The sequence below is a fragment of the Carcharodon carcharias genome, chromosome 18 (assembly GCF_017639515.1).
Source record: "Carcharodon carcharias isolate sCarCar2 chromosome 18, sCarCar2.pri, whole genome shotgun sequence".
Lineage (NCBI taxonomy): Eukaryota > Metazoa > Chordata > Chondrichthyes > Lamniformes > Lamnidae > Carcharodon > Carcharodon carcharias.
Genome location: NC_054484.1, coordinates 83,590,675 through 83,734,853, shown reverse-complemented (window position 1 = coordinate 83,734,853; position 144,179 = coordinate 83,590,675). Strand labels below are relative to the sequence as shown.

Below are 144,179 nucleotides of genomic sequence, written 5' to 3'. Positions count from 1 at the left end.
AAGTAGCTCCCCATTTTGACAGCAGGGCCACAGTGTAGGTTGGTGAGGGCTATCATCAACTTCAATGATGTTGAAGCTTTGTTTTGTCAGTGGTTGTCAGATCTCGGACAAAGCAGCACACCCCAAACTCAACACCAGTGAAGAACAACAGGCTCTTCACTGAGTGGACTCATTATTCCATATGTCTTATGTAACATATAGGCTCAAATCCCAAAAGAAATACTATTAATACATTTTAAAGTACTGTAAATTTAGGATTAAACATAAAACTACTAGAGAGCACCCTCTAAGTTAGTGAAATAGTTCTCTGGTAGTTTGCCAAAGTGTCCAGCGCTTTATGTGCCAGGTTAGAAAGTGGATGAGCAGGCGAGATAGTCATGATATGGATGATGTCACTAGGCTAGTAATTCAGAGGCCCAGGCTAATGCTGTGGAGACATGGGTTCAAATCCCACCACAGCAGCTGGTGGAATTTAAATTCAATTAATAAATCTGAACTATAAAGCTAGTCTCAGTAATAAGTAACCATTTCAGTTCTGAAGAAGAATCATTTTGAACTAGAAATGTTAACTCAATAGGTCTGGTGGCACCTATGGGGAGAAAAACAAAGTTAACATTTCCAGTACAATATGACTCTTCTTCAGAGTTTTTTCCAGCAGTTTCTGTTTTTATTCATGAAACTATTATCGATTGTTGTAAAAATCCACTTGGTTCACTAATGACCTTTCGGGAAGGAAATCTGTTCACAACGGGCAAGGTACAGACCGTACCCAACCAGCCCGTGCTTGCAAAACTCAAAACACACTGTCCAACATTAGATGTGATTGGACAATCTGTGCTTGGACAACATTGGCTAAATAATGCTTAATGTGCTAAGAATTACGCTGACAACCATATTCTACCAGTTTCAACAAAGACGGGTTGGGAGCCAATGACCAATCAGCTCTCAGGAGATGGTTTCATCACTGAAAGCTTTTAAGGAGGCTGCGTGTTTCTATTGTAACAGGGTTTCTATTTTTTCCCCGTGTTGGTCAGATTTCCCTGGATTTGGAAAACCCGGCAGGTAAAAGGAGGCAAGATATATATTTGTCATGTTTCAGTCCTCCCACTTGTGTCATTTGCTACATCCATTCCTTATGAGGCTGATACTGAATATAATTGTGCAAGCTTCATGTAACAATCACCAGGACCACATTACTCTGCATTTACATCTCACCTTTGCAGATTGGCTTGGTGCCATTCCAATTATTGCCATCGCAATAAAGCATCGGTGATCCAAGCAGTCTGAACCCAGAATCACATCCAAACTGGATAACTGAGCTACCTTCATGCACAGTGCGGCTTCCATGGAGAATACTCCCAACATCTGGGCATCCAGGTGCTGCGATGGGACAAATAGGAACACGCTTATCAATTAAACAATCAATCAGTTTGAAAGATATAGCTTAGGATATTGGCTGGGTGTCACAAACCTAACCCCTCAGGTGAAAGGACTAAATGGCAAGGAGAGATTGGAGAAACGTGAGAGTTGGAGCTTTCAAAGGAGATGCCTGAGAAGGGGTTTTAAGGAGTTTGTAAGTTTGTATTCATATCGAAAATATAAAATTCAAATGAGTTCAAATTCAAGCACGGCAAATTACTTTAAATTAATTAAGGGCAAATTGAAGCCTGCTGTCAGAAATTTGTCACTCACGTGGAATATCCATGGATTTATTTAAAAAACAGCTGTGATTTTGGAATGATTGTGTTTTGGGTGTGTTATCATTTTTACATTGAAATACTCCACACACCAGAACCTTCCTGAGGCCAGACTGCACTTTAAAAAGCCGATTCCACAATAATTCAACCCATACACTAACTGAGTTCAACCATTCATCACTGATTATCCAAAGTGTGTAATATTCATGTGATCTTACGGTCATATAGTAAGATTCATAATCTAACAAACTGAGCCTGAATTTAATAGTTACTAACCATGGGAAGTACCAGAAGATAATCTACCTTGGCTGTGTTTGGCAGAATTCTTTTTTTGGGGCACCCCATGAACATAAACTGAGAACTGTCTCCATATCTATAAGACCTGGAAGGTATAGTCTACCTGGCTGTTACATTTCCCATTAGGCTGTACGATAGTTAATGAATAAAACCAAAACATTGCTATGATAGCTAATTAGTCTACTAGTGCCTGAAGTCGATTATAATTCTAGAGTTCACCCCGGTGCGTAGGGGGAGGGAGGAGGACCTGCTCCTGGGCCTGGCCAAGGTGGCCATCAACAGGCAGCAGGCAGTTGAGGGGGTCGTTCGAACCAATTGTCAGCCCCTCTACTGCGGCTATATTTGTGGCCAGGTGGCATGGAGAGGGAGCATGCGGTATCCACTGGTACGCCAGAGGCCTCACGTGATTAGTGGGCACCCTGGAGGCTGGAGTGCATCATCATCCCTGGAAACAACATTTAGATTTGATTTTGCAAGCTTCCTTTCATGTTCTTGTTTTAGTTATAGTGCTGCATAACTTGCTGTCACTCTTCATTGATTTTTAGTTTAGATTGTTGATTTTATTTTGCATAAAAGAGTCTATAATTCTAGAATTAATTGGATGTAGCTGCTTTATTTCAGAATTCACTAGTCTCTGCATTAAACATACAAAATAAAGCAAGCCTGAATTTTGATTATCTTTTCATTCTAAATCTTGTTTCCTTTTAGACTGGTATTTCATATTGAATCGGCCTTGGATGTACATCTTCCTCTTCTGTGTCTAGCTTTGTGATCTTGTGACGTGTGTGTATTGGGAAAGATTCACTTTGTCATAGCTAGTCTAGTCTGTACCATAGCTTATATTGTAATATTTACAGAATTAGAGAAGATTTACAGAATGGTTACAGCACAGAAGGAGGCCATTCGGCCCATTGTGTCTGCACCAGCTTTCCGAATGAGCAACTCACTTAGTGCTACTCCCCCGCCTACTCCCTGTGCCCCTGCACATTCTTCCTTTTCAGATAATGATCCAATTCCCTCTAGGAAGCCTTGATTGAACCTGCCTCCACCACACTCTCAGTGAATTCTGGTTCCTATCCACTCGCTATTTGAGAAAAGTTTCTCGTTAAGTCTCCATTGCTTCTTTTACCAATCATCTTAAATCTGTATCCTCTGGTTCTCGTTCCTCCCACCAATGGGAACAGCTTCCCAAATCTATCTTATAATATGAAATGTGTATTGCTAATTTGCTAAATTTCACAATATTTCTTTACAGAGACTCATGAAAACTTGTTTGCCATTGAACGGAGTGGTTGCGATGAAATGTTTAAGTATATGTTTTTGTAGAGAGAAGTGACCTTCACTTACCAACACATACAGGAGGAGCTCTAGTCCATCGGCCAGACACGCAGCTACTGGTCGGATAACCATAACGTTTAAACCCAGGTTGGCAAAAGAATGTCACATAAATCCCACCATAGCGGAAAAAAAGATGGCCATTAGATAACTTGCGCAATCCTGGACAACTGCTTAGGGCCAGACCTAGGAGAACCAATTTATTTATCAAGCATACACTTCTGGTAGAGCACAGGAGTCCCAACCAAAGCAGCTGAGCTTCAACAGCAGGTACGGCCATTCAACCCCCTCTCCTCTCAAACGGTCAGTTGTCAGCCTGGTTGTTAGGTTGTCTTATAGACAGGAAAAGCTTCATTTTATGGCAGGCTATGAGGTGGCCTGTGGATTTGCATCAAAACCATAACATTGCCCAGCTAAGTAAGGAAGTCAGTGGGGATCTAGGGTAAGTTAATTAATCTGGGTAAAAGTCTTTGCCATCTACAGTACATGATATCACCATCTTTTTTAAAAAATCAAACCATTATACACGTTTGTGTTTGCAATTAAAATCCTTTATTTTCCCACATTCAATTCCACAATTTGTTGTCTATTTTATGTTTCAGGATATTTTTAAATATAAACAGGTGGAAAAAAAATCAAAACTCCAATTCATACCTGGGAATCGGAGAGAACTGAACTCACTCAGAAAGAGAAAGAAAGAACTAACTTGCATTTATATAGCACCCCGGGATCTCCCAACAGTTCCTTGTCATCAATGAAGTTCTTTTGAAGTGGAGTCACTGTTGTATTATAGCCAACATGGTAGGTGATTTGTGCACAGCAAACCCACAAACAGCAATATGATAATGACCAGATAATCTAATTTAATGATGTAGATTGATGGATAAACATTGGTCAGGATACTAGGGGGCTGGTGAAGGGGGGTAGGCGAGGAGGTGGGGGGGGGGCAGGGCGTAAGTCCTGTGTTAGGAACATGAAATTAAAGTTGGGTTCACATCAATTATACATTGTTTTCCAATTGGCTCCATTCCTCATCTCACAAATTTTTCCTGTTGTTTGCATACTGTCAACACTCCCCTTTCACTTCAATGCTCAGCTCCAGTGCTTTGATGAAATATATCGCCAGCCTCTATAACAGACTCCCTACTCCCTCTGACGAAGTATACAGAGTACACAGTCTTCCATCAACGTCAATGTTCCCCGTATTCTGAAAAATTCTCTCTAACATTAACCTAACCAGAGCGGGACAGGAAGGGACAGAGCGTATAAACACATGACTTTAAAAAGAAGGGGTATCCCATTTCAGACAGAGATGAGGAGGAATTTCTGTCCTGGAAATATAATGCTTGGAAAAGCACACTGAACACACAAAGATTTCAGCTCAGTGGCTCCTTATTCCACTGCAATATTAATGTATTAATTACATTAGGAAACAACTACCTTTAAGGAGACAAATTTGCTACAGTAGCTGAAGCTTGCTTGCCGACTCAAAATAAGAAGCCAGTGCGGCTGAGAGCTCAGCTTCAAACCAGCCCAGCAGCTGGGAGCGGACTAACTGTTCCTCCAATGCCCGCAGCGTGAAGCTCCACCCCCTCCTCAAGCCCCCTAAAAGCCACCTACGACTCCAAAGACCTCCAGCACAGAAAAGCCGGGCTCTCGAACACCAACATCCAGCGGGGCCGCAGTGGAGCCAGCTGACAGGCACCTTGGCGACCGTGGGGCTCAGCACTGAGGCGGACATTCCCAAACCAACCCATGTCGAAACACCCCACAGACATCAGGCTGAATCCAGGGAGGCAGCCCAGCTGTCCACCACACACTGCCCTGCTGACCCAGCAAAAATACATAACAAACACTTACTGTTTACTAAGCAGCGCTATAATTATCATGTTTGAATGAGCCAGGATATCTAAAACATTCAAATTAACATTAGTGACATCTTCTCCTACAGTAATCACAGACCTGGACAAATGGTCAATGGGGGGGGGGGGGGGGAGGGGGGCGTCAGGGACACCTCCAGTGTCCAGAGCGACCATGTGCGCAGGAAGTGTCTCCAGCTGCAGCTCCTGGAAACCCATGTTTTGGAGCTGGAGTTGCACCTGGAGTCACTGTGAAGCATCCACAAGGATGAGATCTTCCTGGTTAGCACGTATATTGAGGTGGTCACGCCACAGGTAAAGAACGCACAGGCAGAAAGGGAATGGGTGACTGCCAGACAGAGTAAAAGCACTAGGCAGGTAGTGCAGGAGTCCCCTGGGTCCATCTCCCTAACAGATTTTCCATTTTGGATACTTCTGGGGGAGATGGTTTCTCAGGGAATGCAGCAAGAGTTGTAGGAAGGAGGGATTTAGATGCCTGACACTGGGACCAATTCTGGGGAAGATGGGACGTGTACAAGCTGGACAGGTTGCACCCCAGTAGGACTGGGACCAATATCCTCACAAGGGTATTCGCTAATACTGTGGGGGAGGGTTTAAACTAGAGTGGCAGGGAGATGGAAACCCAAGTGTGGAGACACAAGAGAGGGAAACAAAGCTGGAAATGAAAGACAGAAAAATAAAAAGCAAAAGTGGAAGGTAGAGGAAATGGGCTAGCGAATAGGGCCAAAAAAAATGTGTAAAAAGACAAGTCTAAAGACACTTGTCTTTAGGTTTACCAGGATGCTGCCTGGTCTGGAGGTAATTAGCAATGAGGAGAGGTTGGAGAAACTCGGATTGTTCTCGCTAGAGCGACGGAGATTGAGGGGCGACTTGATAGAAGTTTACAAAATTATGAGTGGCATGGACAGAGTAGATAGTCAGAAGCTTTTTCCCAGGGTGGAAGAGTCAATTACTAGGGGACATAGATTTAAGGTGAGAGGAGAAAACTTTAGAGGAGATGTGCGGGGCAAGTTTTTTTATGCAGAGCACCTGGAGTCACTGTGAAGCATCCACAAGGATGAGATCTTCCTGGTTAGCACGTATATTGAGGTGGTCACGCCACAGGTAAAGAATGCACAGGCAGAAAGGGAATGGAGCATGGAGCATTCACAATAAGGTGGATGAATTAGCAGTGCAAATAGATGTAAATGGTTATGATATGATTACGATTATGGAGCCATGGCTGCAGGGTGAACAAGGCTGGGAACTGAATATCCAAGGGTACTCAATATTTAGGATGGACAGACAGAAAGGAAAAGGAGGTAGCATAGTATTGTTAGTTAAGGATGAAAACAATGCGATAGTGAGAGATATTGGCTCAGAAAATCTCGATATAGAATCAGTCTGGATGGAACTAAAAAGCAACAAGGGGCAGAAAACATTAATGTGCGTTGGCTATAGGCCTTCAAACAGTAGTGGTAAGGTAGGCGATGGTATTAAACAGGAAATTAATGAAGCATGTAACAAGGGTGCTACAATAATCATGGGTGACTTTAGAACAAAGAACAAAGAAAAGTACAGCACAGGAACAGGCCCTTTGGCCCTCTAAGCCTGCGCCGATCATATTGCCCGTCAACTAAAACATTTTGCACTTCCGGGGTCCGTATCCATCTATTCCCATCCTATTCGTGTATTTGTCAAGCTGCCTCTTAAACACCACTATCGAACCTGCTTCCACCACCTCCTCTGGCAGCGAATTCTAGACACTCACTACCCTCTGCATAAAAAAACTTGCCCCGCACATCTCCTCTAAAGTTTTCTCCTCTCACCTTAAATCTATGTCCCCTAGTAATTGACTCTTCCACCCTGGGAAAAAGCTTCTGACTATCTACTCTGTCCATGCCACTCATAATTTTGTAAACTTCTATCAAGTCGCCCCTCAATCTCCGTCGCTCTAGCGAGAACAATCCGAGTTTCTCCAACCTCTCCTCATTGCTAATTACCTCCAGACCAGGCAGCATCCTGGTAAACCTCCTCTGCATCCTCTCCAATGCCTCCATATCCTTCTGGTAATGTGGCCACCAGAATTACACATAATATTCCAAGTGTGGCCTAACCAAGGTTCTAAACAGCTGCAGCATGACTTCCCAGCTTTTATATTCAATACCCCTGCCAATGAAGTTAAGCATTTCATATGCCTTCCTGACTACCTTATCCACCTGCGTTGCCACTTTCAGTGACCTGTGGACCTGTACACCCAGATCCCTCTGCCTGTTGATACACTTAAGGGTTCTGCCATTTACTGTATAATTCCTGCCTGTATTAGACCTTCCAAAATGCATTACCTCGCATTTGTCCGGATTAAACTCCATCTGCCATTTCTCCACCCAAGTCTCCAACCGATCTATATCCCGTTGTATCCTTTGACAATCCTCTTCACTAACTGCAACTCCTTCAACCTTAGTGTCATCTGAAAACTTACTAATTAGCCCAGTTACATTTTCCTCCAAATCATTTATGTATACCACAAACAGCAAAGGTCCCAGCACTGATCCCTGCGGAACACCATTCGTCACAGCTCTCCATTCAGAAAAGCACCCTTCCACTGAAACCCTCTGTCTTCTATGACCAAGCCAATTCTGTATCCACCTTGCCAGCTCATCTCTGATCCTGTGTGACTTTACCTTCTGTACCAGTCTGCCATGAGGGACCTTGTCAAAGGCCTTACTGAAATCCATGTAGATAACATCCACTGTCCTTCCATCGTTGATCATCTTTGTCACTTCCTCGAAAAACTTGATCAAGTTAGTGAGACATGACCATCCCTTCACAAAACCATGCTGCCTCTCAGTAATACGCCCATTTGCTTCCAAATGGTAGTAAATCCTGTCACAAAGAATCTTCTCCAATAACTTCCCTACCACTGACGTAAGGCTCACCGGCCTGTAATTTCCTGGATTATCCCTGCGACCCTTCTTAAACAATGGAACAACATTGGCCATTCTCCAGTCCTCTGGGACCTCACCCATAGCCAGTGAGGATACAAAGATTTCTGTCAAGAAACATCTGCATATAGACTGGGAAAACCAAATTAGCAATAATACTGAGGTGGATGAATTCCTGGAGTGTGTGCGAGATGGTTTTTTAGACCATTAAGGAACCGACTAGGGTACAGGATATCCTAGATTTAGTATTGTGCAAGCAGAAGGGCTCACTTAATAATCTTGTGTGGGGTCCTTTAGGTAACAGTGACTATAACATGATAGAATTCTTCATTAGATTGGAAAGTGAAGTAGTCCGATCTGAAACTAGGGTCCTAAATCTTCACAAAAGAAACTACAAAGGTATGAGGTGTGAGTTGGCTCAGATAGATTGGGGATCTTTATTAAAAGGTGGATATTGCTAAACAAGTACCACTTGATAGCACTGTTGGTGACCCCTTCCATTACTTTACTGATGATCGAGAGTAGACTGATGGGGCTGTAATTGGCCGGGTCAAATTTATCCTGCTTTTTGTGTACTGGACATACCTGAGCAATTTTCCACATAGCCAGGTAGACGCCAGTGTTGTAGCTGTACTGGAACAGTTTGGCTAGGAACATGGCAAGTTCTGGAGCACAAGTCTTCAACACTGTTGCCAGAAGATTGTCAGGGCTCAGAGCCTTTGCACTATCCCGTGCCTTCAGCTGTTTCTTGATATCATGTGGCATGTATCAAATTGGCTGAAGACTGGCATCTGTGATGCTGGGGACCTCCAAAGGAGGCCAAAGCGGATCATCCACTCGGCACTTCTGGCTGAAGATTGTTGCGAAATCTTTAGCCTTATCTTTTGCATCAATATGCTGGGCTCCTCCATCATTAAGGATGGGGATATTTGTGGAGCCTCCTCCTCTAGTGAGTTGCTTAATTGTCCACCATCATTCACGACTAGGTGTGGCAGGACTGCAGATCTTAGATCTGATCCACTTGCTGCTTAGGCTGTTTGGCATGCAAGTAGGCCTGTGTTGTAGCTTCACTAGGTTGACACCTAATTTTTAGGTATGCCTGGTGCTGCTCCTGGCATGCCCTCCTGCACTTTTCATTGAACCAGGGTTGATCCCCTAGCTTGGTGATAATGGTAGAGTGGGGATATGCCAGGCCATGAGGTTACAGATTGTGTTTGAGTACAATTCTGCTGCTGCTGATGGCCCACAGCACCTCATGGATGCCCAGTCATGAGTTGCTAAATCTGTTTGAAATCTATCCCATTGAGCACAGTGGTAGTGTCACACAACACGATGGAGGGTATCCTCAACGTGAAGGCGGGACTCCGCACAGGTGGTCACTCCTATCGATACTGTCATGGACAGATGGATCTGCGGCAGGCAGGTTGGTGAGGATGAGGTCAAGTATGTTTTCCACTCTTGTTGATTCCCCCACCACTTGCTGCAGACCCAGTCTAGCAGCTATGTCATTTAGTCTACATCCCAGGATGCTAAAGGAGGTGGCCATGAAAATAGTGGATGCGTTGATTGCCATTTTCTAAAATGCTGTAGATTCTGGAACAGTCCCAGCAGATTGGAGGGTGATGAAAGTAACCCCACTATTTAAAAAAGGAGAGTGGGAGAAAACAGGGAATTACAGACTGGTTAGCCTAACATCAGTGGTAGGGAAAATGCTCGCGTCTCTTATAAAGGATGTGATAACAGGACCTGTGCTACTCGGTGGGTCAGTCATGTTGGGGGTCTATGTCATTCCTGTCTTCAGGGACTTCCTGAGCAGGAACACTCAGCCGCAGCGTAACTACATAACGTTTCTGCCTCTTCCTCAGCTACTGGAGTCAGACTCCTCACACTAAATGCACCCTCTGAATTGATGAGACACACAGGTCATTCCAGGATTCAGTGCCACTATCCAACTCTTCACCATATGACCTACTGTCAGCTGGCTCTTCAGTTCAGCTACAATATTGAGAGTGCTTCTTGCTCCCACATCACCTACAGGGCTTCTAGCATTGAGTAGCTCCCCTGTGAAGTGCCTTCTAAGGTTGCCCTCCAGTTACAGGTTAGATGACAGAAGTGTGACTGACCACACCAGTGTCAAGATGCTTGACAACTGTAGGGTTTGAGAACCCAAACATCTTGCATTTTATTTTGACCCTTATTATTCCTTTTCCTGAGGAATTCTCTTGCAGCAATTGGGAGATCAGCATCATCAGCCTTGTGGTTATGTAATGCTTTTCTTTCTCTATCTTGGACACCATCTCAAGGACATGATTTGGCCTCGTGTGATGCCCAGCTATCCAATCGTCTACTTGGCCATCACCTTCCGAATGACTGTCAAACACCAGTAGACAGTCGACTGGAAGAACTGAGACTCTCCCAAAGATCCATAGGTCCATTGAAAAGTTACAGCACAGAAGGAGGCCATTCAGCCCATCTTGTCCATGCCAGCCCCCTGACATCCAGGTGTCCTTTCTAATCCCACCTTCCTGCGCCCGGCCCATAGCCCTGCAGCTTACAGCACTTTAGGTGCAGATTCAGGTACTTTTTAAAAGAGTTTAAAGTTTCTGCCTCTACCACCAACTTGAGCAGTGAATTCCAGACACCCACTACCCTCTGTGAAAAAAAAGGTCTTCCTCATGTCCCCCCTACACCTTCTCCCACTTATCTTGAATCTATGTCCCCTGGTTCTAGAATTCTCCATCAAGGGAAACAATTTTATCCTGTCCACTCTATCTATTCCCCTCAATTTTGTACACCTCAAACAAGTCACCTGTCAGACTTCTTTGTTCTAAGGAGAATAACCCCAACCTATCGAATCTCTCCTCGTAGCTACACTTTTCTAACCCTGGCAACATTCTTGTAAACCTCCTCTGCACTCTCTCCAGAGCTATTACGTCCTTCCTGTAATGTGGTGACCAGAACTGCACACAATACTCCAGTTGTGGCCTCACCAGTATTTTATACAATTCCAACATTTATCCTTACTTTTATATTCTATACCTCTGCCAATGAAGGAGAGCATTCCATATGCCTTCTTTATAACCTTGTCTACTTGAACTGCTGCCTTCAGGGACCTGTGTACTTGTACACCAAGATCTCTCACTTCATTATTCCTCTTAATATATTCCCATTTATTTTGTAATCCCTGTAACTGTTTGACCTCCCTAAATGTATGACCTCACACTTCTCTATGTTAAAATCCATCTACCACTTTACCACCCACTCCACCAACCCATCTATATCGTTTTGGAGATTATGGCTATCCTCTACACTATCCACTACTCCGCCAATCTTTGTGTCATCTGGAAATTTCCCAATTGTGCCCCCCACGTCCAAACTGTTAATATATAACGCAAAGGGTTCCAACACCGAGCCCTGTGGAACACCACTTGAGATAACTTTCCATTCGCAAGGGCATCCATTGACCATTACCCTTTGTTTCCTGTTACAAAGCCAACCTTTTATTCAGTTTGCCACATTACCCTGAATCCCATGGGCTTTTACTTTCCTGACCAATCTGCCATGTGGAACCTTGTCAAATGCCTTGTTAAAATCCAAATACACAACATCCACTGCACTACTTTCATCAACTCTTCTTATCACTCCCTCAAAGAATTCAGTCAAATTCGTGAGCCAAGACCTTCCTTTAACCATGGTCCATGCTGACCATCCCTGACTAGTCCATTCCTTTCCACATGGCCTCAGAGGAAAAGGTAGAGAGATCCTCCATCATGGCTTTAAATTGTCTCTACTTCGAACCTGGAGAAATCACCAAACGCAGCCTGAAACCATCTAACACATCACCTGGGAGGATCTGTATATGACTGACTTCAGTTTAGACACTCCAAAACAATTTAGCCTACCCTCGCTGCTGGTAACCTCCTTGTGTGTGTGTGTGTTTGAGACTCTTGGATGCATGTCTCAGCATGAGCTGGAATGTTTTTTTTTCATATCAAATGTAAAGTACAATAATATTATTTCCTTTCCTTTTAAAATCTACAAGGATATCTATCTGTCTGTCTCTTACAGTCACCACAACTTAAACAGTCATTGAAGTGGGAAGCGATTCCTTTTTAAAAGCGCCTGTTGTGGTCAGCCAAGGAGTGGACAAAGTGTGAAGCCATTTTGTCACTCCTCATCTGGCTGTGACATAAGGGTTATGACGGGGGTGGGGGGTGAGGGGGGTGGGGTGTGATGGAGACAGGAAAGTGGAGTTAAAGTCACAATCAGGGCAGCCATGATCTTAGCGAATGGCAGTGGAGCAGGTGTGAAGAGCTGAATGGCCTACTCCTGCTCCTATTTCACATGATTTTATGATTTTCTGTCCCAAGGGGGACACTCCCAACTTTTCCAATCCATTACCATAACTATAGTTCCTCAGCCCTGGGAAGATGCTGGTAAACTGGCATTAGGGTCTTTGGCTAGATGACGAGAGCATGGTGCGGAGTAATGCCAACAGTGTGGGTTCACTCCTTGTACCAGCTCTATCAGCTTGCCTTGCCCCACAAGGATTCGCAGCCCTCAGATAATGTGGCTTTTACATCTTTCCTGAAGTATTGTTCTCATCCTCTTGATCTGATCCCCTAGTTTGACTGAGTATAAACCAGGCTGCACAATGAGGCAGGCTGACAGCACTACAGGTTACATGGCTGCTTTGAATCCCTACATGAAGACTCTTCTTTATCCTGGAGCTAGTCCTGTTCACAGTGATAGCTGCAGTGTGTATCTCTGCCATTAGAGCTGTCAATTCGAATTCTCCCTGGTGTTCGCTGATTACTGTGAACTTCAGTAAACCAAAAGAAATGTTACGCTCCAATCTCAGTCACAAAAGTCACTTTGTATGAAAATATAACCAAGCAAAATGATCAACAGAGTAACTGAAATACTTCCACAAAACAGCTTTGGTAAAGTAAATCAAGAGTGATTATCACATTTTAGTTCTCCGTTTTTTAAGCAGGAGAACAGTTTTTCCAATTAATCTGAGCAGCTGTTCAAGGGAGTGGAGTGTGTTGGAAGGGAGGGTGTCAGGAGGAAGTGTGTCAGGAGGAAGTGTGTCAGGAGGGAGTGTGTCGGGAGGGAGTGTGCCGGAAGGGAGTGTGCCGGGAGGGAGTGTGCCAGGAGGGAGTGTGTCAGGAGGGAGTCAATTGGAGAGAGTGTGTCGGTAGGGAGGGAATCCGGAGGGAGTGAATCTGGACGAAGTAAGTCAGGAAGGAGTAAATCACGAGGAGTGAATAAGGAGGGAGTGAATCAGGAGGAAGTGAATCAGGAGGGGGTGAGTCGGGAGGGAGTGAATCAGGATAAAGTAAATCAGGATGAAATAAGTCAGGAAGGAGTGAATCAGGAGGAGTGAATAAGGAGGGAGTGAATCAGGAGGGACTGAATCAGGAGGGAGTGAACCAGGAGAAAGCGAATTGAAAGAGAGGGAATCAGGAAGGAGTGAAACCGGGGTGAATCAGGAGGGATCGGATCAGGAGTTAATCAGGAGAGAGTGAATCAAGAGTGAATCAAAAGCGTATTAAGAGGGAATGAATTGGGAGGACTGAATCACAAGGGAAGGAATTGGGAGGGAGGGAGTCAGGATTGAATCAGGGCGGGGTTGGTGAGGAGGAATTGAGTCAAGAGTTAATCAGGAGTGAGTGAATCAGGTGGGAGTGAATCAGGAGAGAGTGAGTCAGGAGGGAGTGAATCAGGTGAATCAGGAGTGAGTGGATTAAGAGGATGGGAATCAGGAGTGCATCAAGAGTGAGTGAATTAGGAGGGAGGGATTCAGGAGTGAATCAGGGGCATATCAGGAGGAAGTGAATCGGGAGGACTCAATCAGGAGGGAGGGAATTGGGAGAGAGGTAACCAGGAAGGAGTCAATCAGGAGAGAGGTAATCAGGAGGGAGTGAATCAGGAGTGAATCAGGAGCGAGTGAATTAGGAGAGAGACAATCAGGAGTGAATCAAGAGTATATCAGGAGGAAGTGAATAGGGAGGACTGAATCAGAAGGGAAAGAGTTGGAAGGGAGTGAGTCAGGAGGGAGTGAATCAGGAGTGAATCAAGAGCAAATCAGGAAGGAGTGAATCAGGAGGAGTGAATCAGGAGGAGTGAATCAGAAGGGAGTGAATCAGAAGGGAGTGAATCAGGAGGGAGTGAATCAAGAGGGAGTAAATTAGGAGGGAGGGAATCACAAAAGAGTGAGTCAGGTGGGAGTGAATTGGGTAGAGCGAATCTGGAGTGAATCAGGAGGGACCGAATTAGGAGGGAGGGAATCAGTGTGAATCAGGAGTGAATCAGGAGGGAGTGAATCACAAGAGAGTGAGTTAGGAGGGAGTGAATCAGGCAGAGTGAATCTGGAGTGAATCAGGAGAGAGTGAATCAGGAGGGAGCAAATCAGGAGGGTGGGAATCAGGAATGAATCAGGAGTGAATCAAGAGCGAGTGAATTAGGAGGGAGGGATTCAGGAGTGAATCAGGAGCATATCAGGAGGTTGTGAATTGGGAGGAACTGAATCAGGAAGGAGGGAATTGGGAGGGAGTGAATCAGGAGAGAATCAGGAGGGAGTGAATCAGGAGTTAATGAGGACTGACTCAGGAGTGACTCAGGGGGGAGTGACTCAGGAGGGAGTGGATCAGGAGGGAATGGGTCAGAAGGGAGTGGATCAAGCGGGAGTGGATCAGGAGGGAAGGGGTCAGGAGGGAAATGGGTCAGGAGGGAACGGGTGTGGAGGGAAACGGGTCAGTGGGGAATGGGCCAGGAGGGAGTGGATCAGGAGGGAGTGGATCAGGAGGGAGTGGATCACGGGGAGTGGATCAGGAGAGAGTGGATCAGGAGGGAGTGGATCAGGGGGAGTGGATCAGGAGGGAGTGGATCAGGAGGGAGTGGATCAGGAGGGAGTGGATCAGGAGGGAAGGGATCAGGAGGGAAACGGGTCAGGAGGGTACGGGTGTGGAGGGAAACGGGCCAGTGGGGAATGGGTCAGGAGAGAGTGGATCAGGAGGGAATGGATCAGGGGCAGTGGATCAGGAGGGAGTGGATCAGGAGGGAGTGGATCCCGGGGAGTGGATCAGGAGGGAGTGGATCAGGAGGGAGTGGATCAGGGGGAGTGGATCAGGAGGGAGTGGATCAGGGGGAGTGGATCAGGAGGGAGTGGATCGGGGGAGTGGATCAGGAGGGAGTAGATCAGGAGGGAGTGGATCATGGGGAGTGGATCAGGAGGGAGTGGATCAGAAGGGAGTGGATCGGGGGGAGTGGATCAGGAGGGAGTGGATCAGGAGGGAGTGGATCAGGAGGGAGTGGATCACGGGGAGTGGATCAGGAGGGAGTGGATCAGGAGGGAGTGGATCACGGGGGAGTGGATCAGGAGGGGGTGGATCACGGGGAGTGGGTCAGGAGGGAGTGGATCGGGGGGACTGGATCAGGAGGGAGTGGATCAGGAGGGAGTGGATCATGGGGAGTGGATCAGGAGGGAGTGGATCAGGAGGGAGTGGATCGGGGGAATGGATCAGGAGGGAGTGGATCAGGAGGGAGTGGATCGGGGGAGTGGATCAGAGGGGAGTGGATCAGGCACTTTTTCTGACACTCTTGCTTTTTAGAATATTTTGATCAGCACAGGGGTTGAAGAAATGATAGCAGCTACAGGACTCTTGGAACATGACAGTTGATGTTGGATGTGCAACCTCTTCTCATTAGTTAATATAATTTGGTATAATAGATACCATTTTTATAAAGGGGTAATGGTCACTGTTAAACAGTATAAGCAGCAAGTGATAGTCAGAGCTAAGCGATCCCACAAGCAACGGATCAGATCTAAGCTCTGCAGTCCTGCCACTTCCACTCATGAATGATGGTGGACAATTAAACAGCTCACTGGAGGAGGAGGCTCCATAAATAGTCCCATCCTCAATTATGGGGGAGCCCAGCACAGCCCTGCTAAAGATAAGGTTGAAAGATTTGCTACAATCTTCAACCAGAAGTGCCGAGTGAACGATCCATCTTGGCCTGCTCCGGAGGTCCCCAGGATCACAGATGCTAGTCTTCAGCCAATTTGATTCATTCCATGTGATATCAAGAAACGGCTGAAGGATCTGGATACTGCAAAGGCTATGGGCCCTGACAATATTCCAGCAATAGTACTGAAGACTTGTGTTCCAGAACTTGCCACGTCCCTAGCCAAGCTGTTGCAGTACAGCTACAACACTGGCATCTACCCGGCTATGTGGAAATTTACCCAGGTACATCCTGTACACAAAAAGCAGGACAAATCCAACCCGGCCAATTACCGCTCCATCAGTCTACTCTCGATTATCAGTAAAGTAATGGAAGGGGTCATCAACAGTGCTATCAAGCAGCACTTGCTTAGCAATAACCTGCTCACTGACACCCAGTTTGGGTTCCGCCAGGGCCACTCAGTTCCTGACTTCATTACAGCCTTGGTTCAAACATGGACAAAAGAGCTGAACTCCTGAGGTGAGGTGAGAGTGACTGCCCAGGATGAGTACAGCTCTAACAACACTGAAGAAGCTTGACACCATCCAGGACAAAGCAGCCTGCTTGATTGGCACCCCATCCATCACTTTCAACATTCACTCCCTCCAGCACCATCGCACAGTAGCAGCAGTATGTACCATCTACAAGATGCACTGCAGGAATTCGCCAAGGCTCCTTCGACAGCACATTCTGAACCCATGACCTCCACCATCTAGAAGGGCAGCAGATACATGGGAAAACCACCACCTGGAAGTTCTCCTCCAAGCCACAGACCATCCTGATTTGGAAATATATCACTCATTGCTTCACTATCGATGGGTCAAAATCCTGGAGCATCCTCCCTAACATCACTATGGATGTACTACACTACATGGACTGCAGCGATTCAAGAAGGCAGCTCACCACCACCTTCTCAAGAGCAATTAGGGATGGGCAATAAATGCTGTCCTATAAGCAATACTCGCATGATCATAAGAAATAGGAACAGGGGTAGGCCATTCAGCCCATCGAGCTTGTGCCGCCATTCAGTATGTTCGTGACTGATCTAATTATGGCCGTTTGTCCACTTTCCTGCACCCCTCCCATAATGCTCAACTCCTTTGCAGGTCAAAATCTGTCTAACTCAGCCTTGAATATATTTAATGACCCAGAAGAGAGTTCCAACCATTGATTACCCTCTGAGAGAAGAAATTCCTTCGTTATCTCCGTCTTAAATGGGACATCCCTTATTTCAACTATGCCCCCTCGTTCTAGATCCATGAGGGGGAAACACCCTCTCAGTCATACGGACTCAAAACGTTAATTCTGTTTCTCTCTTCACAGATGTTGCCAGACCTGCTAAGTTTTTCCAGCATTTTCTGATTTTATTTCAGATTTCCAGCAAGCGCAGTGTTTTGCTTTCCTCTCAGCATCCACCCTGCCAAGCCCCCTCAGAAACTTAGATGATTCAGTAAGATCACTTCTCATTCTTCTAAACCCCAATGAGCTTAACCCAAGCTGCTCAACCTTTCCTCCTAACCCCTACATCCCAGGAATCAGCAGAGTGAATCTTCTCTCAACTGCTTTCAATATAAGTCTATCCTTCCATAAATAAGGAGACCAAAACTGTACACAGTACTCTAGGTGTGGTGTCACTAATGCTCTGTACAGCTATAAAACAATTTCCCTACTTTTACTCTCTGTCGCCCTTGCATTCAAGGCTAACATTCCATCAGCCATCCTATTTACTTGCTGTGCCTGTGTGCTAACATTTTTGTGATTCATGCAAAAGGACATCCAGATCCCTCTGGACCACAGTAGTCACATCCCACCAATGAATCTTAAAAAAACTTTGATGAGCACAAGCTCACCCTAACAAAAACAACAATCCTCATGTTGACAGGGTGAAATATTTAGTGCTGTCTGTTAATCTCTTTGGGTAACATTCGCCCTCAGTTTAAATGGTCTCTAGAAATAGCTAAGCCAAGTTGGTTAACTGGGCAATTAGTGTGTGCAACAGGGCTGATAAATCGGCAGGAGACTGGAGTAGCTGTCACATCTTCAGCCCCATAAAATCTTACAATCCCATCTGGCAATCTTCTCTTGACATTAATCCAAACCTGGATATGTTTTCAATCGTCACATTTATTTTTATTCATCATCATATTTTAATATCAGAATGATAATTGATTCAGCATGGAATGTCCCATTGTGCAGAAGAGAGAGGCTCCATCATGAGTTAGGGAACCGTACCTAAACTTTAAACAATTCTAAATGTAGCACAAAGCCTCAGAGAAACCCCACTTACCACTGTCCAGGAGAGGCAGGATCCCGAAAAACAACATCCAGATGGAGCCCATCAGGGAAGCTGGAGGCATGAAAAGTAACAAAGTCATAACTTGGAGGAGATGAGGCTGTCCCCGTAGGCATGAGGTGTGAAGACGGGAAGTGCACAGCGCAGCGGCTTGGTCATGGTGTGGGACTAGGGAGCAGCTGTGAGTCTGAATGCACAGCAATCCTCAGCTCTACTGTGAGCAGCACCGAATTCTCAGCAGTAAAACAACAGCCTCCGTCCCCTCCCATCCACCTTCCTGCCTCAGGGTTTGGTGGGTGGGGTTACTTCTCCTTTCAAGTACAAGCACTTCATCTTATCCTGAAAATCCCAGCAATTCCCCAGCAGCTGGATCACTACCTCAAGCAAATTGATCTCTCCCAGTTACATCGAAATCACTGCTCACAAAGGATTCACACCTGAAAACTTTTCTTACCTGTTCTACAGATGCTGCTTGACCTGCTGCATTTTGTTTTTGTCCACAGCCAGCGATATAGAACCTTACAGAATGGGAGACCATTCAGCCCATCGTGCTTCTGCCAGCTCGCTGAAAGAGCTATCCAATGAGTTCCATCCTCCTTAACATTTCCAATGGTCTTGCAAAATAATTCCCTTCGAATAATTCCCCAATTTCCGTTTGAAAGTTGCTGTTGAATCTGCTTCCACCTTCCTTTCAGACAGTGTGATCCAAATCATAATAAACTCACTGTACCAAAAAAATTCTCAGCATCTAACTTGTCTTTTTAACAAATTATCTTAATTGTCCCCTGCTTACCTCTGAGAGTTGAAGCACTTTCCTGCCTGTCTCATTTACTGTCTCATCTATCTTCATCATTTTCAACGCCCATTAAGTGTTCCCTTAATCCTTTCCAGTTCCAAGAAGAATAACAGCAGCACTTCCATTCTCTCAAGCTCATTGCTTCAGATATATTCCCATAATATCATTCAGGTAGCGATGTATTCATACAGAGCATGTGAAGTAATTGAGTAGGAAGTGAGCTGCTTGCTAAACTGAGCACAGTAGTGGTTAAAAGTAGTTTCTCAGATGGGTAAATGGGGAGAACTTGTGTCCTGCAAAGATCGGTGTTACTGAATATTTACATAACTGATTTGGGCTCAGGGATTTTTAAATTTGTAGGAGTCACAGGTGCTTTAAAAGGTGCTTCCCCAAAGTGGCCGTGAGTAATGTGTTTGTGTGTGATTGTGCATATTCTTACCCGTGGAGCGAGAAACTCAATTTAAAATAACCCTCCAGCAAAGTCTTTTCACTGAAAAGGGAAAGGTTAGTATATTACACCCTATTGTTCTGGACGTTACTTAAGAAAGATTGTTACTAACACAAGATTAGATACAGAGGAGGAGAAAATGACGATAGTTACAGAGGAACACTGTGACAGAATATAGCGAGACATTAATAAACTGGTGGCGGGGATATAGTTACAGAGGAGCACTGTGACAGAATACAGGGAGACATTAATAAACTGTGGGGGGGTATAGTTACAGAGGAACACTGTGACAGAATACAGGGAGACATTAATAAACTGGGGAGAGTGGGTATAGTTACAGAGGAACACTGTGACAGAATACAGGGAGACATTAATAAACTGGGGGGGGAGTATAGTAACAGAGGAGCACTGTGACAATACAGGGAGACATTAATAAACTGGGGAGGGTGGGTATAGTTACAGAGGAACACTGTGACAGAATACAGCGAGACATTAATAACCTGGGAGGGTATAGTTACAGAGGAGCACTGTGACAGAATACAGGGAGATATTAATAAACTCTGGGGCGTATAGTTACAGAGGAACCCAGTGACAGAATACAGGGAGACATTAATAAATTGGGGGGGGTTGGGTATAGTTACAGAGGAACACTGTAACAGAATACAGGGAGACATTCATAAACTGGGGGCGTATAATTACAGAGGAACACTGTGGCAGAATACACTGAGATATTAATGAACTGGGAGGGTTACAGTTACAGAGGAGCACTGTGTCAGAATACAGGGAGAGATTAATAAACTTGCAGACTGAGTGTTTAGTGACTAAATTAGTTTCAATATCGAGATGCATGAGATGGTGCATTTGAAGAGGAATATAGAGACTACATGCCCCTTGGAAAATAAACGTTTCAACAGGAAGGAGGAGTGACGGAATCTGCGGGCCAATATTTAAATCATTATAAATAGATTTGTAGGTTATTAAGAACATAAAGAGCACTAGGATTAATTTCCAGTGGGATAGGGTTGGAAGGTAGTGAATTGATGTTAAACGTGTATTGATCTGGGTTAGACCACACTTGGGGTAATTTGTGCAGTTCTGGTTCACCAGAATGACAACAAAACTGAGACATTACACATATCAGGGGAGATTGAACAGGCTGGGGTTGGTTTTTATTGAAAAAAAAGTGCTGAGAGATGACGTGAAAGATTATTGAAAGAGATTGATACATCAGGAGATGTTTCCACTGTGGGTGAGAATAGAACGAGTGGCCATAAATATAAGATAATCATTAATTAATCCAACAAGGAATTCAGGAGGAACATCTTCACTTAGACAACAGTTAGAAAATGGAGCTCACAGGGTGTGATTTAGATGAATTCAGGCAAAAGCTAGATATCATGAATGAGTAAGGGATTCTACAAAAAGGACAAGGATGATGCTCATGTGGAGAGTGTACATAGTGACAGGATGGTCTGTATGCAGACCAACAGCTAGATTTGTACAGAGCCGAAAGTCTCAGGTGCTCAATATTACAAAGGCTATGGGCAGTACTGGAGCAATGTATAATGCCAGTCAATTTAACTCCTGATCTGCTCTGGTTCTGCCAGGTGAATGGTGTTAACATTCACCCCTCTGAATGGTGGTTCAGTGATTGCCTTCAGCTCTCTAAGCAGCTGTTAGAATCGGTTCTAAAACGTATGCACCAATTACCCACAGCACAGAGACGGCTGGATCTGGAACCACTATCTAACATTAAACGTAATGAAGAAGAGGAGATTTCCAAGAATATAATCCTTCTCATGACTTACCATAACTCTTTCTCAGAAGGCAAACTTACAGCCAAAAAAGGTAGAAATTTATAATAATAATCTTCTATTATTATAGCTTCATGTTATTCTAATATTGGAATCAGAATCCTTGAATTCTAAATCATTTTTTTTCTCTAAGAAGTTGTGGATGTTTTTAACAGCTTGTCTCTCATATTCCTTTTAGTTTAATAACACCCTTCACAATCCAAGTGGAAATGTCTACTTACCTTCTCTGCTCTAGTGAGTGCACCACCTGATTTCTGCAATTATCTGCAACTTGTTTGACCCTTGTTTATGACACCCACTAATTTTTCCATCATCAAGGAGATGATAGTGTCTTTCAGGTTTACCCATGCAGCACCTTCTAATTAATAGGCTGCTGTTGCTACACTGGGACTCTCCAGACTGATAACCCAGGTATAAGGGGCCACCCAGTTAAAACAGAGACGAGGAGACATTTTTTCCCTGAGGTTCGTGAATCTTGGGAAATTTCTTCCTCAGTGAGTGGTGGGGGCAGGACCAATGGATATTTTTAAGACAGAGGTAGATAGATTCCTGACTAACAATGGAATCAAAGGTTATCAGGGATAGGCAGAAATGTGGAGTTGAGGCCACAATCAGATCAGCCACGATCTTATCGAATAGCAGAGCAGGCTCGAGGGGCTGAATGGCCTACTCCTGCTGCTAAGTTGTATGTTTGTAAGTACAAAATTAACATCCACTCAAGGAAGGATATTGTCAGGATCAATTCAGCAAACAGCTTCTCCACCTGCAGGCAGCTCCATTGTGAGAATGTTGTTTGATCCTTCTCAAATTGAACTGTTCTTGTCTGGTAAATTCAGCTTTGAGCAGTCAGATTGCCTGAGAGTGTGCACACGGATTTTAGAACAAAGGACCACCAACCTTCCTGCTGATTCGTTGCTGCCTGGCATGATATAGAACAATGCTCCTTACCTGTGACATTAACCCTGACTGGATCTGCGAACACTACCATTCCAAAGGACCAGGGCAACAGACACATGGGGCAGGGCTTTTAGCTCGGTAGATGGGCTCATGCCTGTCCTGATCAAGCATGAAATGACATGCATGGACATTGGCCAAGTGTGCCAACGTCAATGTGCAGTCACATGATAGTTCAGTCGGCGGGCAGGCACCAGAGTTGGCAGTGCGCCCGCCGACAATCAGAAGGCCCATGAAGGCTATTAAGTTATCAATTGACATTAATTTTTCACTATCCGTTCAACCTAATGGTTGATGGGCAGGCGAAAAGGCCAAGCAGCCTTTGCATTTTTTTGGAAACCTCATCCATGGGCAGGATGAGGTTTCCAAAACTAAATCCAAATGAAATAAAAACTTTAATTTTGGATTAAAAACATGTCCCTGCTCATGTACACGTTTCATTAAATTTTTCTGCTATTTAATAATCTTTTCAAAATGTTCTTCATCTCCCTGAAGCAGCTCTGTGCCTCAGGGAGATTATTCTTTTGCATGCTTGCGTGAAGTTTACACCAGGCCTGCACACCCTCCTCCCCCAGCCCGCACAATCAGCGCTCAGCGCTCCTGCTCGCGTATCACGCTGGGCTGGCCTTCATTGGTATGAAATCACGGTGCGCTGTCAATCCTGGACGGCAGTCAGCTTCCCAACCGCCCCTGCCGATCACACACGCCAGGAGCAAAACTCTACCCATGAGAACATCACCACCTGGAAGTTCCCCTCCAAGTCACTCACGATCCTGACTTGGAAATATATCACCGTTCCTTCACTGTCGCTGGGTCCATATCCTGGAACTCCCTCCCTAACAGCACTGTGGGTGTACCTACACCACATGGACTGCAGCGGCTCAAGAAGGCAGCTCACCACCACCTTCTCAAGGGCAGCTAGGGATGGGCAATAAATGCTGGCCCAGCCAGTGAAGCCCACATCCCATGAATGAATTTTTAAAAATCTACAAGCTCAACAAGAGCCAGGAGAGATTAATTAGCATGAGCCTGGAAGTAGTTGCTGATGCCTTTAAAGAGGTATTGATGACAGGGCCCTTCCAGCTATTGAGCACATGTTCTGCTGTGTCTGTTTAAAGCAGAACATTAACCAGAGCAGTGAGGCCCAAAATGACATCACTGGAGTCAAATCAGCTTTAGACGCCAACTAATGTCACAAGCACCTACCCTGGATACTTCCAGCCACACTCGCAATGCCCACACTCACACACATGGCATGGGCTATACCAGAAGTGGGGGCAGGTGTCATTTTGCCACTAAGCCAGCATCATAGCACCAATGTTACCAGTTCTACAGAACTAAATTTTGAGGCCTTGAAGCATTCAGACTTTAACTGATATATCCCAGTAAACAGCATTTTGTTTGATCAGAAATTGTGAAAGTATTAAGTAGTTTTGAGACCTTTAACTCAATCCATCTACTCAAATATTTAATGTATTTTCAGCCAAAGTTTATTTCACCTAACATTGACACAGTATTGAATTCATTTGTTTCTCTACTTATTATTGCAGTGTGATTGTGAAGCCCTTATAGAGATAACTAAATAATGTTCTGTATGGTTCTGTATTTTTTTTTTTGATGATCCTGTTTAACCTGTTTTTCTTAAGCTGATTCTGATTTTCAATTGATTGAAAACCATTGAAACACAAAATATTCTCACTGACCTGTAGCTTCTGTGTAATGGCCACAAACTAATTGTGGACTAGATTCATCATCATGCAACTGGTCTGTTCTCTAATCTTCCTTACATCAATCGTTGACTGATAACAAGTTTGCAGAATCATACGGCACAGAAGGAGGCCATTCAGCCCATCTTAATGCTAGATCTTTGAAAGAGTTAACCAATCAGCCCTACTACTCCCTTATCCCCATGTCCCTGCAAATGTTTTCACCAAGTATTTATCCAATTTCCTGCTGAAACCATGTCCATCGCTCTGTCAGGCAATTAATTCCAAATCCTAACCACTCATTGTTGAAAAAAGGTTTATCTTCTTTTTGCCTCTGGTTCTTTTGCCTTGATTCTGTGTCCTCTGATTATCGACCCTTCTGCCACTGGAGACAACTTCACCTTATTTACTCAATCAAAACTCTTCATGCTTTTGAACAGCTACCTCAAATCTTCCTTTAACCTTCCCTATTCTGTGGAGAATAACTGTGGCTGTCCCACTTAACTGACCTCCCAGATCCCTGCTACCATCCTGGTAAATCTCCTCTGCACCCTCTCTAAGACTTTGAGATCCTTCCTAAAGTTTGGATTCAGAACTGGCCGCAGTACTCCTGCTGATGCCTAACTGATACCTTTTAAAGGTTTAGCCTATGACTTCAGTATTTTATACCTTTGTTTACAAAGGATTCTGCATGTCTTTTAACAGCCTCCTCAACATACCCTGTTACTTTCATACACACAGGTTATATACAATAATGGAAGTTAAAGGTAAACCTCTCCAGATAGTGGGATAATGCTTTACCCAGTGAGGAATTCCATCAAGCCATGTAGAAATGCCCACATTTCTGCCCTCAGCCTGCTGCACTGTTCCCACTATCACTGCTTGTTTGTCGCTACAACCACACCAACCCCCTCCACCTCTCTGTCTCTCTATCTCTCCGCCCCCCCACACACACACCTTAAACCAGCTTATATTTCAGCTCTTTCCTGGACTCGAACTCAAGTTCTGTCGAAGGGTCATGAGGACTCGAAACGTCAACTCTTTTCTACTCCGCCGATGCTGCCAGACCTGCTGAGTTTTTCCAGGTAATTCTGTTTTTGTTTTGCACTGTTCCCAACGCAGGCTGGAGGAACAGCAGCTCAGCTTCAGACTAGGCACTTTTACAGCCTTCCAGACTCAACATCGAGTTCAACAACTTCAGAACTCTGGCCTCCAGTTTGATTTTTTTCCAGCGTCCCCACACAGCCCCCCGTGCCAGTCTGTATCTTGTTCCCACGTTTTTGCTTTCAGACAGCGCTGACCTTGTTTCCGCTATTAACACCTGCCTATTCTTTAATATTACCATTACTATGCCCTTTGGCTTGTGACCATGCATCTTTGACATTCACCTGTCCTCATCTACAGCCTATACCAGACCTTCCATTTTACTCCTTTCCATTTCTGACTCTAGATTCTATCCATCATCCAGACTACCTATTTCCACCTCTGGAATATCACCCATCTCCATCCCTCTGACTCAACCTATCTGTTGCTGAAACCCCCGTCTCTACATTTATTACATCCAGACTCGGATATTCCAATGCGCTTCCAGGCTGGCCTCCCATCTTCCACCCTCCATATACTTGAGATCATCCAAAACTCTGCTGCCCCTGTCCTTACTCGTATGCATCGCCTCTGTACTCACTGACCTAGAATGGCTTCCAGTGCGGCATACCTCGATTTGAACATTTTCACCCTTGGCTGGAATTCTCCAACCCGTCATGTCGGTGAGATATTCTGCTCCCGCTGATATGAACGGAGATTTCAATGGCTCACCGGCACCACAGTGGGTTGGGGAGGGGGCGGGATTTCTGGCCCTTGTTTTCAAATCCCTCCATGACCTTGCCCCACCTCCCTGACTCTACAAGCTTCTCCAGCCCCACAACCTTTCCTGAAATTTACATTCTTCCAGCTTTGGTCTCATGGCCCAGGAGTTGTCCTATGGCGAGAGGCTGATTGAACTGGGCCTACGTCCTCTGGAGCTTAGAATGAGAGGCGATCTCATTGTACTATACAAGATTCTGAAGGGGCTTGATAAGGTAAACACTTAGAGATTGGTTCCATTGGTCAGGGAATCTAAAACACAGGGACACAGTCTCGGGATAAGGGGCCGATCATTTAGGACTGAAATGAGGAAAAATTTCTTCAACCAAAGGGTTGTGAATCTTTGGAATTCTTTACCCCAGAGGGTGGAGGATGCTGTTGAGTAAAGCTGGGATAGACAGTTGCGGCTGTTGCCGTTAAATAAAGCTGGGATAGACAGATTTTTGTTCTCTCAGGGAATTAAGGGACATGGTGGGGATGGGCAGGAAAATGGAACTGAAGCCCAAGATCAGCCATGATTGTATTGAATGGTGTAGCAGGCTTGATGGGCTGTGTGGTCTATTCTTTCTTATGTTCTTGTGCACTGAGGATTTCCAATTTCCATTATCTCACCCTTGGTAGTGCCTTCAGCTATTGAGAATTCACTCCTTAAACCTCACCGCCTCTCCACCTCTCTCTCTCTCTTCTCCTTTCAGATGCAGCCAAAATCCTACCCTCTTTGAGCAAGCTTTCAGCTGTCTGCCCTAATAACGGTTCCTTCTTTGCCTCAATGTCAAAGGTTTTGGCCTCTTTGGGATGGTTTATTATGTTAATGGTACTCTACAAATACAAGCGCTCGTTGTTCGACATCCGCTCATCTCTTTGATATTTGTGAATACCACAAGTTGTTGAAACTCATCAACCACAAGCACATCTTCACAAGATGGTGACATATTCTCTCACTGCACAATATCAATGATCAGATATAGCAAAGCAGAATTAAAACAGACATTGGAACAAAATATCTTCATTTATTACACTAAAGTTATTTACATTTCATGCATATTAACATTAAAAAATTCTTACAGATGAATATTTATATATGAAACTGGACACAAACAAAGTACCACCTAGTGAATATTTACATTGTCTTTGCATTCACTGTTTATAAGGTTATTGATTATCCCTCTGTACTAAACGGAAAGCCTCCAGGAACTCGTTGAAATCTATGCTGCCGTCCTTGTTGAAGTCAATGCTGCGAGCTAAATCGTCAATACACTGATCGTCCATACTGATGTGTAGATGGGAACTGAACAGTCTCCAGGTCTGGCGGAATTCCTCAATGGAGATCATTCCTGATGGGAGAGGTTGGTGGCTGATCATTGGACATGGCAACTGTGTTTCTCTGCCTAATTTTAACATCACAGCTCTTCTCCAGTTAGACAATGACGCACCCTGCACGTACATGCCAGGTAACAAGGTGGACACTCCATTTGATGGGCCTTTCACAAGAGGTCTCAATAGCGGCACTAACCAGCACTCGCCACACCACGTTCCATGGGATTCTCCAGGTCAGCCCCCAGAGCTTTGAGGGAAGACAGGGGGAAAACTCAAATTGACGCATTGAGAGAATGCTCAATGAATCCGGGGTTTATCGGAAAATCCCTGAGGAGCATTGATGACGGGGTGGGTGGGCAGGGGGTTTTCTCCAGGATAATTCCTGAGGATCATGGGGGACAGGGCACTCATTGGCAGACTCCATGAGGAATCTGGGGGCTAGTGTTTTGTGTTAGATTTCCTATGGTTCTTTTGCCCAAATAGCTCTTTAAACCTGAAATGTGCCCAGAGGAGGGGCAGAGAATTCCTCTCTGATTTTAAAGATAGGTCCATATATAATTGCCCTGTCTTCTGATCCAGCCCCTTGAGCCTGGTTGCCCCATTCAATTAGATCATAGCTGATCTGTATCTTAACTCCATATAGCCACTTTGGTTCTGTAATCCTTAATATCTTTCCTTCACAAATATCTACGAACCTCAGTTTTAAAATTTTCAATTGATCCCCAGGCTCAGGTTTTTGGGGAGAGTTCCAGATTTTGACCCCGCTTTGTGTGATAAAGTGCTTCCTGAACATCACGCCCTGGCTCGAATTTTAATGTTCTGCCTCCTTGTTCTGGACTCCCCCTACCAGAGGAAATAGTTTCTCTCTATCCACCCTAGCAAACCCATTAATTATCTTAAACACCTCAAATATATCACCCATTAATCTTCGAAACTCAAGGGAATACAAGCCTAGTCTATGCAGCCTGTTCCTATAACTTAACCCTTACTGTCGTGGTATCATTCTGGTGAATCTAGCTCATTCCAGAGCTGTTTTCTCCTTCCCAAGCCCAGAATCGAATCCAGTTACTCCAGATGTGGAGGGATTATTGCAAACATAACACAACATCCGCCCCTTTGTATTCCAGCCCCTTTGACATAAAGGCCAATATTCCATTAAACTTTGGAATTATTTTTGATTCCCAAACTCTTATCCAATGTGACCCCATTTTAACATTTGAAAATTAATGTGACTCCAGACCCCAGCACAAACAAATCAGCAATAAAGCAGCATAGTAACATTCAGTATATAATTATTAACATTCACCTATTATAGATCAACAAAATATATAATATCAATATGAAAATCTGTATTTCAGTCTGCTTGGACAAAATGTTATTATATCATGTACTTGTGTAGGTTTCAGTCAGGCTTTCCACATCCCCCAGTGACAGAAGACTCAGTGAAGACCCTATCTTCCTGCTTCTTGGCCAAGGGTAGCTGCACATGACCTTTGCTGCACATTGCCCCCTATAAAGACGGCAGCTGTGCACTCGCCCCACTGCACATTGCCCCTATAAAGATGGCGGCTATTCGCCCAGGCCTATCCCCAGGAAAAGCCCCACAGCTGCCATCCCCACTCCATGCAAACGTGGGACCGGTAGCTTCTTATTCAGGGTTTGCAGCCTACACAAGATGTTTCTGAAGTCTCCCTGCCCACCCACCAGGCCCATCGCTCTCCTCTGCCATGCGTCAGAGAGAGACCGAAAGAGGAGCAGGGCAGGGTTGGATGCTGCCCAGGCTTTGGTGCCGGTGCAGGGTGCAGTGTTGGAGGAGGGAGAGCTTGCGAACCTATCCCCTGTTTCTGTGACCCAGGGGTGGCGAACCACAGTTTGGGAAGAGCTGATTTAGAAAGTACTCCAATTTAACTTTCTTAGGTCCAAAACAGAAGATCTCAAACCTCCCCACATTAAATGATTGCACAACGTTCAGCACCGTTCCCGACTCCTCAGATACTGATGAAGTCCATGTCCAAATGCAACAAGACGTGGACAATATCCAGACTTGGGCAGACAAGTGGCAAGTAACATTTGTGCCACACAAGTACCAGACAATGACCATCTCCAAAAAGAGTTCATCTAACTATCACCTCTTGACATTAGTGTTGCTGAATCCCCCACTATCAACATCCGGGGGGTTACCAGTGACCAGAAATTGGACTGGACTCACCATATAAATACTGTGGCTTCAAGAGCAGGTCACAGCTTAGGGATCCTGCAGCAAGTAACTCACCTCCTGACTCCCCAAAGCCTGTCCACCATCTACAAGACACAAGTCAGGAGTGTGATGGAACACTCTCCACTTGCCTGGATGAGTGCAGCTCCCACAACACTCAAGAAGCTTGACACCATCCAGAATAAAGCAGCCCACTTAATTGGCACCACATCCACAAACATTCACTCCCCCCACCAGCAACGCACAGTAGCAGCAGTGTGTACCATCGACAAGATGCACTGCAGCAAGTCACAAAGCCTCCTTAGTCAGCACCTTCCAAACCCATGACCACCACCATCTAGAAGGACAAGGGCAGCAGACACATGGGAACCACCACCTGGAATTTCCTCTCCAAGCCACTCACCATCCTGACTTGGAAATATATTGCCATTCCTTCACTGTCGCTGGGTCAAAATCCTGGAACTCCCTCCCTAACAGGGTTTACCTACACCATATGGACTGCAGCGGTTCAAGGAGGCAGCTCATCACCACCTTCTCAGGGGCAATTAGAGATGGGCAATAAATACTGGTCTGGCCAGCGACGCTCACATCCCATGAATGAAAAAAAAATTCCATCTGCAATTTTTTTTTCACTCACATCAATGAACACAGCTCATACCTATACCATTTACTGTGGGGCCTAACTAATTTAGTGGCTAGGCAAAGTAACAGTACATTAAACAGCGACAGAGGCTTTTAATGCCAATGAATATGTTGAATGGTAAAACAAGAAGTGAATTGTTGCAGCTCTACAGCATAGATTTCACAGCAATTATTGAATTGAAATATCTTCTCACAGAAACTGAACATAAAGTTTTCAACCGTGATGCTAAACTCTAATCTGCACATGCTCCTACACAGCAGCTGTTTCATTGTTTTAGCTCCATGAAAGTGAACCTGGTTTGACTATTCCTCATTAAGCACTTTAAGCAAACTCCTGAGCTTTAACCCAGCCAGCAGGCCAGGATTGCAATCAAATCCACCGCCTGTTTACACATTAACAAACTGCCTGTTTTACACACTGACCAAGCTTACAAAAAGTCTGATTCACACAATGAAAAGTGTTACAAGCCCGTTCGGGGACCGTTAACATTTAAAGAGAAATCTCAACACCCCGAGATTAACCAACAAGATTACCCCACAGGATTTCACATTTTTAGGCAAATATAAACTTTATTGTAAAGGAGTTAAACAAAGCAAGCAAGCTTGAGGGGACTTTGACAATCACTGACTGGATACCAGGTCTGACTGACAGGCAGATCTTGTTCCAGGAGGTTGCAGGTGTCTGTCAACATGGCAACAAGAGTTTGAGGCACTGCTGTTCGGACATGTCAAGGAATCTCAGCCACTGCCTGTACCCCCTATGTTGTGGGCAGAGCTTCCCACAAGCTGCCACTCTCTCCTCTCTGCATTGTGCCCTTGCCTTTGCTTTCAATGGCAAGTTTCAGGAAACCAGGAAACATGTGGATGAGCTGATAATCAGAAAGTCAATTAAAATATCGTTCCTATTGAGCGATTAATAAATGTCAACAGGCCACCCTCTGCCAAGGGGGTTGCACACCTGGGGGAATTTTATACAGGCAATGGGCATCTTGGGTGCCAGCAGGAGAGCTGGCAAGAGATCTGTGTTCCTCCTGCTAGGAAGGTCTGTTAATAATGGCCATTTGAGAGGCTGAGGAGTCACCAGTGGGCCTTTCCCCAGGATCGAGACCACTTCCCCACCCCCACAACCCAGGGGATGGAAGTCCTGCCTGTGAAAACCTACTGGCCAATCAGAGGCCAGCAGCTCTTTCACTCAGCAGCGCCACTGGGGTGGCTGCTGCCGGAATGACACCTGACACCCGCCTGAGGCACGGGCCTTTGTTGGATCCCCTGACTGAAGTGAGTGATGACTGGAGGAGTTTCAAGGGGTGAGGAGTTGAAGGGAGTGGGGTGGTGGGGGGTGGGTGATCAGCAGCAAGAGCATTAGAGAGAGAGAATCGCCAGGAAAAACCCTCACCATGAAAGATGGTTCTAGGGTTAAAAGTTGCCAAGCTGGAAAAGGAAGAATAGAAGTAAACTCTTGGGAGTGAAGAATCTCTTTGCACTAGTTCCTGCAGAATAGCTTGTCTACTTAAGGGACAATATAAAGTATACCTGTGAAGTGAGATTTTTGGTTATGTTATAAGTAAAAGAGGAAAATTCTGTTCAGTAAAATATAAGTTGCCAACAAAAATAGTGTTTAGTCAACATTGCTCCTCATTTGCTTGTTACAGTAAAAGTCTTTAAATGTGAAATCATGTTGTATCATCCTTTCAGCTATTAAATAAAGATTGAGTTTCTTGTTGAAAATTATTGTCCTATACAGGGATCGTATCAAAATCCATGTAAAAGATGAACTGATAGAAATAGTATTTATATTTACCTGAGTGATCCTTATCAATCATTCCAAAAATGATCTCCAGGTCTGCCCGATGCCTATACAAGGTTTCAATCAAGTTTGGTTGAACCTGTGTATCAAAGTCACCAATTAGTAAGTACAATTACACATCATTCTTTTGACTGTGCACTATTGGTATTGCCGTTATAACATTAGTTAAAGTAGAATAGTAAATGGTTAATAAGTCTTATGACACAGTGGATAGTGTCCCTGCTTCTAAGTCAGAAGCTCTGGGTTCAAGTTCCACTCTAGGACTCGATAGCCATGGAAGGTGTGTTCATAATGTGGCCAAACAAGTTGGTCATCAAGCTGTCGATCCTTCCAGTGTGCCTGTGGTAAGATTGAGAGTCTCCTGGTCAGTCATGCTTGATATGGAGTGGCGTCCCTCAAGCTATCGTCCCTGGCAACAGGCTTGTGACCTGTTCTAGGAAAAGCTAGCCCTGGAAACAGACGTGAGTGTGTGCTTTATCTGCCTCATCGATCACTAGGTGTGGGAAGAGGAAAGAAATGCTTAACAGTGAAACACTGCCTTAGAGGTCTTCCATTTACACAGTGATGAACTCTCGGTGCTTTCAATCTGCACTCCATTATTACTGCTAATGTTTTCTAACCTTTATAAATTCACGTCTCAATTGTATTCATGTCAATATCTATCCCTCAATCAACGTATGAATTAGGAGCAGGAGTAGGCCACTTGGCCCCTCGAGCCTGCTCTGCCATTCAATAAGATCATGGCCGATCAATTATAACCTCAACTCCACATTCCCACCTACCCCCGATAACCTTTCGCCCCCTTGTTAATCAAGAATCCATCTAGCTCTGCCTTAAAAATATTTAAAGTCTCTGCTTCCACCACCTTTTGAGGAAGAGAATTCCAAAGACTGACAACCCTCTGAGAAAAAGAAATTCTCCTCATCTCTGTCTTAAATGAGCGACCCCTTATTTTTAAAGAGTGACCTCTAGCTCTAGATTCTCCCACAAGCGGAAACATCCTTTCCACATCCACCCTGTCAAGATTCCTCAGGAGCTTAAAGGTTTCAATCAAGTAATCACTAAAACAGATTATCTGGCCATTACCACATGGTTGTTTGTTGGAGCTTGCTGTGTACAAATTGGCTGCTGCATTTTTTACATTACAACAATGACTACATTTCAAAAGGGGCTGTAAAGCACTATGGTGGTGAATGCTGCTATATAAATGCAAGGCTTTCTCTGTTTCTTTGCATTGGCTACTGTTAGCTAGTGGTCTAGTTTGTTTTTTAAACTTAAGAAATATTTGATTTTTTGTAAGGCCTGAAACAGAAACTATTAAACTTAAGGCTGTCTCTCTGTGGATATTTTGTCCTTTTGATACTTACAGTTTTGAGAAATGGGGTTCGGACTTGTGTCTATGCTGACAGATGTGGCTAGCCTAACATGCTGAGAAACAGATTATGTATCACCCCCTTCTGATGTAAGCTCCATTTTAATCAGTCAATTAACAAAGTCACAGGGCTATGGGGAAAGACCGGGAGAGTAGGGCTAATTGGATAGCTCTTTCAAAGAGCCAGCCACAGACACGATGGACCGAATGGTCTCTTTCGGCGCGGTAAGTCTCCATGGTTCTATTCGAACAAGGAGACATGTAAAGCACCCTCTGATCAATTCTGATGCCTTGGGCTGTATTTTACATGCCCCTGCCTGGTCTGTTTTGGGTGGGGGGCATGTAAAATAGGGCATGTGCCCACCCCACCACCTTCCTGCCTACCCCCGAGCTCACCCCCATAATACAGGGGTCGGGCAGGCGCCAAAATCCAAATAAGTAGCCAAGGGTCAGTTAGGCTTAATATCAACCCAACTGACCCTGATAACATGCTGCCCACACACCATAAAATGTTTGGCGTGAGCAGCCTGGCAGGAGCGGGCAACCCAATTTTTTTTTTAAGTTTTTCAAAGGGCGGGAAGGAAGGGGAATTCACTCTTGGGGGCTACCCTTTACCAACCGTAGGGTGGTCCCGCTAAGGTCAAACACGCCTTCCTTCTTACCATAAATAGCCTTAAACACCCCCCTCCACCCCGCCTCTGCCCAGCCCCATCTCTGACCTGCCCAAACCCTCCATGCCCATGACCCCAGACTTTCCCGGGAATCCATGGTCCTTCTTCCTTCTTCTCCTGCAGTCCCCGGCAGAGGCTACTGACACCCTCTTGGCGCTGCTGGGACTGATGGAGCCGTTGGCCAACTGGATTGGTCCTGCAGCTCCAGAGGGTGGGACTGCCTCCCCAGTGAAAGGTGGAAGCCCCACCTAGCCCTTCTTTAGTCCACCCTAAAGAAGCAGCACATTATAGCTGTGGGGCGAGTCGGTGTGAAGCATGTCGGCTTTGCTTCTGAGGGGGTTGGGCAGGGGTGAGTCATTTGCCACAACCCCCCCCACCCCATATTATTCAGTCCCTTGTGCTATACGTCCCTGGTTCCAGCTCCTCAAAACCATCAGCACCCCTGAGAAAGGAAAATTAAAAACCCAGGCCACTTAGGGTGGAGGAGACTGAAAAATTCCACTGCCACCCAGCTAGCCCAGGAGTTCTGGCAGTACATACCATTTGTAAACAGTGATGTCTGCCCTATAGTTACAGGATTAGAAAGACTTGGTTTTGTAATAACTTTGGGTCTAAGTTCTGATTCAGTCTGATGTGTAGGTTCACTGCCAATAAGCAAGAGCTTTCTGGGACTCTGAACCAACACTAGATATACATGATTTCATCCTTGTTCAGACATATGTTGAAATCACTGTGAATGATAACAAATCTAAGGCTAGGGCCCATAGCACAATTTCCATAACACTCACCAAGATTAAAAAAGAATAGAGCAGTTCAGGGTAAATTACAATATTTATTTATGTGGTGTGCAAAGTGGAGATTTATTTTGATTATTGCAGTCAGATTTCTATAAGGCTATTGGGAATTTTTTTACCTCTTTCATTGGCTGCTCAATATGAAGGTCTTCAAAGCTCGAGAGGTATTCCACATTACCTTCGGCAGTGACCCGTACCAGTCTAGAGCGTAGGGTCCTCCAGGGGAGGTGTAAATGTAGCACCGATTCCACAGCCAAAGCCCACTGACTAGTCGAAATCTTTCCTGCAAAATCACATAGGAAGAAAATAAGTCCTAGATTGTCTTTAAAGTCATATTTTATTGTTACTTTGTAGCTTTTCACATGTTTGACCACACCATCCACTATCCAACATTGCCCCTCCTTTGTCCAGTTGGATGGTACTGCAGTTGCCTAGTTCCATTTCTATCTCTCTGATCTTAGCAAGAGGATCATCATCAATGGTTTCTCTTCCTGATCCACAATGTTACCTCTGGTGTCTCCCTATCCTTGGCCCCCTCCCATTTCTCATCTACAAGCTCAACAACATCATCTGAAGACATATCAGTTTCCACATGTACATTGATAACACTTAACTTCCTGACCACCACCTCTTTCAATCCTTCCCCATCTCTGATTGGTCATGCTGCTTTTCTGACATTCAGCACTGGATGTGCAGAAATTGCTTCAAAATGGGAAGACCAAAGTCATTGTTTCTGGTCCCCACTCCAAACTCCGTTCTTCTACTACTGACTCCATCCTTCTCCCTGATGAAAACTTGAAGCTGAACCAGGCTGTTTGCAACCTTGGTGCTCTATTTTACCTTGAGCTAAGTTTCCAATTGTATATCTACTTCACCAAGATTGCCTACTTCTGCCTCTGCGCCATTGCCTGTCTCTGTCCGCCTCAGCTTATTTGCAGATGAAACTCTTAACTCTGCCTTTGTTACATTCAGCTTTAACTATTCCAATGTTCTCCTGGTTGGCTTCCCATCTTCTACCTTCTATAAGCTTGAGCTCATCTAAAACTCTAGAACAACATCAGGGTGTTGACCTTTTAACACAGTCTTTGAACCAGCCTGTTCAGGCTTTAACTCATGACTTCCATTTTCTTCCATGTCTGCATGTTTTTAATGTCTGTGAAGAAAGCATCCACCAGCCAAACATCTGAATTGCCATTATCCTGAGTAAATTCAGGATCATGTTTATCTTTAAGCGTGCTTTCATGATTTAAACCTTCAGTGTTCTTTTCCAGGAGATGCAAGTTTACTCTGCCCCCTTTTGTGCAACAAGTTCATTCTTGTTTAGTAAAATCTTTTTTAGCTGCTTTAAGAATTGCGTTAAGGTTATGTCAATGATCAGCCAAAAATTTTGATACTCCTTCTTAGTCAATTCACAAGTTCTTTTAAATTCTTTTTGTTTTTCATGTATCCATTCAGTATGATCTTTGTCTTTCCTTTTCTAGCAAGAATGATGATTTAGTCATTCTGAAGTTTTAATTTACATTCAAGCACACATATCCTTCCTCACAGCTCTATGGTATCATTATTGTTCCTAGCTGGGCCGTTCTGTTTCAAAGCAGTTTTTTCCTTTGTTTCATCATTATATTTGATTACTGTTATTATCTGCTCACTGACGCCTTCTTCACGCTTTGCCTGAATGTTTAATTCAGATAACTTCACCACATCTCCAACTGCCGCTATATCAGTCTGATGCTTCAACATCCTTTTAACATTAGCGGCTTGAGCGTCTGACTCTTTGGAAACATCTTTCGATGGGACATTGATTTCCACAGCAATGTTAAGAAAGTCATTGATTTTTGTGTGTCACTGAATTTCTCTTGTACATTTTCAGTTTTAACAAATTCACTTTTCCGAAACCACTGGAGATGGCAAGACCTATCCCCAGTCAAGTCATTTCCTAATAGAAAATCAACATCTTTAATAAGGTAACTTAGGCGCAATCCCCACACAATAGAATAGGTAACTAAATCATACTATAAGTTAAGGTTACATAACGGAACAAGTAAACAATTTCCATCAATACCCTGTATAGCATGCTATATTTAGCAAACATTCTGCATCAATGTCTGGGCTGACCTTGTATCTCTAAAAATAATGACCAAATTGCCCATTTTACTGGACAAAAATAGGGTCATTTCACCTTTAAACAGTGAACTTCCTTAAGGTTCTATGCTCCGATCTACTCCAAAAAATCTACTACATTCGAAGCTACTAATTTGTCATAAGCTTCACCCACTGGTATAACATTTTCTGAAAAAATACTTTGCAATCCTATAAAAGCTACAGGTTTATTTTTTAATTTCCAACAGTCGTCTTTTATTTGTCCTCTCATGACCAAAATAACAGGTTGGTCCCTTGACGCATAGTTATCTCAAAACATTTTTTATTAGTCTGAGGAGTATCTTTATTTTCATTTTTGCTATTTTCCTCACTATAACCAGAGTTCCATTCACTTTTAAACCTCTAATCTCTCAGTTTCTGTGGAAGTTCAAAACAATGGTCTGATAGGAACATGCTTATAAGACGATTTGTAATCATCAACCATTATTGCAGCTTCCCTTATCTTATAAATTTTATGGTCAACCAGGTGGGACCTTATTCCCAAAGGGAAACTATTTTTAAATTCTACTATTAGCATTACTTGTCTAAGATGTTCAAAATCTTGTTCAATTTTCATGGACCTTCATACACTACCTATCAAATGCCATGGCCTTTTCTATAGCAAATTCCACAAACATCTGATTTTGTTTCATTCTTAAATAGCTAAATTTCTGCCTGTAAGCCACCAGCACTAACTCATAGACATTGAGAACAGCTGCCTTCACTCTATCATAGTCAACAGACTATTTGTCTGAATGGTGTGATAACACTTCTAAAGCCTTCCCCACAAACATGCTCTGAAATAAAGCCATCCAAATTACTTTGGGCCATTGCAGCTTCACAGCATTTTTTTCAAATGACACAAACTATGGTTCAATTCCTTCCTCACTGAATTGGGGTGCAACGTGAATATTCCTTGCCAAGTCAAAACCAAGAGTTAAATCAGAGTCATTGCCAATTTTTTCTGCACCCACTGTTCACGTAACCAAAGCCTTTGTCGAGTTCAAATTTCCTTCCTACTTTGTTTCATTCTAGTTTCTCTTTTTGTCTCTTTCTTCCTCATTGAAACTCAAGGTTTTTCTGTTCTGGAACTCCAAATCAAGTTTTCACATTTCTTTTATTCTCCTTTCCCTTTGCAGTTCAAGTTTTCTTTTCATTTCTGAGTCCAATTCAAAACATTTTATTTGAAATTGAATTTTAGCTAACTCAATTTGAGTGCTATCAAGATTAAGCTTTTCCTCCTCAAAGTTCAAGTGTTGAGCCAATAATACTTCAGATATCTCTGCCTTTTCAGCCCCTACTTTCATCAAATCTACAATTTTAACTCCTCTGCCACTGCCTTCAAATTAACCTTTGTTAACTGTTACAAGGCATTCATAAATCTCTCTCCCTAGAAATGTCTTAGCATTGAACATAGCCATGCTATTTTTCTATTCAGTGAAAAGTTAACTGTGAGATCTCATTTGTTCGAATTCTGGAAACTTTCAGTGTACACTTTTTATGGCCTCTGGATTCATATCCTGGATGAGCCCCCAATTTGTCCCAATCCCTGCAGAGACTGATCGCTTTTAAAAAGAGATATGAATTTCCCCTTGACTGATGCAAAGGAATCATCTGACAAGATTTCATGTTTTAAGACTTCCACTGTAAACAAACAAACTAAAACCAACATTGACTAAACATTAAGATAAAAGCAAAATACTGCAGATGCTGGAAATCTGAAACAAAAACAGAAAATACTGGAAAAGCTCAGCAGGTCCAACAGCATCCATGGAGAGAGAAACAGAGTTAGCGTTTCAAGTCTGTATGACCCTACTTCAGAAACAATATGCCCTAATAACTTAACACAACTGAAAATTCCACGCCACGTTTATACATTGCAATGCACTCTCAGTAGAAATGCTGTCTTGCATTAAAGTCCCCAAGTTCCTCCTGGCTTTAACAGGGTCTCTTCTCCCTGCCCCACCAGGGTGAATCTCCCAGTGACCTTTTAAATAAATTCCCCTTCACTCAACCTTTTGAAGAGAATCACCTGGACTTCCAACAGCAAGGCACTTCTGACAAACCGGTGGCCTTTAGATCTTCACAAGCTTAATTTCTTTGAATAAGAGTTCCATCCTCACCAGCATTCTGCTTGGTGGTCAACCCAAACAGTCTTTTTTTCCCTCTCCCTGACATAGCAGCACCTATTGTGGCTCTTCCTTCCCAAATCTCTCTGTCTGACTGACTCTGAGAGTCTGTTGGTCTATGCACTGCCTCCTCCTTTGTGTCCCAGTTATTAAAACCTGCACCTTACTTTCAATAAGTTTCGATTGAGTTTCTGTCTCCATAACAAGCAGATCACATGGGCTCATCTCCACGCAGATTTCACAGGATGTCACATCCCCCTCTCCAAACTACCCCATTTTACCTTGAATTAAAGGATACAGTTGAAAACATAATCAATTTGTTCAAGTCCTGCATCCTTAACACAACTCTTCAGTACTACTGCCAGGATGTTGTCAGGGATGTCGCAGTATCCAGTGCTTCAGCCATTTCTTGATATCACAGAGTGAATGAAATCGGCTGAAGAGTAGCATCTGTGATGCTGGGGATCTCCGGAGGAGACCGAGATAGATCACCCACTTGGTACCTCTGGCTGAAGGTGATTGCAAATGCTTTGAAAATCATTAATTAGCTGAGAAGTTTGTTGGGACTTCTTGTGGCTCTTTTTACAGAAGGGTTAGCTCATTATGATGGATAACATATCAAATGTCATAGATAAGGTGAACACAGAAAATTAGTTCAAAACCAGTAGGATGAGACAATTACATTTAAATTAGAGAAAAGTACATTTTGAAACACACATTAGGTAAACATCTTTGACCAAAGGTTGATAAATGTTTGGAATAATCCAGCAGGTAGAGCAGTAGAATTTAAGGGTTTAATGGAGCTGGTTGCTTTGTTATGTAAAAATCAGGAAATTATTAAATTAGTAAAATATTAAAAAGGTATGTGACAATGTACATCTCCCACAATAGCATCTAATCAAATTATATAATGGCACCTCAAATATGTAAGGGGTAATATATTTTCAGAGTATGTGCAAATGTATATGTAAATGTACACTTCACAGAAACCAATAGAAAAGTACACAATGGCATCTTTTCTTTCTGAGTTCTTTACCTGTGTGATCTTTATCATATTGCTTGAAGGCATCAATAACTTCAGATTTGTGCGCATAAAACTTTTCACGCAAGGACTTCAGGGCAGAAGCTTCAACCACACTCACTCTTGACATGAAAAAGAACAGAATTAATGTGTAAAGAAACCAACTGTTTAGAAAGTAAGAAAAAATGAATAGTAAGATTGCACTGCAAGATCCCACACATCTTAAGTTTGTAATAGACTGTAACAATTCAAATGACTGAAAGTAAACTTCAAACTTAACCACAGCTGGATACATCTGTTCAAGGATAATATTCCAAGTGAGACCAAAGCCTTTACAATAGGGACACCAGCCTGTTATTCTGCAAGCTTGGGAAAGGAATTTCTAAGAAAGCTTTCCAAGTGGCAGAGCAACATGCCAGGCAGGACCCGAGAAAGATTAGAGAGAGGTCAGGGTCTTAAGCACCATAACAGGGGTAAGATTGAAGGATGCTTCTGAGGAAATGGAGAAGTATCCAGGCAAAATGGTTTGACAGGAAACGGGCCTGCAAAGTCGAGAAAATTCCCGGCTTCAGCTTCCTGCCTCGAAAGCGAAAATCCAGCCCTGTGATTCTATGTTAGCTCCAAGCTCACCCAGCTAGTTAACTTGTCAAAAGTGTGGTGCCCATTATTTCAATACTTCAGCCATTTACACTTTAACAATCCACCTGCCATCCATGAGTTTCCATCAAGAGAACTGCAACTGAACTCAGTCTGGATTCTCTGGGTTACCAGATGGGCCCCTCTCTACCTACAGGTTAGAGAGGAGGAGGAGTGCCTCTCTCAGAAAGTGCATTCCAGATCCTAACCACTTGATTGAACCTGTCTCCACCACACTCTCAGGCAGTGCATTCCAGACCCTAACCACTCAATTGATCCTGTCTCCACCACACTCTCAGGCAGTGCATTCCAGACCCTAACCACTCGATTGATCCTGTCTCCACCACAATCTTAGGCAGTGCATTCCAGATCCTAACCACTTAATGTGTGTAAAGGTTTCCCCTCAAGTCACCTTTGGATCTTTTACCAATTGCCTTCAATCTGTATCCTCTGGTTCTCGATCCTTCCGCCAATGGGAACAGTTTCTCCCAATCTACTCTGTCCAGACCACTCATGATTTTGAATACTTCTATCAAATCTCCTCTCAACTTTCTCTTCTCCCAGGAGAACAGTCCCAGCTTTGTCAGCCTTTCAACGCAACAGAAGTTCCTCATCCCTGGAACCATCCTCGTGGATCCTTTCTGCATGCCCTCTAACGCCATCTCATCTTTCCTAAAATGTGGCGTCCAAAGCTGAATGCAAAACTCCAACTGAAGGCAAACCAGAGTTCTACAGAAATTTAACATAATCTTTAGCTCTTGTACTCTATGTCCCTATTGATTAAACCCTGGATACTGTATGCTTTATTAAGCACTTTCTCAACCTCTCTGCCACCTTCAACAATTTGTGCACATTTACCCCATTATCTGAAGGGGGTGCGGACGGGTGCATGGACAGGGCAGAGGGCCTCCTCATTGGGCTGCTCCATGTCCTGGCCAAAGTGGCCATTAACAAGTCCAGACAGCAGGCGTTTGAGAGGGCTGTTCGCTGTCTACCTCCCTTCCATGATTATGTCCATGCCCGGGTGTCCCTGGAGAGGGAGCAAGTGGTGTCTGCTGTATGCTTGAGATGTCTGCTGAGATCGGTGAGCACCACAGGGGCTGGACTGCATCAGCCCTGCAAACGTCATTTTAATTTGATAAGTTTCCAGTACAGTTTTAGCCAAAGTACCTCTTTAAAGGAGTTGAACATGAGTTAATGTTTTTATTTGTTTAGTGTTTATTCAAAAATGGTGTATAGTCCCAGATGTCTCTGTTTCTGCACCCGCTTTAGAACTGTAACCAAAATGAATCACTTCACACTTCTCAGCATTAAATTTCATCTGCAACGTGTCCATCCATTCCACCAACTTTCTCTTGAAGTCTTTTCTGGTACAGGCACGATGGGCCCTTTCTGTGCTGGAAACTTTCTATGCTTCTATCATTATCGTCCTCACAGTTCACAATGCACCTGAGCTTTGTATCCTCTGCAAATGTTGAAATTGTGCCCTTACACCTGGGTCTAGGGTCATTAATATAGATCTAGAAAAACAAGTATTCTAACACTGATCCCCTGGGAAACCAACTATAAACCTTCCTCCAATCTGAAAACCAACCATTCACCACTACTCTCTGTTTCCTGTCGCTCGGCCAATTTTGTATCCATGTTGCTTCTGTCGCTTTTATTCCAAGGACTTCAACTTTACTGACAAACCTGTTGTGTGACAGTGTATCAAACAGCTTTTGGAAGTCCATGTACCCCACATGAGCTGCATTACCCTCAACCCTCCTTTCTGGTAGCTGATCAAAAAAACAGTGAACAATCTGACACGACCTATCAAGGTGAGTGAGTTCAATTTTTAGATGGTCTATCCTACCGACTTCATTGTCTACCTTAGCCACTGCTCAATACACGACACATCCCAATTTAGCTCCCTACATTTCAGATTAATAATCTTCCAGCAGAATTCTGACAACATTGGCCTGAAATGTTAACTCTGTTTCTCACCCCACAGATGTCCCCTGACCAGTGGCGTACTTCCAGGGAATAATGAGTCTGTTTCTGGACCGTACTCACCTCTGCTGAAGAGTCAGCTTCCTTGTACATTTACTAACTCGATACTGAACAAAGCGAGGCACTAGGTCAGGGCCAAGTTTGACATAAGCCCCTCGATTACTGCCCTCCTCATAGTAATTTGAGGCAGAGAAAATGGTGATAACCTACAAGAACATAATAAGAAAAATATTTCATTCAGCTCCCTGCAATTTCAGTCACGAGTTAGCACACTGGCAATGTAATAAAGGTTGCTTTGCAAGCCAGGGAGAGGATGTAAGATCACTATTATACCTTTCCATTATGGCACAGTTCATATCCCTCCTGTTTACATTCATGTGATCTTATCAGCAGCTTTAAATTGTATTTCTTCAGCATCCACTCCGTCACATCTTGACCAAAATAACAGCCCCCCCCTCGGAAGCTGTTTGGGATACAGCCAGTTAAATTTCGAGGGTCACTCCACAGAATGTCCACAATCTAGAAAAAGATAACTGACCAAATAAACGTTCATTCCCACAGTTCTAATGATAATAAATCAGAAGATACCTGTGTCAACAACCATTGCATTCACTACTGATCTTCCAGTTTATAACCATGATAGACCAAGAAGCACAAGAAGTTTAGTTTGGTGATAAGATTATTTTAGTACATTTGTCTTATTGGCTAACATAATCTGACTGATGCAAAAATAAAAACAGCTGTGCCTCTCCCCTTCTGTATGCACTTGCTTCTCTCCCATTCTGTAATTCTCTCTGTCTCTCTCTCAATATTTTGATTTAGTGTTGGTATTATTATTCATCATCTATACCTTACTGCCCAGATACCAATGTCCTAGATTCCTCCATCACCATTCCTGGGTATGTCCTGTTTGGCCAGCAGGGCAGAGGTGGCAGCAGAGATATTCAGTCAGAAGGGAGTTGCCCTGGGAGTTCTTAACATTGAATCTGAATCCCATGAAGTCTCACGGCATCAGGTCAAACATGGGCAAGGAAGCCTCCTGCTGATAACCACGTACCGCCCTCCCTCAGCTGATGAATCAGTGCTCCTCCATGCTGAACATCACTTGGAGGAAGCACTGAAGGTGGCAAGGGCGCAGAATGTACTCTGGGTGGGAGACTTCAATGTCCATCACCAAGAGTGGCTCGGTAGCACCATTACTGACCGAGCTGACCAAGTCCTAAAGGACGTAGCTGCTAGACTGGGTCTGCAGCAGGTGGTGAGGGAACCAACAAGTGGGAAAAATATACTTGACCTCATCCTCACAAAGACCTTGTGGGGATGGTCTTCACACCTCCATTGCGTTGTGTGGCACTACCACCATGCTAAGTGAGATAGATTTCAAACAGATCTAAAAACCAAAGGCTGGGCATCAATGAGGTGCTGTGGGCCATCAGCAACAGCTGAATTGTACTCAACCACAAACCGTAACCTCGTGGCCTGGCTTATCCCCCATGCTACCATTACCATCAAGCCAGGGAATCAACCTTGGTTCAGTGAGGAGTGGAGGAGGGCATACCTAAAAATTAGCTATCAACCTGGTGAAGCTAGAACACATGCATGCTAAACAATGGAAACAATACATGATAAAGCTAAGCGATCCCACAATCAAAGGATCAGATCTCCTGCTACATGCAGTCGTCAATGGTGGTGGAAAATTAAACAACTCACTGGAGGGGGAGGCTCCACAAATATCCCCATCCTCAATGATGGGGGAGCCCAGCAGAGCAGTGTAAAAGATAAGACTGAAACATTTGAGATCATCTTCAGCCAGAAGTGCCAGGTGGATGATCCATCTCAGCCTCTTCTGGAGGATCACAGATTCCAAATTTCACACAATTTGATTCACTCCACATGATATCAGGGAATAGCTGAAGGCACTGGATTCTGTAACAGCTGTGGGACCTAATAAAAATCAGCAATGGCACTGAAGATTTGTTCTCCAGAACTTGCCGCGTCCCTAGCCAAGCTATTCCAGTACAGCTATAACACTGGCATCTACGCAGCTATGTGGAAAATTGCCCAGATATAGGACAGGACGTCCTTCATGCTTCATTGACTATGAGAACATGTTCAATTGTGTTTATCACCGAAAGTTAATAGATGTGTTGTGGAAATGTGACATTGATAGTAAAGGTGTGAGATTTATCTAGGACTTGTACTGGGACCAAATAGTGAGTATCAGGCGAGAAGATGGACAATCAGACATGTTTAAAGGAAGAGTATGATTAGGCTGTGGACTGTCACCAAAATTATTCAATCCGTACACAGAACAAATATCCAGAGAATTAGACATAATTTCAGGGTAAAAATTGGGGGAAAGAACATAACAAACTGGCGGTATGCTTGATAAACAGTGCAGGGAAGGATATATTGATAGAGTGAGCTGAAGATGGTTGAGGGGGTCTCTTATGGAATTTAAACAATGGCATAACCAGTTGGGCCAAATATATACACTGCAATTCTATATGGTGTCCCCGTATTCACCTGCTTCCACTCCATCTCATCCCTCAATGGCTCTTTAGGAAATGCCACTTGACAGTCCAGGCAAGACACTTCAAGGATGGTAGCGGAGTCATGCGCATTGTTCTGTGTGCCCTCATCCTTTTTACTGCCTAACAACAGATCCTGACAGCATTTTGAATCATTTGAGAGCATTTCTTTCTCGCTCGTGTAATGTTGGCCACCATTCAACTTGCTGCCACTTGACACTGAGGAAGATGGTTCTGATCCAAGCCTCAGTCTTTGGAAGGCGTAATGATCAATCTTTGAGTTGCTGGGCATTTTCAGAAGACTTTCTTGGACAATCCCATTCCTGTCCAGCATTTCTGAAGCTTGTGCCTTGAAGCCCAACTTCCCTTGGCTTTTCTCATTCGAATTTTCCGAACTTCTGGCTTGTGGCCTGAGTGCCGACTTAAACTGCAAAAGAATGAGCAATTCTTAATCCTGTGGCAATCTGGTTAATGTTCAGGTCGAAACGGAATTGGATAAATATCTGAGAACAGAAATGTGTGTGTGTATGGGGAAAGAGTAGGAAGACTAATTGAACAGATCTTGCAAAGGGCTAACACAGGCAGGATGGCCTGAATAGCTCCTATGTTGGATCATTCTATAGCTTTACAATTTACTGTCTCAAAACTTCACTTTGGCACAAGATTCAATGAATATTTTCGTCAGACCCTCCTTGATTACATCAAAATAAAACATTAGCCCACAATTGCAAGTCAAAAATATTTTTGCTCTAAAGGTTAGTTCTCATCAAATTGAAAATGATAAATCACACAAACTGGTGTGAGTCTATGACATATTTTTTTAATGATTCTATCAATCTTCTACTGAAAGGTAAGCCTAGGGGAACCGCTGGAAAGCCACACTTCCCCAGCTGTGTATTCAGCTAGCAGACAGATGTTCAGAACTCACCAGCTCTGGATTGGTTCCCAGGCTAGTTCATTAAAATCAATGAAGATGTTCTAGTTGACATATAGACCCTGCCCATTAACTAAATGCAGCTTCTGGGTGGGAGAGAGGTGGCAGATCTGAGGCAGTCAGTTTGATGGGGGATTCTGAAGCAAAAACCTATGCCAATTACTAGGTTACAAAAACAAAGGGAATACCCAGCTGCCAGTCAGTATCTTGTTCTCATGTTTTGCTCTCAGACAGCACTGACCTTTATTCTGCTATTCACACCTACTCTGGACCAATGCTTTGTTTCTTTGCTGCTACCATTCCCACTCCCTTTGCTTTTTGTTCCATGACATTTTTGTCACTTAATCTCCCCCACCTGCTAACCTACCTCTGACCTTCCTTTTGGTTCTACCTGACCCTCCCCCTTCTTTTAAACCTAAAACCCATCACATTTCTACCTCCCTTTAGTTCTGAAAAACAGTCATATTGGACTTGAAACGTTAACTCTGTTCCTCTCACCATAGATGCTGCCAGACCTGCTGAGTTTTTCCAGCACTTTCTGTTCTTATGTGAGAGGGGGTACCTTGAATTGGAATTGTACTGACTGGAACACAGAGAACAATGACCTCCAATTGAATAGAGATTGTATTTGAAACAACATTTCCTCTTACCCTGTGTCTGTCTATTGAAGCTAGAAAATCCAGGTCAGTTGTGTCTGAGATCCCTCCATGGACAACCAGCACCTTCGAATCAATTATTGTAGCTAATGGCAGCCAACTGAACACATCTTGTATAAGGTGAAGGATCTTTTTCCCGTGTAACTATGCAAGGGAACAACGTGAGCCTTGAGCAACAAACTGAGGTACATTTGATTTTTAAAGGCATTTTATTTCTACAGATTGGTTCAGCACAAACATTGTGAAACTGAGATCTCTCTTGGTGGAGGCTGGTGAAGAGGGGGTCAGCAATGGTCTGAGGCAGTTTACCCGAGGGTGGGAAGAAATGTCAGACACAAAGTCCTCCCCAGTCCGCCTGCGCACCCTGTGATGACTGGCTCCTAGTGGTAGTAGTGGAGGTCTGGCAACACCTAAAGGCCTCACTGCCATGGTTAGTGAATGAGGTAGGGATACTGACCAGATCATAAAAATGTCTGGTAAAAGACATAGTATTCCCGACAGAAACAAACAGGAAAGGGAAAGAGAGAGCATCCCCTTCATTGTCTTGTAGCAGACCACCTAAACCCCACCTCTCCCCACCCACCCCCACCCCCATGCTGCAGGATTAGAATGATCTAGAAATTAGATTGTGTAGTGACAGCTTTTCAGGCTCAAAACGTCTGTATCAGGTATATGCTAGGTATAGGCCCATAATACCCACCTGGAGATAATACCAGGCCCAGTGTCTAAACAAATCAAGAGCCCAATGCCAAACATCAGACCCATTGCCAGGATTGGTTGCTGCCTAACAGTGTGTGGCCCACGTGTGACCTGTGTGTGGTCCAGCTGCGGTCCATGTGTGACCCATGTATGACCTGTGTGTGAACCATGCGACTTGTGTATGGTCCATATGTGACCCATGTGTAGTCTGAGTGTGACCTGTATATGGTCCATGTGTGACCTGTGTGTGGTCCGTGTGTGGTCCATGTGTTAGATTGTGAAGACAGGTTATGTAAACTTTTTCCCTCTCCACAGATGCTACCTGATCTGCTGGGTATTTCCAGCACTTTTGTTTGCTTTTAATACATAAACCTGTGCTGTCTTTCCTTGTGCTCAGAAAGCCAAGAGGTTTAAAATTTAATTGAGGTTTTTAAAATGATGAAAGCATTCATGGTGTAGATAGAGAGCAACTGGAGAAGTCCAGCACCAAAGGGGCACAATCTTAAATTTAAAGTCAAGCCCGTTCACACAAAGGGGAGTGTAAATCTGGAATTCTGCCCCACGTAAAGACTGCGGATGATGGGACACTTGGAATTTTCAATACGGAGACCTTTAAGCCTGGACAAGGACAAAAATAAAGGAAAAGAAAGATTTACATTTCTATAACGCCTTTCACAACCACCAGACATCTCAAAGATGCTACAGCCAATCAAATACCTTTGAAGTGTAGTCACTGTTGGAATATAGGAAATGTGGCAGCTAATTTGTGCACAGCAACTCCCAACAAACAGTAATATGATAATGACCTGATGATCTGTTTTTGTGATATTGGTTGAGAAATGAACATTGGCCAGTACACCGGGGAGAACTCCCCTGTATTAATGTCTTGTCAGCTCGATTGTTAATGTCAATTCTATTGTTAAAGTTTGTTAATGTGGGTGTAAATCAGGAGGTGGAAGGGAGAGAGGAACTTGGTGAAATTACAATCACTAGGGAAGTAATACTGAGCAAACTGATGGAGCTGTGGACTGACAAGTCCCCGGGTCCTGATGGACTTCATCCTAGGGTCTTATAAGATGTGGCTAATTAGGTAGTAGATGCATTGATGTTAATCCCTAGATTCTGGAAAAGTTCCATCAGACTGGAAAGTAGCAAATATAACCCCTCTATTCAAGAAGGAATGGAGGCAGAAAACAAGCAACTATAGGCCAGTTAACTTGCCATCTGTCATGGGGAAGCTGTTAGAGTAAATCATTAAAGAGGTTATAGCTGGGCACTTAGAGAAACTCAAGGTAATCGGGAAGAGTCAGCAAGGCTTTGTGAAAGGTAAATCATGTTTAACCAATTTATTAGAGCTCTTTGAAGGAGTAACATGTGCAGTGGATAGAGGGGAGCCTGTTGACATACTGTACTTGGATTTCCAAACATTTGATAAGGTGCCAAATCAAAGATTATTGTGGAAAATAAAAGCTCATAGTGTACGGAGTAACATATTATCCTGGCTGACAGGAAACAGAGAGTATGTATAAATGGGTCTTTGTCTGATTGGCAGGATATGATGAGTGGAGGCCCACAGGGGTCTGTGCTGAGGCCTCAACTTTTTACAATTTACATCAATGACTTAAATGAGGGGAGTGAAGGCATGGTAGCTAAATTCGCAGATGACACAAAGATAGATAGGAAAGTATATTGTGAAGAAGCATAAGGAGTTTACAGACATATGTTTGTATATTCGTAATGGCAATTACACTGTCAATGTTTGTTAACTTCAATTACATGGTTAAGGGTAAGAGAAACAGATGATGGGTATTGTCTTAGGTGACTTGGCATGGAGGGTATTGCATGCAGTAAAGCCATGCGATTGTAGGTTAAGGTGGTTCATGGACTTCCATGCCACATGTGTTTTCTGAGACCAAGGGGAGTCTGTGTTCCACATGTACGTAGGTTGCCAGAGATTGCAGCCCCTCTTTCATTTTTGAAGGGGCTGCTCCTCAATTTCTGGTTGCACATCAACCTGATCTTAGTCACCTGTTGCAGAGGAGGAGGAGGAGCTCCTTGTAAGCCTGCTTCTGGGCCTGGCCAAGGTGGCCATCAACAGGTCCAGGCAGTGGGCGATCAAGGGGGTCATCCAACCTGGCTGTCTGCCCCTCTACCGCGGTTATGTTCATGACCAGGTGGCCCTGGAGAGGGAGCATGCAGTGTCCACCGGTACGCTAGAGACCTTCCACGATCAGTGGGCACCACGGGGGCTAGGGTGCACCATCGGCCCCAGAAATGATATTTTGATTCAATTAGTTAAGTTTCCTTTCATGTTTTTGTTTTAGTTCCAGTGCCCCACCAGTGGCTGTTTACCCCCTTTTATTTACTGAGTTTAATTTAAATTATTGATTTTGTGTTTTACAAAGGAGTCTATAAATAGGGGATAATTAATTTAATTAGCTACATTTCCTCTAAAAGTTTTCCTTTTCTTACAGTACCCTTTTACAGGGCTGTCACCCCTGTTAATTTCTTAATTGGTTTATTTTTTATTTGGTTCAAAAAAGAGTGTATAAATAGGGGACACACTGGCTTGAGTGGGATGAGAGCTGTGAGACTAAACAAGCCAATAAACTCTCTCAATAAAGAAATGCTCCGCGTCTTGGTTTCGACTTCAATAACAGGCTTGGATCCTACTAACACCCTGCTCTTCTTTGAAATAGTGCCATTGGGAACTTCTACCTGGGAGGGCAAGGGGCCCTCACTTTAATGTCTCAACTAAAAGACAGTGCAACACTCCCTCAGCACAGCACACAAATACCTGCCTAGGTTGTTAATGCTCAATTCCTAGTGTGGAGTTTGAACCCACAACCATGTGACTCAGAGGAAAGTGTACTACCAACTAAGCCACAGCTAACACATACAGATATACATGAAATAATAGATATGATTCAAAGGCAAGTAAATGGAGATAAGTCATTGCTCAAACATAATCGAATTGAATCAGGGAGCAGGCTCAAGGGGCTGAATGGCCTCCTCCTGTTCTGGTCTCAACATGATGAGCATTGTTCACAAGCAGCAGTGGAGGGACCACAATATATATCTCTGAGAAACAACAATGGAGATCAATGTTTTTTTAATTCATTCCTGGGATGTGAGCATCGCTGGCTAGGTCAGCATTTATTGCCCAACTCTAATTGCCCTCGAGAAGGTGGTGATGAGCTGCCTTCTTGAGCTGCTGCTGTCCATGTGGTGTAGGTACACCCACAGTGATATTAGGGAGTGAATTCCAGGATTTTGACCCAGCGACAGTGAAGGAACGGCGATATATTTCCGAGTCAGGATGGTGAGTGGCTTGGAGGAGAACCTCCAGGTGATGGTGTTCCCATCTATCTGCTGCCCTTGTCCTTCTAGGTGGTAGTGATTGTGGGTTTGGAAGGTGCTGCCTAAGGAGCCTTGGTGAATTCCTGCGGTACATCTTGTCGATGGTACATGCTGCTGCTACTGGGTGTCGGTGGTGGAGGGAGTGAATTTTTCCAATGAAGATAGAAATAAAAAATCCTTACCTTATACTTTTGCATAACTTCTTTTGTGAAACCATACCTGAAACAATTTGAAATAAATGGATAATTTTTATCAAGTCATCAGGGGGAGAATAATCTCTGCATATCTCAGTAAGCATCACAGGCAGAATTTTTCGCTCGGTATGTGGGCGCGCACCCGACCTGCTTGAGTGTGAAATAGCATGTCATGACTTCAGGGGAGCATCCCGATGTCATCGCACACTCATGTGATATTTCAGTCAGCGGGCGCACATGAGAGTCGGAAGCATGCCCGACGACAATTAAGAGGCCTATTAAGGCCATCCACGGGTGGGATGAGGTTTCCAATATTACCTTTAAAAAAAAACGTTTGGACAGAGTTTTCACCATCCATTGGTTCCGCTGACTGATTCTGCAGTGGGAGCATTTTTCCCGGTTTTTAAGATCTTTATTTTTTTGCATTTAAATTCTTCAGCTTCCTGAAGCAGCTTTCTGCTTTCAGGGAGCTTTCATTCTGCACTCCCCCACGCCCGCGCTGACTTCAGTATTTGCCCTCCTCCCACCCCGACTCCAGCAGTGCTGAGCCTTTCACACTGGCCGGCCATGACTTGGCCAGTGGGGTCGGGGGCCAATCACGGTTGGGTGTCCGTTCCCAGGTCACTCCTGAGCTCACTGAACGCAGCCGCCTGTCAAACTAAAAACCCTGCCCCACATCTAAACATATCTAAACATATAAAAACACCAATATCACAACGAATATCATCATGACAGCTGATCAGTTATCACTCAAACGTACTGAATAGTTTCAATGTATAAAATCACAGTAATTGAGAAGCACAAGTTTACAGGGGTGTTGCAGGATATCTCACAGGACAAATATAATGTTAAACCCTTCCCCTGGATTTATTTGATATAACTCGTAACATATTCAATTCGAATATCTTTATTAACGAGGGAAATATGTTACGATGATTAGCTCTTTTAGATTGTGGATGAAAGGAGACCATTTTGAGCTTTGTTTCGTTGTTAATCTGCTAGGTAAGTTATCTTAGATATTCACATTTCGTCTTGCATTCGGGGTCTAGATGGGGTTTCTTTTGGGTTTGTCTGTAATTCGAAGAATGCGACCTCTGTGTAATTCATAAAAAATCCATTCTTGTTCATTTAAAGATCTATATTCATCTCAGCATGTTGCACAAGGTTGTAATTCTGCCTCCCACCAGATCGTAGTCTCTTAGTGATGTGTCATTGCATCATAGTTACATCAGTATCAGGTGCTCCTGATGTTAACTCTTTACTCTACATCTCCCCCAAGTCTTTATCCCAACTATCTACACCTTATATGTAACTATATACATATTTATATCCTCCTACATCTCCCCTCAAAGTCTCAGTCTTCACAGGATTAGTCTCTGTGGTGCTTTGACCAGTCTCCCTGACTGCATTTCAAGGTTGAGGGCAAACTGCACTTCCTCGTTCAGTCGGAGTGTCTTCCACCTGGGTGGTTGTAGAGTTTTTCCTTGTTTCCGGTTCCTTGTCTCCATCCGGATCTAAATAGTATGTCCAAGTAGGGTAACCAGATATTCAAAAGTTAAAACCGGGACACATTGAAAAGCCTTGGGTTCTGTGATGATTGGCATGTTGATTGGCAGAAGTCTGGGGTTAGGAGTAGTTGAAGGTTGGAGGTCATGTGATGACATCTCCCAGAATATGTCCAGCCAGATTTGGCATCCCTATTCTGTGGATCGTTTAAAAGGCGTCATCAGCAATGGAACCATTGGTGCCAAACAGATAGTGACAGCTCCTCCAGGCAGTGAGGGAGAGTACAGGTCCACTGCATGCATTGCAATACGATGTGATGGGTGTTTACAGGAAGAAGGATAACATTTCATACAGATTTTCTCCCACCTCAGGCCCAGTTTATATTTGACAAAAAGGGAAAAGGTGAAAACTGGGACGTCTAAACTATTTTTAGGAATTTGTCAGGACATTTAATGAAAAGCCGAGACTGTCCTGGCAAAACCAGGGCATCTAGTCACCCTGAGCAAGAGGGATCCAGAACAATGTTACCTTTCATCTGTCTTAGTTCAATGTGCACCATCTATAATGCAGGCAGCGGCCCAGGACATCGCTGTCAGTGACATCAGTTCCTCTGCATGTGCAGGAAGTGCTCCCCCCTAGCGTTGTGGCACAAGTAAACACAGCCAATCAGGAACTCTCAGCCCCTGCTCGCTCCAGACTGGGTTTTAACTGGGTCGAGTTAAAATCACCCCCAAAGGCTTTATAAATCTCAGAGCTTGATTCTGCTTTCTATTTCTTGAATAAGGATAAACAGGTCATATTCTCAAAGCTAACTCATGCAATCATTAGAATTTTTATAGCACAGGAGGCCATTCGGTCCCACTGTGCCTATGCTGGCTCTTTGAGAAAGCTGTACCATTCCTCCCTGTTCTTTCCCCAGAGCCCATTCAAGTATTTAGCCATTTGAACATTACGATTGAATCTGCTTCCACCACCCATTCAGGCAGTGCATTCATATTCCTGGATGCTGTCAGATGGCTGTCAAGGTAGCTACACTTCAAGTGGATTGCAAATAAGAGATGGAGCTTATTACGTAGTGGGGATTCTCCCTTCGACTGAAACTTCCCTCTAGCAGTACAGCTTCAGTAAATTTGTACGGGACATATATTCTGATAAAAAATTGTCCCTGAAAAGCTCTAGGTGTTAATTCACTGATGGGCTACCAAACTCAAAGTACTGACCAGTAATGTCACAGAATTAGACTGAGGCACAAAGGAGTTCACCTTAAATTCATAATATGATCCTCGTGATTTCCTCTGTTTAAATGCAAATCTTTTGGATAAATCAGGAGAAATGCAAACAGGAGAATTATAACCTCCATTGAATTCTTCCCTCTGTCAACAAAGTCCCCATTAAACACGTAAGGCTTCTCTGGGCTGGGTAGGCCATTCTGTGGAACCAAAATCGATATGGTTAAATGGGAGACAGAGTTTAGGTATAAAATACTCCGTCTTCCAAGCTGAAAAGGACAAAAAATAGAATGAACTTTGCAATTCCGTGACACCTTCCACATCCCCAGCATGCCCCAACATGTTTCCCAATCAATTAATTCCTATTGAAGTGCAGCTACTGTTGTTATGTAGACAAAGGCATAGTGGTCATATCACTAGCCCAGATGCCCAGGCTAATGCTCTGGAATATAAAACTAGTCTCAGTAATGGTGACCATGAAACCATCATCGATTGTTGTAAAAACCCATCTGGTTCATTAATGTCCTTCAGGGATGGAAATCTGCCGTCCTTACCTGGTCTGGCCTACATGTGACTCCAGACCCACAGCAATGTGGTTGACTCTTAACTGCCCTCTGAAATAGCCGCAAGCCACTCAGTTCAGGGGCAATTAGCTACAGGTGACAAATATAGGCCTTGCCAGCAATGCCCATGTCCCATGAAAGAATAAATAAACAAAAAATACAGCAGCCAATCTGTGCACAGCAAGATCCCACAAAGAAGAATGGGATAAATGAGCAGCTGATTGATTCTGGTGGCATTAGTTGAGGGATAAATGTTGGTTATATCTCCAGCCACGGGATCTGTTACATCCACCTGATCAAGACGTGACCTCAGTTTATCTTCTCCCCTGAAGAGAGCACCTCTGACAATGCAGGATTCCCTCAGCCCTGGACTGAAGAAGGGCAGAGGAGAGGTGCAGGCTCTAATGCTACCGCACCAGTTCGTAGCGCTAACTGAAATCTTGCCTTAACTGATCTTTACATTCATGAGTGACTAGGGAACACTCAATTTTCAAAGTACACATTTGGCAGTAGATCAGAGCCTTATTCTTCCATCCCTAGCTGTGAATCCGGCATAGACTACAGGAATTAAAATTTCTAAAAACTGTTGGTTGTAAGGATCAGTAAGTTTCAGCACCTTTCTAATGAACAGAGGTGAATAGCATGTTCATAAATAGGTGCAAGTTGGCACTAACTTGTCACTACATCACGCTCTTGCAAAGGGGAGGTCTGGGCCAGGAACCCTTGAGGTTTGACAAGCATTTATTTGTGTAAAAAAAACCTGCCCATCTCAGGTCCTAATGTTCCTGCTATTCCTCCTCTCTTTCCACTTTACCCTTAATAAGAAGCATGTTTGATAGTTCAGGGACTCTGTCTCTCTCCATCAACCTTGTCACTAAGTACTGAGAAGGTGCTGAAACAGCCAACTGGCCTTCTGGTCAACAGCATTACATCCTTGGAACTGGATAAACCCCCAAGCCCAGACCAAATGTATCCCAGGCTGTTAAGAGCAAAGAGGGAGGAGATAGAGGAGGTCAAACCATCATTTTCTAATGCTCCTATAGGCTGGAGGACTGCTAACATTGCACTGTTGATAAAAAAAAGGGAGGAACTGATAGTCCAAATAATCCAACCTAACCTCAATGACATGTAAATTATTGGGGGAAAAATCATCACTTAGAAAGTGTAATAAACTTGGCGTACTGGACAGGTTTCTTGTTAGAAACAGTTAACTTTATTTACAGATCTCCTGGTGAAGCTACTTCTTGAACCAGGCCCATGACTAGAAAGCTCTGCCCCTAAGATTACCTGCGCTTAGGACTGATTCGCCTGTACAATCACGTGACTCCCAAAACAGTATGAAAGGTTTTACTTACAATCACTACAAAAGGCACAGCTTAATCAAGGGCAGTCGGCCACATTGGTTAAGGGGAGTCAAATCTGACTAATTTGATTGAATTTTTTGAGGTGGTAACAAAAGGGTGGTGCATCTGATGTAGTCTATAAGGATTCTAGCAAGGCTTTTAAGGTCCCACATAGCATACTGGTCCTGAAAGTAAAAGTCCATGGGGTCCAAGGAAAAGTGGCAAATTGGATCCAAAATTGGCTCAGAGGCAGGAAGCAAAGGTTGATGTGTGTTGTTGTGACTGGAAGGCTGTTTCCAATGGAGTTCCACAGGGCTCAGTGCCAAGTCCCTTGCATTTCCTGGTGTATATCAATGAGTTAGACTTAGATGTAGGAGGCATGATTTTCTGATGATACGAAAATTGGCCATGCGACAGATAGTGAGGAAGAAAGCTGTAGACAGCAGGAGGATATCAATGAACTGGTCAGGGCGAGGGGGGTGTGCAGAGAAATAGAAGATGGAATTCATTCTGAAAAATGTAGAAAGATAGCATAGGCAGAGGTTGTTTCCTTTGTAACAGGGGAAGTTGAAGAGAGATCATGCCAATTTTGACATACGGAAGCAAATGTTGGACGATCAGTAAAACAATGCAGAGAAGAATTGAGGCTGCAGGGTTGCAGTGTTTTAGGTGAATAATGAAGAGATCTTGGACAATTCACACTACCAATGGAGAGATGCTAGTAAAATCTGAGACCAAAAGAACTCTGCTGACCAAGGTCAGGAAGAGGCAGTTGGCATTTCTTGGGAATATAATAAGAAATCATGATTTAGAAAGTCTGATGCTGATGGGAAAGATCAATATTAAAAGAGATCGAGGGTAGACAAAGAACAATCGTTCTAAAGCACCTCACAAACTGGATGAATGCACCACCAATGAAGATGATCCAAGCCTCCAGAGCAAGACTAACATGGAGGTCCATGGTCACCAATGTCCTCTTAGGGCATGATACCTGAAGAGAGAGAAGTATAAAATTATGAGGGGCTGTGATGGGGTGGATAGGAAGAATCTATTTCCATTAGCAGAGAGGTAAACAACCAAGGGATAGAGATTTAAAATAACTGGTAGCGGGATTAGAGGGGAGTCAAGAAATGCTGTCACACAGAGGGTGCTGGGATGTGTAACTCCCTGCCTGAAAGGGTGGTGGAGGCAGAAACCCTCATAATATTGAAAAAAATACTTGGATATGCATTTGAGCACCGTAACCTACAAGGCGACAGAGCAAGAGCCAGAAAATGGAATTAGGCTGGATGTCTCCTTTTTGGCCAGTGCAGACATGAGGGGCCAAATGGCCACTTTCTGTGCCGTTAATCTCTACGTTTCTCTGTATTCCTGGCCAGCAACACTGCAAAAGCAAAGTGCAAGTGAGCAGCAAGGAGTACGCGTTGACCTTAAGATCAGTTGGTTACAGTCCTATCTCATGGTCAGAGTCAGCAGGGAAATACAGCACTGGCACTTCTCAACATCAGTTTGAAATCAGTGAATGGAGAAACTTATGAGTGAAGCTATCAGAGGCATCAGGGTAGATAGACTGAGTCATACACCGAAGACTCAGAGAGCTACAGAAGCTATGATTGTGGAAAATTGAACTGCTGCACTAGCATGAGAGGAGCACCTTCTCAGGCTGTTAGAATATAAACCTACACGCTAGCCCCAATAAATGGCAAAAATACTATATCAGTAACTTACTGAGATATTTGTTCCTTGCTATTTTGTGGTATTTTCAAAAATCTGAAGCACTTTATATTAACCAGTGAATTAACCAGCACCAGACCATGGCACACAGTTTAAGCGAGTTACAAGGTATATCAATCAAGAATGAACCTAACTTTCGTACCTTGTAGAATATTAGCAGCAAGTCATCTAGTTTTCCATGCAAGTCTCCTGAAAGACATTATGAAAATCATATTCTGTGAGCTTATAGGTCAGGTTGAGTTTTGAGATTTATACTCTCCAGAAGTGAAAAAGGAACAGTCACAACATTGATCAACTGATGATACAGAGCAAAGTAACAAGACTAACATAGGAACAGAAAATGCTGGAAAAACTCAGCAGGTCTGGCAGCAACTCTGGAGAGAGAAACAGAGTTAATGTTTCAGGTCGATGACCGTTCATCAGGACTAATGTAACTAGATGGTCTTTTCCAAAGAACTTGACTACGACTTTTAGATCTTTCCAGTTTCTAAGCTTTGTTGCAATCAAGCATCATCCTGCTCTCCCCTCTAGTTTTCCTGTCTTCAGGATTTCTGGGGATTTGGGGATTTCTCAGAGACGACGATACTTATTCTCACATGGGATGTGGGCGTCACTGTAAAGGCTAGCATTTGTTGCCCATCCCTAATTGCCCTTGAGCTGTGTGGCTTGCTAGGACATTTCAGAGGGCAGTTAAGAGTCAACCACATTGCTGAGGGTCTGGAGTCACATGTAGGCTAGACCAGATAAGATTGGCAGAATTCCTTCCCTAAAGGACATTAGTGGACCAGATGGCTTTTTACAACAGTCGGTGATAGTTTCATGGTCACCAGTACTGAGACTAGCTTTACATTTCACATTTGTTAATTGAATTTAAATTCCACCAGCTGTCTTGATGGGATTTGAACCCATGGATGGGATTTTACAGCCCCTCCCACCACCTGGATCGTCCGGTCCCGCTGAAAGTCAATGGGCTTGTGGCTGAGCCACTGAATCTCCCGCGGCGGGTCTCACCATGATGGGGCTGGAGAAACCCATTCCATATCCCCAAAGCATTGGTCTGGGCCTCTGGATTATATGTCTAGCAACATTACCACTACATCCCCCCGAATGGAGTATGAGATGGACTCTGTCCTTCCTGATGCCTGACCAGCTGCACTCCTATAGAGACTGAATAATCGCAAAACAATCATACCTGACGGACTCAAATAACCAGAAGCCCTGTGGCTCATAGCAACTCAAGAAGCAAAACTGTCAGCACTTCCTGGGGAGAGATCACCACACCACTGCAGGACACCCTCTTCAGGAGTGCAAGGAATGAATTTCTTTTCCCCCAAGCATTAAACAACAGTCTCTGGGAGAACCGATGGGGAGACAGCGTCTGGGAGAATCGATGGGGAGTCAGCGTTTGGGAGAATCGAGGGGGCGGAGACAGCGTCTGGGAGAATCAAGGGGGAGAAAGCGTCTGAGAGAATTTAGAGGGATACAGCATCCGGGAGGATCAAGGGGGAGACAGCATCTGGGAGAAATGGAGAGGGAGACAGCGTCTGGGAGAATCGAGGGGGACACAATGTCTGGGAGAATCGAGGGGGACACAGTGTCTGGGAGAATCGAGGGGGACACAGTGTCTGGGAGAATCGAGGGGGACACAGTGTCTGGGAGCATCAAGGGGGACACAGTGACTGGGAGAATCGAGGAGGACACAATGTCTGGGAGAAATGGAGAGGGACACTGTCTGGGAGAATCGAAGGGGACACACTGTCTGGGAGAATTGATGGGGAGACAGTGACTGGGAGAATTGAGGAGGACACAGTGTCTGGGAGAAATGGAGAGGGACACAGCGTTTGGGAGAATCAAGGGGGATACAGCATCTGGGAGAATCGAGGGGGACACAATCTCAGGGAGAATCAAGGGGGACACAATGTCTGGGAGAATTGAGGTTGACGTACTGTCTGGGAGAATCGAGGGGAGACAGCATCTGGGAGAATTGAGGGGGAAACAGAGTCTGGGAGAATTGAGGGGAGACAGAGTCTGGGAGAATCGAGGGGGACACACTGTCTGGGAGAATTGATGTGGAGACAGTGACTGGGAGAATCGAGGGGGACACAGTGTCTGGAAGAATATAAATCTGGGCCAGAATTTTACATTCGGAGTGCAGGCACACGCCCGACATGCTGGAACGTAAAATGGCAAGTAATGATGTCGGGCATGCATCCTGAGTCACCGCGCACCATGGCGAAATTTCATTTGGTGGGCACACACCGGAGTCGGCTGCGCGCCCACCAACAATTGAAAGGCCTATTAAGGCCATTGAGGACCTAATTAATCTGAATTTTACGCTGTCCATCCAACCTTACAGTTGGGCAGGCGAAAAGGCCAAGCAGCCATTACATTTTTTAGGAAACCTCATCCACGAGCGGGATGAGGTTTCCTAAGCAAATAACTATTAAATAAAAACTTTCTTTTGAAATTAAAAACTTGCCCCATCTCATGTGACATAGTCACACAAGGGGACATGTTTCATTGAATCTTTATTGTATTTGTAATGTTTTCAAAAAGTGCTTCAATCTCCCTGAAGCCGCTCCGTGCCTCAGGGAGGTTGAAGTGCTCTTTCTCACACATGTGGGAACTGCACACCAGGCCTGGCTCTCCCTCCCCCCCACCAGCCCCCCACCACCACCCCCCCCCAACCTGCACAGGCAGCACTCGCAATTCATGCAGGGCGGGCCTGCCCGTGTGAAGTCACGGTGCGGAGCCAACTGCCGTTGGCGGTCGGCTCCCCAAACGTCCCCGCCCACTCCCATCGAGCCCGCCCAACGACTGGAAAACCCTGGCCCTGGAATTGAAAGCTTGTCTCAGTAATGGTGGGTATGAAACTATCATCGGTTGTTGTAAAATCTGGTTCACTGATGTACTTCAGGGAAGGAAACCTGCTGCCTTTCCCTGATCCAGCCTACACGTGACTCCAGGCCCACAGCGATGAGTGGAATTTTCCATTCCAGAGATTATGTCCAGTGGCAGAGGTGAAAGTCAGAGTGACTTCCGCTGGAGAGCGAGGTGGCTGAACATGTGAGATTTTACACTGTTCCGCTCTTTAAGGAGCATGTCGAATTTCATGGCGAGGTGGGCAGGAAGTGACCCGCCCCGCCTTGCCGTCACCTCATAGGCTCTAACATCCGGGTGCCATGTTTGAACAGCCATTCACTCTTCCCCTTTGCTCCTTGACCCCCCCCCCCCCGCCACCCCAACACCCCCATGCCCCCACTAGTTCCAGTCCTCCCTCAGTCTCACCCCTCCCTTGTGCCCAGCTTTGGCATAACACATGTGACAGGAAGCTGATATCTCTCTGTGACAGTGTGAAAGGAACAAGTAAGCAACATTTACTGACGTCAAAGTCCAGGAAGACGCTCACCTCGCCAGGTGCACGCCATTTATGTGCAGTTGTGAAGGAGAATGCTCTAAATTCCTGCTGGTGGGGCACTAAATTTGGAGGGGGGGACAAGATCATGGTGTGCTGAGCCTTTAATGACCATTCATGAGTTGCAAATAGAGTTCCCATCACAGCTTCATGGGACACTCTACCCATCTTTAAGCCGCCATGAAAGTTGGGTGAACAAGATTCCAAACTAACTTCCCACCGTTGGGAAGCGGATTTTTGGTCTCCCATCAAATCTCGCTCCCCCACCCATCATGTTTCCCACTGCTGGTAGGAGTGGGAATTTCCACCCTAGTGGTTGACTTTTAGCTGCCCTCTGAAATAACACAGAAAACCACTCAGGTCGAGGGCAATTAGGAATGAGCAATAAGTGCTGGCCTTGCCAGTGATGCCCACATCCCATGAAAGGATAAATAAAACTTCTGAATTCAAATTAATTAACTGGACCAACTTAGAGAAGATAAAGCCTCTGATGTGAACAGATTGTATCCACACATATTAAGCAAGTTAGGGAGAAGATAACAGAGTCAATATTACAGAACACAGGGGCAACATTACAGAAATCAGGGGCAACATTACAGAAACAAGGGCACTATTACAAATAGATAAACATTTATTAGTAAAAGGAATAGCGTCAGAGGACTAGCAGGCAAATCATCTGATTCCTATATTTAAAAAAGCCCAGGGAACTATATATCATTATTGGTAGGAAAGATAATGGATTCTTACTGAAAGATGCAATAGAGAAACATAGAAACTGAAGAAATAATAGTTTTGCAAGGATTGCAACAGAAAAGGTTACTTGCAAATGCATTGAGAGGTATAAATTCATTAGAAGTTGCAACTTGTACTTTAAGCTGCCACCTCACCCAACCATCACCTAACTCACTTGCCTCCTCACCTACCCACCCTGCCACCCTTACCAGTGACTCATTCACAGGACCTATAAACGTACCATACGGCAGCTAGTGCTGTAAAAAAGGCAGGGGGGGAGCTGGTGTCCAGTCTTTCCCTGACTCTGCAGTGGAGTGACGGAGCTCTCCGAGGGACGCTGCATCACTCCGGATTTCTGGGAAAGCCAGGCTTGGAAGACCCAGCAAGAAATGCGGAGCAGTGTCGAGGCGGGGGAAAATTTGAGCAGAGCAGCAATCTGAGAATGATAGCCGCCCCTCGGAAGATCCTGGCCAATATCACTTTGCTTCCACAGCTCAGTCAGCAGGAGACACAGGGCTTGGTGTGACTGCATGTGGGAGCTTACTGAATCACAGCTCCTGGGAGCAAACAACATTACTAATGCAGATTTGCACAAAAGAGAATTTATTACTGACCTATCTCTCTACTCCTTGTGCGCTGTTGCTGGCTTCCCTATCAATCCCTGGACTGCAGCATATTTAGTTCTTTAAACTCAAGTCTTTCTAAGCGGCTCTGCTACCTGACTGCTTTCAGCAATACCATCTTCTTCTTACTTTTTAAACACTTTAATAAGCCATCTCGGCTGTCAACTGGAGCAATGTTCTCTTTTTTGCCATTTCGAGTCCGTATGATTCTTCAACAGAACTAATAAAACTATTTTTACTTAGTTCTGTTGAAGAGTCATACGGACTCGAAACGTTAACTGTGCTCCTATCCGCAGATGCTGCCAGACCTGCTGAGTTTTTCCAGGTACTTTTATTTTTGTTTTGGATTTCCAGCATCCGCAGTTGTTTTGCTTTTAACTTTTCTCTTTATTGTGTCTACTTTCAACTCCTGAAAATGAGGGGCAGTTCAATTATCACCAATGGGCCTACCAACTATGTCACCTTCACACAAGTGGAAAATCCCTCATTAAAAACAAAAGAAATGGAATAATCTTTGCACTGGCACAATGAGGTGTTGAAATGGAATAATGAAATCAAAATGTCCTACCGCAAACTGTAATCTCCTTGGAGTAAAATGTTGAGATGTGATTGATGTTAGGCATCTGTCTAAGGGACTTTCTGGTCTCATGCAAGAGCTGTAACACATAGTGACTGTGAAGCTGCTGGAAAAGCAAACCCAGTGTCAGAGTTATCAATGTGAAGTATAGAACTAAGCAACCAGATAGAACATAGGTGTAAAGCAGTCAGCCTCGCACTCTAGTCCTCCACAGGCCTGGACCGATCATTCAGAGAGTATGAGTTCAGGTCCCACCATAACATACAAACATACTGAATTAGGAACAGGAGTAGGCCACTCGGCCCCTCAAGCCTGCTCCACCATTCAATAAGATCATGGCTGATATGACTGTAACCTCAACCCCACATTCCTGCCTACTCCCAATAATCTTTCACCCCTTTGTTAGTCAAGAATCTATCTACCTCTACCTTAGAAATATTCATTGAACCCGCCTCCACCAGTCTCTGGGGAAGAGAGTTCCAGAGACTCATGGTCCGCAGAGAGAAAACATTTCCGGATTTGTACTCAGTTTAAAAAAGAAATTTTGAGATATTAAAAAGTTAGCGTCAGCAAAGCAAAAATCAATAGTTATCAAAACCCAACGAGTAAACCAACGTTCTTTAGGGAAGGAAAATTGTTATTCTCCAGACTGATTAATATGTGACTTCAGCCTCACACCAACAGACTAGTGAGCCTCTCAGTTGTCATAGAATCATAGAGTTAAACAGCACAGAAACAGGCCCTTCAGCCCATCATGTCCGTGCCAGCCATCAAGCACCTATCTATTCTAATGCCATTTTCCAGCAGTTGGCCCATAGCCCTGTATGCTATGATAAGAACAAAAAAACTGCAGATGCTGGAAATCCAAAACAAAAACAGAATTACCTGGAAAAACTCAGCAGGTCTGGCAGCATCGGCGGAAAAGAAAAGAGTTGACGTTTCGAGTCCTCATCACCCTTCGACAGAACTTGAGTTCGAGTCCAAGAAAGAGTTGAAATATAAGCTGGTTTAAGGTGTGTGTGGGGGGGGGGGGGGGGGGGGGGGGGGGGGGTGCGGAGAGAGAGAGAGAGAGAAGTGGAGGGGGGGTGTGGTTGTAGGGACAAACAAGCAGTGATAGAAGCAGATCATCAAAAGATGTCAACAACAATAGAACAAAAGAACACATAGGTGTTAAAGTTAAAGTTGGTGATATTATCTAAACGAATGTGCTAATTAAGAATGGATGGTAGGGCCCTACCATCCATTCTTAATTAGCACATTTGTTTAGATAATATCACCAACTTTAACACCTATGTGTTCTTTTGTTCTATTGTTGTTGACATCTTTTGATGATCTGCTTCTATCACTGCTTGTTTGTCCCTACAACCACACCCCCCCCTCCACTTCTCTCTCTCTCTCTCTCTCCGCCCCCCCCACACACCTTAAACCAGCTTATATTTCAACTCTTTCTTGGACTCGAACTCAAGTTCTGTCGAAGGGTCATGAGGACTCGAAACGTCAACTCTTTTCTTCTCCGCCGATGCTGCCAGACCTGTGAGTTTTTCCAGGTAATTCTGTTTTTGCCCTGTATGCTATGTTGTTTCAAGTGATCATCTAAATAGTTCTTAAATGTTGTGAGGGTTCCTGCCTCGATCACCCCCTCAGGCAGTGTGTTCCAGATTCCAAACACTCTCCAGGTGAAAAAACTTTCCTCAAATCCCCTCTAAATCCCCTGGTCCTTACCTTAAATCTATGCCCCCTGGTTATTGACACCTCCACTAAGGGGAAAAGTTTCTTCCTAACCCCATCTATGCCCCTCATAATTTTGTAAACCTCGATCAGGTCCCCCCTCAGCCTTCTCTGCTCCAGGGAAAATAACCCCAGCCTATCCAGTCTCTCCTCATAGCTGAAGTGCTCCAGCCCAGGCAACATCCTGGTGAATCTCTCTGCACCCTCTCCAGTGCAATCACATCCTTCCTATTGTGTGGTGGCCAGAACTGCACACAATACTCCAGCTATGGCTTAACTAGCATTTTATACAGCTCCAACTTAACCTCCCTGCTCTTATATTTTATGCCTCGGCTAATAAAGGCAAGTATCTCATATGCCTTCTTAACCACCTTATCTACCTGTGCTGCTGCCTTCAGGGATCTATGGGCATGTACACCAAGGTCCTTCTGATCCTCTGTACTTCCTAGGGTCCTACCATTCATTGTGTATTCCCTTGCCATGTTAGTCCTCCCAAAATGCATCACCTCCCATTTCTCAGGATTAAATTCCATTTGCCACTCCTCTGCCCATCTCACCAGCCCATTTATATTGTCCTGTAATCTAAGGTTTTCCTCATCGCTATTTATGACACCACCGATTTCATGTCATCTGTGAACTTACTGATCATACCTCCTATATTCACATCTAAATCATTAGTGTGCAATATAACCAGCAAGGGCCCTAGCACCAATCCCTGCAGTACACCATTTGTCACAGGCTTCCAATCGCATAAACGCCCCTCGACCATCACCCTCTGCTTCCTGCTACTCAGCCAATTTTGGATCCAATTTGCAAAATTGCCCTGGATCCCATGGGCTCTTACCTTCTTGAGCATTCTCCCATGTGGGACCTTGTCAAAAGCTTTACTGAAGTCCACATAGACTATATGAACTGCACTACCCTCATCTACACATCTAGTCAGCTCCTCAAAAATCAGAAATAAAACAGTCTGACCACCCAGCTGCGACCTAATCGGGGGATGACAAAGGCACACCCAACCCAGTCAACTCTGCAAAGTCCTCCTCACTAACATCTGGGGGCTCATGCAAAATTGGGAGAACCATCCCACAGAACTGTCAAGTGACATTGGCTGTAATAGTTGATTCAGTGAATATGATAAAGTCCCAGACACCTCTATCACCACCTCAGAGGTGGGGCACAGTGGAATAGAGTCAGGGCATTCACAACATAAATTCTGGGCCCCATGGAGTCTCATGGCATCAGGTCAAACATGGACAAGGAAACCTCCTGCTGATTACCACATACCGTCAACCCCCTCCCCTCAGCTGATGAATCAGTGCTCCTCCATGTTGAGAACCGCTTGAAGGAAGCATTGAGGGTGGGAAGGGCGCAGAATGTTCTCTGGATGAGGGACTTCAATGTCCATCACCAAGAGTGGCTCGGTAGCATCACCACAGACCGAGCTGGCTGAGTCCTAAAGGATATTGCTGCTAGACTGGGTCTGCAGCAGGTGATGAGAGAATAAGGAAAAGCCTACTTGACCTTATCCTCACCAATCTACCTGTCAGAGATGCATCTGTCCATGGCAGTATTGGTGGGAGTGACCACCGCAGTCGTTGTGGAGACGAAGTGCCACTTTCACATTGAGGATACCCTCCATTGTGTTGTGTGGCACTACCACCGTGCTAAATGGGATGGATTTCGAGCAGATCTAACAACTCAAAACTGGGCATCCATGAGGCTCTGTGGGCCATCAGCAGCAGCAGAATTGTACTCAAACACAATCTGTAACCTCATGGCCCGGCACATCCCCCACCCTACCATTGCCATCAAGCCAGGGGATCAACCCTAGTTCAATGAAGAGCGCAGGAGGGCACACCTAAAATGAGGTGTCAACCTGGTGAAATTACAACCACATCCAGTCGTGAATGGTGGTGGACAATTAAACAACTCACTGGAGGAGGAGGCTCCACAAATATCCCCATTCTCAATGATGGAGAAGCACAGCACATGAGTGCAAAAGATAAGGCTGAAGCATTTGCTGCAATCTTCAGCCAGAAGTGCTGAGTGGATGATCCATCTCCGCCTCTTCCCGAGGTCCTCAGCATCACAGATGCCAGTCTTCGATTAATTCCACGTGATATTAAGAAATAGCTGAAGGCACTGGTTAATGCAAAGGCTATGGGCCCTGACAATATTCCCACAATAGTACTGAAGACTTGTGCTTCAGTACTAGCCGTGCTCCTTGCCAAGCTGTTCAAGTACAGCTACAACATTGGCTTCTACCCGGCTATGTGGACAATTGCCCAGGCGTATCCTGTACACACAAAGCAGGAGAAATGGAGATAAAAACAAAAAAACTGCGGATGCTGGAAATCCAAAACAAAAACAGAATTACCTGGAAAAACTCACAGGTCTGGCAGCATTGGCGGAGAAGAAAAGAGTTGACGTTTTGAGTCCTCATGACCCTTCGACAGAACTTGAGTTCGAGTCCAAGAAAGAGTTGAAATATAAGCTGGTTTAAGGTGTGTGTGTGGGGGGGCGGAGAGATAGAGAGAGAGAGAAGTGGAGGGGGTGTGGTTGTAGGGACAAACAAGCAGTGAAAGAAGCAGATCATCAAAAGATGTCAACAACAATAGTACAATAGAACACATAGGTGTTAAAGTTAAAGTTGGTGATATTATCTAAATGAATGTGCTAATTAAGAATGGATGGTAGGGCACTCAAGGTATAGCTCTAGTGGGGGTGTTTTTTTTAAAATAATGGAAATAGGTGGGAAAAGGAAAATCTTTATAACTTATTGGAAAAAAAAGGGCCCTCAACCGTGTCCGGCCCATCTCCCGCGCATCCGCCCTCATGCCTTCTCCTCCCTCCCAGAAACATGATAGGGTCCCTCTTGTCCTCACTTATCACCCCACCAGCCTCCGCATTCAAAGGATCATCCTCCGCCATTTCCGCCAACTCCAGCATGATGCCACCACCAAACACATCTTCCCTTCACCCCCCTTATCGGCATTCCGTAGGGATCGCTCCCTCCGGGACACCCTGGTCCACTCCTCCATCACCCCCTACTCCTCAACCCCCTCCTATGGCACCACCCCATGCCCACGCAAAAGATGCAACACCTGCCTCTTCACTTCCTCTCTCCTCACCGTCCAAGGACCCAAACACTCCTTTCAAGTGAAGCAGCATTTCACTTGCATTTCCCCCAACTTAGTCTACTGCATTCGTTGCTGCCAATGTGGTCTCCTCTACATTGGAGAGACCAAACGTAAACTGGGCGACCGCTTTGCAGAACACCTGCGGTCTGTCCGCAAGAATGACCCAAACCTCCCTGTCGCTTGCCATTTTAACACTCCACCCTGCTCTCTTGCCCACATGTCTGTCCTTGGCTTGCTGCATTGTTCCAGTGAAGCCCAACGCAAACTGGAGGAACAACACCTCATCCTCCGACTAGGCACTTTACAGCCTTCCGGACTGAATATTGAATTCAACAACTTCAGGTCGTGAGCTCCCTCCCCCATCCCCACCCCCTTTCTGTTTCCCTCTTCCTTTTTTTTCCAATAAATTATAAAGATTTTCCTTTTCCCACCTATTTCCATTATTTAAAAAAAAACACCCCCACTAGAGCTATACCTTGAGTGCCCTACCATCCATTCTTAATTAGCACATTCGTTTAGATAAAATCACCAACTTTAACTTTAACACCTATGTGTTCTATTGTACTATTGTTGTTGACATCTTTTGATGATCTGCTTCTTTCACTGCTTGTTTGTCCCTACAACCACACCCCCCCTCCACCTCTCTCTCTCTCTATCTCTCCGCCCCCCACACACACACCTTAAACCAGCTTATATTTCAACTCTTTCTTGGACTCGAACTCAAGTTCTGTCGAAGGGTCATGAGGACTCGAAACGTCAACTCTTTTCTTCTCCGCCGATGCTGCCAGACCTGCTGAGTTTTTCCAGGTAATTCTGTTTTTGTTTGTGCAGGAGAAATGGAACCTGGCCAATTATTGCCCCATCAGTCTACTCTCGATCATCAGTAAAGTGATGGAAGGGTCCATTGACAGTGCAATTCCACGAGTGAGGGCTGGATCTGAAGGACAAAGGCTTACTCTAGACAGAGTGAGAGCCAATGGTCCTCTATTGTAAATAGCTTCAACACACGTTACCCTTTCAGGTTATGTGTGTTGGACCACATTACCTTGGACATGGGGAGGACAGACTTACAGTCCAATACAGTTTGCAGCATTTCTTGGTTTTTATTTCAGATTTCCAGCATCCGCAATCCAATACAGTTTGTGTTATGTTGTGCCCTGCAATATTTTTGCACGCCTGTTGTGAGTGACAGTGTCCATGGCATGAATGGATCTTACCCTGAATCTACTATACAATTATACAATGACTCACTTGCTGTTGTTTGAATGCTTTAAGTAATGCACTGGCATCCATAGCTGTGAGGGGGAAAGAGAGTCGAAGCCCCGTATAGGAATCAGGAACCTTGATGCTTTTATATTCCGGCACTTTGACAGTCTCTGAATTGTCACATATGTGTCCTGATGGAGTCAAGAGCTGGGAAAGCAAGTCTGGAAAAGAAAAGTGCAAAGGAAAAGAATGTACGTGAATAACTATCATTGAATGTACTCAGGGACAGACATTACCACCTGCTCAAACTGTTTTATTTATAATAATTCGCACCTTGTGCTTCTGAATTACATCAACTGGCAGCAGAAACAGTCAACAATGTTTGTACGCGGGCAAAGGGTCCAGCAGTGTCTCAGTGGAATCTTCCCAGTCCCAAGGAAGCAGGTTGGAAAGTGGCTGGGCTGGGAGGAGTGCGGAGGGGGGTGAGAGGAATTTCAGAGATGTCAGTGTTGGGTGAGTAGGCCCAAGTGTTCCACTTCTAAGCTATCATTACCTGCACAGGCTACGCACCCGGCAGCAATGGGGAGCCGATCTGTATAACTAGCTAAAATAAAAATAAAAATACCTGGAAAAACTCAGCAGGTCTGACAGCATCTGCGGAGAGGAACATTTTGAGTCCATATGACTCTTCAACAGAAGTGAAGCCTCTTTGTGGACTGGTTGGGGCTGTCATGGGGAAATGAGCTACACCCAAGAATGCACTGTCCCCCTCCCCTCCCCGCCCCAACCCCAAACTGAGAGTCAAGTCCAACAGGTGCCAGGAAGTAGCTCACCAGCACCTTGCCTGAGGCAGCGGGGGGAGCCAGCGAGGCCTCCTGCACTAACCCCGACACCCCCACCCCCAGAGCAGAGCCATGGCCATCAGCAGGCCACAGCTGTGGCCGCCAGGCATTCAGTGGAGGGGTTTCCCACCCCCAGAGGTGGCCTCGCAGCTGTGGCCACCTCTTCAGAGGGCACCTCAAGATGGAGGCACCCTCTGTCCCACCTCTGACAGAGGCAATGTCCACCTCTGGTCCTACTCTGATTGGGCCTGGAGCCTCAGAGGCACTCCCGCCTATCTTAATTGGCTGACTCTGGGACAGCCTCCCAGATGGGGGAGCCCTAAAAGCCAGAGCAGGGTCAGGATCCAGAAATGGTCCCCATTCACACACATATCCCAGTAGCAGGATTCGACCCTCTGCCCCACACTATGACCTAACTAGGATTGCAGCATTCCTCACTGTGCCTATCTGATTTATTTTTGAGCATTTATTTTTCAGACCATCATATTGCCAAAGTAATCAAATATTAATAATTATTACATGGCTCTTAAATTATTTTGAGGCCTCTAAACAGTATGTGGAACTAATCTGAATAATATTTGCTAACCACCATCTTTCCCACCCCTTTCTCCAACCTGAGATTTACAGATGTACCGATCTACTGAAGCACCATGACCTCTGACACCTCACCTCACTGCGGAGGACTCAGACCAGCCACGGAGGCTGGGATCTTGCTGATCACTGTGGCTCAGTACCAAATCCAGCCGGACATAATCCTGTAGGTTCCAGCATCCCCCCCAAATGCTCAGCTGCCATTGGTCAGCCATCCCTCATGATGCGCAGTCTTCCCCAGCCAATCAGCAAGTGAACAGTCTCTTGGATTGGATTGGATAAGTCTTGACTTGCAGTCAAATACCCTTTCTTCCCCCCTCCTCCCCACCACACTCCCCCCCCCACCCCCCCAACTCAACCTCTCTGATGTTTTGTAACTAAAAGGTGCTCAAAAGTAAATAAGAAACCAATAATTTTAAAGCCCCTATGATTGTTTCCCTTTTTTTTTCCGCAGCAGTATCTTGGAGATGAGGCATTATATCCTGGAGAATCCTGGGCAATCCTGGAGTGTTGGCAAGCCAATGCATTGCCAGAGACATTTTCCAAAATTTACCCCATCAGCCATTTGGAAGGAGGTCGGGTGCATATGGGGGCATATGTTAACAACCCCCCTCCCCCACCCCACAGCCCCCAAACCAGAATGGGAGCCCCTCAGCACAGCCTAAAATTTCTTGGAGGGTTAAGTTATAAAGGCAACCAAACACAAAACAAAAAGAAATCAAAAAGAAATTCAAAAAACACGGTGAGAATTACTCCTGCACAGTTTCACAAGGGCACCAAGCTATCTTCATTCCCCAAAATGTAATAACTACATGTTTGTAAACTTAATTAGAGACCAGAGAAAATAAATCAATCATGAGAGACGCTGTAAAGGAATTGTTCACCAGGACACAGATGTTTGGAGTTTGCTCGGCAATGATTACTGTTATTTGCAGTAATTGGCACTTTGCACATTAGTGTGCATGTTATATGTCAAAGAGTGCTTGTGTCTCCCACAAGCTGGAAGCTGTCGGGGCTTTTAGTATTCAGATGGGTGGCTGGAGATAAGAGAAGAACAATGAATAAAGGGCATCGTGTTGGTGAGAGATGGGGAGAATGAGAAATCAGCCGAGAGAGAGAGTGTCAGAGGCAGAGACTAAACAGAGAGAAGACACAACAAGAAACAACATGTATAATTTTAAAAATTGTTTAACAATTCATTTTTCATGCTCCTTGGTCTTGTTTCTAAGCTTGGTTAATAACCTGATGCCTTTCAGCAGCACTGGCCCGTTTTACAGAATAGGGTGATATATGGGAATGTAGTGGTCTGAAAACTTTATGTAGGCTAAGAATGGGCAACATCTCAGATTTCATCTCATTTTTATGGGGAACCTGATTACAACCTTCTGCCCAAACCAGGAGTGGAGGCTAAGAGAGGTTTTACCTCCTGTCTGCCTGTTTAAATTTGTACTGCCCCATGTCAGACCATTGATGCGAGGCTCCTGCAAAAAAAGGCAGCCTGGGGCCTAGTTAACATTCAGAAGTCCTGAATGGGATGGTGGCGAACGTCAGGGGGAGCGTCACACTGTCAGCTACCCGAGGTTAGGAGGCAGCAGCACCAACTGACCAAGGTCAGGATTAAAGATCAGATCCTATTAGAGGTCTCTGAGGGCCAGGAGGAGCCTGCCATGCCCTAATCTCGTGCCCCACCATCTCACTGGAATCCTCTATCTCTCTCTACAGGCCTCTGCTGGACCCAGTGCCCTGGTTTGTTGGGGCTAAAGGATCCAGGTTGCACTTTTGTTTCGGGGTGACCGAGTTTGTACCAAGACAAAGGTGATCAGTAGACCGTTCTTAGAAGAAACACATTCTTATTTGCAGAAGGAACTCAGCAGCTACACTTGTGTGCTTACAACTCAAAACTCTGTCTTTACATTCCAGACTCTAACTCAAGACCACTGACTACAGAGGTAGCCCGCGCTGCTCTGCTATTGGGTACCAAGATCATGCGATCTTACATTACAACATTTGTCTTAAAGGTATATTACACCTCAGATGACTGCAGCCTCCTTGCACTGACTGTCAGGACTTTATACCTTCCAGCTCGTACTGCCAGTCAGTCACATGTCAGTGGAGTTGGCAGTCAGCGTACAGTTAAAGTCCACAGCCCAAAACCCTTCTCCCACTGTCCCGTTAATGACAAGGCCCTGATGTCTAAACACAGCAATATCATCATTTAACCCACTTGGCCACAGACCTGGAAAAGCAGAATAAGACTCGAGGCCTTTAACACAAATGGCACCGAGTGGAATTTGAAGGTTTAAATCAATGAGCGGAGGTAGTATCAAGATGGTAGATAATAAGAGGGGTAACCTGAGAGACCAGAAGCTTATTCCCCTGACAGAAAGGACCACTATCATACAAATAGATTCAGCAACATGGTCAGAGAGCTTCACAGATAATTCAAAATGTGCTGCTCCTCAGACCAGCAGGTCCTTCATGGAAATGATCACTTTTAATACTTTGGCTTTACAGGGGGAAAGAAGAGCTTCTGGACCAAATGTAATATTTTTGTTGAGGTAAACTGTGTCAATTCTGTGCCATTAAAATAAAACATTAAGGCTGATATTATTCCCTGAATGGAATGGTTTGAATTTATTCTTAGAATCATAGAATTCTTGAAGGGTTGCAGCACAGAAGGAGGTCAATCAGCCCATTGTGCTCTCTGCAATAGCAATTCAGCTAGTCCCCCTCCCTATCCTTTTCGCTGGAGCCCTGCAAATCTTCACTATTTATGATCCAAGTCTCTTTTGAAAGCCCTGACTGACCCTGTCTCCAGCCACCCTCAGGCAGTGCATCCAAATCCTAATCACTCACTGCATGAAAAAGTTTCTCCTCAAGTCTCCATAGCTTCCTTAGCCAATTAACCTTAAATCTGTGTTGGATCCTAGTCACCAGTTTGTTGGATCCTGTTCTCATATTTGTTGTAAGGAGTGGCCGATTTGACACTAATGATAGAGTTGAGCAGCAGACACTTCATAGGTAGGAATTCTGTGTTTATTTACAAAGATACTCAGCAGCAACTAAACATGCAACTAAACTAAACAGCAACTACTAACTTCTGACTACAGACTACTAACTACAGAGGTAGCCTGCGCGACTCAATTATTGGATACAAAGAGCATGTAATCTCCCATTATAACATTCTTCTTAAAGGTATATTACACATCAGATTACCACATCCCTCCCCCTTTACTCAGAAATACATTTTATATTTACAATTACAATTTTCTCAAAATAGCAAAATATTTACAAGGTAAGTAATTTACACCTATTTCCATTATATAAAAAAACCCCCCACTAGAGCTATACCTTGAGTGCCCTACCATCCATTCTTAATTAGCACATTCGTTTAGATAATATCACTAACTTTAATTTTAACACCTATGTGTTCTATTGTACTATTGTCGTTGACATCTTTTGATGATCTGCTTCTATCACTGCTTGTTTGTCCCTACAACCACACCCCCCCCCCCACCTCTTTGTCTCTCTATCTCTCCGCCCCCCACACACACACCTTAAACCAGCTTATATTTCAACTCTTTCTTGGACTCGAACGCAAGTTCTGTCGAAGGGTCATGAGGACTCGAAACGTCATCTCTTTTCTTCTCCGCCGATGCTGCCAGACCTGCTGAGTTTTTCCAGGTAATTCTGTTTTTGTTTTGTTAAGTAATTTACAAGTTCAGTCTTTCTGGGGGTTTCCTTATGCATGTGAAATGTCTCAGCTCTATAACTTCAGATTCTTTGTCAGGAACCCCCTTTTCTGGAGTTGCCTGAACATCAGGTGCTTCAATGGGAACTTGCAGATCTATTTCCCCAACTCTCACAGGAACATCAGACATGTCAGTCCTGGGTTCAGTTCTCTCAACAGGAAACACTGACCCGGTCATGGTCACTGGTAGAATCGATTCTTGGTGATTTGTTTCTCTCTTCCTTAGATGATCCACATGTCTCCGTATGACTCGGCCTTCCTCCCCAATGTGGTAAGATAGAGGTCCAGTCACCGCACTTATTTCACCCGGTAACCACTTTGGTCCTTCTCCAAAGTTCTTCATGTGTACTGTCTCTCCTGTGGTAAATTTCCAGTCATGTCTAGTTTTCTGACTTCCCTGACTCCTTTCCAACTTCCCCTCTAAATTCAGCATTATTGAGCTCAATCTTGCCCTGAGACAGCGTTTCATCAATAACACCGCAGGTGTGACACCTGTTGCTATGTGAGGGGTGGTCCTGTAATGAAAAAGTAGGCCTGCTAGCCACGGAATCTCCAGTTAGATTTTTCATGCCTGCCTTGAACGTTTGAACTGCCCTTTCAGCCAGTCCATTTGAGGAAGAGTGGTACGGTGAAGTTTTTACATGAGTGATACCATTGAAGTTGATAAACCGCTAAAACTCAGCATTCGTAAATGCTGTGCCATTATCAGAAACGATCATTTCTGGTAGTCTGTGAATAGCAACACATTGATGTAGCTTCTCAACTCTAGCTGTCAATGTTGGTGCATCGACAATGAGCAGAAATATTGTTCCCATGAAAGGTCCCACATAGTCAATGTGTAACAGCACCCTGGGTCCTCCTGGCCACTCCCAAGGGTGTAACAGAGCTGTTGAAGGTAACTTTTGCAGTTGGTAACATTGCACACAGTGCACAATACTTCACTAAACTCTATTTCACCATCCATCCCAGGCCACCATAGGTAGCTGTGAGCTATGGTCTTCATTCAGGATATTCCTGGATGTGCGCTGTGTGATTCAATTAGTAATAGCTCCTTTCCCTTTGGAGGAACTATCGCTCGTGCTCCTCACCATAAGATGCTATTTTGGTTGGTTATATCATGTCTTTTGTTGAAGTGCAGTTTCATTTTGTCAGATACATGCTCTTGTGGACCAACCATGTAGCACTTGTTCTCATACTTGTGGTAGGACTGGGTCCCAACCTGTCCAGTCTCTGATCTGTGGAGCACAGACTGGCGAGAAATCTAAGAAATCTAACAATAAAACAAGTTCCTGTGGAACTAGGGCATCCTCATCATTTTCCCGTAAAGGCAAACGACTAAGTACATCAGTGTTTGCGATTCGATTTCCAGACCTATGTACGAAAGTGTATTCGTATGCTGCCAGGATTAAAGTTCATCGTTGTATTCCTGCTGAGGCTATGGGTGGTATAGCCTTGTCCTCATTGAACAATCCTAGCAATGGTTTGTGGTCTGAAACAATTGTAAAATGGTTCAGCCGTGTATGTACTGGTGAAATTTCTTGACACCAAAGATGATTGACAGGCCCCCTTTTTCTATCTGCGAGTATCCCCTTTCTGCTGTGGTGAGTGTACTTGACACATAACCTATAGGCCGTTGTGTGCCGTTGTCCATCCAATAAGAGAGCACTGCTCCCACTCTATAGGGAGATGGGTCACATGTCAGCAACAATTCTTTCATCTGCTCATAAAGCACTGATAGATTGGACGAGTGCAGCAATTGTTTCACCTTTATGAAAGCTTCTTTCTGGGGCACCTCCCAAGACCAACGTTGGTTCTTTTTGAGTGGAGAATACAGTGGGGGGAGGCCAGCACTGTAGACAAATTGGGTAAGAACCGCCCATAACAATTGATCATTCCTAGGAATGGTTTGAGCTCTGAGGCGTTCTTTGGTGCAGGTATCTCTCTTATGGCTCTCACTTTCTCCTCAACTGGGTGGAGGCCCTGTGAATCTACCCAGTGACCCAAATAGATTACCTCCCTCGCTTGGAACTTGCACTTTTCTTTTTTTAAACACATTCCAGCCTGCAAGAAACCTTTTAAGATTTCTTCTGAGTTTGCCATGTGCTCTTTTTCAGTGAATCCTATCTCCAATACATTGTCTAACTAGACTACAACTGGAGCAGTCCCTGCAGTAAGATTTCCATTGTTCTCTGAAAGGTGGCACAAGCGGAGGAGACACTGATAGGCAATCGTGTATATTGGTACAACCCTTTGTGGGTATTAATTGTGACAAATTCCCAGGAGGCATTATCCAACTCTAGTTGCTGATTAATCTGAATCATGTTAAGCTTTGTCTACATTGTCCCTCCTGCCAGCTTGGTATACAGGTCTTCGATTGTTGGAATGGGGTGCCTGTCTGGCTTAGCTACTTTATTAACTATCAGTTTGCAGTCTCCACAAATTCGGACACTCTGATTGGGTTTAAGGACGGGGACTATGGGTGCTGCTCATTCTGAGAACTGAACAGGTTGTATAACGCCCAGTTTCTCTAGCCTGTTCAGTTCAATGCTGACTTTTTCTCTTCATGCATGAGGTACTGGTCTGGCCTTCATGAATCGGGGGGGATTGCCTCTGGATCCACATGAATCTTTGCCTGCAGCCCCTGGATCTTCCCACTTACGTCCCTGAAGACTGTGGCATACTTTTGTAGTAGCTCTGGTAACCTACTTGTTCTTAATTCGAAAATTTCAGCTGATTCCAACTTAATCTCCTTTAGCCAGTTTCACCCCAGGAGGCTTGACCCCTTGCCTGCTACCACCATCATGGATAGCTTTGCCCATTGGTTTCTATAATGGACAATTACTCTACTTGTGCCTTCGACTTGGATGTTTTCACCCACATATGTTTTTAATTGGGCAGTTGTTTCTTCCAAATTTATTTGATGTTCCCCATTAATCAGGTATTTGAAGGTATGTTCCCCAGTTACTGCGGTGGAAGCTCCTGTGTCCACTTCCATTCTAACAGTTCTGCCATTCACTTTCACTGTTACATAGATGGCTCTGTTTTTTCCAACCTTTGAATTATACAACGAATAAGTATCTGCATCTGTTGCTCAGGCTCTTCTACATTGTAGATCTCACTGGTTTTTTCCTTTTGTTTAAAAGTCTGTTTGACTCTTTCCTTCCACTGTCTCACCATGTGTCTGTTTTTATGACAATAAAAACATGCTATTTTTTTAAAGTGCCAATTGTTAAAAGGTTGTTTCCACCTCTTGATAATACTCCTGGTTTTCACTGCTGGGTTGTTTTCTCTCATTTTCCTGTTAGTGGGGGCTGTTTCCCACCTCTCGGTAGAGTCTTGCATTTTTGCACCGTTTTTGGCTGGAGATTCCCGCCTGCTGTGGAGTACGGCGCCATTTTGCACACCCTGTATGGCTTTCGAATCTCTAACTGCACTTTCCATGGCCAGTGCATTTTCTGGCTCCTTCTTAAAATCCAAACTTGTTTTGGATAACAATCGCTTTTGAATCGTATCCTCGTTCACATTCGCACACTGAACGATCTCTAAGCAAATCGTTTAAGAATGTTCCAAACTCACAATGCTCCTTTAATTGCTCCAAGCTCGCCACATCGCTTGTAACTGTCTCCCTCGGGGCTCTAATCCTTGAATTAAACTTGAATCTTTGCATCATTGCTGAGGGCTTTGGTTGGTAATGGCCCTTCACCAGGTCCACTAACTCATCAAAATTTCTCGAGTCTGGGGCACTGGGTGCCATCAAATCTCAAATCAAGCCATTAGTCTTATTCCCACGTGTACTTAAGAGGATCACCAGCCTCTTCTCTTCCCCCATAATCTCATTTGCTTGGAGAAAGAATGAGAGACACTCAATGTAGTGGGACCAATCGTCCGTTACTTGATTGAAAGGATCAATTCTTCTGAATTGCGGCACGCTATGAGAGGATTACTTCAATGATTTGAACGGAACTTCTACTTACAATTGCTGTGCGAGGTACAGTGCCGATTTTGTTTCTCTTGCTTGCTTCTGTTTAACTTGTTTAATCCTTGTCGCCAGTTTGTTGGACCCTGTTTGCACGCTTGTTGTAAGGAGTGGCCAATTTAATACTAATGATAGAGTTGAGTAGCAAACACTTCATAGGTAGAAATTCGATGTTTATTTACAAAGGTACTCAGCAGCAACTAAACATGTGCTAACACTTCAAACTCTATCTCTACACTACTGCTGCTACTAACTACTGACTATGGACTACTAACTTTAGAGGTAGCCCGAGCTGCTCTGCTATTGGATACTAAGACCATGTGTTCTTATATTATAACATTCTTCTTAAAGGTATATTACACATCAAATTACCACAATCTGTCTCCTCTGGCTCTTCATCCTTCTACCAATGGGAACAGTTTCTCCCTGTCTACTCTGCCCTGACCCCTCATGATTTTAAACATCTCTATCAAATATCCTCTCAACCTTCTGTATAAGGAGAATAGTCCCAGCTTCTCCAATCTCTCCACATGCAGACTCTTCTTAAACTAGCAGACAAAAAGTAACTTCATGTGAAGACATTATTGCATATGTTACGAATTCTGCAGGGTATCAAAGTACTGGAGTCCTGAGAGGCTATGAGATTAATCAATGGACACTTCAATGTACTATTATGTGTCACAATAATCTTTTTCAATAACACTGTTGTAGATAAGGGAGTTAAAATGGCTTTGAGTGAGGATAATAACATTTATAATATACTAGGCAGTCATCCATCAATTTGCTGACCGTACATTAATGGAACAGGCGTATCATTTAGTTTAATTTCTTGTACCAACAGAGAAGGGCCATAGCGATACCTCTGGAGCAGGCAATCTGATATTAACTGAGAGACACTCTGTGGGGGACCTGTAAGTAATGTCAGCTAGTCTGGCTGTGGTATTTTAACACAGCCACCTCATTGTAATTTTACTTGCAGACTTGGCTCTAGGTGTGACCCACATAACAAAATCTTATCTTCTTGATGTAAAGGGCAAGTCCAAAGGTGCAATTTGGAGGTATAAGGTGATCTTGCACATGGGCAGGGTCTAATTGAATGGCAGGACAAGCTTGAGGGGCTGAATGGCCTCCTCCTATTCCTCTAGGACAGGTCCTATGCTCCCAATGGGATGATGCTCTTAAAAATCAGGCGATCAGAGGCAAAGTGTGGTAGCTCCATCTCTGACACATGGTTCTCTCAGGGTTGACTGCTCCTGGGAATGACCCTGATTTCTCACTCTCTTCTCTTCACTCACTCCTCCCCCCTAAGTGTGTGCTAATGCTCATCATTAACTACAATATATGTATGGGGACCTGGGTCTTACAAAAGTATTCACTCCTCTGGTTAAATCAGCTTGTTTGTATTAAAATAATTGTCAGTAATTCATTTCCTCAATATAACTAAGTCTAAGAGTATGCCTAGTGTCTGAAACACTCAAACCTAGAATCTGGCAAGGTCCTGATCATGACAGTAACTTAATAAATGTGAAATATGATGTTAGTAAATCAGATCTCAGGTAATTGTCAAGCCAGTCATATACAATCTTCATACCAGAATGTAAAGGAATTCAAACTCACAAGGGTACTACTGAAGTGACTTCAAAATAGTAGCAAGAGTGCACATTCATTTGGAATGATCAAAGTGCATTTTTTAAACAATGTAACTTTTGACTTTCTCAAACATGAAGAAAACTGCCCGCAGAGCTTTGTTACTTACCACTGCTCGCCCCGCTGAGCTGAGCATAGTGATCCATTAGAAAACTAAAGAAGTGAGACAGCTGGAAAAGAGGACACAAATCAACATATCAAAGGCAGCCCGTCACTGACATCTGCAAGCACATCTGTACCATTGCACGCAACTGGACTCTCAACTCCACATCACAACTTCACAAAAGCAACAATGTGAATGTAAATTAAACATTGCACGGGGTTCAAAAGATCACCCTCAGTGCCATTATACAACAAATGAGCGTTGAAGGATTACTCTTGGGGTGGAGGGGTTTGGAAATGTACAGCCAGTTAGATTCAGCTGTGCCCTCATATCAATACTTCATTAACTATCATAGTGAAATCAAGGTTATACTGCACTTGGTGCAACATTCAATAAATACAATAGGACCTTCCTAACCCACCGTATGTGTTCGTGCATTTATAGGTGTACGTCTAGACATTAGGTGTTCCTTTATACTTGAGAGAGAAGTTATGTATCAAATCTAGCTTAGACCACACTTGGAATACTGTGTATAGTTCTTGTCTCTGTAAGAAGGATGTAGAGACACTCGAGAAGGTGCAAAAATAGGATTTATTAGAATATTGCCGGAAGTGAGAGGTTATTCCCATCAGGAAAGACCAGACAGGCTGGGGTTCTCTTCCCACAGAAAGAGAAGACTGAGGGGTGACTGGGAAGCAATCTTTTCATTTAAGAAGGAGTTTGTTTGCAGTCTGTAAGAGATAAAACAACCACTCGTGGGTAGACCAAAACTAGTGACGACAAATATAGGAAAGTCACTAATAAATCCAATCGGGAATTCAGGATTTATCCTGTGATTGGAATGTGGAACTCTCTACCAGAGGAAGGTAAGTAGCATGGATGCAGTTAAGGGGAAGCTGGATAAACACAAGGCAGAAAGGAATAGAAGGATGTGGTAATGGGTTTGATGTAGTAAGGTGTGAGAAGGCTCGCGAGGAGTATAAACACCTGCCTAGACTAAGTGGGCCAAATGGTCTGTTTCTGTGCTATGAATATTATGCAATTCTACATAAATTCTACAACCTTTAGACCTGAAAAGTGCCAAGTCCACTTCAAATTACCCTAGCAAGGCAAAGTACCTCAAAAAAATAATTTGAATGACAGGCTAAGCAAACCATTTCACGCTGCTACGATGCAGTGGTATTTTCCACTAAGCACCGTCTGTCCAGAAAGATGTTCTGCCTATTGAGCAAGGTCATGTATGAATTTCAGTGCCAGTGCAATGGCAGGTATGTAGGTCATATGTCCCAGAGATTTGCTGATCAAATCAAACAACATATTTCTTCGATTGTTCATAATAGGCAGAGTACGGACTGTACTCAACCAGCCTGTGCCTAAAAAACCCAAAACAAAATGTCTACTGTTAGATATTATTCTGTGATTGGTTAGTACTTGCTGAACAATCCGGAGTGTACTAATAGCTACACTAACAACCTATTCAAGATAATCAGTCATGCTCATAATATGGCTCATGTACACTTTCTAGGAGTGACATACATTCATACACAGGGACCCTTTCTCTGCAAACAAAAGGAATATGTTCAAGCATTGAACATTTTATGAATTACTCGGGAGATTGCGGAGCCTATAGGTCCCCATTTCTTTCTCCATGGCAACATCTCAGCCAGAGTCGACTGCTAACCAATCAGCACCCTTTTCTCTTGCAGCATAAATTGTTGTCATTGTTTGAAATTTGGCATTCTTGCATTTGTCCTGATGAGTGCAAGATAAAAAACTTTGGCAACATGTTCTCTCTTTTCAGCAAGATTCAAGTTCTGTACTAGTAACTATTAATTCTATTTTGATGTTCAGATTGTTGTGCCTGTATATATGAATAATTTGGAATAGACAATGAGAATGAAGCTGACCTGTAGTTGGTCTTGTTCTCCAGCATACTCAATAGATTGAAAAATACTCCATGTGTAGCGACGCCTCATTTCCATTTGTGCCACATAGCGACGGTACCAGCCCTGAATCAGTATGGCTGCTTTAATGGCTGCAAAGTGATGGGAAAGGATAATATTAATAAGTTTGGAAAGATTTACTTCCAGGAGGCAATGAGAGAAGGATGTGCTGTCTGCTTCATCTAGTGTCACCAAGCTGGACTGGGGTGAGGGGACAGTGGGGAAAGATCATACGAACATACAAATCAAGATCGGGCCCCTCAAGCCTGCTCTGCTATTCAGTAAGATCATGGCTGATCTGATTTGTAACCTCAGCTCCACATTCCCGCCTACCCCTGATAACCTTTCGCCCCCCTTGTTAATCAAGAATCTATCTACCTCTGCCTTATAAATTGTCAAGGAGTCCATTTCCACCGCCCTTTGAGGAAGAGGAGAGTGCCAAAGACTTACAACCCACTGAGAGAAAAAAATTTCTCCTCATCTCTGTCTTAAGTGGGCAACTCCTTATTTGCCCTGAGTCTGTGCTTCAGTGTGGGACATTCACTGCAGGGCACAGGGACCCCTAACACTCAGTTAAGAGCCTCAAACACGACAACTTGACAAGATGGAAACAAAAAAGTGAAAAAGCTCTTCCATGGACAGAGTAAGGCCAGAAAAGAAGACTCTTTAGTCCCAATGACCCTTTACTATCTTTCTGCATTTAGATCAACAGCCAGGATAAAATATTAATCATTAAGTATTGATGTCAAATACATTTTGTATTATTTTTCATTATTGGAGAGTCAGTAGTGAGATTCAGTCCCAGGGCATTAATATGGCCAGCGGTTATACACACCTGCCTTCAAACTAACTTATCTGGTGTTTCATTTACATTTTCTGCCTTTCCATGTGTTCCAAAAGGGGATTTTTCTTAAACAGTACATTGTATATTGAGCTTGTGACCATGTAAGTCTCCAAATTACACATTCCTTCTACTTCAGGACTGACTTTGAATTGGACAGCAGTCATGTAGAATGTCAGGAAAAGGGAGTGCTATATTCCACCCAAACTGCATTTGATTCCACTTTCCTGACGCATGTAAAGTGAACATGAAGGAGTAGGTTAAAGGTAAAGCAATTTGAAAATCATGGCTTAAAAAGTTTATTTCAAGAAATATATTAATTGGTTTCAATTTTCTCCCTCTTTCCACTCTCCACTGACATCTCACTGTGGTACAGGTTCCACACACGCCAACTCTCACCAGGGTACGGTCTCCCCACACATGCCGACTCTCACCAGGGTACGGGCTCCCCACACACATGCTGACGCTCACCAGGGTACGGCCACACACACACCAACTCTCAATGGGGTACAGGTTCCACATACACCAACTCTCACCAGGGTATGGGCTCCCTACACACACTGACTCTCATCAGGGTACAGGTTCCACATACACCAACTCTCACCAGGATACTGGTTCCACACACGCCAACTTCCACCGGGGTACAGGTTCCACACATACGCGCTGACGCTCACCGGGATATGGGTTCCACATACACATTGACTCTCACTGGGGTCCAATTCCACAATGTCTTGACCATGTAAAAGGGGTTTCCTCAAAGTGGCCCATGGGCTAAAATTTGTGTGTGTGTGCATGCATGTGTATGTGTGCATGTCCGAGTGCATGTGTGTTTGTGTGTATGTGTGTGTCTCCGTGCATGTGTGTGCCATGTGCATGTACACGTGTATGCCCATGTGTGATGTGTGTATGCTTGTATGTGCACGTGCGCATGTGCATGTGTGTATGCTTGTGTGTGTGTGTGTGTGTGTATGTATGTGTGTGTGTGAACGTGCGCATGTGCATGTGTGTATGCTTGTGTGTGTGTGTGTATGTGTGTGTGTGTACGTGCGTGTGCATGTGTGTGTAGCCACATTTGCAAATGATTCAATTTAAAAATGACCGGCAGCAAAGCTTTATTCTTAGACAGATTAAAGGTTAGTTTATTACAAAAACCCAGCTATAAGTTGCTTACATAAATGTGATAATGTTATGAACTAAAATACAAGTACAAAGATTACAAGCAGATGCAGATCTAGGTTTAAAAAAATACATAAAGATGAGGTTTCAAACCATTCTCTATGAGATATCGTTGTGGGCCTGTTGCTTGAATTCCATTTTCGTTTTTTAAGTGATGGGGTTGAAATTTGATATAGGTTTAGCAGCTGTGATGGCTTCTGTAGTTGAATGTTTTGCCTTTTCAAGTGGACTCAGCAGGTCAGCAGGAATTTTGGGACAGAGAGAAGGTTTCCTATTGCCCACAAATTCTGCAGTTGTGGCACTTGTGGATTGTCTGGACTCCTTCAGTAAAACAGCAGTTGATTTCTTAAGATCTCCTTCTTTGTCTTCCCTTGGCCAAGACCCCTCCCTGATTTTATCTCTTAGAGTTCTTCCAGGGTTTCTGCAACCTGCCTCCCAAGATGGCTTTTTACAGCATCCCTTACACAGTTCAGAAAACACAAAGATGTCAGCGATGTTAATTTGCCAGGAGTCGAGTATCACTAGGTAAAGAGGTTAATTACGTTGTGGTCCTTCGATGTCTTTCCTCAGAAGTAAAAGGGTTTTTCACCCCTTTAACAAGATTCAATGGCCATCCCTGGAGGGGTGGTTTACCTTTTACTGACACTTTGCAGACAGCATCAGAGATAAGAGTCTGACCAGCTTTGAAGAACAGAGAAGGGCGCCATGATGTCTGTCCATACTTCGATTTTGAAAAGGATTAAAGCTCAGTCTAAAGTCTTACAAACAGAAAGGCACCTTTAAAATAGTTGTCCCTAAAAGCTGTAATACCATATTTACACAGGACAAAAGACAATGACTCCCACTCACTGGAGTACAGTTCCACACTAACTCTAGCTGGGATACAATTTCACACACACCGACTCTCACTGGGGTACGGTTTCCACAGAGACTGACTCTCACTGGGGTATGGGCTCCACACACACTGACTCTCACTGGGGAACAGTTCCACACACACTGACTATCACTGGGGAACAGTCCCACACACACTGACTCTCACTGGGGGACAGTTACACACACACTGACTCTCAATAGGGTGTGGGTTCCACACACACCGACTCTCACTGGGGAACAGTTCCACACACAATGACTCTCACTGGGGGACAGTTCCACACACACCGACTCTCAATGGGGTATGGGTTCCACACACACCAACTCTCACTGGGGGATAGTTCCACACGCTATGACTCTCACTGGGGGACAGTTCCACACCACTGAAACTCGCTGGGGGACAGATCCACACACACTGACACTCATGGGGGTACAGTTACACACACACTGACTCTCACTCAGGTATGGGTTCCACACACACTGATTCTCACTGGGGGATCAGTTCCACACACACTAACTCTCACTGGAGGACAGTTCCACACACACTGACACTCACGGGGGTACAGTTGCACACACAAAGATTCAATTTGGTACAGTTCCCCACACACTGACACTCACGGGGGTACAGTTCCACACACACTGATTCTCACGGGGGGGACAGTTCCAGACACATTGACTCTCATTGGGGGACAGTTCCACACACACTGATTCTCAGCGGGGGACAGTTACACACACACTGATTCTCACTGGGGAACAGTTCCACACGCACTGACTCTCAGTGGGGGACAGTTCCAAACACAATGACTCTCAGTGGGGGACAGTTCCACACACACTGATTCTCATGGGGAACCATTCCCCACACACTGACTCTCACTGGGGTACGGTTCCACTCACAATAACACTCATGGGTGTACAGTTCCACACAGGCTGACACTCAAGGGATTACAGTTCCACCCACACTGATACACAGGGGGTACAGTTCCACACACACTGACACTCATGGGGGTACAATTCCATCCTCACTGACAAACAAGGATACAGTTCCACACACGCTGACACTCACTGGGATACAGTTCCTCACTCTCGGGGGTACAGTTCCACCCACACTGACTCTCACTGGGGTACAGTTGCACCCACACTGACACTCACGGGGATACAATTCCATACACACTGACACTCAAGGGAGTACATTTCCACACACGCTGACTCTCACTGGGGGACAGTTCCACACACACCAACTCTCACTGGGGGACAGTTCCACACAAACTGACACTCATGGGGATACTGTTCCACCCACACTGACTCTCACTGGAGAACAGTTCCACACACACTGACTCTCAAGGGGGTCAGTTTCACACACACTGACTCACATGGGGGTCCAGTTCTACACACTGCGACTCTCACTGGGGAAAGTTCCACACACTCTGACTCTCACTGGGGTATGGGTTCCACACAAACTGACTCTCACTGGGGCACAGTTCCACACACACTGATGCTCACAGGGTACAGTTCCACACATACTCTCACGGTGCTACAGTTCCACACACACTGACTCTCACTGGGGAAAGTTCCACACACTCCGACTCTCACTGGGGTATGGGTTCCACACAAACTGACTCTCACTGGGGCACAGTTCCACACACACTGATGCTCACAGGGTACAGTTCCACACATACTCTCACAGTGCTACAGTTCCACACACACTGACTCTCACTGGGGGACAGTTCCTCCCTCACTGACACTCACGGAGGTACAGTTCCAGACACACTGACTCTCACTGAGGTATGGGTTCCAAATACACTGACTCTCACTGGGGAACAGTTCCACACACACTGACTCTCACTGGGGGACAGATCCACTGACACTGACTCTAAGTGGGGGACAATTACACACACACTGACTCTAAGTGGGGGACAATTACACACACACTGACTCTCAGTGGGGAATAGTTCCACACACACTGACTCTCACTGGGGGACATTTCCACACACATTGACTCTCAGTGGGGGACAGTTCTAGACACACTGACTCTCACTGGGTGACAGTTCCACACACACTGACTCTCACTGGGGAACAGTTCCACACACACTGATTCTCATGGGGAACCGTTCCCCACACACTGACCCTCACTGGCGTATCGTTCCACACATAATGACATTCATGGGGGTACAGTTCCACACAGGCTGACACTCATGGGGATACAGTTCCACCCACACTGACACTCAGGTGGGCACTGTCCCACACACACTGATTCTCACTGGGGTACAGTTCCACATATGCGGGCACTCAATGGGGTACAGTTCCACCCACACTGACACTCACGGGGGTAAAATTCCATACACACTGACACTCAAGGGGGTACAGTTCCACATGCGCTAACTCTCACTGGAGTACAGTTCCACACAGACTGACACTCAGGGGGGTACAGTTCCACCCACATTGACACACAGGTGGGTACAGTTTCACACACACTGATATTCACTGGGGTACAGTTCCATACACACTGATTCTCATGGGGAACTGTTCCCCACACACTGATTCTCACTGGGGTACGGTTCCACACACAATGACACTCACGGGGGTACAGTTCCACACACACTGACACTCAGGTGGGTACAGTTCCACACACACTGACTCTCACTGGAGTACAGTTCTAACCACACTGACACCCATGGGGGTACAATTCCTTCCTCACTGACACTCACGGGGATACAGTTCCACACACGCTGACACTTACTGGGTTACAGTTCCACACACACAGGCACTCATGAGGGTACAGTTCCACCCACACTACCTCTCACTGGGGAACAATTCCACCCACACTGACACTCACGGGGATACTGTTCCACACACGCTGACTCTCACTGGGGGACAGTTCCACACGCACCAGCTCTCACTGGGGTACCGCTCCACCCACACTGACACTCAAGGGGATACTGTTCCACACAGACTGACTCTCACTGGGGGACAGTTCCACACACACTGACTCTCACTGGTGTACAGTTCCACACACACTGACTCTCACTGGGGTTCATTTCCACACACACTGACTCTCACTGGGGTGCAGTTTCACACACAATGACTCTCACTGGGTTACAATTCCACACACACTGACACTCACGGGGGGACAGTTGCACACACAATGATTCAATTTGGTACAGTTCCCCACACGCTGACACTCACGGGGGTACATTTCCACCCACACTGACACTCAGGTGGCCAAAGTTTCACACACACTGACACACATGGGGGTACAATTCCACACACACTGACACTCATGGGGGTACAGTTGCACACGCACTGACACTCACTGGGGTACAGTTCCACACACACTGATTCTCATGGGGAACCGTTCCCCACACACTGACTCTCACTGGGTACGGTTCCACACACAATGACACTCATGGGGGTACAATTCCACACAGGCTGACACTCATGGGGGTACAGTTCCTCCCACACTGACACTCAGGTGGGTACAGTTCCACATACACTGATTCTCACTGGGGTACAGTTCCAGCCATACTGACACTCATGGGGGTACAATTCCATCCACACTGACACTCACAGGGATACAGTTCCACACTCGCTGACACACCGGTGGGTACAGTTCCACACACACTGACTCTCAAAGGGGTACGTTTCCATTCAAACTGACTCTCACTTGGGTACCCTTTTCCACACACACTAACACTCAGGGTGGGTACAGCTCCACACACACACACTATCGAGCCCATATATTTCTCCAGGACCCATTCTTCCTGTAGGAATCAGTACCAGCAAATAATCTGCCATGTTTGATGATGGCGTTCCAGTTAGCTTGATCCTCAGTGGCCCTCCAATGTGTGATCAGGAACAGGTCCCTGTCTCATTCTAATCTGGGAATGCTGGGGATAACTGTGAAATAGATTGGCTTGGAAAATATTTTGTAGCTATCACTATTTGGGAAACTGTTTAAGAAAATGGATTAAGTAAATAGAGGGGCCACGTAGATCACACACTCCCTCTTATTCTCATTACACCACATGGAGTTTTTGAATTTAATAAGTCAGCCTTTTTATTGTTAATGCAGGTAGTGTCCCACCTGGTGATAGCTGTGTCATTTAGAGATGTCAAGGAGTTTACTGCATTCTCTTAAATATCACACTTCCCAGAAAATATTCATTTTAAGGTCTACTAACAGGTCTCATGAACAAACATAGCGAATGAGATTCTTCATGAACTAATTCTGTGGAAAGACAGTTTACAACACACCTGACACTTCTTTTACGGTCTGAACTTGTATTCTAAAACTGTTGAGAAGCCAGGTGAAGTTTAATTATTCTGTGCCAGTCTATCCTATAAACTATAATCCATTTTAGTGCTAACCAGCAGTGATGTGTAATGTTTCATAGACTCACACAGCAAATATGCAGGCTATTTCACCCACAGTGCCTGTGCTAGCTCTCTGAAAGTGTTGTTCAATTGGTGCCACTCCCCTGCCCTTTTCCAATGGTCCGGTTATCTTCACCTTTTCAACTCTTTATCAAATTGCCTTTTGAAATTTATTGTTACATACGAACATACGAAATAGGAGCAGGAGTTGGCCATTTCAGCCCCTCGAGCCTGCCCCACCGTTTAAGATCATACCTGATCTGTCTGTGTTTCGAGTTCCACATTCCCATCTACCCCAATGACTATTGATTCCCTTGCTCAACAAGAATCTATCTACCTCTGCTTTAAAAATATTCAGTGACCCCGCCTCCACCCCCTTCCGAGGCAGAGAGTTCCAAAATCGCACAACCCTCAGAGAGAAAAAAAATTCTCCTCATCTCTGTTCATCTCTGCATGGGTTTACGAAAGGGAAATCATGCTTGACAAATCTACTGGAATTTTTCGAGGATGTAACTAGTAGAGTTGATGAGGGGGAGCCAGTGGACATGGTTTATTTGGACTTTCAGAAGGCTTTTGACAAAGTCCCACATAAGAGATTGGCATGTAAAATTAAAACGCATGGGATTGGGGGTAGTGTATTGAGATGAATAGAAAACTGATTGGCAGACAGGAAACAAAGGGTAGGAATAAATGGGTCTTTTTCCAAATGGCAGGCAGTGACTAGTGGGGTACTGCAGGGATCGGTGCTGGGTCCCTAGCTATTCACAATATATATTAATGATTTAGATGAGGGAATTAAATGTAATATCTGCAAATGTGCAGATGACACAAAGCTGGGTGGGAGGGTAAGCTGTAAGGAGGATGCAGAGATGCTTCAGTGTGATTTGGACAAGCTGAGTTAGTGGGCAAATACATGGCAGATGCAGTATAATGTGGATAAATGTGAGGTTATCCAATTTGGTAGCAAAAACAGGAAGGCAGATTATTATCTGAATGGCTATAAATTGAGAGAGGGGAATGTACAACGAGACCTGGGTGTCCTTGCACACCAGTTACTGAAGGTAAGCAAGTGCAGCAGGCGGTAAAGAAGGCAAATGGTATGTTGCCCTTCATAGCCAGAGTATTTGAGTACAGAAGCAGGGATGTCTTGCTGCAATTATACAGGGCCTTGGTGAGACCACGCCTGGAATATTGTGTGCAGTTTTGGTCTCCTTATCTGAGGAAGAATGTTCTTGCTATAGAGGGAGTGCAGCGAAGGTTTACCAGACTGATTCCTGGGATGGCGGGACTGACATATGAGGAGAGATTGAGTCGGTTAGGATTATATTCACTGGAGTTCAGAAGAATGAGGGGGGATCTCATAGAAACCTATAAAATTCTAACAGGACTAGACAGGGTAGTTGCAGGAAGGATGTTCCCGATGGTGGAGGAGTCCAGAACCAGGGGTCCCAGTCTGAGGATACGGGGTAGACCATTTAGGACTGGGAAGAAGAGAAATTTCTTCACCCAGAGAGTGGTGAGCCTGTGGAATTCGTAATCACAGAAAGTAGTTGAGCCCAAAACAGTGTATGGTTTCAAAAAGGATTTAGATATAGCTGTTGGAGTGAAAGGGATCAAAGGATATGGGGAGAAAGTAGGAGCAGGGTATTGAGTTGGATGATCAGCCATGATCATAATGAATGGCAGAGCAGGCTCAAAGGGCCGAATGGCCTACTCCTACTCCTATTTTCTATGTTTCTATGTTCTAAAGGGCGACCCTTAATTTTAAAACAGTAGCCCCTAGTTCTGGACTCACCCACTAGAGGAAACGTCCTTTCCACGTCCACCTTGTCAAGACTATTCAGGATTTTATCTGCTTCAATCAAATCACCCCTCACTCTCCTGAACTCCAATGGAAACAAGCCCAGCCTGTCTAACCTTTCCTCATCAGACAACCCGCTCATTCCAGGTATCAATCTCGTAAACCTCCTCTGAACCACCTCCAACATATTTACATCCTTCCTTAAGGAGACTAAAACTGTACATAGTATTCGAGGTGTGGTCTCACCAATGTCCTGTGTAACTGAAACATAACATCCTTACTTTTATGCTCAATCCCTCTTGTAATAAAGGATAGCATTCCATTAGCCTTCTTAATTACTTGCTGTACCTGCATACTAACTTTTTGTGCCTCATGCACTAGAACACCTAGATCCCTCTGCACCTCGGAATTCTGCAGTCGTTGTCCATTTAAGTAATACTCTGCTTTTTTAATTCTTCCTGCCAAAGTGAACTTCACATTTTCCCACATTATACTCCATCTGCCAGATTTTTGCCCATTCAGTCAACCTATCTGTGTCGGTCTGCAACCTCCATATGTCTTCTTCATAACATACTTTCCTACCTATCTTTGTGTCATCTGCAGATTTTTCTACAAATTATTGAAGATTAATCGTTCCATTGAAAACCCTTCATGAATTTGAATGTCTCTGTTAAATCCTCTTTTAACCTTCTCTGCTGTAAGGGGAGCAGTCCCAGCTTCTCCGGTCTCTGCACATTAACTGAACTCCCTCATCGCTGGCATCATTCTGGGAAATCTCCTCTGCACTCTCTCTAAGGCTTTGACATCCTCCTAAAGTGTGGTGCTCAGAGCTAGACACAGTACTCCAGCTGAGATTTATAAAGGTTTAGCAATAACCTGCATTTGTACTTCATGCCTCTATTTATAATGCATCTCCTACGCTTTGATCATAGTGATTTGGTGCTTTATAACAATAAGTATGTACTCTAAAATCTTTGATAAAGTGTTCTGTGTAGGTGTGCAGCAATGCTCCTGGTGTCTCAGTGAATACTGGCCCAGAGGCCAGTGGGGCTATAATGTCATCTAGTAATGGCACCTTGCAACTGCAGTGTTATATACCTTGGGTATGGTAGCATAATGGTTACATTATTGGATTTATAATCTAGAAGACTGGATTGATAACCTGGAGATCGACATGGCTTCAAAATCTATCATTGCAGCTAAGAAATTCAAATTGAAATTAAAAGCTAGTCTCAGGCATAGTGACCATGAAACTACCATAGAAAAACCCATCTGATTCACTGATGTCCTTTAGGGAGGGAAATCTGCCATCCTTATCTGGTCTGGCCTACATGTGACTCCAGATCCACAGCAATGTGGTTTGATTTTTAACTGCCCTCTGAAATGGCCCAGCTAGCCACTCAGCTGTATGCAAGATGGTGACTCCCCGCCATCTTCTCCAGAGTAGTTAGGGATGGTCAATAAATGCTGGCCTTTCCTGTCACACCCACACCCAATGAATGAATCAAGAAATCCTTCCATAACCTCACCCCTCCCTATCTCTAACCTCTTCCAGCTCTACAATCCCAATTGAGTTATCTATGCTGCTATAATTCTGGCCTCTTGAGCATACCCGATTTTAAACGTTGGCGGCTGTCTCTTTAGCTGACTCGGCACTAGTCACAGGAATTCCCTCCCTAAACCTCTCTGCCTCTTTCCCTCATTTAAGACACACTTTAAAAACTACCTCTTTGACCACATGTTTGGCCATCTGCCTATTGCTTCTTGTGTCTCACACCATGTTTTGTTGGATAATCGTTCCTTTGAAGCACATTGGCACATGTTACAATATTAAATGTGCTATACTAGATATGGAAACCCCCATTACTGAGGCATTTTTATTGTTGGCATAAAAAGGATGGCATTGTCATAAAAATAATGACAATTGAAATTATGTATATAATATTTTGGAAAATATTTTTCTTTTAAAAGAGAGATTTAGACTGCAGGTGTGTCTTAACTGGATTAAAGCCAGCTAGTCTGGGTGCTTTAGGTACTAGTTTTGATATGGAAGAGAGATAGTGTGCATTTGCATTTTTTGAATAAAGCATTCAAGTGGGGTGAAAACTGACATCTATCGAACAGCCACCAAACAATATGTTTATATTACTAATAAAATTGGTACTATGAAAGGGGTTTCATTGTTAAAAGGTAAAGTTCAAAGAGACTGATGAGACAATGAGAATTTGAATTCAATCAGTGGTGCTAGGCATAATTTCAGTAGTTTTCACATGTACAGAGCAGAGGCAATGTAAGATCAAAAGGTAGCTGCAAGTCTCCAACTGGCTCCACAGTTAAAGAACCTCATTTTGAATTCGTAATGTGAAAATGCTTTGCCCGGTGTCTGGTTAAGTCTGTAGGTTACTATTGCCATAATGGAGATTAGTTTGGGAATATGTTAAAAGTTATGATAGTAGTAATTTGTAGCCATGTTTAAAATTTCATTCTGGGATTTTTTAAATAACTCCGCTTCATCAACCGCATTGGTCATAACAAGTGGCACAACAGTTTGTAGTTGCAAAGCAGTGTGCCATGGATTGGTAGTGTATGCTGCCATATGCATCTTTTCCATGTGTTGTGCCTCTGCTAGTGGTGATACTGTATCGTTGGTGAGGGGTGTAACTGTTGTAATATGCCTTTAAGGGGCAGCAGCATGCCATCACTAGAAGGGAAGTGTGTCATGTTCTTGCTTTTTTCTTCCCACAATAGCAACATCATCAGAGATGCAGGTGCATCCTGGTACAATGCATGTAATGCAGTCCATGTGATTGTGAAAGAGATCCTGGCTAACTGATAGCTCGAAAGGAACTCAACAGTATCATCTGAACGGAGTACGAAATTGGTAAGCTCTTGGGCTCTCTCCACAAGAGACCAGTAGCCATGCTTGACATCAAGCATCCAGAAGAACTTTGCACCTGCAAATCTCAGGTTTAACTCTTCTAATGTGGGTATATTGTAAGGGTAACGTTTCAAATTTGTGTTTAAACGTCATGGATCAAGTCACACTCTCATGATTCATCCTTCTCAAGTGAATGCTGCAGTGAAATGGTGGATTTTGTCTATATAGATTCTAAGAAAGTGTTTGACAAAGCATAACATAAAAAGTTGGTTAATAAAATTGAGGCTTGTGGAATTTGGAGGGTCAGTGTCAGCTTGGTTTAGGGGCAGATCTCAGCGAGCAATGGTAAATGGGTAACAAAAACAGAATTACCTGGAAAAACTCAGCAGGTCTGGCAGCATCGGCGGAGAAGAAAAGAGTTGACGTTTCGAGTCCTCATGACCCTTCAATGGAACTTCAATGTTCCATTGAAGGGTCATGAGGACTCGAAACGTCAACTCTTTTCTTCTCCGCCGATGCTGCCAGACCTGCTGAGTTTTTCCAGGTAATTCTGTGTTTGTTTTGGATTTCCAGCATCCGCAGTTTTTTGTTTTTATCTAATGGTAAATGGGTGTTCTTTTAGCCCTGCACCTTTTTGAATTAAACAAAAGCATCGGGGTGGCAATAGTTCCCTGGTGCATTCTCCATGGCAACGCCTCAACCAGAGTCCACTTGCTAACCAATCAGCAGCCTTTAAAATTTGGTATTCTTGCATCTGCCCTGAGAGTGCAAGACAAAAAGCTTCAATAGCGTGTCTCTTTTTTCAGCAATACTCACATTCTGAACTACCAAGTGACAACTGGAGTGTTGTGTCCATTACTGGTCACCACAAGTTGGGGAGGATGTGAGGGTCCTCAAGAGGGTCCACAGGAGATGTACTAGAATGGTTCCAGGGATGAGGAGATATTAGTTACAAGGTTGGGTTGGAGAAGCTGGGGTTTTTCTCCTTGGAGCAAAGGAGATTGAGGGGAGGTTTGATAGAGGTGTACAATGTTATAACAGGTTTAGATAAGGTAGACAAAGGAAAGCTATTGGCTGATGATACAAGGACTGGAAACACATTGAAGATTTGATCAAGAGATACAGGGGGTTATGTGAGGAAGAAGTTTTACTTTTTACACAGCGCGTGGGAATAATCTGGAACTCTCTCTCCACAAGGGCAGTGGAAGCAGAAATGATCAATGATTTCAAAGGAATGGACACTTGAGGGAAATAAAATTGCAGGGCTATGGGGCTCGAATGGGGGAATGGGACTGACTGGATTGGTCTACAGAGAGCTGGCATGGACATGATGGGTCAAAAGGCCTCCTTCTGTGCCATAATGACACACAGCACCATCACCCACTAATGGGGTTGGCCTATTGTTTTTGCTTAAAAACAGAATAAATATCAAATTTTCACAGTGCCTTTTAGCAGTGTCAGAATGTGGAAATGAGTTGTGGTTTTATTTCTACATTACCTCATTATATATGTAAATATAGTGAATAAATTAACCCTGAATTCCCTGCTTATGGTTGTTTACAATGAGTGAGTATCTGGCAGACCCACACCAGAGACCATTCATCGCTCACTTCCTGAGGTGAGATATGTGTCAGAGACATTTTAAAAATTCAAACACTTAATGGAAAACATTATACAATACAGGAGCTCCTTTAACCCATTAACTGCAGTTAAAAGGCAAACATGAGATGTTTGTAGAACATGGGATTTAGTGGTTATTGAGGAGGAGACAGCATTCATTTTGAACTTCAGTAAGCCCTATCTATAAACTTGCATTTTTCTCAGAGCAGCTACACTTCATACTTAAACCCTCCCATTAACTCTTATTCATTAGGCTAACTGATTTGGCTGCACAGGTTAAACTCACCACCAGTCAGACATCTCTCTCTAAGGAGAGAGCAGCCAATGGACTATGATGTCTTTTACTGACTCACATACACACAGCGTAAAGGCTGCCAAAATGCCAGCATGTTACCTTAGAGTGGGGAGGGCAATACTTCCCCATAAGAAAGAGGGTAAATTAAAGATAGTGTTAAAACAGGCTGTTCCAGTGTATGCTTAAAGACTGGCAGTTTTGGAGCTCATTGAGGGCTCTGCTTCCTGGACATTAACTCACAGGAAGTCCTCATCCCTTATCACCCTCTATGTTCACTGACCTACACTGGCTCCCAGTCCAACAGCCACCTCAATTTTAAAATTCTCATCTACGTTTTGGGATCCCTCATGGCCTCGCCCCTCCCCAGATCTATAGTTCCTCTAACCTCACAAGCCTCGCGATATCTGCACTCCTCTAATTCAAGCCACTTGTGTGTCCTCAATTTCATTTGCTCCATGATTGGTGGCCAGCCCTCAGCTGCCTAGGCCCTGAACTCTGGAGTCTCCTCCTTAAATCTCTCTAACTCTCTCTTTCTTCCTTTAAGATGCCCCCTAAAACCCACCTCTCAGTCCTTCAGACAACAAATTGCAACCCGGAGTACAGACACTGTTAGGATGGAGCTAAAGGGTAAAATATTGCTATAAGAATAGACCATTCACAAAATGACACAATGGACAAATGCTTACCTGCAAAAGGAGATGGAATCTTTACCACCTCATCTGGACGGGAAGTAACTGGACAAAAGAAATTGTAAGTCTATATAGTCAGATCCCAGTAAACAAGAGGAGGAAGAGAGCTAACCTGTAACACACTGCATTGTACTAAGGAGAGAAGAGCAGAGGTAAAGTTAAAGGAGGTTTTATCGAGAATTACACAGAATTTTACACTGCAGAAAGACCATCAGCCCAATAGGGCTTTGCCAGTTTTATACTCCAGACAAGCCTTGCCCCATCTCACACAAGCAAAATACTGCAGAGGCTGGTAATCTGAAATAAAAACAGCAAAAGCTGGAAAAACTCAGCAGGTTTGGCAGAGTCCGTGGAGAGAGAGACAGACCTCTCGCCAGGTCATCAGCTTGCAATGTTAACTCTGTTTCTCTCTGCACAGTTGCTGCCCAACCTGCTGAGCTTTTCCAGCTTGTTTTAGTTCTTATTTCTGCCATTTCCACCACCTCCGGCGTGATGCCACCACCAACCACACCCTCCCCTCCCCCTCCTCTTTCAGTCCCTCTGCAACACCCTCAATCATCTCCAACAGACCCATTCCTCTTCCCATGCAATCGCAGGAGGTGCAGCACCTGCCCTTTACCCCCCTTTCCCCTCACTGCTCAAGACCCTAAACTCTCCTCCCAGGGCAATCAGCGATTTACTCACACTTCTTTCAATTTGCTCTCAACACAGTCTCCACCACATTGGGCAGGTCAAGTGCAAATTGGATGGTTGCCTGTCACTTTATTTCCAGGAGGCGATAGCATAGTGGTATTGTCACTGGGCTAGTAATCCAGAGACCCAGGGTAACGCTCTGGGGACATGGGTTCGAATCCCACCATGGCAGATGGTGGAATTTGAATTCAATAAAAATCTGGAATTAAAGTCTGATGATCACCACAAAACCATTGCGGATTGTCACAAAAACCCACTTGGGGCAGAGTTTTCTGTCTACCGGGTGGACCCACCGCCATTTTAAGTGGGCGGGCCAATTAAGGCCCGCCCAGCGTGACGTCCAGCAGGAAGCGCTATGCACTCCCTGTGCGGGCGGGGGGGGTGGGGAGTCCCCAAATGCGAGAGTGTGCTCTTTCACACATGCGCACGAAAGAGAGCACATCTCCCTGAGGCTAAGTGGAGCCTCAGGGAGATCGCCGAAAGTTGTACAAACATTAAAAATAGAGAAAAAAAAATCCTTAACATGTCCCCCTCATGTGACAGTGTCACACAAGATGGGACATGTTAATAAATTTCACTGAAACTGTATTACACTTTTTTAAATCCCTACATGAAACCTCATCCCGCCAGTGGATGAGGTTTCATGCTTTTTCAGAAGCCCACTGGGGCTCCTGGCCTATCCGCCAGCCTTAAGGTTGGACAGGCAGGTTCTTTAGTTGTTTTGATGATCCTGTCAATTGCCTCAATTGGCCATTGACAGGTCGGCGGGTGCACAGCTGATTTCGCTGTGCCCCCGCCTTCCTGAAGCTTTAAATGGTGCGGGATGAGGTCGGGGGTTCCCCCTGATGTCATCCCACGTCATTTTGCGCATCAGCGAGCAGGCCCCACCCCCTGCTCGCCAACGGCAAAATTCAGCCCTTGGTTTACTAATGCCCTTTAGGGGAGGAAATCTGCTGTCCTTACCTGGCCTACTTGTGACTCCAGACCCACAGCAATGTGGTTGACTCTTTGCGCCCTCTGAACAAGGGCAATTAGGGATGGAAAATAAATGCTGGCCTAGCCAGTGACACCCACATCCCATGAACGAAGTAAAAAAAACATTCTCACTCTGACCTCGCTGTCCTTGATGCTGTACCGTTCCAGAGGAGCTCAATGTAAGCTTGAGATGCAGCACCTCACCATTTGGTTAGGCTCTTTACAGCCTTCCAGATTCAACACTGAATTTAACATTTTCACACCATAATCTCTGCCCCATTTTCTCAGACAGATATTGTTGATGACTCTGGGCAGAATCTCTTGTTCTGGACTATAAGCTGGGAGGCGGGAGCGGAAATGAGAGTGATTTCTGCTCGGAGACAGGACAGCTGGCTACACACGATCTCGCAGTTGTCAGCTCCTTAGATATGCATGCGCCAGGAGCCTGGCAAATCTTGTGGCAGGGCAGGGTGGGCAGGAAGTCAACATCCCCGCCTTTACCTCACCGATTCAAACATCCGGGTGCCATATTGAAAGGGCTATTCACTCCCTACAGGCCATTGGCATCAACCTGGTTCTCTGAATGCACGCCAAGACTGCGGCCAAACCTTTCAATCCCTCTCCCCCACAACCCACCACCCCAGATAAGTCTCAGAGCAGACAGTGGATGGAATTGTCCGTGCCCATTGCTGATGGGCGTGTTTGGCAGCGTGAGCGGACACGATGGCAAGAAGGCCAAAAATCGATTTCTCGATGTCGTGAAACCAATTTGTAAACGTCCACTCTGCCCGTCAATGGTGGGCCGGGTTTCCTGCTGTCAGACATCGGGAACTTCATTGTAATACATCCGCATCTCATCATAAACCCAGCTCGCCAGAATCCCCCCCTCCTCCACGCTGAATCATCCGAACACGTTGGCGCGAAAACACGCTGACATGTTTCACAACTGAACATAAGTGACATGCACCTAGCGAGCTGCACTTGACTCGGGACTTCGAGGTTTGTTTGCCTTTCTTGCTTCGGACAACACTCGTGGTCATCAGCGCCAGGCTTCACTGACAGCACCACATCACTTTAGAGGGGCTCAGGGGCAGGTCTCTACCTACCAGACCAGCCTTAAGGCAGGCTGGATTTTCAGTGGCTGCAGGGCTAGGGCTTGTTCAGGGAAGGGGGAGAAATGGCCTCAAGCAAAATGCTGCAGGGCAAGGGCTGTTTTGGGGAAGTGGGGGTATCCCAGGGTGTGTGCAGGGGGTGGGGGGCCACTTGTTGATCTTTGCAAGTGGCCTCAAGATAGTGAGGGCTGAGGAGAGTGTCTCCAGAGGAGATGAGGTCAGATGGAGATGTGAGGGTGTGTGTGAGAGAGTGAGTGGTGATGTCCCTTGGGCCAGCAGTGAGTGAGATGCCAGTGAATGTGTGATGGGCTTGAGACTGTGAGAGTTTAGAGATGAGATGGTTGCCTTACCCTGGTGGCACGATGAGATCATTCATCCTCTTTCTGTGTTGGATGGTGAACCTCTCCTGTGCAGTGTTGGCACTGACCATCACTGTCCCCGCCTCCCAAGCCGGAGTGGTGACACTGATGTGCCTCCTGTGGCCAGGGCGAGGGGAGAGGACATTGTGGTGGGCTCCTACAGTGTCAAGAATGGATGTGTCAATGAATCGGGGGGCTGCAGTCTTCTTGCCATTCAGGGGTTGGAAGCACTGAGAGGTGTGCGCATGGCTGCACTTTAAGTTTGGTGCCCAGGTGATGAAGTGGTGAGGTGACAGTGTGACGGGCAAATTGGAGGCTGCCCACCATCAAGCGCTCCATCTCCCGGGAATGCATGATTAATGAGGTGGGTGTGGGATGATACGGCGAGAAAAGTCATCATCGCCTCCCACCGGTAGAACATTCTTTTTCCTGCCCACTACCACACTTACTGCAAATCTGGGACAATGCCACCCAATGAGTGGCTCCGTGGTTCAGCAATGCCTCGCTGCAGGGTCTCCAGCTCTGCAATTCGGGAAAGGCAGGAGGTGCTGCTTCCCAGCAATGGCATCAAGAGACCCTCCCATCTCACCAAGGCAGCCTGGGCAGAGGTAGCAGCCCCGGCCAGTGCCAGTGAGGCCTACAAACAAACAAACTTTGCTCCAGCGGAGGAAGAAGATGAATCACCTATTGCGCTCCGCCAGGGTAAATTACTCCGTCTCCTCACTGCAACCTGACGCTCATAAGGGCATCAGGCAGTCTAAGGGCAGAATTTTACGTCCCATGGGTGGGCGCGTGGCCGACGCAATCAGATGTAAAATCGTGCAAGACGAGACAGGGCAAGCACCCCGACGTCATCACACACTCGCACGATATTTCACCCGGTGCACACATGGCAGTCAGAAGCGTGCCCGCTGACAATTGAGCAGGCAATTAAACCCGTTCCTGGGGCAATTGTCTGCGATTTTTCATGGCCTGTCCAACCTTACAGGCGGACTGGTGAATTGGCCAAGCAGCCTTATATTTTTCATGAAGCTTCATCCAAGGGCGGGAATAATTTCCATCAGGAAATAAAATGGTGAAACACCCAAGGACAGCGTTTTTACAAGGTATGCTTTCAGGTGCTTGATTGTGATGCACGGGCTTTTTTTGCAGCTTTTCGGAGCTTTATTTCATTATTGGCAGGTCAGCAGCTTCCCGAGGCAGCTGTCTGCCTTCAGGGAGCTTTCTTGCAGCGCTCACCCACGCCCGCTGCGACATCATTGGCCGCTCTCCTCCCACCCCCACCCCAGCGCACGTTTCACACTGGCTGTCCGTTAATTGGCCAACCAGCATTAAATCACGGCCCAGCAGTACAGTGAGGATGCCTCCAGTCTGCTGTTGCCAGATTAATGAGTGAGACACTGAGAAGGGAGTGTGCACAACTATCACCAAATTCCTTCTCTTCTCCACTCCAGCAACAAGCAGCCAGCCCAAGGCAAGAAAAAGGAGACGGCTCCATCACCAGCCCCACCCCCAGCTCCACTCAAGCCTCCAGCCCGAGCTCCAAGCCCCACCCACAGCTCCATTCCCACCCCCAACTCCACCCCCAGCCCCAACCACATCCCCAGCTCCTCTTCCAGCTCCATAAGGTCCCCCAGCCCCACTCCTGGCTCCATCTCCAGCCCCATCCTCATCCTCATCTCCAACTCCACCCCCAGCCCTAACTCCAGCCCCACCCCCAGCTGGAGGTAGTCATTATCTATGCTCAACTAATAGATAATGTTTTCTGTATAATAACAATGTTACGGGATATGGGGATAGTGAGGGAAATCAGTAATGAGTTAGAAGATCAGCCCTGTTCTAGGTGAATAGTGGAGCAAGATTGAGCGGCTGAAAGGCCTACTCCTGCTTCTCTATGAGCTTATGCCCCTGGATCTGGCCTGACCAAGTTCTCTGTCCCCATTGGGAGCAGGTGTCAGGATGACATGTGTCCATCCCTGTCCAGGAAAGGCTGCATGTGGCCTTCAATGTGTCAGGGAAAGCTGATTACAGCCACAAATTACTTACAGGTGCATTGAACTTTTTAAAGAAGACGTGTGCATTTTTAAAGAAATACAAGCAAGGACACTGAACAAAAGATGTCTGATAATGTAAAGTTCTGGAAAATTCCTATGTGGATTATACCGGCAGACCTGTCCCGAGAGAACATAGAATGTCACAGCTGAAAAGATGTCATGGCCTTCTTCAAGCAGATGTACTTGTAAGGGAGATAGGAAAGATGCAAAAGACTGAACTTTAATCTCCCGTGGTCGCAGAGACAAAAGGCTGATTACTGCATCACACCAGCCTTATAAAACCCACCCCCTATTGATTCATATCGCAGAATGGGTAAAATGGTCGGAGATCAAAGAAAACAGACTCTGGGCACAAGACATAATTTTTTTTCCCATTACAAGGATACATAAGAAAAATGGGTTAATGCAGAGTGTTTTTTTTAAGTCATTTATGAGATGTGAGTGCTACTGGCTAAGCCAGCATTTATTACACATCCCTAATTGCCCTTGTTCGGATGGCATTGTAAGAGTCACCCACATTGCTGTGGTGGAACTAGATGGGTTTTTACAACAATCAACAGTGGTTTTATGGCCATCATTAGACTTTAACTCCAGATTTTTAAAAACTTTTTATGGAATTCAAATTCCACCATCTGCCATGGTGGGATTCCAATCCGGGTCCCCCAGAGCAATACCTTGGGTCTCTGGTTTACCAGTCCAGTGACAATACCATTATACCACCACCTCCCCCTAGTGTGCTACGTGTGTGTGACATGTCAGCTCTACCAGAATCACCCAACTTAACGGCAGCAACATTTCGCCATCTACAACTCACGGACAAACCAAAGACTGATTTGTATGTCTTTTTTAAAACTTTTATTGGGACTCTTAACTTCTCATTTCTGATCTGTGTGCTTGTGCATTGCATTTTTATTGCTTTTCTCAGGTTTTTAGCAACTGATAAACTTACTCTGTCTTTGTTAAGCTTAGTTAAATTGGTTCCTTCTAAAAAAAATACATTTGGACTGGGAATAGGTATCAACCAGGGGAAGGGATCCCGTTTAAATTAACCTTGTTGTAACCAACCCGGGGGGGTTGAATAAAGAAGGGGAGTCAGCTCATTCCTCATCACCTGGGGGCATAACAGAATTGGGGTCCCAGTCAGGAAGATAACAAATTGGGGGCACCTGGCCTGGGGATTGGTCATAATGAATGTAGCATGCATATGGGCTTCCTGGAGCCAAGGGGCAGAATTACTTATCCTTCTGGGTGCTTAAGGTCGCAGGAGTATGCAATGTCATGCAGGCACTGATGTGCGTATTTGGCGCAAGTGGGATGCGTTTCAATACAGATTGGCACTTGCAAAGGATCACAATGCCAGCAGAGCTAACATGAAATAGTAAAATTCATTTCAGTCACCAGAAAACAAGGTAAACTCGAACGTCCGCCCCAAACAGGGAGCCCGGCCTCCCAGCCAGCAGAAGATTAAAAATAGGGTAAAAGCAGTATTGGTATCTCACTCAGCCTTGAATCTATCAGCGATGATTGTCACAGGCCTGTTTGCTGCATCACACCATTGCCATGCCTACTGCCATGCATCTGCAACATCCTGGCCCTCATCATCACCATTGCTTTCTTCATCGTCAGAGGAGACGTTCTGGCTCTCCATCACTCTCTCTCTGTTGAGTGAGGTTATGCAGGGCACAGCATACCACAATGACTCTGGACAGCCTCTGTGGGGAAAACTGAAGTTTTCCATCTGTGGTCCGAACAGCAGAACCGCATTTACAGCAGGCCTGTTATCTGCTCAGTGGTGACCCTTGTTGAGGCATGGGCAGCATTATACCTCTCCTTGACAGCGCTTTGCAGATTCCTAGCTGGGGCCATCAGCCAGGTCTTCTGGGGTATGTATTCCTTGTCTCCAATGGGCCAGTCCTACAATCAATGAGGTGGGTCAAGCACTTGTGAATAGTTGAGAATGAAGACATCGTGAGAGTCCCTGGGGAGCACAAACTTAAAGGAGCTGTTTGGTGTTGTCACACCAGCTGAACATTCAGTCAGTGGAAACCTTTCCTGTTAATGAATGTAGCTGCCTGGTTTCGCTCTCAGTGCCACATGGGTGTAGTCAATGTCCCCTTGCACTTGTGGGAATCCTGTGATTGCTGCAAGATCCAATGCTCTGGCTGCCTGGCTCTTAGGATCCAAACTGAATTTTACTAAATCATGTAGTCTCCTGAATAAGGCAGCTGTCACCCCCCCGTATGCACTTGTGTGTTGCTGACAGGGAGATGCCTCTCACTGGCCCCTAGTGGATCCCTGGAAGGAGCCACTGGCAAAGAAGTTTAAGGCAGTGGTGACCTTTAATGCCACCAGCATGGGATTATCTCCCAGTCTTCACAGACATAGGTCTTCATGGAGAAGCTGGGACATGCTGTTTGATGCCCGGTATGTAGGCTGCACATTCCAAAGGCTGGCAGATCATATCAAACAGCATGTCCCAGCCACTGTTCACAACAGGCAAGGTTCGACTGTACTCAACCAGCCCGTGCTTGCAAAATGCAAAACACAGTGTCCAACATTAGATGTGATTTCACGATTGGACAACATTTGCTAAATAATCCTCAATGTGCTAAGAATTACGCTGACAACCAATTTAATATTGTCAGTCAGGCTCTGTGTGGCACATTTGCATGTACTGGAAACTATATATATTAATACACAGGGCCCTGTTCTTTGCAGACAGAAAGAACACGTACACACATTGCGCCTGTTTCAGCTAAACTCAAATAAGTGACAGCCATTCGCTGACTCATTCCTCAGAGCAAAGCCTTAACCAATCAGGGTCCAGTTGCTTGGTTTAAATTTCAAACAATGCTTGACAGTTAACTGTCAGTCACCATTACTAGTGCATTCTCATGCCAACACCTCTGCCAATCAGCACTCCCTTCACATACAGTATAAATTGTTGTTTTCCCCATATATTGGTATTCTTGCAGTGTCCTGGTGAGTGCAACATGAAAAGCTTCAACATGTCGCTTTTTTCAGCAATACTCAACTTTTGCTTTTATTTGCTTCCTCCCTCTTTTCCACCCTCAGTACCTATTTAAAACCTGCATACAAGCATATGAATGAGGAGCAGGTGTAGACCATTCAGCCCCTCAAACCTGATCTGTCATTTGATAAGATTATGGCCTTAACTCCACTTCTCTATATCCTTTGACTCCCTTGTCAGCCAAGAATCATTTTAAATTGATCTTAAAAATATTCAATGACCCAGTCTCCACTGCTCTCCCAGAGAAGAGCATTCCACAGACTCATGACCCTGTGAGAAAAAATATTCTCCTCATTTCCACATTAAATGGGAATTCCCTTATTTTCAGACTGTATACTGAGTTCTAGTCCCCTATCCCGTCTTTAACTTTTCCCCATCCTGAGGAAAGGTCATCAACCTGAAACGTTAACTCTGCTTCTCTCTCCACAGATACTGCCAGAGCAGTTGTCTAATTCCAGTATTTTCTGTCTTTATTCCTCCTAGCTAGCTTCCCCTTTATTTTCTCAAATAATATCTTCATCTTCTATAACCAGCAGAAACATAGATACATCTACAAAACAGAGCTCATTTCCCAAAGGAAGGAAGAACGCACGCTTTCAGTCAAATGCTGAATCTGCTAGAATATCAGTAAACTTGCCAATTTGTTGACAGACACATAATTCCATTAGCCCAACACAAACTGGAGGAACAGCACCTCATCTTCCAATTAGGCACTTTACAGCCTTCCGGACTTAACATTGAGTTTAACAACTTCAGATCATGAACTCTCTCCTCTATCTTCCTTAATCCAAATTTTTAAAATTTATTTATTTTTCTTATTTTCCCCCAACCACCCCAGTGGGCCGTCCGTCACTGGTTCTTATGTTTTGCTTTCATAGAGCACTTGTTCTGCTATTAATATTTGAAATAGGAGGAGTAGGCCCTTTGGCTTGTCAAACCTGCTCCGCCATTTAATAAGGTCATGGCTGATCTGTTTGTGTTTTGAGTTCCACATTCCCCCGATAACCTTTGATTTCCTAAATATTCAGTGGCTCCACCTCCACTGCCTTCACAGGCAGAGAGTTCCAAAATTGCACAACCCCCAGAGAGAAAACATTTCTCCTCATCTCTGTCCTAAAAGGGTGACCCCTAATTTTAAAACAGTGCCCCCTAGTTCTGGACTCACCCACAAGAGGAAACATCCTTTCCACATCCACCTTGTCAAGACCATTCAGGATCTTATATTCTTCATTCAAGTCACCCCTCACTCTTCTCAACTTTAGTGGAAACAAGCCCAGTCTGTCCAACTTTTCCTCATAAGACAACCTATCTTACCTTTATTCCATTATCAGCACCTTCTTTAGTCTTTAGCACTACCATTAACACTCCCTTTGTCTTGCATCCATAATATATTTGTCAATCTCTTCCGAGCTCCGACCTGTCCCTGACTTTCTATCTTGCTCCACCTGCCCCAGCCCCTCTTAAACAGTATAAAAGCCATCACATTTCTGCTTCTCTTTAGCTCTGAAGAAGTCATATGGACTCAAAACGTTAACTCTGTTTCTCTCTTCATGATGCTGCCAGACCTGCTGAGTTTTTCCAGCATTTTCTGTTTTTATTTCAGGTTTCCAGTATCTGCAGTATTTTGCTTTTATCCCATTAGCTGTTATTTTGCTCTTACAGTTCCCTACACAAAGACGAACCCACACCATTGATAACATTTATAGTAACTGGATAGTGAAGGATTGGGCTAGAGCTGAGTTTTTACCTACTTAGGAACTTTTACATTTTTTTTATTCATTCACTGAACGAGGATGTCACTGGCTGGGCCAACATTTATTGTCCATTCCCAATTGCCCTTAAGAAGATGGGTGGTGAGCTGCCTTCTTGAACCGCTGCAGTCCATGTGGTGTAGGTACACCCACAGTGCTGTTAGGGAGGGAGTTCCAGAATATTGACCTAGCGACAGTGAAGGAAAGGTGAAATATTTCCAAGTCAGGATGGTGAGTGGCTTGGAGGGGAACTTCCAGGTGGTGGTGTTCCCAGGTGTCTGCTGCCCTTTTCCTTCTGGATGGTAGCGGTCATGGGTTTGGAAGGGGCTGTCTGAGGACCCTTGATGAGTTGCTGCAGTGCATCTTGTAGATGGTGAGCAAACCCAAACCCTCTATAGTTTCATGCTTCTATATACTCTTTTAGAACACAAAAATAAACTTATTACCAAACTGACAGCCCTTTAAATTGGCACTGTAACAAAAATAAAATTCAAAAGAAACTTATCTAATTAAATGAGAATGGTGTTCCCGGAGCTGACAATGCGCTCCAGCCCCCGCAGTGCCCACCGGCTGCAGAAGGCCTCAAGCATACCGATAGACACCGCGTTCTCCCTTGCCACCGACACATGACCGTAAACACAGTCGCGGAAGAGGGGCAGACAGTCGGGCTGGATGGCCCCCTCCCACAGTGTCTCCTTAAAGGGACACTGTAACAAAAGATAAAAACCTTAAAGGAAACTTATCAAATTAAATCAAAATATGGTTTTGGGGGGTCAATGATGCACCTCATCCCCTGTCATGCCCGCCAGTCACAGAAGCCCTCAAGCATGCCAGCGGACACCACGTGCTCCCCATCCAAGGAGACCCGGCCACGAATGTAGCCACAGTAGAGGGGCAGATAGTCGGGCCCAGCGACCCCAGCCCCACCCCCCAACCCAACAACTGCCTGCTCCTATATATAACTTTTTCGAGTCTAAACCAATAAACTAAATTAACAAATCAGGGGACAATTTAAAAGGCAGCCCCTTAAAGGGAAACTGCAAAAACAAAAGTCAATATTTAAAGGAAACTTACAAACATTAACCCAAAATGTGATCAAAGGTGTCAATGAAACACCCCAGTCCCCACAGTGCCCACCGAGCACAGAAGGCCTCAAAGGTGCCAGCGGACACCATGTGCCCTCTCTCCAAGGACATATGGCCACGAATGTAGCCACGGTAGAGGGGCTGACGGTCGGGCCAAACAACACCCCCCCAATCCAACAACTGCTCCTGTATATAGGAGCACAACTAAATCAGTTAATACCAACCATCTGAATGCAATTAATATGCAATCACAATACCTGGTAAAGATTGTCAAAAAGCTTTCCTTTATTTTGCCATTACTTATTGTACATATTTTGGCTAAAAGAACATGAAATGCTGGAAGGCAAAGCTAGTCAATCTGTTACACTTTATGACAATCAGCAGGTAGTCATCTGGACAGCAGCAAATCCATTTCTATCACCATGCTTTGTACAGCATGGCAGAGAGGCGATTTATCCCTTGGAACCCATGTAATCCTGTTTATATCATCAAACACGACAGAAGTGATTCAATTCTTTTCAGGGCTGAGTTACTGTAACTGCTTTGTTTTTTCAGAACATGTTTTTTTTTTTAATTGCTACCAGACACGATTATTTCTGATTTTTCAGTATTTGTGCAGTCACATAGTGTGGCAGATACATGTTACAAAGTTGAATTGATGAGCATAATTCAGGTTAATAAAACACATAAAAATACGCATTTATATAGGTCTTAAGAAAATCATATAACACAGGAGGAGGCCTTTCAGCCAGTCATGTTTGTGCTGGGTTTTAAAAGAGCTATCCAATTGGGCTTACTCTCTGACTCTCTCCCCATAGCTTTGTAAATTATTCCCCCTCTGCTATGTACCCAGTTCTCTTTATAAAGTTATTATTGAGTTTGTTTCCACCACTCCTTCAGGCAAAACATTCCAGGTCATAACTGTTCAATGCATTAAAGGTTTTTTCCCTCAAGCCTCCGCTGGCATTTTTACCAATTTCTGTAAATCCGTCACTTCTGGTTATTGACCTCCAACCAGTGAAACAATATCCCATAATTGTTTTTCTATTCGTTCACAGGATGTTGATGTTGCTGGCTGGGCCAGCATTCATTGCTCATCCCTAATTGCCCTTGAGAAGGTGGTGGTGAGCTGCCTCCTTGAACTGCTGCAGCCCATGTGGTGTAGGTACACCCACAGTGCTGTTAGGGAGGCAGTTCCAGTATTTTGACCCAGCAACAGTAAAGGAACAGCAATATATTTCCAAGTCAGGATGGTGAGTGACTTGGAAGGGAACTTCTAGGTGGTGGTGTTCCCATGTATCTGCTGTCCTTGTCCTTCTAGATGATAGCAGTCACGGGTTTGGAAGGTGCTGCCAAAGGATCCCTGGAAAGTTCCTACAGTGCATCTTGTAGATGGTACACACTGCTGCTACTGTGTATCGGTGATGGAGGGAGTGAATGTTTGTGGAAGGGGTGCCAATCAAGTGGGCTGCTTTGTCCTGGATGGTGTCAAGCTTCTTGAGTATTGTTGGAGCTACACATATTCAGGCAAGTGGGGAGTATTCCATCACACTCCTGACTTGTGGACAGGCTTTGGGGAGTCAGGAGTTGGGTTACTCGCAGCAGGATACCTAGCCTCTGACCTGCTCTGACCAGTATTTATATGGCTAATCCAGTTCAGCTCCTGGTCAATGGTAACTCCCGGTATGTTGATAGTGGGGGATTCAGTGATGGTAATGATATTGAATGTCAAGGGGCGATGGTTGAATTCTCTCTTGTTGGAGATGGTCATTGCCTGACATTTGTGTGGCGCAAATGTTATTTGCCGCTTCCCAGCCCAAGCCTGGATATTGTCCAGGTCTTGCTACATTTGGACATGGACTGCTTCAGTACCTGAGGAGTCGCGAATAGTGCGACTATTGTGTGCACATCCCCACTTCTGACCTTATGATGGAAGGAAGGTCATTGATGAAGCAGCTGAAGATGGTTGGGCCTAGGACACTAACCTGAGGAACTCCTGCAGTGATATCCTGGGACTGAGATTGTTGGCCTCCAACAACCACAATGATCTTCCTTTGTGCGAGATATGACTCCAACCAGTGGACCCTATTTTGATTGACCAAGAGAGTCTAGGTATACAGGGTGCAGATAGGAAAGTGGGGTTGAGGTCATAATCAGATCAGTCATGATCTTTATCGAATGGCTTTGAGGGGCTGAATGGCCTACTCCTGCACATGTTCTATCAAAACCCTGAATAATTTTGCACCCTTCTATCAAATCTGAGCTTAACCTACTAAGGAGAACAATCCCATGTTTTGAAAGCTGCAATGTGTCTAAAGTGACCTTGCAAGGCTAAAGTTTGAGAACTCAAATGTTCTACAGAGCCAATAGCAAAGGTCCTGGTTGCACATACTTAGATTCTAACAGTTGTACTCTCAGTGAATGGTCAAGTCCCCCATCACATCGGCTCTTTTGTTTAATCAAAAGGAAGCTGGTGAAACGGCCGTCTTTAGAAAGCGCAGAGTAATTCCCTCGGTACCCACCTCTGTCAGATCTTCTTGGCTGGTTTTCCATCACAGCTGACGAGCTACAACCCATTGCTGCAGCTTCATCAATCCATCTCAACATCACAGGCACCAAAACCCCTTCCCTCTCAAGCGCCTACCATAATCCTTCAGAAGCTTTTCCTCAGTAGCATCTTTCCGATCCAGAGGCCATCAGCAAGAAATCACCAAGGGAAGAAGCATTCTAAAACAGGGAGAAAAGTAGAATATCAGGGAGCAAGACAATTACACAGGGTATAGCGATTAGATTGCTGTGGAAAAGCAAGGGAGTCATGTAACCTGAAAACTGATCTAGGCCTCAAACTCCCAGCCAAATTAATTATTACACTGGAAGTCTTTGTGGTTTCATATTGCCGTCTTATATATTAGCCACTTGTTATACATTTGACTATCCAAAAAGAGAGTCCAAAGGGTTGCAATTGAAATATTAACAGCAAAAGCATCATTGGAATGTTGTAGGGCCAATTAGGAATCAAAGTGGAGATTTACTGGTGGCTGAGGTACTAAATGAAAACTTTACGTCGGTGTTTATCAAGGAAGAGGACTTTGCCAAAGCTGTGGTGAGCCAGCAGGTTGCTGGGATACTGAATGAGAGGAGGTATTGGTAAAGGTGGCAGACCCAAAGTGATAAATACCTGGCCTGAAAGGGGGGAGGAAAATAATGGGAGAAATTACAGAGGCGCTGGTCACAGTCTTCCAACCAATCCTCTTCAGATTCAGGGGTGGAGTCAATGGATTGGAGAATTGCAGATTTTACACCCTTGTTCAAAGAAGGGGAAATAAATGCCAGTCAGTTTAACATCAGTGGTAGCAGAGCTTTTAGAAAGTGTGAACTGGGAAGACAGTAACAACATGTGGACAAGTATTGACTAATAAAATAGAGTCAGCAGGGGTTTGTTAAGAACAAATCAGGTTTTAGTTTTTTGAAAAGGAAACAGGGAGGATTGATAAGGGTAATGCTGTTGATAAGGTGCCACATAATACTTTGGTTTACATAACTGAAGTTTATGGGATAAAAGGGACAGTAGCAGCATGAATACAAATTGGATCAGGTGAGGAAACAGAGCATTGTAGCTAATGGCTGCTCTTTTCAGACAGGAATGGGGTATGCAGATTACAAAGCTCACAATTTTTCAAGTTTTTTTCCTAAATTATAGTCTCCCACTCTTGGTATTAAACATTCAAAAGACTTGATGTTAATTACACCTTTTCCACAGGTTGCACACCCTGACTAGAATGGGACACCCAGAACTGTTTGAAAACCTCTGCAGCAGATTCTATCACCCACTCCAGGGGCCAAATGTTGCCCTTGGTGTGCGGGCTAGGTGGGGGTGGTTGGACCCAGAAGGCCATTTCACGCTGGCGGGCCAATTAATTCCTACCCAGCACTAAACACGAGTGGCAGTGCTCAGCGCTGCCTGGGGGGAGTGCGAAGGGCGATGGGGGGCAGGGGGGAGGAGGAGTGCAGTGGGGGGGCTTGCGAGGGGCGGGTTTTGGGGGGGAGTGCGAGGGGGGCAAGTGCAACCTTCACACATGCGCACGAGTGCACACACATAATCTCCCTGAGGCAGCGAGCTCCCTCAGGGAGATGAACTGATTTCAGAAAAAAAATTAAAAGATCTTATAAATGTCATGAAACATGTCCCCTCATGTGTCACATGAGCAGGGGACGTTTTTAATTCAAGTGCAGAATTTTTACATGCTTTTAATTTGCTTTAGGAAACCTCGCCCTGCCTGTGGATGAGGTTTCCTAAAAGATGTAAAGGCCGCTTGGCCTTTTCGCCTGCCCGCCAACCGTTAGGTTGGACGGGCAGCTTAAATTTGAATTTAATTAGCTTTTTAATGGTTTTAATAGTTATATAGTTGACGGGCGAGCTGCCAAATATGACCCACCGAGTGAAATATCACAGGACTGTGCAATGACATTGGGACGCTCGCTTCACTTTACGTTCGGCCGGGTCACACGCTCCCACCGAGCGTAATTTCCTGCCCCAGGGCTTTCATTAGAACTGAATGAACAGACAATAAACGTAGAATTTGTAACCCGATTGTTTTACTGTTAGGATTTCTACTCTGTTCTCTGTGTGAACATGGTAATGCGGTATCACTATGGCAGCACCACACCCTGGGCTGTCCACATGTTTCCTACCCGGATATCAGGGCAGCCTGGGCAGCGTAGACCAAATTAGTGCAAAGATTGCGGAGCTGAAAACGTTAAGTGGGTTGTCCCCATCACAATTACCCTCAGATTTCTTGTTTACGCTGGTTCAAAATGTCCATTTGCTGCCCAGTCCCAGGTCAGCATGATGAGTTTCTGCAGACTCCCCTTGTGTGAAGGTGTTCACCAAACTGTGCACAAATGTATTAATCACTTTACTGCTGCAGTGACCAAAAGTCACCTGACTCCTTGCTCAAGTCTGTTCATCATACAAACACCAAAATTACTTTACATTTGTTTAAATTCAGTTTAAATGAGGTAAAATCAGTTCGCTGGTCTTGGTGAGGGGGAAACAGAAATAAAAATAGATAAGAAGGCCCAGCCATTAAGTTGGGCAGCAGTTGCAGGATCCCAGTCTTGCTGAGTTCATCGGCTATTTTCAGCCTCTCCCGCTACCCCATCTCCCTGGGACCAAAATATCCCATTCCAGGATGCGCCAACCTGCAGATCTAAACCAACTCTGGCTGAGAAACGCTGAAATGGGGATGTTTGTCTCCCTTTAGGGGTAGCACTCCTGTGACAAAATAAAAACAACATACCGGCCTGAACTTTAAATCTCGCGGGCAGGCCCACGCCTGACCCAAACGGACATTAAATAGCGCGAGATGGCGTCGGGCGAGCATCCTGGCATCATCACGCACTCGTGTGATACTTTGTTTGGAGGGCATGTGCGGCAGTCGGAAGTGCACCCGCCGACAATTAAGCCCATTAACGACACAATTAACAGCGATTTTACATGGCCCGTCCACACTTACGGTTGGCGAACAGGCCATTCTCCCAGGCGGCATTCACATTGTTGCTCAAACCTCGATCCAGGGGCAGGATGAAATCTCCACAGGGAAATAAAATAAAAAGAGATATCTGGGGACTGTTTTTTTTTATGAGATCTGCTTTCAGGTGCTTGATTGTGCTGCATGGTCATTTTCTGCAGCATTTATATTGTTCCCTCTAGTGTGTGGAGGCTCACTAGAAGCTCACTAGAAGCACTCACCCACACACTCGGCTACGTTGGCACCTGACCCCTTCCCGTCCCCACCCTGGCAGCGCTGAACATTGACCAGCCAGCATGAAATCACAGTCAGGGGCCAGTCGCGACCGGAGGCCCATTTCCAGTCTGCTTCCAGGCCCGCCGATCGCAGGCGTCCGACAACTGAAAATTCCAGGCCGCTGTCTCTTTAAATCAGGTCGTTTTTTGGTAAAAGTATTTGGTTAAAAAAAAGAGCATTCACAAGGAAACTCAGAGCTGCATCTCTCTGAACTGAAAATTCTTGACCTAAACTGGTGGGCTAAGGATGATTCATCGACATCACTGTCTGTAGTATAACCTCTCGGAAACCAGAGACAGTCACTGCGTACAGAGTGAAGCAAGCATCACACTCTATCCCCCCCCATCCTCTACCCATACCTCAAGGCAAGGTCCTAATGAAATAGGACCATTTTTCCTCACTCTGTCTACGACCCAGGTTGGCAAATGAGCTGTAATTTGTTTTAGCACAGGATTATAGATTACAAATACTCACTTACACATAAAAAGCATTCTGATTTATACTTCATCCATATTAATCACTCATCTTAGATTTATCTCACTAAATAAATAATGGGGCTTAAGGACAAGTCACAGGTAACACTAAACAGGATTAGGAGTTAAAAAGTAGAGCTTCCCTATTTCTATATACAGTAGAAAGCTTTCTATATAAACATTGTAGGTTAATCAAACAGCTAGAGATTAAAAAATCTTGTCCAATCACATAATGTCCTTGGAACATTTAGGAGGTGCCCAGCATGGTTATTGGAGGTGATATGTGTGTGTTACCTCAGATATGGAAGTCAAACAATATGACTGCTAGGTAGGCTAGAAACAAAGAACATTATTGATAGGAAAAGATTTTAATATATATACACCAGAACTCCTGGGCAAGAATTGTCCCGTCGGTGAATGGGGGCGGGGGTGGAACTCCCAACGTCAGCTCGCGTCATTTGCATTTTCAGGTCGGCGGGGGTGCAACTGAATCAGCTGTGCGCCCACCAACCTGTCAACAGCCTATTGAGGCCATTTAAAAAACAATTAAAGTAATTAGTGGACCTGCTTGTCCAATCTGAAGGTTGGTGGACAGGTCAGGAGTGCTGGAAGCCACCTGAGAAAGCATGAAGCTTCATCCATGGGCGGGATGAGGTTTCATGACTGAATTAAAAAATGAACATTCACTTTTACTTAAAGTTATGTCCATGTCCCAACTCATTGTCACATGAGGGGACATGGATGGTGAATGAAATTTTCAAAAGAACTTTTTGCCTTTGGGAACCGATCTCCCTGAGGCAGCACTTAGTCTCAGGGAGATCGGAGCGCTCCTTCGCACACATGCGTGAAAGAGCTCACTTCCGCATTTCCCATTCCCCCCTTCACCCCCGCCGCCCGCACAGAGATTCTATGGATTCTGGAATACTTCCTGAAGATTGGAAGGTGGCAAATGTCACCCCACTGTTTAAGAAGGGAGGGAGAGAGAAAACAGGGAACTACAGACCTGTTAGCCTTACATCAGAAGTAGGGAAAATGCTAGAATTGGCTAACAGGCAGAAAACAGAGTAGGAATAAACAAGTCATTCTCGCGTTGGCAGGCTGTGACTAGTGGGGTACCACAGGGATCAGTACTTGGGCCCCAGCTGTTCACAATATATATCAATGATGTGGATGTGGGGACCAAATGTAACATTTCCAAATTCGCAGATGATACAAAGCCAGGCGGAAAGTACGTTGTGAAGAAGATGTAAAGTGGCTACAGGAGAATTTGGACAGACTCAATGAGTGGGCAAAGATATGGCAGATGGAATATAATTTGGAAAAATGAGAGGTTATCCACTTTGGTAGAAGGAACAGAAGTGCAGAGTATTTCCCAAATGGTAAGAGATTAGTAAGTGTAGATGTACAAAGGGACCTGGGCCTTGTGCTTGTCCATAAGTCACTGAAAGCTAACATGCAGGTGCAGCAGGCAAGTAGGGAGGCTGATGGAATGTTAGTATTTATTGCAAGAGGATTTGAGTACAGGAATAGTGAAGTCTTTTTTCAGTTGTATAGAAGCTTGGTTAGACAGCACCTGGAGTACTGTGTGCAGTTTTGGTCCCCTTACCTCAGAAAGGATATTACTGCCATAAAGCGAGTGCAATGAAGGTTCACCAGACTTGTTCCTGGGGTGACAGGACTGTCTTATGAAGAGAGATTGGAGAAACTGGGCCTGTGTTCTCTAGAGTTTTGAAGAATGAGAGATGATCTCATTGAAACCTACAAAATACTAAAGGAATAGACAGGGTAGATACGGGTAAGTATCCCCTGGTTGGGGAGTCTAGAACCAGGGGACACAACATCAAAATAAGGGGGAAGCCACTTAGGACTAAGATGAGGAGAAATTTCTTTACTCAGAGGGTTGTGAATCTTTGGAACTCTCTACCTAGAGGGCTGTGGAAGCTCAGTCATTGAGTAATGTTTAAGGTAGAGATTGATAGATTTCTGATTAACAATAACGTAAAGGGATATGGGGATAGTGTGGATAAAAGGCATTGAAGTGTTCATTGAATGGCGGAGCATGCTCAATAGGCCTGAAAGGCCTTCTCCTGTTCCCATGTCCCAATGGATGGATTGTCCAAGAGTAAAGATTAAATAGACTGGACCCTTATTGCCTGGAGTTTAGAAGAATGAGAGGTGATCTCACTGAAATGTACAAAATTCTTACCGGGCTCGACAGGGTAGATGGAAGAAGGATGTTTCCCCTGGTTGAGGGGGTCTAGAACCAGGGGGCACACTCTCAGAATAAGGGACAGGCCATTTAGGACTGAGATGAGAAGAATTTCGACACTCAGAGGGTGGTGAATCTTGGAATTCTCTACCAAAGAGGACTCTGGAGGTTCAGTCATTGAGTATGTTCAAGAAAAAGATCAATAGATTTCTACATATGAAAAACATCAGGGGATATGGGGATGGTGCAGGAAAATGATGTTGAAGTAGGAGATCAATCATGATCTCATTGAATGGCAGAGCAGGTTCAAAGGGCTGAATGGCCTACTCCTGCTCCTGTTTCTTATGTTCTTATGGTATAAAGACTAACCACATGAGCCCTTGTCTGACATGACCATCCACCCCTGAGGATTGAGGTTTGCAGTTGCGAGTTGGTTGTCATTCACCTGCATGCCCTTTGTAGATGTCCCCCTCCGTCCCTCCAGTTCTCTCTAACTCTGACTGGAGCCGATGATTCAGAGTGAACTGCAGCTCTACAGGCATCTTGTTGTAGTGAGAACCCTCTGGACCAGAGCTGCTGCTGTGTGGGCTTCACTGGACAGTGAGGATTTCAAATGACCATGCCTCTCAGTGTTTCCCTGTGATTATTAAGGTGTCCCTTTAGTTGTCCAGTTGTGCTGACCTAAAGCTCTGCCCACCCAAGAAGACATCTCCCCACTTCATCACTGGCCTTGCTGCTGAGCTGCCTTTCTCTCGTGATGGCTCACATCACTTTTCAAACTGTCTCCACCCTCTTCCTGTCATCCACCAACATCCCCCCCATCACCCTGGACCTATAATGATCACCATCCAGCCTCCCCTTCGCACGGAGCCCACACCATTACCGTGCCCATGCGCACCCTGACCCTGCCCACTCCCAGTATCTGTGCCACCTTTCTTCTCCCCCTCAATGACCCTCCCTATGAGAAATACACCCACCATACCCACACCTTGACCCTTCCACCCTACCACATCCTACTTACCCTCTCACAGTGACGTCCCTTCCTACCACCAGCCACTCAGCTCTCCCCCCAGGGCTCTACCATTGACTGCACACTGCCCCTGCATCACTCCACCCCCCCTTCATGCCTTCCACCAACCCCCCTTTGCATCTCCCCCCCCCCAATGTCTTCCGCCTGCCCCACTTTCGTGTCTTCACCTGCTCTTCGTGCCTCCCACTCCCCCCATTTCCTGCGATCCTCACCAACTCTGCTGACAGCATCCACTGGCCAGTAAGTCCTGAGAGTCTCCTTCGCCGGATGCACTTCACGTTTGTAAAATCGAGTAACTAAACGGTGTAAATCCCCGCTGGAGGGGCAGGAGATCTGGCGAGGCCACAACACTGGCCTATTGGCCTGGTAATGAGCATTCATGAGATGCAAAATGTGTTCCCGACGTTCACCAGTGGAAAGTCAACCTGTCATTCACCTGTCATGAAAGTCAGGGGAACATAATTCCAACCTGATCTCCTGACGTCAGGAAACTGATTTTTGAACTCCCGCTACATCTTCCACCCCCGCCCACCAAGATTCCCACTGACAGCGGGAGGGGGCAATTCCACCCAGAGACTCGCATTTTAAATACTTTTTAAAGTTCTTTTGCAGGAGGCTGCATGCACTGCGCTTCAGATAGATCCGAGGCAGTGGCTGGGTCTGTCCACACTCTGCACGGTCTCCTTAAGGGCAGCCTCCTCACCTCCATCTTCTGCATCTTCCCCTCTGACTGTTCCGCAATCCAAACAAAACCAGCTCCAACAGCACCCAAGACAAGCAGATAGAGCTTAGGGAGTAAGTGACTATCAGAAAGCAGTGAGTTCAAAGCTGGAAGCTATCATGAGAACAGTAACAAACAACTGCCTTTAGCTCAACAGCTTTTAAGTATAGATTTTGACGAAATGTTAACTCTGTTTCTCTCTCCACAGATGCTGCCAGACCTGCTAAGTTTCTCCAGCACTTCCTGTTTTTTTATTTCAGGTCTCCAGCATCTGCAGTATTTTGCTTTTCTATACCCTTTACATACTGCTCCAGTTACACAGTGTTTTAATGGGACTTCTACATTGAAATGGCATCGAGTTCCTCAATGATTGATAGGCACCCGATTTCATGTATCCATGACTGCCCCGTCTACCCCTGGTAAGGGTCACAGCTAATTGAAAAGGAAGACTGTAGCAATTTTAACTGCTTGCTGCAGTGTGGTGTGAGTTAGCATTGGCCCAACTGAATATTATAATAAACCCTAGGAACATCGCAGAAAGATCCTGTCACTTCTGTGAATTAAATTAAAATTCTCTTTCTCATCTTCCTGCATTTGATGTTATAAACTGAACCAGAGAACCAGGACCAATGACTGTAAACTCAAGAAATGCTATCACTTTGGAAATAACTTCAAGGACAGAACCTATGGATTATAGAACCAGTTTCAAAAAGAAAATGCATTAATTCCTGATTCACGGTGATGTTAAGAATGGCTGCCCTTGATGTCAAGGTAGCATTTGACCGAGTGTAGCATCAAGGAGCCCTAGCAAGACTGGAGTCAATGGGAATCAGGGGAAAACTCTCCACTGGTTGGAGTCATACCTAGCACAAAGGAAGATGGCTGTGATTGTTGGAGGTCAGTCATCTCAGCTCCAGGACATCACTGCAGGAGTTCCTCAGGGTAGTGTCCTCGGCCCAACCATCTTCAGTTGCTTCATCAATTACCTTCCTCCCATCATAAGGTCAGAAGTGGGGATGTTCGCTGATGATTACACAATGTTCAGCACCATTTGCGATTCCTCAGATACTGAAGCAGTCCATGTCCAAATGCAGCAAGACCTGGACTATATCTAGGCTTGGGCTGACAAGTGACAAGTAACATTTGTGCCACACAAGTGTCAAGCAATGACCATTCACAACAAGGGAGAATCTAACTATCGCCCCTTGACATTCAATGGCATTACCATCACTGAATCCCCCACTGTCATCATCCTGGGAAAAAGGAGTACAAGAGGAGTCAGGAGTGGAAGAGAAGTGCGAAAGAAGTCGGGAGTTAAAGAGAGGTTGGGAGAACAGGGGTGACTGGGGGAGTTCGGTGAGGAGGGAATGAGGTGATCCTTTGAGTACCATGAGTACCGCCGGGTAAGTATTTACTACTTTTATTATTTATAGTTTTTAATGTCTTATTTTGTGGTTCATCGTTTGTAAGGGCTATGCCCTGTAAAAATGAGGAGCAGGGAAGAAGGGCCCAAGAGTAATTGATATTATTTGATATTAAGTATCTTCCAAGAGGTTTAATTTAATTTAAAGGGGTAAATCATGGCAGGAGAGCTCAAAGCCATGGTGTGCTCCTCCTGCTCTATATGGGAAGCCGGGAACATTTCCAGTGCCCAGGGCCAGCATGTGTGCGGGAAGTGTCTCCAGCTGCAGCTCCTGGAATCCCGGGTTTTGGAGCATCCACAATGCGGAGAGTATCGTGGATAGCACTTATAGAGAGATAGTCACACCACAGGCTAAGAGTCCACAGGCAGGAAGGGAATGGGTGACCACCAGGCAGAGCAAGTGGACTAGGCAGGCAGACAGTGCAGGAATCTCCTGTAGCTATTCCCCTGCAAAACAGATACATGCTTTGGATACTGTTGAGGGGAATGACCTCTCAGGGGAAAGCAGCAACAGCCAAACTCATAGCACCTCAGTTGGCTCTGCTGCACAGGGGAGAAGTGCGGGAATGCAATAGTTATAGGGGATTCAATTGCAAGGGTAACAGATAGGCGTTTCTGTCGCTGCAAACGAGACTCCAGGATAGTATGTTGCCTCCCAGGTGCTAGGATCAAGTATGTCTCAGAGCGGCTACAGGACATTCTGAAGGGGGAGGGTGAACAGCCAGTCATCATGGTACACATTGGTACAAACGACATAGGTAAAAAAAAGGGATGAGGTCCTAAAAGCAGAATATAGGGAGTTAGGAAGTAAGTTGAAAAGTAGGACCTCAAAAGTAGTGATCTCAGGATTACTACCAGTGCTACGTGCTAGTCAGAGTAGAAATAGCAGGATATATCGGATGAATACATGGCTGAAGAGATGGTGTGAGCGGGAGGGTTTCAGATTCCTGGGACATTGGGACCGGTTCTGGGGAAGGTGGGACCAGTACAAACTGGACGGGTTACACCTGGGCAGGACATGGATTGATGTCCTCGGGGGAACATTTGCTAGAGTGGTTGAGGAGGGTTTAAACTAAAATGACAGGGGTATGGGAACCTATGCAAGGAGTCAGAGGAGGGGGAATCAAGGACAAGAACAAAAGACAGAAAGTGGAATAAGAAAAGTGATAGGGAGAGAAAACAAGGGCAAGGAACAAACAGGGCCTCAGTGAAAAATAGTTGGAACAGGACAAGTAATGTTAAAAAGACAAGCCTTAAGGCTTTGTGCCTTAACGCGAGGAGCATTCGCAATAAAGTGGATGAACTAACTGCGTAAATAGATGTAAACAGGTATGATATAGTCAGGTTTACGGAGACATAGCTGCAGGGTGACCAGGGATGGGAACTGAACATCCAGAGGGTATTCAGTATTTAGAAAGGACAGACAAAAAAGAAAAAGTGGTGGAGTTGCATTGCTGGTTAAAGAGGAAATTAACGCAATAGTGAGGAAAGATATTAGCTCCGATGATGTGGAATCTGTATGTGTAGAGCTAAGAAACACTAAGGGGCAAAAAAACATTAGTGGGGGTTGTATATAGACCCCCAAACTGCCGTGGTGATGTTGGGAATGGCATTAAACAGGAAATTAGAGACGCATGCAATAAAGGAACATATATAATTATGGGTGACTTTAATATGCATACAGATTGGGCAAATCAAATTAGTAACAATACCATAGAGGAGGAATTCCTGGAGTGTGTACTGGATGGTTTTCTGGACCAATACGTTGAGGAACCAACGAGAGAACAGGCCACCCTAGACTGGGTATTGTGTAATGAGAAAGGAATAATTGGCCATCTAGTTGTGCAAGGCCCCTTGGGGATGAGCGACGATAATTTGATAGAATTCTTCATCAAGATGGAGAGTGACATAGTTGATTCTGAGACTAGGGTCCTGAATCTTAATAAAGGAAACTATGATGTTATGAGGTGCGAATTGGCTATGATGGATTGGGAAACGTTACTTAAAGGGATGACGGTGCATGGGTGAACTGCAACAATTGTTTATTCCTGTCTGGCGCAAAAGTAACACAGGAAAGGTGGCCAAACCATGGCTTACATGGGGAATTAGAGATAGTATTAGATGCAAGGAAGAGGCATACAAACTGGCCAGAAAAAACAATAGACCTGAGGATTGGGAGCAGTTTAGAATTCAGCAGAAGAGGTCCAAGGGATTGATTAAGAAGGGGAAAATAGAGTACGAGAGTAAGCTTGCAGGGAACATACAAACTGTAAAAGTTTCTATAGGTATGTGAAGAGGAAAAGATTGGTGAAGACAAATGTAGATCTTTTACAGTCAGTAACAGGAGAATTTCTAATGGGGAACAAAGAAATGGCTGACCAACCAAATACATAGATAAAAACAAAAAAACTGCGGATGCTGGAAATCCAAAACAAAAACAGAATTACCTGGAAAAACTCAGCAGGTCTGGCAGCATCGGCGGAGAAGAAAAGAGTTGACGTTTCGAGTCCTCATGACCCGTCGACAGAATTTGCGTTCGAGTCCAAGAAAGAGTTGAAATATAAGCTGGTTTAAGGTGTGTGTGTGGGGGGCAGAGAGATAGAGAGACAGAGAGGTGGAGGGGGGGTGGGGGGGTGTGGTTGTAGGGACAAACAAGCAGTGATAGAAGCAGATCATCAAAGGATGTCAATGACAATAGTACAATAGAACACATAGGTGTTAAAGTTAAAGTTGGTGATATTATCTAAACGAATGTGCTAATTAAGAATGGATGGTAGGGCACTCAAGGTATAGCTCTAGTGGGGGTTTTTTTTTATTTTTTTTATATAATGGAAATAGGTGGGAAAAGGAAATTCTTTATAATTTATTGGAAAAAAAAGGGAAGGGGGAAACAGAAAGGGGGTGGGGATGGGGGAGGGAGCTTACGACTTAAATTTGTTGAATTCAATATTCAGTCCGGAAGGCTGTAAAGTCCCTAGTCGGAAGATGAGGTGTTGTTCCTCCAGTTTGCGTTGGGCTTCACTGGAACAATGCAGCAAGCCAAGGACAGACATGTGGGCAAGAGAGCAGGGTGGAGTGTTGAAAAACATTGGAGAGACAAAACGTAAACTGGGCGACCGCTTTGCAGAACACCTGCGGTCTGTCCGCAAGAATGACCCAAACCTCCCTGTCGCTTGCCATTTCAACACTCCACCCTGCTCTCTTGCCCACATGTCTGTCCTTGGCTTGCTGCATTGTTCCAGTGAAGCCCAACGCAAACTGGAGGAACAACACCTCATCTTCCGACTAGGGACTTTACAGCCTTCCGGACTGAATATTGAATTCAACAACTTTAGGTCGTAAGCTCCCTCCCCCATCCCCACCCCCTTTCTGTTTCCCCCTTCCCTTTTTTTTCCAATAAATTATAAAGATTTTCCTTTTCCCACCTATTTCCATTATATAAAAAAAAATTTAAAAAAAATTTTAAAAAAATTAAAAAAAACCCCACTAGAGCTATACCTTGAGTGCCCTACCATCCATTCTTAATTAGCACATTCGTTTAGATAATATCACCAACTTTAACTTTAACACCTATGTGTTCTATTGTACTATTGTTGGTGACATCTTTTGATGATCTGCTTCTATCACTGCTTGTTTGTCCCTACAACCACGCACCCCCCCTCCACCTCTCTGTCTCTCTATCTCTCCGCCCCCGACACACACACCTTAAACCAGCTTATATTTCAACTCTTTCTTGGACTCGAACTCAAGTTCTGTCGAAGGGTCATGAGGACTCGAAACGTCAACTCTTTTCTTCTCCGCCGATGCTGCCAGACCTGTTGAGTTTTTCCAGGTAATTCTGTTTTTGTTTTCAACTAAATACATACTTTGGTTCTGTCTTCACAAAGGAGGACACTAATAACATACCAGAAATGTTGGGGAACTCAGGGTTTAGTGAGAGGGAGGAACTGAAAGAAATCAGTATTAGTAGGGAAATGGTGTTGGGGAAATTGATGGGATTGAAGGCCGATAAATCCCCGGGGCCTGATAATCTACATCCCAGAGTCCTTAAGGAAGTGGCCCTAGAAATAGTGGATGCATTGGTGGTCATCTTCCAAGATTCTATAAACTCTGGAACAGTTCCTACAGATTGGAGGGTAGCTAATGTAACCCCACTATTTAAAAAGGGAGGCAGAGAGAAAACAGGGAATTATAGACCAGTCAGTCTGACATTGGTATCACATAAACAACGTGCACTTGGCTGGCTCCACTTTGAGGGGAACTCGGAGGTGAGTATACAGTAACATTGTGCAAGGCTCACCATGGGGTCGCCTGTTGGACTTCGAGCTTAAGGGGTGCTGGGGGTTGGGGTTAAGGGCAGCCCTGCCTTCGAGGTGACTGGTGGTGGTGGGGGGCAAGGGCCAGCCATTGAATATGTCGCATTCAGGGTGGGGGTAGTGTGGGCGATGGAAGCGACCACGCATTAGGGAAACCTGAATAAAGTGACCATTCCTCTGCAACTGAGACAGTTCAGGTGCAGCCACATTGATATGATTGGAGTCGGGCTCCTACCTTATCTGCCCACTCAAGCAACACAGAGGCAGCAAAGTGCCAGCAAGTGCTCCAGAGCTTTTCACCCCACACCCCCCAAACCACCTCACACAGACTGCAAACTAATGAGCATTTTAGTAGGCTGCAGAACAGTTGGGTGACTGTACAATCTCCATGCTAAAGCTGCCATGGCACAGTCACTGGTGGAGGTGCTCACAGCCTCTTGCAATGTCAATATCCCACTTTGGACCAGTCTCCCCCATGGTTCAAGCTAACAGTGCAGCCTTGCAGTGCGGGTTAGGAGAATGCCTGTGCCTGAGCTGAGAGCACAGTATACAAGTCCAATGAGCAAAGCTGCCGCCAATCAGTCGGGTGGAGTGGGACAGAGGTGGGTGGGGTTTCGGGCAGCCATACAGCGCGCTAAACTCTGACCATCCAAATGGTGGCCAGCACTCTCCGGGAAGCCTTAAGGGGCCTTCACACTTAAACAGGACAGGTTCTTAGTACACCCATGCTGACCACATGTCTCTCTCTTTCATCCTGCAGAAGGAGTACATCAGGATCATGGAGCCTGGTGAACTAGCTGCATGCCTCGAGGCTTACAGAGAGCGAAGACAATGGAGGAGAGGGTGACTGAGGGTCCAGGCTGTATAGAGGGAGGAGCAGCACCCTTGTGAAGAAGGGGTGGCTGAGGTTCCCACATGCCACCAGAGAGCCACAGCGAGCTGTTGCTGGTCAGGGCCTAGCGACACCCAGGGTCAATAGACGCTGCCTTTCATTCCTGCAGGTGACTCAGAACCAGTGTCGCCGAAGACTGTGCATGTCTAGGGACCGGGTGGGTCACATCTGCCAGTTACTGCAGGATTTGGCACCATGGGGACATGGAGGGCATCCACTGCCAGTGGCTGTGAAAGTGACTGTGTGCTCAATTTCTATACCAGTGGCTCCTTTCAGGGCTCCACAGGTGACCTCTGTGGGATTTCACAATCTGCCACCCACAAAGGCATCCATGAGGTCACGGACACCATCTTCTCCATGGCAACAACTTTGTGCATTTTGCCTGGGACTGGGACAGCCAGGATGCAAGAGCGATTGGATTCGCCCTGATCTCAGGATTCTCACGGGTGCAGGGTGCGATTGACTGCACCCCTGTGGTGCTCAGGTCTCCATCACTACACACGGTGGACTTCATCAACCACAAGGGCTTCCACTCACTGAATGTGCAGCTGGTCTGTGACCACCAGAAACACATCCTACAGGTCTGCATAGTTTCCAGGGAGTGTGCACGACTCCTACATCCGCAATCACTTGCAGAGCCCTACAGCCTTCCAGGGTCCACAGAGGCTGCAGGGATGGCTCCTCGGGGACAAGGGCTACCCACAGAGGCCGTGGCTGATGACACCCGTGCAGCGGCCTCAGACTGCAGCAGAGCGATGCTATAATGAGGCTCATGCTGCAGCTCACAGCCTGGTGGAGCAGAGCATCGGGATGCTGAAGATGAGGTTCCGGTGCCTGTACTGGTCTGGTGGAGCCCTGCAATACAGTCCGCAGAGGGTGTCACACATTGTCGTCGTCTGCTGTGCCCTTTACAACCTGGCGCTGCAACGGGGAGAGGAGCTGGCTGAGGAGGAGCTGGAGGTCTCTTCCGATGAGGAGGACGCTGACGGGGATGAGGGTGAGGGGATCCTCGGTGGCGACAATGATGGGGATAAGGTCCTCACATTGGCCAGACGAGGCAGGTGCTTGGGAGGCCCTCATAGCTGCCAGATTTGTGGAGGATGATGACGACAGGCAGTGAGGTGACCCCATAGATCCTCACATTGCACCTGTGAACGTTTGACTCCAGTCTGGTTAATGGCAGCGCGAATACCCTCTGTGAGAATGCTCCTGTCATGGAGACACAGTGGAGACCCTAATAGTTGCTCGATTGCAGGAGGATAATGAAGACATGCAGTGAGGACACTCCATAGATCTTCACACAGCCTCTGAGAATATGACTCCTGTCTGGCCGAGGACAGCTCACTTGTGCTCTGTGCTGAGGATCATATCATAGAGACGCAGCCATGAAACTTTAGAAGCATCTGATCCTTTGTCCGCCTTCAGCACCTGGGCCCTTCAGGAGCACCACGTCACTGGTCACAGATGCTGATCAGATGGAGGCCAGCCCCACATTAAAGGTGCTGAGAGCACGCAGAGAGAATGAGGGAACTCTGTGATGTCTGTCCACTACATTCTGGCAGCAATGACCAGCACCGCCGAGGTGCAGACATCAGTAATGTGTCCAGGGAGTGTGAGGCTGGACCATCACTGTGGTCTGAACGCTGCACAGAGCACAGGGAAGAGGCCCTGGACTGAGACACCTGCCTTTATCTTGTGCAGAAAGGTTTCACATCCGAGTGACACGAACACTGCTCATCAGAACAAGGAGCCATAGGCAGGGAGAAATTATTGGGAGTTTATTGACAACAGTGAACATTATGTACAAGTGATTAACACCCATGCCCAGGATGTGCATCTACATCATCTTAACCTTCCTAACCCTGCTGCTATGTCTTGGTGCTCCCTGGACATCCACAGCAGAGGTGGAGGCAGCCTGCTGACTGCTGTGCCCTGTCTGTGATGACTTTGACATGCATCCTCCGGAGGGCCGAGACTTGGAGAGCTCTGGCCTGCTTTCGGAGTCCTGCTGTGTGGCAGTGGTATCCTCCTCGGCCTGTGGAGCTGGAGCTGCTGGGGTCACAGGAAGATGGGACTCGGATGGGCCCAACACTTCTGGAGTCACCTGGACCCCGGGGTGTGCACTTGCTGATCCTCCTCCCTATGGGTGCCCAGGGGCCCCAGGCTGACTCCTTGAGGAGAAGGGGAAGCTGGAGTGAGAGCGAGCTGTCCCACACCCCTCTCATGTACACACTGTTGGAGGCCAACGATGGCATCAGTGATGGAGTTGAGCCTGTGCAGCAGTGCAGGAATGTTGTCCTGGACCAAGGTCTCCATGGCAGCCACCATCCTACCAGTGTTGACCTCGGTGCATTGGCATGCTGGCACTATCACTTCAGACTGAAGGTGAACAGACTCCTCCATCGTGCCTTGCAATCTGAGGACTGCAGTGGACATCCCTTCCTGATGATCCCGAGCTTGCCTTTGCAGCTCCAGCAACTGTGACATGACCGAGTCCAGAGGCTCATCATCTGACTCAGACTCAGCAGCATTCTGGCCTCCAGCAGTCCTCCAAGTGCCGGGGACCTGGGAAGTCCCTGCCTCTGCCTGCTGTGGATCAGACAGTGTGATGTACTCACCAGATTGTGATCCCGAGGCTACTCTAAAGCTAGGTCCCACCGAGATGTGTGTCTCTGCGCTGGTGAAGGGTGTGGGTGAGCACTGTGATGGGACTTCAGGTAGGGTGCCTTCAGATTCTTCTTCAGAGGTTACTTCAGGGCTTGATTGGAGGCCCTGGGTCATGGACTCTGTCAGCTGTTTCCCAGATGTGCCTGTGAAAGCAAGGGGAGATAATTAGTACATGGCAGTGGCTGTGAAACAGGACACATCACTCACAGCATGGTTGTCTGATGGATGTTGCACTGCTGGACCCTCACTTGGTAGAGCAGCGCCGACCTCACCCTCAGCTCAGGACTGATCCAGATCCTCGCCGGCCAGCTGGATGGCTCTGTTTTCAAAGTCTGTGAGGACCTTGATATCAGGCATTCCTCCAACGGTCTGTGACCCCTCTGTCTTGTTGTGTGCCAGCTTGTCCTGTATGAATAGAGATAGGGAGAGTGTAAGCAGGATGCCTGCCAGGCCAGATGATGTATGCCTAACACATGTGGTTCCCTGGACAGGATGAGGACAATGGCGGTGTGTGTGAGAGTGAATGGTGATGTCCCTTGAACTGGCAGTGAGTGAGGGCCCTGTGGGTGTGTGATGCGTTTGTGTGTGTGAGTTGAGACTGATGAGAAGAGTGACTTACCCTGGTGGAACGGAGGAGATCATTCATCCTCTTGCGACACTGGGTGGTTGTCCTCTTTTTCAGGGCGTTGGCACTGACCACTGCTACCATCACCTGCCAAGCTGGGTTAGTGATGTTGCTGCCTGTCCTGCGGCCAGAGCAGGGGTATGGGACATCCCGATGGGCCTCCATGTTGTCCAAAAGTTGCTCAAGGGACGTGTCGCTGAACCTGGGGAGGCTGCAGTCTTTTTGCCTTTCAGGGTCTTGTCTTCCCTGCAGCAGTCGTGGGCTGGAAGCTCTGAGATGTGTGTGTGCACAGCTGGACTTAAAATATGGTGCCTGGCATGATGCAGCGATGGGGTGATGGCAGACAGGCGAGTAAGAGCCTGCTCGCCATGGAAACATTGTGTTTTCGGGGGATGCATAAATAATGTTGTGGGTTCAGGACTCTCTCTCCTGCTCCAGCTCCACTCTCACTCCTGTTTCCCAAGGACTCTCACTCCCATTCCACCTGGACTCTCACTCCTGTTCCCCATGGACTCTCACTCCTGTTCCCCATGGACTCTCATTCCTGATCCACCTGGACTCTCACTCCTGCTCCACCTGGACTGTCACTCCTGTTCCCCATGGACTCTCGCTCCTGTTCCCCATGGACTCTCACTCCTGTTCCACCTGGACTCTCACTCCTGATCCACCTGGACTCTCACTCCTGTTCCCCATGGACTCTCATTCCTGATCCACCTGGACTCTCACTCCTGTTCCCCATGGACTCTCACTCCTGTTCCCCATGGACACTCACTCCTGTTCCCCATGGACTCTCACTCCTGTTCCCCATGGACTCTCATTCCTGATCCACCTGGACTCTCACTCCTGTTCCCCATGGACTCTCATTCCTGTTCCCCATGGACTCTCATTCCTGATCCACCTGGACTCTCACTCCTGTTCCCCATGGACTCTCATTCCTGATCCACCTGGACTCTCACTCCTGTTCCCCATGGACTCTCATTCCTGTTCCCCATGGACTCTCATTCCTGATCCACCTGGACTCTCACTCCTGTTCCCCATGGACTCTCATTCCTGATCCACCTGGACTCTCACTCCTGTTCCCCATGGACTCTCATTCCTGATCCACCTGGACTCTCACTCCTGATCCACCTGGACTCTCACTCCTGTTCCCCATGGACTCTCACTCCTGTTCCCCATGGACTCTCATTCCTGATCCACCTGGACTCTCACTCCTGCTCCAAATAGACTCACTCCTGTTGCATCTCAACTCACACTCCTTCTCCAGTTCAGTGCTCACTCCTGCTCCAACTGGGATCTCACTCTTGCTCTACCTGGACTCTCAATCCAGCTCCAGCCCAACTCTCACTCCTGATCCACCTGGATTCACACTTTGATCCACCTGGACTCTCACTCCAGTTCCCCATGGACTCTCGCTCCTGCTCCACATGGACTCTCGCTCCTACTCCACATGGACTTACTCCTGTTGCATCTCAACTCTCTCTTTCTCCACCTCAGTACTCAGTCCTGCTCCAACTGGAATCTCACTTCTGATTCACCTGGACTCTCACTCCTGATTCATCTAGAATCTCACTCATGCTCCAGCTCGATTCTCACTCGTGCTCCAACTCAACTCACACCGCTGTTCCAACTTGTCTCTTAATCCTGTTCCACCTGGACTCTCACTCCGGTTCCAGGTCAATTCTCATGTCTGCTCCAAGTCAACTCTCATTCCTGCTTCACCTGGACTCCCTTTCCTGATCCACCTGGACACACACTCCTGCTCGAGCTGGACTCTCACTCCTGTTCCCTCTGCACTCTCACTGCTGTTCCACATGGACTCACTCCTGTTGCACCTCAGCTCTCACTCTTGCTCCAACTCAATGGACACCACAGCTCCAAATGGACTCTCAACTCCTGTTCTACCTGGACTCTCACTCATGATCCACATGGATTCACTCCTGTTGCATTTCAACTCTCACTCCTTCTCTAGCTCAATATTCACTCCTGCTCCAATTGGAATCGCATCCCTGTTCCACCTGAACTCTGGCTAATGATTGACCTGGACTCTTACTCCTCTCACTCCTGCTCCATCTGAACTCACTCCTGCCCCAGCTCGATTCGCACTCCTGATCCACCTGGACTCTCAACACATTCTCCCCCGGACTCTGACTCCTGCCAAAAGTGGACTCTGACTCCTGCTCCAGCTCAACGCTCACTCCTGCTTCAATTGAATTCTCACTCCTGTTCCACCTGGACTCTCGCTCCTGCTCCACATGGACTCACTCCTGTTGCATCTCAACTCTCATTCCTTCTCCAGCTCTATGCTCACTCCAGCTCCAACCGGAATCTCACTCTTGTTCCACCTGGACTCTCACTCCTGACCCACCTGGGGTCTCACTCCTGCTCCAACTCGACTCCCACTCCTGGTCCACATGGACTCACTCCTATTGCATTTCAACTCTCACTCCTTCTCCAGCTCAATGCTCACTCCTGATCCAACTGGAATCTCACCCGTGCTCCACTTGGACTCTTACTGCTGATCCACCTGGACTCTCGTTCCTCCTCTCCATGGACTCTCGCTTCTGCTCCACCTCAACTCTCACTCTTGTTCCCCATGGACTCTCACTCCTGATCCACCTGGACTCTCATTCCTGTTCCCCGTGGACTCTCATTCCTGATCCACCTGGACTCTCACTCCTGTTCCCCATGGACTCTCACTCCTGTTCCCCATGGACTCTCATTCCTGTTCCCCGTGGACTCTCATTCCTGATCCACCTGGACTCTCACTCCTGTTCCCCATGGACTCTCGCTCCTGTTCCACCTGGACTCTCACTCCTGTTCCTCATGGACTCTCATTCCTGTTCCCCGTGGACTCTCACTCCTGTTCCCCATGGACTCTCACTCCTGTTCCCCATGGACTCTCACTCCTGATCCACCTGGACTCTCATTCCTGATCCACCTGGACTCTCACTCCTGTTCCACCTGGACTGTCACTCCTGTTCCCCATGGACTCTCACTCCTGTTCCCCATGGACTCTCATTCCTGATCCACCTGGACTCTCACTCCTGTTCCCCATGGACTCTCATTCCTGATCCACCTGGACTCTCATTCCTGATCCACCTGGACTGTCACTCCTGTTCCCCATGGACTCTCACTCCTATTCCACCTGGACTCTCACTCCTGCTCCACCTGGACTCTCACTCCTGTTCCCCATGGACTCTCATTCCTGTTCCCTATTGACTCTCATTCCTGATCCACCTGGACTCTCACTCCTGATCCAACTGGACTCTCATTCCTGATCCCCATGGACTGTCACTCCTGTTCCCCATGGACTCTCACTCCTGTTCCCCATGGACTCTCACTCCTGTTCCCCATGGACTCTCACTCCTGTCCAACTGGACTCTCACTCCTGTTCCCCATGGACTCTCACTCCTGATCCACCTGGACTCTCGCTCCTGTTCCACCTGGACTCTCACTCCTGTTCCACCTGGACTCTCACTCCTGATACAACTGGACTCTCTCTCCTGTTCCCCATGGACTCTCACTCCTGTTCCCCATGGACTCTCACTCCTGTTCCACCTGGACTCTCACTCCTTCTCCACCTGGACTCTCATTCCTGTTCCACCTGGGGTCTCACTCCTGAACAATCCCCATCCACCACTACTCTCCTCCGTCTGGCTGAACTTGTTCTCACGCTGAACAATTTCTCCTTAAACTCCTCTCACTTCCTCCAAATAAAAGGTGTGGCTATGGGTACCCGCATGGGCCCCAGTTATACCTGTCTGTTTATGCGGTATGTGGAACATTCCTTGTTCCAGTCCTACTTCGGCCCCCTCCCACAACTCTTTCTCTGGTACATCAATGATTACTTTGGTGCTGCTTCATGCTCTCGTCTGGACCTAGAAAAATTTATTAATTTTGCTTCCAATCTCCACCCCTCCATCATTTTCACATGGTCCATCTCTGACACTTCCCTTCCCTTCCTTGACCTCTCTGTCTCAATTTCTGGTGATAGACTGTCCACCAATATCCATTACAATCCTACCGACTCCCACAGCTACCTCGACTACAGTTCCTCACACCCCGCTTCCTGTAAAGACTCCATCCCATTCTCTCAGTTCCTTCGCCTCCGTCGCATCTGTTCCGATGATGCTACCTTCAAAAACAGTTCCTCTGACATGTCCTCCTTTTCCTTAACCAAGGTTTTCCACCCACAGTGGTTGACAGGCCCTCAACTGTGTCCGGCCCATCCCCCGTGCATCCGCCCTCACGCCTTCTCCTCCCTCCCAGAAACATGATAGAGTCCCCCTTGTCCTCACTTATCACCCCTCCAGCCTCCGCATTCAAAGGATCATCCTCCGCCATTTCCGCCAACTCCAGCATGATGCCACCAGCAAACACGTCTTCCCTTCAGCCCCCTGTCGGCATTCCACAGGGATCGTTCCCTCTGGGACACCCTGGTCCACTCCTGCATCACCCCCTACACCTCAACACCCTCCCATGGCACCTTCCCATGTAACTGCAGAAGGTGCAACACCTGCCCCTTTACTTCCCCTCTCCTCACTGTCCAAAGGCCCAAACACTCCTTTCAAGTGAAGCAGCATTTCACTTGCACTTCCCTCAATTTAGTCTACTGTATTCGCTGCTCCCAATGCGGTTCCCTCTACATTGGAAAGACCAAACGCAGACTGGGTGACTGCTTTGCAGAACACCTTCGGTCTGTCTGCAAGCATGACCCAGACCTCCCTGTCGCTTGCCATTTCAACACTCCACCCTGCTCTCATGCCCACATGTCCGTCCTTGGCCTGCTGCATTGTTCCAGTGAAGCTCAATGCAAAATGGAGCAACAGCACCTCATCTTCCAACTAGGCACTTTACAGCCTTCCGGACTGAATATTGAATTCAACAATTTTAGATCATGAACTCTCTCCTCCATCCCCACCCCCTTTCCGATACCCCCTCTTTTTTTCCCAATAATTTATATAGATTTTTCTTTTCCCACCTATTTCCGTTATTTTTAAATGTATTTCCATCCATTGTTTTATCTCTACCTTTTAGCCTATTTCAATCACTTCCCTTCCCCCCACCCCACCCCCACTAGGGCTATCTGTACCTTGCTTGTCCTGCTTTCTACCCTTAATTAGCACATTCTTTGGATAATATCACCACCTTCAACACCTCTTTGTCCTTTTGTCTATGACATCTTTTGCCCATCTCCACCAATCACTGGCCCTCTATCCAGCTCTACTTGTCCCACTAACACCCCACCCCCCCCCCCACCCCCCCCACCCCCCACACACCCCCTGCCCTTAAACCAGCTTATATTTCACCTCTCTTCTATTTTTGCTTAGTTCTGTTGAAGAGTCATACGGACTCGAAACATTAGCTGTGTTCCTCTCTGCAGATGCTGCCAGACCTGCTGAGTTTTTCCAGGTATTTTTATTTTTGTTTTGGATTTCCAGCATCCGAAGTTTATTGCTTTTATCTTAATGCCTCCTTCCTAGTTGGACCAAGGACATGCTGATCAAGGAGATTCTCCTGAACACATTTTGGAAATTCCTCTCCCACCACCTTACCCTTTACTTTAACATTATCCCAATCGATGTTTGGCTAATTAAAGTCCCTCAGTGTCACCACTCTATAGCTCTTGCACATTCCTGTGATTTCTCTGCAGATTTGTTCCTCTACCTATCACTATTTGGTGACCTATAGAATATGCCCAATAGCATGATCAGACCCTTTTTTCTTTACAACTCTAAACAAATGGATTCTGTCCTTGGCCCCTCAAGGACATCCTCTCTTCAATGTCTTCCCTAATCAGTACTTCCGCCCCACCTCCCTTTTCTGAAGACCTTTAATCAGTGAATATTAAGCACACACCCTCACCATTTTTAAAAATTTCTTTTATGGGATGTTGGTGTCGCTTGCAAGGTCAGCATTTGTTGCCCATCCCTAATTGTTCTTCAACCGAATGATTTGCTAGGCCATTTCAGAGGGCAGTTAAGAGTCAACCACATTGGGTCTGGAGTCATATGTAGGCCAAACCTGGTAAGGGAAGCAGATTTGGACATTAATGAACCAGATGGGTTTTTACAACAGTTGAGGATAGTGTCATTGCTAGCTTTATATTCCAGATTTATTAATTAATTTCAAATTCCACCAGCTGATGTGCCAGGATTGAACCCATGGCCTGTGGATTACTAGTTTGGTGACGTTACTACAATGCTACCGTTGCCTCCATCTTGAATCCACATTTCTGTTATAGCCTCTACCTCACATTTGTTTGTGTATATAGTTCACCACAACATACACGCATCGCAAACTTGTTTTGTATTCCATGTATTCCTTAGTCTGCTGCCAGGTAAATGATACTACTTCCTGCTCTGGTACTATTCAAAACTCTCCCTCCTTTAGGTACCTTATTCCTCTTTTCTACTTCTACATGCCGGTGCCTACTCTTCTGCCAATTTCGTCTAAACTCTCCCCAACCACACTGAGCAGGGTCAATGGTCCTAGTCCTGTTGAGGTGCAACCTTCCTTTGGAATGGGTGCCTCCTGCCTCAGAACTGAACCCAATGCCATGAGAATTTGAAGTCCTCCCTCCTGCACCGTGCCACATATTGCTTCTCCCTCTCTTCCCATTTCTCCTCTTGCTGACAAATAACCCAGAGTAACCCAGAGATTACGGCTTTATTTGTCTCTGGTTTGTTAGGTACTTGCAGTTGGGGCTGGATTGAGGGTGCTTCACTTCCCTGAGCTAAAAAAGGAGAATTAAATCCTGGGAAAAACCAACAATGCAGAGACACAACTGGGATCTTCCTGTTCTTGTGTAGCTTTGTGTTACAGTAGCCACTGTCAGTGCAAGCTGAACTTCAAACCCCATATCCACCAGCCCATCAGGAGCAACTATTCCTAAATTTCCAGCATCTCCACACTGCTCACATCTCCAAACACTCATCATCCTCGTCTTCACCAAGATCCAAAGGCTTTTGTGGGTAGGCGGGAATGTAGGGTTGAAGTTACAATCAAATCAGACACAATCTTATTGAATGGCAGAGCAGGCTCGAGGGGCTGAATGGCCTACTCCTGCTCTTAATTCAAATGTTCATATGTTCGGCTTTCCAAATGCTTTCCTTACCACTATAGAGACTCCAACTCTTTATCGAACTCTGCCACCCACATTACATCCCACTTGCTTGTCACCCCTTGTCCTGTATCCTGGTGAATCCAAATTTCTCATGCTGACGTACAGATCTCTCCATTGCTTTGTTGCCTGAGTAATCTCCTCCAGCCCGATGAACTGGCTCACTGCCCTAGTGCGCACTCAGCCAATCGATTCGACATCAGTGATCAGTAAGGTTGCCAACTGTGATTAAATGGATTCCTGGAGATCTCCTCACATGGCTTGCTCCCATGGTCCAGCCATTAGTCGGCCAAAGCTTCCATCCTTGTGACGTACTGCCTTCCCACGTTAATTGGAAAGTATAAAGACTCATTATTCAGTTGGATGATGCTTATCTGACAGCCAAACAGCCTTTATTCCCCCATTTTCAATATCTTTATATCTAGCGAAGAGAAATGTCCAAACAAAATTTAAACAAAAAACAATCTTTTTTAATGTCCGAATGATTTTTCTCCAGGCAGTGTCCTGGAGACTGATCTTCAATTCCTGGAGACTCCGGGCCAATCCAGGATGGTTGGCAACCCGTGTGATCAGCCTCTGGCCTCCAGCACCCCCCACCCCCCCACTCTCCATGTCTAAAATCTTGCACTTCCCCATCCATCTTCAAAGCCCAAAACCTCAATCATCCCTTTAGTCATCTCCCTCACTCATCTGCTACTACAAGTGATGAACATTTACCATGTTATAGAATCATCCAGCAAAGGAGGAGGCCATTCAGCCCATTGTGCTTTTGCCAGCCCTTTGAAATGGCTGTCCAGTTAGTCTCAGTCCCCTGCATATTAAAAGTACAACCAAAATACAAATCACTATTCAATTCCCACCCACTTGGCTTTATGCTAATTCACCTTTTTGGTAACTGTGTACGTTTATTAACCGTCAAGACAATAATAATTATGGACAAAACCGGGCTGAACACATTTGGAAGCCAGAGAACGCTTCTCCATCAGTACATAGCTCAGCAACAGCAATTGCAAACGATGGCGCTCATTACCTGACCACTGGTGTGCAGAGTCAGATCAGTGAGATCTGAATGTCATCGTGTCTACTACAAGCGAGTCCGCTTCCATTTTCAAACAGCTTTTAAAATGTCAACAGCTCGAGAAACCCCCTCAAAAAAAAGATCCTCAGAGACTGGGGTCTCTCAGGTACCATGAAGTCAGTTCAGCAGTCACACAGCTCTGTGCAGCCCCCTTAACCAACCGTGAGAATCTCACATTGCTCCTGCTATGGACAGGCTGCTTTTCTCCTCTGTCTCCTTGCAGCACTCCGTTATCAGCTGTGCTGTGTGAAGCTTGTGCTGATGTGCTCGATATTATCAGGGTTGAATGTGCAGTCACATGACTGGATTAAAGCAGCAGCAACCCTCCAGAAACACTGGCTCTTTGGGAACAAAATCCTCTTGGCAGCAAAGATTTGCTTTGATAAGCAAGAAATCAAGAAGGCAGTGCAAACAATGGAACAGAGGAGGCTGAGGGGGGATTTGATTGAGATATACAAAATTGTGAGGAGCCTGGATAGAGTAAATGGGAAGGGCCTATTTACTTTAGCAGAGAGGTCAGTGACGAGGGGGCATGGATTTTTAGGGATTGGTAGAAAGATTAGAGCGGAGATGAGGAAAAATGGTTTCATCCAGGGGGCTGTGGAGGTCTGGAACTCACTGCCTGAAAGGATGGTAGCGGCAGAAACCCTCAACTCAACTGGATGTGCCCCTCGAGTGCCCATAACCTGCAGGGCTACAGACCAAATGCCAGAAAGTAGGATTAAACAGGGTAGTTTGTTTTTTTGTCTAGCACAGGCACAATGGGCCAAGTGGCCTCTTTCTGTGCCTTAAACATTCTATGATTTTATGATTCTAAAACCTCTATCTTCCATAATCCCATCCACATGGATTCAGACAGCTGATAGCAATGGTGGGAATTCTGCTGGCTGCTTTTTTTTATTCATTTATAGGATGTGGGTCTTGCTGGCTGGGCCAGCATTTATTGCCCATCCCTAGTTGCCCTTGAGAAGGTGGTGATGAGCTGCCTTCTTGAACCTCTGCAGTCCATGTGGTGTAGGTACACCCACAGTGCTGTTAGGGAGGGAGTTCCAGGATTTTGACCCAGCGACAGTGAAGGAACAGTGACATATTCCCAAGTCAGGTGGGTGAGTGGCTTGGAGAGGAACCTCCAAGTGGTGGTGTTCCCATGTGTCTGCTGCCCTTGTCCTTCTAAATGGTAGTTGTTGTGGATTTGGAAGGTGCTGTTGAGGGATCCTTGGTGAATTCCTGCAGTGCATCTTGTCGATGGTACACACTGCTGCTACTGTGCGTCGGTGGTGGAGGGAGTGAATTTTTGTGGATGAGGTACCAATCAAGTGGGCTGCTTTGTCCTGGATGGTGTAAAGCTTCTTGTGTGTTGTGGGCGCTGCACTCATCCAGTCAAGTGGGGAGTATTCCATCACACGCCTGACTTGTGCCTTGTAGATGGTGGACAGGCTTTGGGGAGTCAGGAGGTGAGTTACTCGTCGCAAAATTCCCAATCTCTGACCTGCTCTTGTAGCAACAGTGTTTATATGGCTGGTCCAGTACAGTTTCTGGTCAATGTTAAACCCCACCCACCCCCCGCCCCAGGATTTGATAGTGGGGGATTCAGTGATGGTAATGCCATTGAACATCAAGGAGCAATGGTTAGATTTTCTCTTTTTGGAGATCTTCATTGCCTGACACTTGTGTGGCGTGAATATTACTTGCCACTTGTCAGCCCAAGCCTGGATATTGTCCAGGTCTTGCTGCATTTGGACATGAACTGCCCCCGAAATCAGGGCCAGGGCAAAACTTTGGCAAACTAGGCGGCTGCTTAGAACAGCAAAATTTGAGGGGGGGTGGGGTGGGAGGGTGGGTGGCAGCAAAAGATTGAATGAACTATTCATGAAACTACATAAATAACCAACCAGGCTTCAGCAGTGGGAGTGAAAGGTGTAGATCTCCTGATATACATCTACACATACCAACATGCAAATAGATTTCCAGCTATTTACATTGCAGTCCCTCCCAAAGTTTCATTTTAGATTCCTTATTCTGTTTGTGTAACAGTTTTGCAAATTTGTACATCTATATGACTGTTCCAAAACTGCAAGCCAGTAAATAATAAGAAAGAAGATAATTTAATCTGGGTCACCCTGTGGTAATGATTATTGTTTGTGTAAATTGCATATAACATCATCTAGTAACTGTTAGAGGAGCACATAGGATAACATCATGTGAGCCTTATTACACATTCTGTGATTCTGTGACTTTAATATACATTCCTTCCAGTACATACCCTGTAAAAAGCATAGAACGAGGATGTACAATCAACATCACAATATTCTCTTTTTTCATGTAAAATAAATCTGGCATTATAAATGCAGAGTTCTTATTTATGCTGATGCACAATATTCATTTTTGTATGTTAATTGTGGCAGCAATTCAGGCTGAAGGTTGGCCTCTCATGTACCTAATACCCTAGCACCGCCCTGCCCAAATCTCACTGGATATTAATCTTGCATTTGTGCAGATTTATGAAAGTTGTTACACTGTTTTAAGCGAGGCAAATAAGAAACCTGAAATTTTATTTTTAAAAACTTGCATTTCTTTAGAACGACCTCAGTGCATCCCAAAATGTCTGACAGCCAATGGAATATCTTTAAAGCAATGCACCTGCTACAGCAAATGTATCAGTCAATTTTTGCATAGCAAGATTCCACAAACATCTATGTGACAATACGAACATACGAATTAGGAGCAGGAGTAGGCTGCTCGGCCCCTCCAGCCTGCTGCACCATTCAATAAGATCATGGCTGATCTGATTGTAACCTTAACCCCACATTCTTGCCTACTCCCAAAAGCCTTTCACCCCCTTGTTAATCAAGAATTTATCTAGCTCTGCCTTAAAAATATTCAAGGACTCTGCTTCCACCGTCTTTTCAGGAAGAGAGTTCCAAAGACTCACAACCCCTGGAGAAAAAAATTCTCCTCATCTCTGTCTTAAACGGGCGACCCTTATTTTTAAACAATGACCCCTAGTTCTAGATTCTCCCACAAAAGGAAACATCCTCTCCACATCCACCCTGTCAAGACCCCTCATGATCTTATAGGTTCCAACCAAGTCGCCTTTTTCTCTTCTAAACTCTAATGGATACAAGCCTAGTCTGTCCAACCTTTCCTCATAAGACAACCCACCCATTTCCGGGTATTGGTCTAGTAAACCTTCTCTGAACTGCTTCCAATGCATTTACATCCTTCCTTAAATAAGGTGACCAATACTGTACACAGTACTCCAGATGTGGTCTCACCGATGCCCTGTGTAACTGATCCATAACCTCCCTACTTTTGTAATCAATTCCCCTCACAATAAATGATAACATTCTAATGACATACATAATTACCAGATAATCTGCTTTTGGTTGAGGGATAAATGTTGGCCAGAATTAAATAAATATTGGCTATGTATTCCCATTTCCAACAGGCAGATCAACTGATAGCCTTCACTTCAACAAGCCAAAGGTCTAACTTATGAGGGACAATGAAGTGGTGCCACACGTGACAAGATAGTAACACACAAGTTGCCTCATGCATTTGATCTAACTGATTTCACCCTAAATAGATGTCAATCATTGCTCCATAGGAAAACCAAGGGCAACATCAGCCCAGTTTACCCCTATGTACCATTTAATGACAGGCACATTGCCTGCAAACCCTCCCGGCTAGGCAGAAGGTGCAAGAATGTAAGGGAAGGAGAGAACATGAAGAATGATAACTTAAACCATACATTGGTAAGCCTTGGGTATCTTAGGAAATATCCTAGGGCAGAATATTCTCTTTGGCGTGCGGGGGTGGGTCCTGCACGCTGATGTGTAATATGACGCGCGGTGATGTCGGGCGCGTGTCCCAACATCACCACGCGTCGTTCCGATCTCTAGTTCATTGGGCGTGCACTGGAGTCAGCTGCACGCCCGCCGAACTATCAAAGGCTGTTAAGGCCATTAATAAACCAATTTAGGTAATTGATAGGGCTCCCCGTCCAGCCTTAAGGTTGGCGGGAGGCCAGGAGCTCTGGCGGTGTTCGCATTTTACATGAAACCTCACCCACAGGCGGGATGATGTTTCATGAAGGTTTTATTGAATGAATAAAATTTTTTTGACAATTGATAAACATGTCCCAGCCCATGTGAAGCTGTCACACGAGGGAACATGTCTGAATAATTTTATTCTTTCTTTCCTTTTTTCAAACTTCCATTTTGATCTTAGTCTCCCTGAGGCAGCTAAGAGTGAAAGAATGCAGGCCCTGACTCTCCCTCCTTCCCCCACCCACACAGGTAACGCTGAGCGCCTTAACTGGCCTGCCCATGGAAAATGGCGGCACACAGCCAATCGCAAGCGGCAATCAGCTCCACACCCGCTCCCAACCAGCCCGCCAGACAGGGAGAAAATACTCCCCCTAGTGCCTGTTAGTGCTTCAACAGAGGAAAAAAATAGACCTTTAGGGGGATATTTTTATTTAAATTAAAACTAACAATACTCTTGGGTTTACTGAGCTTTAACGAATCACTAGCCATGATAATTTTTTAATGTAAAAATTATCGCACTGAATGACAGTCAATAAATAAGCTGAGAGCGCAGGTGTGAAGAGCTGAGTGACAGATGAGCATTTTAAGTTGTGAAAATCTTTCTGCACCAGTTACGCTCATTGTTCGTCTCTGATAATGTGCTCAAAATCTGCGGGAAAAGATGTACAAAAGCAAAATACTGCTGGAATTCCAAAACAAAGGCAGAAAATGGTTGCAGAACTCAGTGGTACAGAGGGATCTGGGTGTCCTGGTACATGAATCACAAAAAGTTAGTTTGCAGGTGCTGCAAGTGATTAGGACGCCAAATGCAATGTTGTTGTTTATTGCAAGAGGGATGGAATGTAAAAATAGGGAAGTTTACTGCAGCTGTCCAGGGCCTTGGTGAGACCACATCTGGAATATTGTGTACAGTTTTGGTCTCCTTATTTGAAAAAGGAGAGATTGCATTAAAAGCAGTTCACAGAAGGTTCCTTCGACTCATCCCTGGGATGAGAGGCTTATCTTTTGAAAAAAGGTTGGACAGGCTGGGCATATACCCATTGGAGTTCAGAAGAATGAGAGGTGATCTTATTGAATAATAGAAGATCCTGAGAGGACTTGATAGGGTAGATACCATGAGGCTGTTTCCTCTTGTGGGAGAGACTAAAACCAGGGGACAAGGTTTAAGAATAAGAAGTCTACTATTTAAGACAGAGATGAGGAGAATTTTTTCTCTCAAAGGGTTATTAGTATGCAGAATTCTCTTCTCCAGAAAGCAGTAGAGGCTGGGTCAGTGAATTCGCTTGTTGATAGATGAGGAAATCAAGGGTTATGGGGGCTGATGGCAAAGTAAAGTTGAGACCACAGTCAGATCAGCCATGATCTTGTTGACTGGTGGAACAGGCACGTAGGGCTGAATGGCCTACTCCTGCTTCTAAGTCCTGTGTTCCTAAAATGTTGGAAATACTCAGTAGGTCAGGCAGGATCTGTGGAGAGAGAAAAACAGTTAATGTTTCAGGTCAACGACATTTCATCAGAAAGCATGTCATTGGATTCATGAGTCATCCTTTATTTAAAGCAGCCACAGAGGTGAAATAATCAACGCCCTTTTGGAATTCTTCCTGAACCTTTCATAAGATTAAAACTAAAAAGGGAAAAGGCTTCATGAAAGGCCAACAAGCAAGAATAGGTTGACAGCTCACAAAAAGAGATGGAAATGATATGAAAACAAATAACCTCACCCATCTCATTTACAATGGCATATTCCGCTTGAAATGGCTGATGAAAAATGAGTTACTGTGGCAACGGAAAACAAGCTTAAATCAAATTCTGCCTGGCTTTTAATGAAGGCCAATTTCAGGCCTCCCAGCTCTTAAATAGGACAATATTCGGAGCTGGATTTGTTCACAGTCTACTGCAGCTTGAAAGGGAGCTCTTTGAAATTTTCCAACCTATCAATTTTACAAAGCAAATTTATGAATAAATATGATCAACCATGCAATAGAATATGGATAAGCCTGTGTATAATTACACCAATTCCTGATAGAAATTGAACCAAAAACCAGAAAATCAAGTCAAACACTTGTGTAAATCTAAGACAAACTAATTCTAGCTTTTTTATTTTGATGATAAAAAAAAGGTACAATGATAAACGTTATGATTCTGCATAATAAAAAAGAAACATTGCTTAAAAAGTGCACTGGCCCATTAAAATTCTGCAGGGGCATAGGCAGATATATCCCCCTAAGTGTGCAAGTGTCTCATAGCGTCCAAATCCCTGTTAGCATCGTCATATGAATCCTCAATTAGTCAAAGCATTCCCATCATACACTTACAGCAACTTGCAGGCTCTGACCTCAGGAAAGAATCGGAAAGAAGGAATGTTTGAGTCTATTTAGTAGAACAGTTGCAAATTATTCCAAAGAGGAGATTTGAAGACACTGGTTAGAAAAAAGAGGCAGTGTAGACACTAGTAATGTCAGAAATGTGGCTGTCAATTTGCACATGGCAAAGTTCCACAAAAATCAATGTGATAATGTACAGACAATCTATTTTTGTGATGTTTGAGGGATAAACATTGGCCCAGGACTCCCCTGTTCTGCTCCAGCTCAGTGTAATCACTACATCAATAACTGGAAACAAGACAGAATAAGCATCACTTACAAATATTGAACAATCTCCTCTACTGTTTACCCTTAGTGACTATCTCTTGTCTACTCAAGATACTTCAAGAATTCCAAGATCAAGGGCAGCAACATGCGAGGTGGATGCTGCTGAGATTCTAGGGGGAAGCTCAGGTATCCGCCTACAACACCCTCGAGAGGCTGTGAGCTATGATGGCCGAATTTAACTGCACCATTTCAGCAGGCGTTGCTTGTCTGATAGGCAAGGGCAATGGTGGAATGACAGGGGGAGAGAGAGAGAGAGAAGAGCAGTAATGTTGGCATCTGGTTCACTAATGTCCTATGGGGAAGGAAATCTGCTGCCCTTACTCGGCCTGGCCTACATGTGACTCCAGACCCACAACAATGTGGTTGACTCTGAACAGGGCAATTAGGGATGGGCAATAAATCTGGCCTAGCCAGTGATGCCCATATCCCATGAACAAATTTTTAAATAGTCATAAAACGAGTAATCCAGAGGCCTAGACTAATGCTCTTGGGATACAGGTTCAAATCCCAACCCCGCCATGGCAGCCAGTGAAACAAATTCAATTAATAAAAGTCTGGAATATAAAACTAATCCCAGTAGTAGTGACCATGAAACTATCATCAATTATCATAAAAACCCATTTGGTTCACTAATGTCCTTTAGAGACGGAAATCTGCTGTCCTTACCCAGTCTGGCCTACATGTGACTCCTGACCCACAGCAATGCACTTGACTCTGAACTGCCATTTGCAATATTCAGTTCAAGGACAATTAGGGATGGGCAACAAATGCTGACTTTGCCAGTGATGCCCACATCCTGTACGAGTCCTCGATGCATCGTCAGAGGCACTGACCTCCTCTAAGGAGTCATCGGCTAACTGGATCAGCTCCTGTGGGATGTGTGGTGGCTCTGGGACAGATAAAGGGCATGAATGAGATCTGTTGTGGTAAGAATGTTTTAAGTGGTCGTATTTCAGTCAGTATGAGTGAGTGTTAAAGTGCCATGTTGCTGTGTGATATCAGATTCTGTCAACAGGTATTTGGGAGACTACTGGGGAATTTTATGGCCCACTGCTGGGAGTGTTTGGAGTAAGGGGAGCGCATGTAAATTCAGAAAGGTGTTTAGCCTTTAGGAAACCCCCCCCAACCATGTAAAACTCTACAATAAGCAAGTTTGCTGAGAGCCAGCTTATCACCATCAGCCCCTCTTCAGCAGCGGCCAGTGTGGAGGTGGTTGGAGGAACACCTCAGCATCTCCGCCCCTCCCTGGTGTTCTGGCATCTCCTCCCACAAGGAAGGAAAGAATAGACCTATGAGTGTGATAAATGGCACTTGCTCACCCAATGGATGGAGAGGATTTGTTGAGGGTGACATTGGGTGGAGGCATGTTATTGTAAGGGTGAGATTGAGTGGTGGTGGTGGGTAGACAGGTGGGGATGTGAAGAGGTATGTAGACAGAGAGGGAGTAAGTTGCTGCAAGGAGTGATGTACTGGAGCAGGCTTGGGAAGGTAGAGTTCAAAGGTTTGGGGTGACACGCATATCAAGATATGGGCGAATGGACCATCACTGTCACCTTTCCTGTCCTGCTCATCTCATTGAACCACTTCTTACATTCCCTCCAGGAGGCTGGTACCACAAATGAGCCTCTCTGTCCCTCTCCCTCCAAACACACCATGTCCCCAGTTGTCTAGTTCCTCATGTTGCTAGGGAACAGTGCATCCCTCCAGATCCCCACAGCCCCCAGCAACATAGCTAG

General features: G+C 45.3%; 1 protein-coding gene across 3 annotated transcripts; it reads right to left on the bottom strand.

Moving 5' to 3' along the window:
• Positions 1-27,007: 27,007 nt before the first annotated feature.
• ppef1 (protein phosphatase, EF-hand calcium binding domain 1) lies at positions 27,008-135,945 on the bottom strand. 3 transcript variants are annotated; one of them, XM_041211590.1, is made up of 19 exons: positions 135,696-135,945; positions 109,902-110,106; positions 96,317-96,364; positions 81,743-81,870; positions 79,842-79,902; positions 68,971-69,146; positions 62,840-62,954; positions 57,644-57,690; positions 53,895-54,061; positions 51,115-51,151; positions 46,868-47,017; positions 45,279-45,710; positions 43,086-43,271; positions 42,816-42,958; positions 40,140-40,246; positions 34,955-35,118; positions 31,993-32,077; positions 29,607-29,635; positions 27,314-27,351 (listed from the first exon to the last, which is right to left on the bottom strand). In XM_041211590.1, the coding sequence occupies exons 2-19, from the start codon at positions 109,984-109,986 to the stop codon at positions 27,346-27,348; spliced, it is 2,166 nt and encodes a 721-aa protein (XP_041067524.1). In that variant the 5' UTR covers positions 109,987-110,106; positions 135,696-135,945; the 3' UTR covers positions 27,314-27,345. The 3 variants fall into 3 exon arrangements, with proteins under 3 accessions (XP_041067523.1, XP_041067525.1, XP_041067524.1); XM_041211589.1 differs by lacking the exon at positions 29,607-29,635 and having other exon boundaries at positions 27,008-27,351; XM_041211591.1 differs by lacking the exons at positions 29,607-29,635; positions 96,317-96,364 and having other exon boundaries at positions 27,008-27,351; positions 110,024-110,106.
• Between the last annotated feature and the right edge of the window lie 8,234 nt (positions 135,946-144,179).

Bases quoted from the DNA above. Each gene is read 5' to 3' on its own strand.
- ppef1 (XM_041211589.1), bottom strand. From the start codon at position 109,986: ATGTTGAGATGGATTGATGAAGCTGCAGCAATGGGTTGTAGCTCGTCA. The intron at 69,147-79,841 runs GTAAGTAACAAA...TTTCTTTTCCAG, and splicing joins GCTCAGCGGGGCGAGCAGTG to ACTTGCTTTCCCAGCTCTTG. The intron at 45,711-46,867 runs GTAAGAGGAAAT...ATTCTTTTGCAG, and splicing joins CTTCAATAGACAGACACAGG to TTTAAGTCGGCACTCAGGCC.